Source organism: Mobula birostris, chromosome 21, assembly GCF_030028105.1.
Source record: "Mobula birostris isolate sMobBir1 chromosome 21, sMobBir1.hap1, whole genome shotgun sequence".
Lineage (NCBI taxonomy): Eukaryota > Metazoa > Chordata > Chondrichthyes > Myliobatiformes > Myliobatidae > Mobula > Mobula birostris.
Window position 1 is genome coordinate 24,583,307 of NC_092390.1, and position 121,896 is coordinate 24,705,202.

The 121,896-nt window shown below is 41.8% G+C and overlaps 2 protein-coding genes across 5 annotated transcripts; both read right to left on the reverse strand.

The window, feature by feature from the left end:
- Window positions 1-4,319: 4,319 nt before the first annotated feature.
- On the reverse strand, window positions 4,320-50,629 carry slc22a15 (solute carrier family 22 member 15). Of its 4 annotated transcripts, XR_011882691.1 has the most exons (13): window positions 50,529-50,629; window positions 47,230-47,376; window positions 44,313-44,445; window positions 40,400-40,564; window positions 38,888-39,017; window positions 32,070-32,291; window positions 29,613-29,753; window positions 24,307-24,392; window positions 22,836-22,956; window positions 15,452-15,524; window positions 12,728-12,892; window positions 12,393-12,618; window positions 4,320-6,221 (listed from the first exon to the last, which is right to left on the reverse strand). XR_011882691.1 is itself a non-coding variant. In XM_072239181.1 (12 exons), exons 1-12 carry the CDS (start codon window positions 50,610-50,612, stop codon window positions 6,189-6,191), a joined length of 1,500 nt encoding a protein of 499 aa, XP_072095282.1. In that variant the 5' UTR covers window positions 50,613-50,629; the 3' UTR covers window positions 4,320-6,188. The 4 variants fall into 4 exon arrangements, 3 of the variants coding, with proteins under 3 accessions (XP_072095282.1, XP_072095283.1, XP_072095284.1); XM_072239181.1 differs by lacking the exon at window positions 12,393-12,618; XM_072239182.1 differs by lacking the exons at window positions 12,393-12,618; window positions 29,613-29,753.
- A 9,831-nt stretch (window positions 50,630-60,460) lies between these two features.
- Window positions 60,461-121,452, reverse strand: reep3b (receptor accessory protein 3b). Its single transcript, XM_072239185.1, has 8 exons — window positions 121,256-121,452; window positions 87,350-87,422; window positions 75,169-75,245; window positions 70,942-71,062; window positions 70,450-70,563; window positions 67,574-67,721; window positions 61,889-62,037; window positions 60,461-61,421 (listed from the first exon to the last, which is right to left on the reverse strand). Exons 1-8 carry the CDS (start codon window positions 121,285-121,287, stop codon window positions 61,356-61,358), a joined length of 780 nt encoding a protein of 259 aa, XP_072095286.1. The 5' UTR covers window positions 121,288-121,452; the 3' UTR covers window positions 60,461-61,355.
- Window positions 121,453-121,896: the final 444 nt, after the last annotated feature.

The window sequence follows — 121,896 nt, forward strand, 5'->3', positions numbered from 1 at the left end:
TTCCCCACTTTGCCCTTGAGTGGTCCTGCCCTCTTTCTAGTTATCCTCTTGCTCATGATGTATAGAATGCCTTGGGATTCACCTTAATCCTCCTTGCCAAGGACTTTTCAAAGCCCCTCCTGGCTTCCCTAATTCCTCTGAGTTCTTTTCTGGCTTCTTTATAATCTTCAAGGGCTCTGTTTGATTCTCATTTCCTAAGCTTTACATACTTTTTTCCCCCCCTTTTTGACTAGATTCATCACCTCTCTCAACATTCAAGTTTCTCTTACCTTGCTATGCTTGTCCTTTCTTCTTACTGGAACATAGTGTCTTATCCACCATGTGACTGTTTTCGGTCTGTCGTGTGACATCAAGTGATTGATCAATTTCACGGGCTTGTCCAGATATCGATTAACGTTTGACCTATTTATCCTGTGTGTGCGAACGTGTTCATTGTTTCCGGGTGACTACGACTTAAGCTGACCAATTCGGCTGCACTGGCACAATAAACATTCTGTTCCAACCTTTGGAGTTTTCCTTAATTGTAACATATTCTTGTCCTGTATTCTGTGCAGTTGGTCTTAAACAGCTTCCACATGTCAGACGTTCCCAATAACTCTCTCTAGTTTCTACCTACTACTTTCCAGTTTAAAACTCACCCACAAGGTCCATACTTAATCTTAACTGTAGCCATCTTGAAACTGAAGGAGTTGTGATCACTGATCCCCAACTGTTCACCCACTGACGGGTTGGTCACCTGGTCAGGTTCATCACCCAACACTAGGCCCAGTATTCCTCCTCTTCTTGTCTGACTATCTACGTATTGTTTTAAGAAACTTCCTGGATGCACCAAACAAACTCTGCCCCATCTAAACCACTTGCACTAAGAAGGACCCAGTTTATATTAGGGAAATTGAAGTCCTTCATGACAACAACCCTATTGTTTTTACACCTTTCCTTAATTTGCCTGCATATCTGTTCAGCAATCTCCCAGTGGCTATCGGGGGTCTATAGTTCAATCCTGTCAGAATGATTGCACTCTTTCAATTTTTGAGTTCCACCCATATAGGTTCAGACAAGCCATTCATTACACCCCCTCTGAGTGCAACTGTGATCTTGAACCTATTTAGCAGTATAACTCCCCTACCTCCTCCTCTGTCTTTTCTAAAACATCAAAACCCTGGGATATTAAGCAGCCATTTCTGTCCCTCTCTCAAACAAGTCTCTGCAATGGCCACAACACCATTGTTCCATGTACTGGTCTATACATCAACTTTACTCACAATACTCCTAGCATTAAAATGTATACATTAAAGCTATCTGAACTTTCATATATATTACTTTGCTCCTGCCTGTTTTTACTGGCCCTGATATCTAACTTACTCTCCATCCCTCCACTTTCTGACCTGGTGCTCTGGTTCCCATTGCCCTGTCAAACTAGTTTAAACTCTCTCGAGTAGCACTTGTGAACCTCCCGGCTGGGATTTTGGCTCCCCTCCAGTTTAGGTGCAACCTGTTCCTATTGTGCAGGTCACCCACAGCTCCAGTAAAAGTTCCAACCTGAAACCCTGTTTCCTGCACCAGCTCCTCAGTCACTCATTCACCTGTAGCATCATCCCATTCCTGCCCCGACTAGCATGTGGTACTGGGAGTAATCCAGAGATTACTACCTTCAAGGTCCTGTTCTTCAGCCTCTTCCCTCACTCCCTATACTCACTGTGCAGGACCACTTCCCCCTTTCTACCCATGTCTTTGGTGCCAATGTGCATCACAACATCTGACTGCTCACCCTCCCTCTTCTGCAGGTAGATAGGAGACTTGGCACGGGGATGGACAGAATGTTCTGTGGCTGCATACTTGCTGCTGAGGGGAATGACCATAGGTGAACCCCGCACTGACTGCTTACCCTTCTTACTTCTTCTGACGGTCACCCATCTGCTATCAGAAGCCTGCACTCCCAGTGTGACCACCAGAGTAAAAGTCTAATCTATGATGTTTTCAGCCTTCCAGTTGGTCTTGAATACATCCAACTCCAGTTCCTTGGCCTTTTCAGTCAACAGCAGCGGTCCCCAACCACCGGGCCCCAAAGCATGCGCTACCGGGCCGTGAAGAGACGATATGATTTGGCGATATGAGTCAGCTGCACCTTTCCTCATTCCCTCTCATGCACTGTTGAACTTGAACACACGTGAGGTCATTACCCGTGCGTCATCCATGTCAGCGCGGGAAGGAGATCAACTCCTCGAGCTTGCAAATGACGGCGGGCTGAAAAGTATGTTTGACATAACATCTCTGCCAGCAGTCTGGATCAAAGTCAAGGCTAAATATCCTGAGATAGCCACGAAAGCACTGAAAACGTTGCTTCCATTTCCAACATATCTCTGCAATGAATGCAATGAAAACTAAATTGCGGAATAGACTGGACATAAGGAACCCCGTTCAAGTATCGCTGTCTCCCATCACCCCTCAATAGGACCGTCTTGTTGCAGGAAAACAAGTATTCAGCCGAGGGCTCCCACTGATTCAGCAATATTGGTGTGTTGCAATGGTTTTATATGTTCATACAGGGAAAATATGTGCTGTGTGTTTAATATCCAAACATTACTTAAAATGTTATGATGCTATTGACTTATAAAACCATATAACAATTACAGCACGGAAAAAGGCCATCTCTGCTCTTCCAGTCCGTGCCAAACTCTTACTCTCACCTAGTCCCAGCGACCTGCACTCAGCCCATAACCCTCCATTCCTTTCCTGTCCATATACCTATCCACTTTTTCTTTAAGTGATATCGAACCTGCCTCTACCACTTCTACTGGAAGTTCGTTCAACACTTACATCTAGCTCCCCTGTCCTCCCCTGATAATTGACTTATCACTATATTCATGCAAGGAAAATATGTGCTGTGTGTTTAATATTAAATTTGCTAGATAAACCTTTTTAGAAACGAAATTGAGTGCATTAGCTGCTTATCTCCTATATTCTGGTCATGATTAACACCACCCCCCAAACAGAATCACCAGAAACGATTGTAGGAAAAAAAATCGGCACATATACGCATGCGCACTGATGCCCGCGCAAGGCTTCATGGTCATTGTAGTCTTTCTCCGGGTAAACAAAACGTATTTGACTGCTGCTCTTGGCCATTGGCAACCTTACACCCCCACCCCCACCCCGGGGTGGGCCAGTCTGCAAGAATATTGTCAATATTAAACCGGTCTGCAGTACAAAAAAGGTTGGGGACCCCTGGTCAAGAGCACTTCCTGCAGATGTAGTCATCAGGTTACCCTGCAATCCCACATCTCACAGGAGAGGCATTCCACTGCCTTAATTACCATCCTGCCTACATTTGTTATAATTCCTAAGCTTAAATTCTACAATCAAGTAAGTGATTCCAAATGAGTCAGCATCCTTAGCCCCACCTGCTCTCGCTGAAGCCTGTTGAGCCAAAGCCTGACTATTCTAACACTGGCCCACTCCAACAATGGCTGCTACCACAATGGGCACTCCACTTACACCTTGCTTCTTTCTATTGGCTCTCGCAAAGTTACTAATAACTCAAGCAATCTCCAGCTCTCCTTTTAAACAGATGTAAAGACCACAAGGAACTACCTCCAACTCACTTCACATTCTCCTACTCCACAGACAGGTCCTGACAAGCCCTGGTTGGTTTTTAAATCTGACACATAAAGTCCACATGGAACTGCCTCCAACTCACTCCACAATCTCCCTCATTGTAGACATCCGATAGTTTGGAAAATCTGCTAGTCTGACACCACTAAAGTCTCCAATGTGTCAGATTAACTGTAATGTTACTGTGATTTGTTGTGGGTTCAAAATTTAACCTGAAACTTCACTGAAGCATACAGTGAAATGCTGCATTTTTGGAGCTGCAGTCTTGCAGATGAGATATTGAAACATGGCCTTTTTGCATTTTGAAGAGTTTCTTCAATATTCTAGCCACATATGATTTTCAACTACCACCACCAAAACAGGTAATCTACTTACATTCACACTGCTACTTGTAGGAAAACATTTCACACAGATTGACTGCAGTCTTTCTAACTTCAATTGTATTTCAACAACTATAGAGTATTTTGGGAGGTCCTGAGGTTGCAAAGGTACCCAGTCATTTCTTCTTCCTCCTTTAGTTGATCAACTTTGATCTTCCAAAGCCTAAAGACAAAGTTCAAGCAGACTTCCAAAATGCTAATAATTTTACGCCCAGTTCTTAGTATTTATCACCATCTTGTACCACACATTATAAATTAGTAAACAAGATGTTTGACAATATTTTGGACAATGTAAAAACAAGAAAATGCTAGAGTCTGCAGTGGGTTAATCATAGCTTTATTTACTTTGACACAGTCTATGGTGAAGCAATGCACACGGCAAATTTCCGCTTAAATACTTGTATAATCCAGTCAGGTATCTGCCTTGGCTTAGACTGAGCATATAAACAAATGTGTTAAGATAAGCACTTCTGAGAACTACTCAAACCACAATAAAACCACAATAGTTTTGAAACAAAACATGAAAGTCAAAGACTTTGCATTATTGACGAAGGGTCTTGGCCTGAAACGTCGAGTGCACCTCTTCCTACAGATGCTGCTTGGCCTGCTGCATTCACCAGCAACTTTGATGTGTGTTGCTTGACTTTGCATTATTATTTATCAATAAGGGCCAGATTTCCACTGGCCATCCAAGTATGCTTCATGAAATGGGTGGGGTCTACAAAGGGGACAGGCTGGTTAAAACCTAACTTCTGCCATCTCTGCTCTATGTAAGGCAAGATCGGCAAGAACAAGGCCAATACTGTGTTGTATTCTTACTGTTCCCACAGAGTTGTAATTTATATTGATAAAGGGTAACCACCAAGGGTAAGAAACACTCTGATTTATAGCTGTACTACATTCTAACTTCAAGCTGCTAGAAGGTTCAAAGAAACTTTTTTTTCCCGGAAAAGCTTTATTCTTTCCATTTTTAACTCTAACAATGATATTGTAAGATACAAGTTACAGTATAAACTTGCTTATTTTCATAGAGTAGCATGAACTATGCCTATGGAAGCCGATACAATGTGCAAAATTGCAATTGGTAAAAGACAGCTTGCATTGGTCCAATTGTTTCATTGTTCTCCATTTTGTGTGGTCCTCTTCCTTATTGATTATAAACTTGATTTTCTTGTTTTTTTTTTTAAAAAAAACAACTTCCATCTCTTTCCTCCTCCAGCCAATGCTGGAGGCTTAACTCTTGATTTGCAAAATTACCTGTGCTATACCACCTCCCAGATGGATATCAAGTAGCCATTCCCCATCAGTTATCCTAAACACTCACACTTTTCCACAGAGGATCTTGGAGAGTAATTAGGACCACGCAGTGAAGAAAATGTCATTGGATTTGAGAAGTATAACCCAAGTCATTTGAATCATAGATCCAACACACAGAAAAAGAAAGGCAGAGATATGTGCTATACTTGCAAAACAAACTTTCTTATAAACTACAGAACTATAGCATTTCAGGGCTCTTAATTCAGAATGGAAGTAGCGCAAGATGAAAGCAGCGCAAAATCGACATGAAAAGGTCAACAGATCTGGGTTTTCTTAAATCTCGAGCATTCAAATAGGAAACTATTCAAATCTCGAGCATTCAAATAGGAAGAATGAGTATAAAGTGTGCTCAGTACATACTATTCCCATTGTAAGTCTTTCAGTTATTTTGCAATTTGTATTACTGTAAAAGGTTAATAGTGCTGAGCTCCCACAGTTTGACATTTACATTCTACATTTAAATTTGATATTAATATCCCATTGGCTTACAAATACTCCCTATGTAAAAAATAAACTTTAAGACTATATTACTCAAATAGCTTATACTCAACATTATTAAACTTAAAAATTCCAGGTCACAAGTAAAAATACTTGCAAAATTGTATAGTTATAAATCTCACAAAAATATTTATCACTTGCTACCAAACAAATGTTACAAAATAAATAATTGAGGTAAATCTTTCCTGCTTGAGGAATTCTTCCCTTAGCAACATATTGTCACTAAGAATAACTAACCGATCTTAAACAATGAATTTCAAAAGACCCGAGCTGGTCATATAACCCCTCTTGACATCTTCTGTAATGTCCGCAGATATCCGAATCCGAGGTTTCACTCCTTACATCCATTGGAGGCATCCGTTCAGTCACAGTCTCCGGTGTTCATGATCCTGTGTCTTCCTGTAGTCGAACGAGCTTAATCAAGGAAGAACACAAGAGTTCACTTAACATTCAGAATTTCACAATGGATAAGATCATCTCTTCACAACAATTGTCTTTTGCCTTGCTCCCTTCTTAAAGAGTGGAGTGACATTTGCAATTTTCCAGTCCTCCTAGAAAGATCACTATTAAATGCCTACACAGTCACTTCAGCTACCTCTTTCAGAACCCTGGGATGTAGTCCATCTGGTCCAGGTGACTTAACTACCTTCAGACCTTTCAGGTTCACAAGCACCTTCTCCTTAGTAATAGCAACCACACTCACCTCTACTCCTGACACTCTCGAATCTCTGGCATACTGCTGGAGTCTTCCATAGTGAAGACTGATGCAAAATACTTAAGAGTTTGCCCATCACTTCTTTGTCCCCGAATACTACCTCAGCAGCATCATTTTCCAGCAGCCTAATACCTACTTTCACCTCTCTTATTCTTATATATTTGAAAAAACTTTTGGTATCATCTTTTATATTATTGGTTAGCTTACCTTCATATTTTCAGTCCTCTAGCTACCCACTAACTTTTGCTATATCGTATGCCCTATCTTTTGTTTTTATGCTCTCTTTGACTTCCCTTATCAGCCCTAGCACTGACACTATTGCTTGGTGGGGAAGCTGTGGGTGATTACAAACATAACCCTTTGCTTATTTATTAGTTCTAGAACACTAGAGCTCTTGGAAGGCAAGTCTTTCAGCCATCTGAAAGCCCAACAAAATGGTTTGGGTGATATTGGTCCTTTCTGAACACTGGTTCATGAACCTATTTGTTCCTGAAGTATAACAATACTGTGCTTGCAGCAATTTGCCATTCAAGATTTTACCGGTGTTTGATCATGGCTCTGGCATATTCCATTTTTGGATGATTTTCATCTAAATACCAAGGTTGAGTACACGCCACAGAACACAACAGACATTCTCCAGCCAATGGATGAAGGTATAATTACATCTTTTAAAGCATACTATATTCATAAAGAATTTTCTCAGGCTATTATAGTATAGGTTTCAAAGCAATACAGTACAAGTCCTTAAGTGAATTCTGGAAGTCACACAAGTACATTACAAATGCACGCATGGACTAAAGTAAAGTAAAATTGGTGTATGGAAGAAATGTTGTCTTAACATTAACTTCCAAGGTTTTTTTTTAAGACGATAGAAAATATGAAGGAGAAAGCGGTGGCTGCTGGTAATCAACCTCAGTATAAGAGTAACAAGGAGGACATAACTAACACATCGACAATCAGAGCTATGAAGATCTTAACAAATTGAAAAAGCAGCTAGAAGAGAAGTTGAAATCCCGGAACATGAAAAGGGATTCACTACAAAAGGGTTGGCAGCATTTCTGAGGAAATTTGTAGAATAGTTGGTAATGTTAGATGAGCAGAACCCTAACTTAGGAAGATTGACCTAGGCCTGAAGAGGTACCAATGAGAATATTTGATACTATAAAGGCATTTTAGAAAGGAGACCATTAAGACACAGGAGCAGAATTATGCCATTTGGCCTATCGAGTCTGCTCCACCATTCCATCTTGGAATGCAGGATCTCCCAGCGGCCACCCATTTTAATTCCACTTCCCATTCCGATGTGTCTATAAATAGCCTCTTCCACTGTCGTGATGAGGCCACACTTAGGTTAGAAAAACAACACCTTATATTCCGCATGGGTAACCTCTAACCTGATGGCATGAACATCGATTTCTCAAACTTCTGGTAATGTCCTCTACCCACCCCCTCTCCTTCACCATTCCCCATCCCCTTTTCCCTCTCTCACCTTATCTCCTTACCTGCCCATCGACTCCCTCTGGTGCTCATCTCCAGTTTTCTTTCTTCCATAGCCTTCTGTCCCTTTCACCAATCAACTTTCCAACAGTTTACTTCATCCCTTCTCCTTCAGATTTCATGTATCACCTTGTGTTTCTCTTTCCCCTCCCCTCACCTTTTAAATCTACTCCTTGGTGCTTTTTTTCTACAATCCTGCTGAAGGGTTTCGGCCTGAAAAGTCGACAATACTCTTTTTCAAAGATGTTGCCTGGCCTGAGTTCCTCCAGCGTTTTGAGTGTGTTGCTCAGATTTCCAGCATCTGCAGATTTTCTCTTGTTTGTGATCGGATTCCATCATGACTGATTTATAATCCTTCTCAACCACTTTCTCCTGCTTCTCTCCGTAACCTTTGATGTCCTTACTAATCAAGAACCTATCAACCTCTATTTTAAATATACCCAATGACTTGGTGAAAAACACCAGTTCACTCTTCACTTGTTAAGATGTTTTTGATAAAGTTTGAAAGGACATCAGAGCCGGCCACTTCCACCTCAGCTCAGTGGAGACGTCGTCACTATATTGAGTGATTTTGTATAAGTGCAGACATATCTTCCCATTTATTAGCAAACTTCACTTGTTCCATAAAAATGAAACACTTTAATAACCCAGGGACGACCTATACATTCTCAATAGATGGAGAAGCCTGTCCATGTACAATGAACCTTGGCCACTTTACGGGATATTAACAGTCCTGAAGACTGTGTTTAAAATTATTCTTTCAACTCGCTTGCATGTAGTCCCGTAATGTGGGACTGGAAAGGAAGGGCGAAGAAGCCAAAATAAGAAGGGGGGAAGGAGGGGAGGAGTACAGACCGGCAGCTGGAAGGTGAGACAGAAGGTGGATGGTGGGGAAGGGGGATGAAGTGAGAAACTAGGAGGTGATAGGTAAGGGACTGAAGATGGGACCATGAAGAAAGGGAAGCAGGAGGGGCATTGGAAGGAGGCGATAGGCAGGTGAGAAGAGAGGGGATGAGAGGAGTACCAGAATGGGGAATGGAAAAGGAGAGAAGGGGGAGGTGGGATATATAATACCACAAGTTAGACAAGTTAGTCAGAATTCAAGCCATCAAGTAGGAGGCTACCCAGCAGAATATGAAGTGTTGCTCCTCCAACCTGAGTGGGGCCTCATCGTGATAAGAGAAGAGTGCCACGGACCAACATGTGTGAATGGGAAGTTGAACTGAAATGGGTGGTGGATGGAGCAAAGGTAATTGACGAAAGGTCCCCCAATCTACATGGGAATGAATTTGATGTTCTACTGTTGCAGAAAAATACATGAAATTTAAGGTAATAACTATTTAAGAGTTTGATTGAATTCTTAATAAAATTAAAGAATCAAATTTATTTCTTCAGTTACTAAATAATGAATCTGCTCACATTGGAATTCTTTGGGGGGGTGGGGGAGAGTGCAACAGAGATAAAATAGGAGAGTATGAGACAGAGAGCTGCGAATAAAATGACCATAGGGGACTGGGAGCTATACAGGCCCAAGAATACATAAGGGATGCGAGCAATAATGACAAATTACTTCAGATAGGTGACTCATTTTTCACTCTTTAAACCAGGGCATTGCTGTAAACAGAAAACTAGGATTATTAAAGTATCAAAACTGGGAATATAAAAGATGTGGTGTGGTTTGATAGGAATGTCAGTACATACTGTGTGTCATAATTATATCATTTGGGAGTGTGTGGAGACCTGTACAATACTAAATAGCACGTCCAGCAGAAACTGTGTGCTTCCTGCAAAGTCTGGCTTAGTGTTGCCGAGTTTGACAACCATAAACATTACTTCGTTATTCCTTCTTTTTGCACTATTTACGATTGCAATCTATAGGATTGTATACCTTTGCACTGTACTGCCTCTCAAAGCAACAAATTTTACATTATACATCACAGTGATAATAAACCTGAGTACAATTCCGAAGTTGAGTTCAGGTCGCTACAATGCCTCAGAGAGAAAAATACAATTTGATCTGGAAGCAATTACTCTTGTGATTTAGATATGATTAATGGTAAGAGACAGGAGAATGTGGCTGCAAGTCAGGTGGGGATAGATACTTGGGATACAGAAATCTCAGCTTTTCATAGAATTAAACAGCATGGCAATAGGCCGTTTGGTCCTACAAGTCCGCAATGACCATCAAGCACTCATTTATCTGATTTTGCTCTTGTCCCCAGATTCTACCACTTACTTACAAGTGGGGGTGATTTACGGTGGCCACTTAGCCCACCCAGTCCCACATCTTTGAGAAGGAGAGGCAATAGGAGCAGCTCATGTTTTCAGGAAGAACATTCAAACTTGACACAGATGGCACTGGAAATCAAGACTGAAGCTGGGTTGCTGGAACTGTGAGGCAGCAGCTCGAGCAGCTGCACCACTGTACTGAACAAAACACCCACAGCTACATCGACTACACCTCCTCCCACCCAGTCTTCTGTAAGGACAACACCACTTTCTCTCAGTTTCTCTGTCTTCATTGCATCTGTCCTCAAGATGAGGCTTTCTATTCCTGACATCTGAAATGTCCTCCTTTTTCAGGAATACGGCTTTTCCTTACTGTGGTTGACGAAGCTTTCACTTCCATGTCCACCATTTCCTAGACTTCTCTGACCCAGCACCCAAAGTTCCCCAGGTGTTTATTTTTTTACTCAACCCAGTCTCCACATCCAGCACATCATCCACCATCATATCCACCAGCTGCACAATCCCACTACCAGTCAGAAGCTTTTGCTTTTTGTTGGGACCAGTCTCTCCGTAGGAGATGCAATAGTTGGGCCTAAATAGTCCTTTCAAGTGAGCCAGACATTCATGTGCACCTCCTCCAACCTCAGCTACTGCACTTGGTGCCCGTGATGTAGCCTCTTCCACATCAGTGCCAACAACCACAGATCAGCCAACCATTTCACACTCTATCCTTCATGGACATCCTGTGCTTGAGGTGGGATGTCATTTCAACTCCCCTCCCCATCCCACACTTACCTGTCTGCCATCAGCCTTCTTCACTGCCAGAGGCAAGCCTCACACAAACTAGAACAACACCTCATATTCTGTCTGGATAATCTAGATACTAATGGTATGAATACTCAATTTCAGGCAAACTGCAGACTATGTTCCTTTCTTTCTCCCTCTGATCCTTTTCCAAGGCTCTTCCTCTCCTACCTGGTTTCATTTCCCTTCCCTATCAGTCTCCACCTGTCACCCCTCCCTATCTAGTTCCATCATCACCCTCCAGCATCTTCAGCTTATCTGAGATAGATATTTTACATCGCTTCCGTCTATGTCTATGGAAGAAACAAAGCTTGGTTAGGAAGAGGCTTCTGAGGATGATGTGAAATGTTTTCAAAGAGATATTGTCAGCGAATTGGTAACAAATGAGGGGGTAATAGAGACACGGAAACAGCACAGAAACCAGCCCTTGGGCTCAACTCATACAGGGTGACTAAGGTATCTACGTGAGCTGTTCCTCTTGTCTGCATTTGGTCCATACCGCTCTAAACATTTCCTACCCATAAGCCTGCCAAAATGCCTTTTAAATTTTTTAAATTGAACCTGCCCCTACCACCTCCTCTAGCAAATGTAGACAATGCTCCATCTACACAGTTCTCTCACAATAAGGTAGACAAATAAAAGATAATTCTATGTGGTGGAAAGAAATAGTATAGGAAGCTGGTATACAGTGGTCTGCATTTTCAGAAGACAGAAAATTAACAGCAGGTCAAGTGATCAGGAAGACAAATGATACATGAACCTTTGTGCAAAGGGGTTAAATTCCAAGGAAAAGAAATATTGCTGTAATTTAATGGGGTTTTGATCAGTCTTTATCGGAGTGCCACATGGAATTCTGGTCCATGCAGCAGGAAATGTACACCAGCTTGCAGCCCCAATATTAAAGGTTCATTAAAATTATTCTACAAATGATGGGAATTTTGTAGAAGCACATACTGAGTATGATATACTTGCACCATTGAGGCTGATGTGACCTTATTGATGTATGAATTAAAAGAGGGATGATACTCTGGTTGGTGAGTCTGAAGCTACAGCCATAAAATCAGAAGAAGGGGTGGTGTATTTATGGCTGAGAAGAAAGTTGTTCAGAATTCTCAGTGCTGCAAATGCTCTGCCATGGAATGTACTCGAAGATAGGATTGAAAGGGATACGACGAATGGAATGAAATGTGGACAGACTAAAGAATCAGTCATGTGCTTATTTAATGTCTGGGCCAGCTCAAGGAAACTTATGACCCAATACTGATCATACTCCTTAAATTCTAATCCTTCAGTTTAAAAAGATCAATGTAGTGTCAACGTAGCCAAAAGCAGAGGCTAACCTGGTGCAATTAATAGAAACTTGGCACAGCGATTCATTTCATCTACAGCAGGGTCCCAGTTTTGTGCACAGGTTCAGTCAATTTCCAGTGTAGATTTTTTTAAAGCACAAGAGGCTACAGAAGATTAATTTGTGTGAATGTAATCAGCACTTAAAATTAGACAATCTTTCCTGCCGATTTGAATGCTTTTGGACGAATGCTTGTGTGAGAAGACACTCTACAACTTCTGGATTGAGAAAAAGATAAATAATAGATTAGATCCAGAAAGTAGAACTGTAACTTTTGCACTTTATCTGAGATTGATAGAAAAAATAACAGTAAGAAATTAAACTTGCTTTTTTCCTTCTGTCTTCAAGATGCAGGTAGTCTGGAGGGTTGAGGTCTTCTATGGACTCTGCAATTTGTTTGTTTAAGGTTTCTGGGAGAAGAAGTCCCAAAAATCCTCCTGACATTCCAGCAATCCCGAAGATGATAAATGGCATAGAGGGATTCAAAGATTTCTGAAAATTAAAAATACTCACCTCAGTATTCAATTGTTAAAGAAGACAGATGTAGCAAATAACTTCAATTAAATAGTCACTTGTGTGCAGCAAAAATATTCCAAGACATTTCACAGGAGCATTAACAAACAAAACACCAGGGCAGATGTAATTAAAATAACACTCAAGGTCACAGGTGCTATAACACTGTTTTCTAAATTACTTTGTACCTAACTTGAATAGAAAATAATTCAACACTATTGCTTTTAAAATGACATTCCTCAAATAGTGGAAGAGTTATAAACCAACAATAAGTTATTAGATCAAACATCGTCCAAAGTAAATTAAACCAGAGACAACAGAGCAATATTCTTTCTGTGCATGAGTAAAACTCAGTAATGAATACAAGAATTAAAAACAGGGAAACCAGAGGCAACACCAGGAACCAGTGCTGATAGGAAATCCAAGACATTTGTAAAAAAAAAATGACGCAGGATCAGGGTTTGCAATATTTAATTTGGATTCAGATTAGTTTATCACATGGGCATCGAAATATACAGTGCAATACGTCATTTGTGTAATCAACCAACAGAAGCTAACGATGTGACCACAGCTCAGTACCATCTTGACTGGAAGTATTTAATAAAGATAAAAAAGCAAAACATGAGAAGGAGAAGCTAGAGTTATCATTAATGATAATATAATGGCAGTAGAAAAAGTAATGGCCATCAAGAGAACATCTGCTTTTGGAACTAATTATTGGAAATGAACTAAAGCAATTAAGAGAAACAGAAGTAGGTGAACATCTTGGCAATACGCTTGTACTATAAGGCAGTTCAGCTATTAGTTGAGAAGGAAGTGAGCATGATAATGATGAGGTTAACAGATTGGACAGGCTGAGTTCACTGAGTATGCAAGTGGTAAGAGAAAGCATGACTATGGTCTTCTGGTAAGAGGGTGCGCTAGGATGCAGCGGCCAATCTGAGTCCAAGCAAAGGTGAATTTGTTCTTCCTTTACGTCTTTTTTACGATCACAAGTCACTGTCAGTTCAAGCTGACAGGAAGGTGACAGTAACTCAAATAACCACACGTTACAACAGTGGTGTGCAGAAGAGCATCTCTGAACACACAACACATTGAGCCTTGAACTAGAAGTTCACACCGGGTTCCACTCGTGTTGATAATGAAGTGGCCACTAAGTGTAGAAGGATAAAGGGATGAAAAGATAAGCATACTGAACAGAAGGAACTAAATGGTTATGGTGATTGAGGAGGAAGGATTGAACACATAAATACAAATTAAGCAACGGCAGGGACTGATTGGGTAAAATGCCTTGTTATTGTTCTGTTTATTCAATTAAATTACAGGCCCTACACAACTCATGAATGTCCAACTAATGTACACATGAGCAAGCATTCAGGAGATCAAGATGGTCAGACAGCTGCTATTGAGTTGTAGGCAATGTCAGTCATTTGGGAACTTGGTTCACCACATTTTCAACTTGCAAATTGTGCAGGTTACAGCTCATAGGAACGGAACCCTGTCGTAACCTTGGGAGGACTGCACATGATTCAGGAAAATTTGTTCAGAGGTGGTTTCTACAGATGACAATCTTAACACTAAGGTCTATATTCATTGATTTTTATTAAAGCTGTGAGTGGGAATTTGGTTAAGTAACAAGCAATTAGAGTTAGCTTGTGCAGTTTATCATGCTCTTGAAATTAATTGTGGGGATCTTAGAATTACACTATCTGATTAACTGTAACGTTCAATGAAAAACAAATAACTTGCTCTGGCTTTAAACTTCAACTCAATTAGAAAATTACATCAGAGAGTAACATTCCACAATAATACATACGAAATCACACTGTGGCATAGGAGAATAAGAACACAACGCATTTTAAGATATCTTTGCTACTTCAGCAATCATACAATCACAAAATATTACAGCATGAGGCAGCTATTCACCCATGATGCCCCTTGTTAAGAGTGATAATAAATATTCACCCTCTGGTCTATATCTGAAGAAAAGGCATTATAATCCAGATCACAGGAATGTGTACAACAATTCTCACACCTCTCTTTGCCAATTAACTCTATTTCTTTTTGGTACTCAACCTCTTGCCAATAGAAACAAATTCTCCCTATCTACCCTATAAAAACTCTTTAATTTTGAACACTGATCACATTTAACATTGTTCCCAAAGTGATTAATTGATTGGTTGTCAGTCATGTCCAATGATGACAGGAGACTTTTTAATGTAGAAAAGCCACTGGGGCAGTTCCACACTCTTGACCTCAGAAGTCCCTGCCTAGTGGTACGAGTTGTTATCACATCTCAGGTCTTCCTTGATTGCAGTGGATGACCATGACTTCCGTGCCTTGTCATGCCCTTTGCTCTCCATGAAATGCAGCAGAACTGCCTTCCTGATCTCACTGTTGCTCCCAAAGTAGTGGCCCAAGCTGGATACAGCATTTCAACTGAGGTGTATTCACTTTTGTGTTAAATAAATAACTTACACCAAAGTATAAAGCCAATGTGCAAAGGCAAATTATATAGAAGAAAACGTTAAGACTAACCAGTGATGGCACGAAAGGTGCCAGAATCCCACCGATCCTGCACGACATGGAGCAGATTCCCAATCCAGCATTCCTGTATCAAAACAAAATCTGCATCATGTTTCAACCTATGCACAAATACTTATAGATAACTGGACTTGAAGTTCCATGTGGGACTTAAATCCCTTTCTCCCCAACCAGTTATTAAATTATAAACAGGACTCACTGGTAGTTTAATTAAGAATGTCCCTCTCCTCATGGTTCCCTATTCAACCACTGAAAGTATATGATATGCCTAAGGATATACGATAAAAGGAACAGATGCAGAAAAGTAGACCGTCGGACCCTTCAAGTCTGCTTTGTCATTCAATCAAATCATGGCGGATCTTTATAGAGAATGGTGCCAAAAACAAAACATCCAGTGAGCGGCAGTTCTGTGGGCAACAACGCATTGTTAATGAGAAAGGTCAGAGGAAAATGGCCAGACTGGTTCAAGCCAAAAGAAAGTCAGTGTTAGAGTGGGGAGGTTTCGGCTCAACAGGCTTGGGTGAGGCAAGTTGAGGAAGACACTGGCAATATGCTGGAACTTCAAGAGTGACAGGGGTAGAAGTGAATGCAGTTGCTATTCCAAGGGAGAAGGTGCTTGGGAAGCTGAAAGGTCTAAAGTTAGATAAGTCACCTGAACCAGTTGGACTACACCCCAGGGCTCTAAAAGAGGTAGCTGAAAAGATTGTGGGGATATTAATGATCTTTCAAGAATTAATAGATTCTGGCATGGTTCTAGAGGATTGGAAAATTTCACGTCAGTCTACTCTTCAGGAAGGGAGGGAGGCAGAAGAAAGGAAATTATAAGCCAGTTACCCTGACTTCTGTTGTTTGGAAGATGTTGGAATCCTTTATTGAGAATGAGGTTTTGGGATACTTGGAGTCACATGATAAAATGGACCAAAGTCAGCATTGTTTCATAGAAACAGAAAACCTACAGTGCAATAAAGGCCCTTTGGTCCACAAAGTTGTCCTGACCATGTCCCTACCTTAGAAATTACTAGGCTTACCCATAGCCCTCTATTTTTCTAAGCTCTATGTACCTATCCAAAAGTCTCTTAAAAGACCCTATAGTATCCGCCTCCACCACTATTGCCAGCAGGCCATTCCACGCACTCACCACTCTCTGCGTAAAAAAACTTACCTCTGACATCTCCTCTGTACCTACTCCCCAGCACCTTAAACCTGTGTCCTCTTGTGGCAACCATTTCAGCCCTGGGAAAAAGCCTCTGACTATCCACACGATCAATGCCTCTCATTATCTTGTACACCTCTATCAGGTCACCGCTCATCCTCTGCTGCTCCAAGGAGAAAAGACCGAGTTCACTCAACCTGTTTTCATAAGGCATGCTCCCCAATCCAGGCAACGTCCTTGTAAATCTCCTCTGCACCCTTTCTATGGCTTCCACATCCTTCCTGTAGTGAGGCGACCAGAACTGAGCGCAGTACTCCAAGTGGGGTCTGACCGGGGTCCTATATAGCTGCAACATTACCTCTCGGCTCCTAAATTCAATTCCACGATTAATGAAGGCCAATACACCGTATGCCTTCTTAACCACAGAGTCAACCTGCACAGCTGCTTTGAGTGTCCTATGGACTCAGACTCCAAGATCCCTCTGATCACACTGCCAAGAGTCTTACCATTAATACTATATTCTGCCATCATATTTGACCTACAAAAATGAACCACTTCACACTTATCTGGGTTGAACTCCATCTGCCACTTGTCAGCCCAGTTTTGCATCCTATCAATGTCCCGCTGTAACCCCTGTCAGCCCTCCACACTATCCACAACACCCCCAATCTTTGTGTCATCAGCAAACTTACTAACCCATCCCTCCACTTCCTCATTCAGGTCATTGATAAAAATCAAGAAGAGTAAGGGTCCCAGAACAGATCCCTGAGAAACACCACTGGTCACCGACCTCCATGCAGAATATGACCTGTCTACAACCACTCTTTGCCTTCTGTGGGCAAGCCAGTTCTGGATCCACAAAGCAATGTCCCCTTGGGTACCATGCCTCCTTACTTTCTCAATAAGCCTTCGATGGGGTACCTCTTTCCTTAAGGGAAAACTTGTCTGACAAATCTGTTAGAATTCTTTGAGAAAATAACAAGCAGGATAGACAAAGGAGAATCAGTGGATGTTATGTACTTAAGTTTTTCAGAAGGCCTTTGACAAGGTATCGCACGAAGTGGCTTAACAAGGTAAGAGCAATGGAAAGTTACTAGCAAGAATAGGAGATTAGCTGATTGGCAGGAGGCAAAGCATGAGAATAAAGGGACCCTTTTCTGGCTGGCTGCCAATGACTGTCCGCGGAGGTCTGTGTTGGGACTGCTTTTTTTAATGCTGTATGTCAATGATTTTGACAATGGAATTGATGGCTTTGTGACCAAGTTTGCAGATGATACAAAGAAAGAAAGAGGGGAAGGTAGCGTTGGGGAAGCAGGGAGGCTGCAGAAGGACAGATTAGGAGAATGGGAAAAGAAGTAGCAGATGGAATACAGTGTCCAGAAGTGTATGGTCATGCACTTTGGTAGGAGGAGTGAAAGCGTAGATTACTTTCGAGACAGGGAGAAAATTCAGAGGGCCAAGATACAAGGGGACTTGGGAGCCCTCCTGCAGGATTCCCTGAAGGTTAACTTGCAGGTTGAGTTGGTGGTGAGGAAGGCAAATGCAACATTAGTATTCAGTTCAAGTCTACTGACTGTTGAAAAGCCTAGATAGAGTAGATGTGGAGAGGTGGAGAGGATATCTCTTATAATGGGTGAGCCATTATAGAGGACGTCCATTTAGAACGGAGTGAAGAGGAATTTTAGCCAGAGGGTGGTGAATCTGTGGAATTAATTGCTACATATGCCTATGGAAGCCAGGTCACTGGGTGTACTTAAGGCGGAGGTTGCTAGGTTCTTGATTAGTCGGGGTGTGAGAAGTTATGGGAAAAAAGCAGGAGAATGGGGTTAAGAGGGAAAGTGGATCAGCCATGATGAAAATGAAGAACAGACTCAATGGGCCGAATTGCCTAATTTTGCTCCTAGTTTTATATTCTTCTGGAAGATAACAATAACTCAGGTAACCATATGTTACAACAGTGTGGGTGTCATCGTAACATGGCAATTAGCACAGTGCGAGTGACTTGGGTTCAATTATCACCACTGCCTGAAAGGAGTTTGTATGTTCTCCTTGTGACTGTGTGGGTTTCTGCTGGGTGCTCTGGTTTCCTCCCACATTTCAAAGACATAAGGGTTAGTAGGTTAGTTGGTCACATGGGTGTAATTAGGCAGCATGGTCTCATTGGGCCAGAAGGGCCCATTACATATCTCTAAATAAATAAATCTCTGAACATTTAGCATGTCAAACCTTGAAGTGGATGGGCTACAGTGGCAGAAGACCATACCAGGTTCCACTCCTGTACCTAATAAAGGTACATATATCATGAAATTTGTTGTTTTGTAGCTGCAGTACAGAGTAATACATGCACAATAAAGTACTATACAGAATATATGCAAAAGTTTGGGCACCCCCAGTCAAAATTTCTGTTACTGTGAATAGCTAAGCGAGTAAAAGATGAACTAATTTCCAAAAGGCATAAAGTTAAAGATGACACATTTCTTAAATATTTTAAGCAAGAAAACTTTTTTATTTCCATCTTTTACAGTTTCAAAATAACAAAAAAGGAAAAGGGCCCGAAGCAAATGTTTGGGCACCCTGCATGGCAGTACTTAGTAAAACCCCCTTTGGCAAGAATCACAGCTTGTAAATGCTTTCTGTAGCCAGCCAAGAGTCTTTCAATTCTTGTTTGGGGGATCTTTGCCTATTCTTCCTTGCAAAAAGCTTCTAGTTCTGTGAGATTCTTGGGCTGCCTTGTATGCACTGCTCTTTTGAGGTCTATCCACATATTCTTGATGTTTAGCTCAGGGGACTGTGAAGGCCATGGCAAAACCTTCAGCTTGCGCCTCTTGAGGTAGTCCATTGTGGATTTTGAGGTGTGTTTAGGTTCATTATCCTGTTGTAGAAGCCAACTTCTTTTCATCTTCGACTTTTTTTTTTACAGACAGTGTGGTTTGCTCCAGAATTTTCTGGTATTTAATTGAATTCATTCTTCCCCCTACCAGTAAATGTTCCCCATGCCACTGGCTGCAACACAAGCCCAAAGCATGATCGATCCACCCCTGTGCTTAACAGTTGGAGAGGTGTTCTTTTCATGAAACTCTGCACCCTTTTTTCTCCAAATATACCTTTGCTCATTGCAGCCAAAAAGTTCTATTCAAAAGGTTCAAAGGAATATCTAAACAAGCCTGATGCATTTCGGAAACAAGTCCTGAGGACTGACGAAGTTAAAATAGAACCTTTTGGTTTAATCGCTTTATGCCATTTCAGCACGAAAGGTTTCATAGGAACACTCTACCTTAGCGGGGGATATACAGGACAAGGGCGGTCGCATATGGGAGAAACCAATTTAGCCCAATATACGGGATGTCCCGGCAAATACGGGACAGTTGGCAACCCTATCATCAAGTTCAACAGTGTGTGAAACAGGGAATGAGGAAAGGTGCAGCTGACTCATATCATTTCCTCGCGGCCTGGTAGCACATGCTTTGCTGTTGTTTGTGGTTGGGGACCACTGCTGTAAAAGATGGAAATAAAAGTTTTCTTGCTTAAAATATTAAAGAATGTGTCATCTTTAACTTTATGCCTTTTGGAAATCAGTTCATCTTTTACCCGCTTAGCTATTCAGAGTAACAGAAATTTTGACCAGGGGTGCCCAAACTTTTGCATGCCACTGTATATATATCTTATTGTGATATCTTTTGCGGAGAACAAAATATGTGTTACTCTGGACCCCAGGCAGCACAAAAAGACCAAGAACAAAATAATAATGATAATAAAACACAATAAACATAAATACATAAGATAGTTTATATACATAAAGTGATTGTATGTCCATAAAGTGAAAGTAGACACAGAAGTGTCTGTATATAAGGTGACATATAAGGTGTTGAAATCAGTTCCTCTTTATACTTCTAAAAAGGTATCAGTTTGATTAATGAGTCTTTAGCAACACTGTATTTGTAGTTTCACTAATGTATAACTTGTATTTTTAACTTGTCATTTTCACAATATGTGGTGTTAGACTTCACCTACTGGTGGCAAAGCAATATAACAGTTACAAAACAATTTATCATCTTTCATTTTTCATTGGCTGAGTGTTAAACACTCTATACCTGCGAGTCTTCTAATAGGACCTTCACTTATCTCAGGAATTTGCTTTAACTCAGAATAAACGTGTCTGTCTCTGAAAAAATTGCCATCTTAGTTTGCCTTTGTTCATGGTTCTTTTCTTTAGTTTCACATGTTCTGTGCCTGTTCCTTTGTTTAAACTTTCAATAAACAATCATGAAGCAACAAGTTTTCAACTCATTCTTGGATTCCTGACAGAACATGCAGATCAGAAAACCATCAGATCCGACACAGGAAATGATAAAGTAGTGGTGTTTGGGGTGTGGATGGGTGGGTTAGTGGGTGGAAGTGTTACAGTTTGGGGAAAGTAACTGTTTTTGAGTCTGGTGGTCCTGGTGTGGATGCTACATAGTCTTCTTATTAATGGGTTGGGACAGTCTATCAGCAGGGTGGGTGGGATCCTTCAAGCTGTTGCTGGCATTTTTCTGGCATGTTTTTGTATATCTGCCCTTGATGGCAGATAGGCTGGTGCCAGTGATGTGCTGGAAGTTTTGACTACTGGTTGTAGAGCCTTCCTATCCACTGCAGCTTCCATACCAAACAGTGATGCAGCATGTCAGGATGCTCTCTACTGCATATCGGTAGAATGATGTGAACATGGATGTACATAGTCCGGCTTTTTTCAGCCTCCTCAGAAAGTAAAGGCTTTGGTGAACTTTCTTGATGTGTTCCGGGACCATAACAGGCTGTGTGAGATGTGTGTTCCCAGGAGTTTGACACTGCTTGCAGTTTCCACTGTTGTATCAGTGACGTAAAGAGGGATGTAAGGCATTCTATTTCTCCCTTTCTGATGACATGGCCCAGGAATTTAAGTTTCCTCTCATTTAATGTTCTCATTAAAGATCTTTTTGTATGGGCACGTTGGAGTACTGTCTCATTAGTTACCCTTTCTCTATATGATATTTTCAGCATTCTTCTAAGAAACCACATTTCTGTTGCTGCTAAGCTTCTTTGGAGTTCTGGTGTTATAGTCCATGTTTCGGAAGCATACAGCAAGATTGACCGGATGTAACATTTTAGTAGCCTAAGCTTTGTTGTCATAGAAATGTGTCTGTTGGTAAAAATGGGTTTCATTTTTTGGAAGTTGGTTTTGGCAATGGCAATTCTTTTTATTTCTACTTTACTTCTAGCATCTTGTAATCAACAAACTTATTCGTAAGGCCAGTGATGTTGTGGGGATGGAACTGGACTCTCTCATGGTGGTGTCTGAAAAGAGGATGCTGCCTAAGTTGCATGCCATCTTGGTTAATGTCTCCCATCCACTACATAATGTACTGGGTGGGCAGAGGAGTACATTCAGCCAGAGACTCAGTCCCCCGAGATGCAGCACTGAGCGTCATAGGAAGTCATTCCTGCCTGTGGCCATCAAACTTTACAACTCATCCCTTGGAGGGTCAGACACCCTGAGCCAATAGGCTGGTCCTGGACTTATTTCATAATTTACTGGCATAATTTACATATTACTATGTAATTATTTATGGTTCTATTACTATTTATTATTTATGGAGCAACTGTAATGAAAACCAATTTCCCCCGGGATTAATAAAGTATGACTATGACTATGACTATAAGGCTACCAAGGTAAATAAAGCTGGTCTATTGTTCAGTCTCTTGGTTACCGATGTACAATTGGCAGTTGGAGTATCCTGCTGTTTTGATATTACCAAACATTTGGTGTTTTTTTTTACAGTTGATGATTAGACCAAAATCTGCACTTGTTTGTACTACTTTGTCCAGGAGGATTTGTAGGTCTTCTGCAGCACTTGCTATTAGGATGATATCGTCTGCATACCTAAAATTGTTGATGTTAACACTTCCAATCTTTATCCCATCTCGGTCTTCTATTCTCTGAGAATCATTTCACTATAGATATTAAACAATTCTGGTGAGGCAACACATCCCTGTCTAACTCCTCTTTGAATTTCCATTATCAATAAGATGATTAAATCATTATTGCATTATTGTGGGTGGTTTTGTGCGCAAATTGGCTGCCTTGTTTCCTCCACTGCAAAAGTGGCCAAGTATTCCGGGAAGCCAGAAGCTGTGTGTGAAAGTCTTTTAGGTCACTAAGGAAAATATGCCTGATCTGTATAATCAGCAAGAATGAAAAGCACTAACCTGATCACAGTGGGATACAGTTCTGCAGTAAAAACATAAGCAATGTTAAAGGCAGCACTGACAGCCAGCTTTCCACACAGAGCTACTGAAGTGACGTCCACCAAGAATCCCATGTCAAAATCTGGTCACAAAAATAAAAAGCTTGTCTTTAGGTATGGGACAAATGGAGCTGGATCACTAATCAGTAATGATCGCACAGAATGTCAGAACAGGATATAAAAGGACTAATGTCCTCCCCCCCACCACATGACAATGTACACAGACAATTATATTCATCTTTCAGTGGAGTAAATGATAAAAGGCTCTTGTACCTCCTCCACTGTTATGGATGATCTATCTTTCTGCCCTGACTCCCTCATTCATTTCCCCATCACCTCACAATCTATTGTTCTTAGTCCTAGACTTTCCGCAAGGATCCCTCCGTGATTCCCTTGTCCATCCCACTCATTTCCCTCCCAACACATATCCCTTCAAGTGACAGAAATAGTACACCTGACTATCCAGATCCCTAACAGTCTGCCCAGGTGAAGAAACACTTCACCTGTGAATCTGGTGGGGTCGTCTACTGTATCCGACGCTCCTGATGCAGGTTCCTCTACAAATGGTAAGATTGACGTAAATTGGGGACAATTTTGTAGAGCACCTCCACTCCATCTGCCAAGCAGAATTTCCCAGTGGCCAAACAGCTAAATTCCTATCTCATTCCTGATGCAATATACCAGTCCACAGCATCCTCTTCTGCCACGATGAGGCCTCTCTCAGGACAGTGCAACATCTCATATTCTGTCTGGGTAGTCTCCAACCTGATGGCATGAACATCGATTTCTTCTTCCGAAATTGCCTCTTCTCTTCACCTGCCTATCACTTCCCTCTGGTGTCCCTCCATCTTCCCTTTCTCCTATAGTCCACTCTCCTCTCTTATCAGATTCCTTCTTCTCCAGCCCTTTACCTTTCCCACCCACCTAGATTCAACATTCATCTTCTAGCTTGTCCTACTTCCCCTCCCCTACTTTTTTATTCTGGTGTCTTTCCCCTTCCTTTCCAGTCCTGATGAAGGGTCTCAGCTCGAAATGTCGACTGTTTATTCATTTGCTGACTTGCTGAGTTCCTCCAGCATTTTGTGTGTGTTGCTCTGGATTTCCAGCATCTGCAGAATCACTTATGTTTTTGAAAGGTGTGGCTATGCATGTAGTGGCCACCCTGATTAACATATTACAGAATTCTACAACTTCCGCTACAGTTCTTACACATTGGAAGACAACAGAAATGATCCCAGTACAGAAACAGGGAGACGATGGGGAATTATTGACTAGCGTGAGTGAGCAACAACATAGCATAATACCGTCACTATGGGACACAGAAATCAAATATGCTGGAAATAGCTACAGGAGAATCTAATGGTGAACTTATTATATTTTATTACCTACGGCATTAGACCACTGAGAATCAAAACTGTGAAAAGTATTCTTACCTTGTTTCTCAGGCAGGAACATGGTACTTAAACAAGCAACGCCTGCAAACAGCAGAAATGCTGCCATTGTCTTACGCCTCCCTGACCTTGGTGAGGGGGAGGGGGAGAAGGAAAGAGAGGGAAGTGGGGAGGATGGGGGGAAGGAAGTGGGGGTTGGGGAGAGGTGTGTGTGTGTGCGAGAGAGAGAGAGAGAGAGAGAGAGAGAGAGAGAGAGAGAGAGAGAGAGATTGGGTGAGTGAGAGAGGGTGGGGGTATGGGGGGGGTTGGAGAGGTGAGGGGGTTGTGGAGAGGTGAGGGGGTGGTGAGTGGGGTGTGTGGTGGGTGGGGTGTGGTGAGTGGGGGGTGGTGAGTGGGGGGTGGTGAGTGGGGGGTGGTGGGTGAGCAAACAAGTGTGAGAGCGAGGGAGGGATTGAGAGTGGGAGCGAGAGGGAGAGATTATTCTGTGTTCTATTCAAACAACCCATCAAATAACACAAAAAGACTTCTGACACAGAAGATACACACATTTGAAAAACATGAAAAATATTCAGATTTTCATGTAACCCAGTCACAGGTGATACCTGTCAACTTGCAATTGGTAAAATTGTTCAATTGTTTCAGTCACACAAAAGGATATAACAGAACTTGGCACCCAAGTTCTGATTTCTGATGACATGAAACTCCCATTTCTTTCTACAGATGCTACCTGATCTGCTGAGCAACTCCAGCATTTTCTGTTTATTTTTTAGCTGGATCTGCGTTGAAAACAATTCTTCCTCTCATCCTCACTAAATCTCTTAATCCTTACTTAAAGTCCGTGCCTTCTGGTTTCAGGTACTTCAGTAATGGAGAAAGGTTTGTGACATTCAACCCCATCAATGTTCCTCACCACATCCCCTTCTCAGTCTCCATCACTCCAAAGGAAAGAAACAGCCTATCTGACATGTGACATGAAATTTGTTAACTTAGCAGCAGCAGTTCAAGGCACTACATAACATAGAATATCAATTATAGTATATGTATATTGAATAGATTAAAAAACGTGCAAAAATCAGAAATACTGCATATTAAAAAAAAAGTGAGGTAGTGTCCAAGAGTTCAATGTCCATTTAGGAATCAGATGGCAGAGGGGAAGAAGCTGTTCCTGAATTGCTGAGTGTGTGCCTTCAGGCTTCTGTACCTCCTACCTGATGGTAACAGTGAGAAAAAGGCATGCCCTAGGTGAATAATGGACACTGCCTTCCTGAGACACTGCTCCTTGAAGATGCCCTGGGTACCCAAGATGAAGCCGACTAAATTTACAACCCTCTGCAGCTTCCTTCAGTCCTGTGCAGTAGCCCCCCCACCTCCCAACCATACCAGACAGTGATGCAGACTGTCACAATGCTCTCCACGGTACATCTATAGAAGTTTTTGAGTGTATTTGTTGACATGCCAAATCTCTTCAAACTCCTCATGAAGCACAGCCGCTGTCTTGCCTTCTTTATAACTACATCGATACGTTGGGACCAGGTTAGATCCTCCCTATTGCTCTGTGCATCTTATCAACTGATCAATACACTCCTATCACCTAAGACTACACACTATCACTAACATCATCAACTTTCATGTCATCTGTGAATTAACTCGTCATAGCTCCATCAGTCACATCCCAATCTTTAACGTACATAACAAACAGCAGAAGTCCCAGTACCAAAGTACACCACCAGTCACAGGATCCTACTCACAAGTGTAACACTCCACCATCACCCTCTGCCTCCATGTAACAAACCCGTGTTGGTTCCAACTTGCCACCAGTCCCACAGGCTCAAACTTTTTAGACCAGACTCCCATGTGGGACCTTGTCAAAAGCCTTACTAAAGTCCATACAGACTAAACTAACCACAATGCCCTCATTGGTATTCTTTTTCAAAAATTAAATTCAATTGATTAGACATGATCTCCTTCTAACAAACCTATGCTGACTATCCCTGATTAATCCCAAGATTAGCGCTGGCTACACAAACTCATTAGAATGAAGTTGCAGAATGAGTTTCCAGAAGGCAACATAGTTATAATCTTTTAATTAATGATTACTTAAACCTTGGGAGAATAGAAGCCCTTTTTATTGGAAAATTAATAGATTAGTAATATTACTAGATTTACATGCACATCAAAGTGTGTGAAGCTGATTTCCCTTGAATACAGATCAGTGATCTCTCTCGTCACGTTGTGACATGCTGCACAGATCCTCCAGTGGGGTTTGGAGCAACTCTCCGATGTCTCCAGTGTTAGTAGCTTCACCCTTTAAATGGCAATGAGATTTGAAGTATGATTCTGGAATAAAATAGTGCTATGTGTCTAGGTAAATCTATTAACTTGAGCACTCAGAATTAAACTTCCAATTAACATGTGTTTAAGTAGCATGGTTATGTGGAAATTAAGAACAGACAAAAGGTACATGTTACACACATCAAAGTTGCTGGTGAATGCAGCAGGCCAGGCAGCATCTCTCGGAAGAGGTACAGTCGACGATTCAGGCCGAGACCCTTCATCATGACTAACTGAAGAAAGAGCTAGTAAGAGATTTGAGAGTGGGAGGGGGAGGGGGAGATCCAAAATGATAGGAGCAGACAGGAGGGGAAGGGATGGAGTCAAGAGCTGGACAGGTGATTAGCAAAAGGGCTATGAGAGGATCATGGAACAGGAGGCCCAAGGAGAAGGAAAAGGGGGAGGGGGGGGAAAAAAAACCCAGAGAATGGGCAAGGGGTATAGTCAGAGGGACAGAGGGAGAAAAAGGAGAGTGAGGGAAAGAATGTGTGTATATAAACAAATAACGGATGGGGTACGAGGGGGAGGTGGGGCATTAGCGGAAGTTAAAGAAGTCGATGTTCATGCCATCAGGTTGGAGGCTACCCAGACGGAATATAAGGTGTTGTTCCTCCAACCTGAGTGTGGCTTCATCTTTACAGTAGAGGAGGCCGTGGATAGACATGTCAGAATGGGAATAGGATGTGGAATTAAAATGTGTGGCCACTGGGAGATCCTGCCTTCTCTGGCGGACAGAGCGTAGATGTTCAGCAAAGTGGTCTCCCAGTCTGCTTCGGGTCTTGCCAATATATAAAAGGCCACATCGGGAGCACCGGACGCAGTATATCACCCCAGCTGACTCACAGGTGAAGTGTTGCCTCACCTGAAAGGACTGTTTGGGGCCCTGAATGGTGGTAAGGGAGGAAGTGTAAGGGCATGTGTAGCACTTGTTCCACTTACACGGATAAGTGCCAGGAGGGAGATCAGTGGGGAGGGATGGGGGGGACGAATGGACAAGGGAGTTGCGTAGGGAGCGATCCCTGCGGAATGCAGAGAGGGGGGAGGGAAAGATGTGCTTAGTGGTGGGATCCCGTTGGAGGTGGCGGAAGTTACGGAGAATAATATGTTGGACCCGGAGGCTGGTGGGGTAGTAGGTGAGGACCAGGGAAACCCTATTCCTAGTGGGGTGGCGGGAGCATGGAGTGAGAGCAGATGTGCGTGAAATGGGGGAGATGAGTTTGAGAGCAGAGTTGATGGTGGAGGAAGGGAACCCCTTTCTTTAAAAAAGGACATCTCCCTCATCCTGAGAGCAGATGCGGCGGAGACGGAGGAATTGCGAGAAGGGGAAGGTACATGTTGCTTTTATCCCCCCCCGCTTGTTCAAAGAGTGGAATGCCACCAACAAAACAATTGAGTAGCCTTCATGTTATTTAGAGGCTGGTTAAGAATAACACACATGGGAGAACCTAGTCATGTGGGTCAACTTGGGCAAGGGTGGCAGAATATCTACCTGAAAGACATCAGTCAGAGATATACAGTATGGAAACCTGCTTTTCACAATGACCAATTTGTCTACATAAGCTCGTCTTTTTTCGTGTGTTTGGCCCATATCCTCTAAGCCTTTCCATTTCATGATCTGACTAAATGTCTTTTAAATGCTTTAATTGTACCATTCTCCGCCACTGCCTCTGGGAACTCGTTCCACATACTCGCCACCCCGTATGTGAGAAAACTGCCCCTCAGATCAATCTTAAACCTTTATTATCTTAAATGTCTGCCATCTAGTTTTGGAGCCCCAAACCTGGGAAAAAGACCGTAACCATTCATCTTATCTGTGCTCCTTATGATGTTATGAACCTCTGTAGGTTACCTCTCAGTCTTGTATTCTTCAGGGAAAAAAATCCCAATCTATTCAGTCTCCCTCCAGTGTAGGTAAGATCAGCATTAATCTTTTCTGCACTCTACAGCTTTAATGACATTTCCTATGCACAGATGACCAGAACTGCACACATTATTCCAAGTGAGGTCTCACTCAAACCTTGTACACAAATGGCCACTTTATTAGGTACACTTGTACACCCCATTAATGTAAAATATCTAATCAGCCAATCAAGTGGCAGCAACTCAATGCATAAAAGCATAAAGACATGGTCAAGAGATTCAGTTGTTCAAATGGGGAAGAAATGTGATCAAAGTGACTCTGACCATGGAATGACTGTTGGTGCTAGATGAGGTGGTTTCAGTATCTCAGAAACTGCTCATGTCCTTGGATTTTCATGCACAAGTCTCAATTTAAAGAAGATGGTGCGACAAACAAAAAAGTATCCAGTTCTGTGGGTAAAAACATCTTGTTTTTACAAGAAAGACGTCAGAGGAGACTGTTTCAAGGTGACAGGAAGGTGACAGTAACTCAAATAAACACACAGTACAATAGTATTGAGTAGAAACCCATCTCTAAATGTACAACACATTGAACCTTGAAGTGAATGAAACCCTGAAGCACACCAGGTTCCACTGCTGTACCTAATAAAGTGGCCACTGAGCATATAGCTGTAACATGACGCCACAACTCTTGTACTCAAGAGCTGGGATGTCAAAGAACAGATGGGTTTTCATCTCAATCTGGTAGTTTCATGTCACCTCTAACAGTGTTGGTCTTTATTAAAATGTATTTAATTGTTTCATAGTCCCAGAATTTTGTGGTAGATTAATGTCTCTGGATCAGAAGTCCAGATCTTTTGATATAAATCCAGCAACCTATCCACAAGGCTACCATGTGCATACCATATGAAGGAGTTTATAAGACAAGTCCCAAACAAATTCCCCTCAAATACAAGTATAATCTTAACGCTATGATTTGCAGCAACATTAAAATCGCATGGCAAAACCCAACTCAATGAGAACAGAGCAGTACAGGTACAATGGGCCTTTCTTTCCCCCATCTGGAGAACAAAAACAACTGACATTTGCTCAGGCTGCTCTGTTGTTAAATCAAAAGCCACACTTAAGTCATTCCAGGTGGATAGTTTGATTCTTACCAGGATTTATCAATGAAGTAAAGGCACAAGGGGAATGCTGGCAATTCCACAAGACCATACATGGCAATGTTCAAGTAGCGGTTGCCTTTCAGTTCACCTGCATTCAATGTCAAGCCGTAATATACAAGACTGCAAACATACCTGGAATGAACAGATGATGAACAGATGTTCTAACAAGCTTCCCAAAAGCTTCTAACAAATACTACAATAAGTGGGAGGGAAAGCAGACTGATAAAGGGGCAAAGGGAAGAGGGAACAGGATGTTAGAGACAGCAATGCTCTGAGTCTGGAAAAGGCTGGGGTTCAGATAGTCAAGTGGATCCTGAAGTGAAGGGGAGAGGAACAGGAGAGAATAGGGAAAGCAAAAGGTTCAGAAAAGACTGATGCAGTATACATGAACTTTGGCAAGGTCTCACATAGTAGCCTGATCAGAAAGTTAAGGCGCCTGGAGTGCAAAAGGTGTTTTACAAAACAAAAATTGGCTTGGTGGTAGCAGACAAAAAAGGACTGAATTTCTGACTTGAAGTTTGTAACCAGTGGGATCCCAAAGGGGTTGGTGATTGGACTTTTATTTTTTTGCCAAATATGTAAACGATTCGGACAACCATGTCTGTGATCTGGTACGTAAGCTTGCTGATGACACCAAGACTGATTGAGTTGTAGACAATCGGATGGTTGCCTAAGGAAACAGAAGGGCATATGTCAGCTGGAATGTTAAATGGAGAGGGCCAGAATCCAGGTAAAGTGTGAGGTCATCTAATGAGCCAAGTCATCTGACTGGACACAGCAGAGTTGACAGGGGATAGAATGCAGAGGCTGACCAGACACTGCAGGGCCCTTAGAAACACTGACACACATGGTCACAATTCCCTGAAAATGGCAACATAGGTAGAAAGTGTAGTGATGGTGCTTAGCTTCATAGGAGGGAACAATGAATACAAGGGTGAGTATAACATGTTGCAGTTATAGATTGGTTAGGCTGCACTTGGCATATTGTGTGCAGCTCTACAGAAAGCATGTGGCTGCACTAGAAAAGAGTGTAGAAGAGATTCACCAGGGTGATTCAGCTGGGATTGCTCTCACTGGAAGGCAAGAAGCTGAGGGGTGAGCTTAGAGGTTTATAATATTATGAGGGCCAGAGATAACTTAGATAGTTATAGTCAAAGCTAGGTGGGTCTAAATCTAGAAGATAAGAGGTTTAAGGTGAGGGGGGAAGTAAAGAAAGGACAAATTTACTGCACACAGAGTGGTGGGTAGATGGAACAAGCTGTCAGAGCTTATAGAGGCTGGTACAATAACAACATTTAAAAATTTTCAGACTGGTACATGGATAGCAAAGAAATAAAGGGATACAGGTTACGTGCAGGAACTGGGATTACCACTGACAGGCATCTCAGTGAAGGTGGATGAGTCAGACTAAAGGGCCTGTTTCCATGCTGTACAACTCTGAGTAGAGGATTGAGCAGGGGAACAGGGAGGGAGAGGAGACTGTCTCACTCAGAGGGGAAGAGGGGAGAAACAACTCGAAGAGAAGGCGAAAGTTGACTTGTATTCCATCAGGAGTGGTAGGAAGATGGCAGCAGTCCCAGGGCAGGACACAAAAGGTGAAGCAAGGGGGAACAGGTGAGAAATGACCAGGTGTTTAGGGGAGGGAAGAAGAAGGTTTTGAGGGAGGGTGGGGGGGGGGGGGGAGAGAGGTAAGGATGGGCAACAACTTGTCAGGTAAGGGATGGAGAAATGTGGAAGTTCCGGAATTGGAAGGGTGTGAGCAAGTGAGGGGCAGGAAAGTTGTGGAGCAAGAGGAAAGCTGGATGGAAGTATGTGGGAGGAAACAACAGAGGATCCAGCATAGATGCCAGGTAGTGTGGTGGCCATAAAAGGGCAGAAGCTAGGAAGGAAGGTAGGTGGAATACCAAAAAGGTGTCAGGAAGAGGTCAGCAGGGTGTGGGGAGGGGATGGAAATGGGGGGAGTGGTGTGTGATGTGGCGAAAGGCTCTCTTTAAACTCACTACTGTCAACACTTTGCCTTCTCCCTACCCAAAGAAGCAAAAGCAGTGGTGGAATATGGGGACAGAAGAGGCACCAAACAGCCTAAAATTCCACAGGAAAAGAGACTTTGTGTCAGAATGGATTAACAAAATGTGATATTGTTTCTATTATTACAGTGGTCCAGTATTTTGTGTGGTACAATATACTTAAAAGACATACTGGATTTAGTTTGGAACTAAATATGAGGTGAGATCTCATTTTGCATTCAGTAAGAGATTACCCTGATTCAGTGCAACCTCATTTCCTCCTTATTTTTTATTAATATACAAAGTGAGCTGTGGTCTAATGATCTGCAAACAGTAGATCATGAAACATTGGCACTTCAAGCCTTTAAGACATGCTTCAGATCCAGCTGACTGCACAATTATCTGCAAGTGTCTGCACAATGTTCTTTTTATGGCCACTTACCATACATACATCAAGATGACACTTCTCCAGCGTAATACAGGATGTCTCACCAGCTCCATCAATCCATGAGCAGATTGACCAACTTTATTGGCTCCTGCACAGGGTTTTAGCTGAATGAAAATCTTCTCATTGCCATTCCTGTATGCAATACTTTGCAATACCTCCTCTGCTTCCTCAGTCCTCCCTTGAGAGTACAACCACCGTGGTGACTCTGGAATTGTTCTGTCACAAAGTTGACACCATTAATTTCAACTCATACAAGTGAGTTATGAATTACTTAATGGAACTGCCCAGTTTCTACCCTATTCACTGCCTGCACAACCCTTGCTCCTGTTTGAGATTTCAACACTTCTTTAGTGATAATTCAAGTTAAAGTTCACGTTATTGTCATGTATAACTGACACACAAAGTAATATTACCACAAGTAAATTAACAAATAACAAGATGCATTTACAACACAATTTAAAAGGTAAACAGTATAATGTTACTGGCACTTCATCATGATGAGGCCTGGGTGGTGGCAGGGAGTTCAGTAGCCTTACGGCCTAGGGTAACAGTTCTTGTACTTCCTACCTAATGGTAAAGGGTCAAAGATTGGTGGATGGATGGAAGGAATCATTGCCAATGCTAACGGTTTAAAACCAATGCTAAATTGTTTTCTATGGATAGAAAACACATACAAGAGCATTAAGTTATGGTGATGTCAATCAGTGCTATTATATATTACATTATTTGCAGATGCAACAAACAATTGGTTAGGCTAGTCTTTGTTGCTGTTTATAGTCTGCATTACCTGTAAGCAACTTCTATATATGTAGCAGAAAAGCTTTTTCTGGACATCATCCCTAGTTCTATTTCCAAGGGAACTAACCTTTTCCTATCTATCCTATAACACTCTTGAATACCCTCATCACTTCAAATCTGATCTTCATCATGCAGGGGAATAATATTAACCTCTTCCCATAAGCTAAGTTTATTTCTTTCCGGTGATACTGCACTGTATTTCCTCTGTGGCCAATATGTTTTCACTGAAGTCTGATCATCTAAACCGAACAGAGTAATTCAGGTGGATTCTCATCTGGGTTTTATAGCATTTACTTTGTGAAAGAAAAAGAGATTGAACAGAAGGAAGATTCCTAAAATGGTCAAAGATGAGATGAATGATGTTTGCTACTATGAAATATTACTATGAAAAAATGGCTTCAAATGTAGTCGTTTTAATTTAGATCCTCCTGCTCAGAATTAAACTCAGTACACCACACCCATCCCCCCCACCCCCGGGCTCACTGACTTCACAACAACGATAGCTTCCCATTTTAAAAGTCACGAGTTATAGTCCTTTAGGTTTGATTTATTCTGAGGCTGCTTATGTGAGCTTACTTTGTGATTGTGAACTTCAACACATTGACTCTAGTAGTGAACTATAAAACAGTGCTCCAATCTGGGCACTATGCCACTGTGGTGTTTACCATAATGCTATTACAGCACTAGCAACCTGGGTTCAAATCCCACTGCTGTCCTTTAGGAGTTTTAAATGTTCTCCCCGTAACCACATGGGTTTCCATCGAATCCTTCAGTTTCCTCCCATATTCCAAAGATGTGCGGGTTGGTAGGTTAACTGGTTGCCTGGGTGTAATTGGTCAGCGTGGACTGATCAGACCTGAAGGGCTGTATCTCCAAATCAAAAGGTACAACACACTTCAGCTTTCAACACAATGTGTGCATGTCAACTACCTTTAATAACATTTGCATGAAATGCTTGAGAGTGTTTACTCATTTGAAATTCTGTATAAATGCAAATTGTCAATTTAATAAAGTAATTTATGGTAAACAGTGGTCAATTATTTGATTGTCAAATCAAGTTCACGTTTGTCATTCAATAGCATAATTGCACATCACCTAACTAAACAATGCACCTCCAAGCCAAGGTGCATAACACAGTACATATAACTTACACACAGCACATCAAGTAATATTACCATAATAAATTAACAAATAATAGAGTGCATTTGCAATACTATTTAAAAAAAAGTAAACAATATAAAGCTGTGGATGCTTCAGGAGACCAGGGTGGTGGAAGGATGGCAGGAAGTTTAGTAGTCAGTAGTCTCATGCTGGTTGGGGGGGGGGGGGGGTAAGTTGTTTCCCATCTTAACAGTCCTTGTCCTAATGCTACAGTATCACCTGCCTGATGGTTGGGGGGGGGGGGGGGTCAAAGAGATTGTTGGACGGATGGGAGGGATCACTGACAATGTTAAGTGCCCTGAGTACACAGCACTCCTGTTAAATATCTCAGATGGGCGCATGAGAGACGCTGAAGATCTTCTCAGAAGTCCTCGATGCAATGTTGTTATAAATGCAATCACCAGTGGCATGTGTCTATCGAGACAAACAGGATAGGATGTAGGACCCAAGTATTTGCTTTTTAGATGATGCAAAACTGTAAATGAGTTACATAAAAGACTGCAAAAAGGCTGCGAAGAGATATTGGCAGAGTTAGCAAGCTGGAAAGATGGCAACAGATGGAGCGCATATGTGAGCTTCAATATAGAGCAGAGGTCCTTATGTCCAGTCAGCTCATTGCCTGCTCCACCATTCAATCATTCCTGATTTATTAGGTCTCTCAACCCCACAGAACACTTTTCAAGCAAGTAAATTTTGGTGAATAACATTAGTGTGCTGGTTGACAAGAGGCATGAAAATAACAAGCAGATACAGCAAGCAATTAAAATTCAAAAGGTGTGCAAGTTTTTGTTGAAATGGGTTGGAGCGCAAAACTAAGGCTGACTTGCTGCAATTGCTCATGGCCTATTTGATACTACATTTGGAATATCACATGCAGTTATGTGCTCCTTACCTATATAAGGAATTACTTGGAGATATCATGAAAGGAATCCACAACGTCTTTTGTGTAAGATGCAGAAGCTTTGGCAGACCTCTCGTTTCCCTGATACATCTGCATAAAATGCACTAAGCTGCAGCTCCAGAGACCCCGTTAAGGAACTGGAGAGGCAGCTGGATGACCTTTGGCTCATAAGAATAAATGAGGAGGTGATAGAGAGAGAAAGGAGTCACTCCTAAGTTTCAGGAGGCAGGTACCTGGGTGACTGTCGGGAAAGGGAAAGGGAGTAGGCAGCCAGTGCAGAGTACCCCTGTGGCCATTCCCCTCAACAATAAGTATAATGCTTTGGATACTGTTGGGGGGGGGGGGAGGCGGGATGAAATGACCTACTGGGAGAATCTGCAGCAACCTGATCTCTGGCTCCGTGGCTCAGAAGGGAAGCAAGGAGAAGAGGAGTTCAACAGTGATAGGAGATTCCATAATCAGATGAGCAGACAGCAGATTCTGTGGATGTGAAAGAGACACCCAGATGGTATGTTGCCTCCTAGGAGCCAGGGATGTCTCAGATCGGTCCACAGCATCCTAAAAGGGGAAGGTGTACAACCGGAAATTATGGTACACATTAGTACCAGCATAAGTAGGAAAAGAGATGAGGTGCTGAAGAGAGAATACAGGGAGTTAGGCAGAAAGCTAACAAGTAGGACATCAAAGATTGTAATCGCCAGATTACTGCCTGTGCCACATGCCAGTGAGGGTAACAGGATGATTGGGCAGATGAATGCATGGCTAAGGAAATGGTGTGGGGGGGTGGGTGGTAATGTTATGGCAGTCATGGGATATTCCAATATGAAGGTAGCTTCGCATAAGCCCATCACCTCTATTGAGGCATAAACCAGCAACAGCAGATTGCCAGAGACATCTCTCCTAGTCTTTCAAGTTATCCCAGGTGTAGCTCATCCCCTTCCTCTACCAGGATGAGATCTTTGGAGCTTCTATTGGTGTTTCCGTAGCACTGGGTTTTTACAGGATGTGGTTGCTAACCTCATGCCCAACCCTCCTCCTTTCAAAGCCAAGTTTGGGACCATCCATGGTGGAGTTCAATATGCAGGAAGATTGAGACAAATCGGGCTGGTGCAGGATCCTCAGAGAAGGAACTTGTAAAATGCCTACAAGATGGCTTTTTAGAGCAGCTTGTGATTGAGTCGATTAGAGGAATGACAATTCTGGATTGGGTGTTATGTAATAACCCAGATTTGATTAGCGAGCTTAAAGCTAAAGAACCCTTAGGAGGCAGTAATCATAACATGATAGAATTCACCCTAATCAGATGTATCAGTACTACAGTGGAGTAAAGGGAATTACAGACGCATAAGATAGGAGCTGGCCAAAATTGAATAGCTACACCCCAAAAATAAAGAAGTATTCTAAAGGGGAGGGTTTAAGCAACCATGACTGACGAGGGAAGTTAAAGGCAGAATAAAAGCAAAAGGGCATAAATTAGTAAAAATTAGTGGGGAAGTAGAGAAATGGGAAACTTTTAAAAACCAAAAGAAGGCAGCTAAAAAGATCATAAAGAGAGAAAAGAAATATGAAAGTAAGCTAGTCAATAATATAAAAGAGAATATAAAAAGTTTTTTTTCCAGATATAAAAGGTGTGAAAGAGAGGCAACAGTGGATAGCAGATAGCTGGAAAATGACACTGGAGAGGTAGTAATGGAGGACAAAAAAATGACGGATGAATTTAATGAGCATTTTGTATCAGCTTTCATGGTGGAAGACAACTAGCAGAATGCCAGAAATGTGACTGTCAGGGGGCAGAAGTGAGTGTCATTGCTGTCACTAAGGAGAAGGTGCTTGGGAAGCTGAAAAGTCTAAAGACAGATGAGTCACTTGGACCAGATGGACTACACTCCAGGATTCTGAAAGATGTAGCTGAAGAGATTATGGAGGCAATAGTAAACATCTTTCAAGATTCACTATATTCTGGAATGGTTCCAGGGGACTAGAAAATTGCAAATGTCATCTAACTCTTTAAGAAGTGAGGGAAGCAGTAGAAAGGAAATTATAGGCCAGTTAACCTGACTTCAGAGGTTGAAAAGACATTGGAATCTATTATTAAGGATGAGGTTTTGGGATACTTGGAGGCACATGACCAAATAGGCCAAATTCAGCAGGGCTTCCTTAACGGGAAATCTTGCCTGACAAATCTGTTGGAATTCTTTGAGGAAATAACAGACAGGATAGACAAAGTAGAGTCAGCAGATGTTTATCCGGATTTTCAGAAGGCCCTTGACAAGGTGCCATACATGAGTTACAGCCCCAGGTATTACAGGAAAAATACCAACATGGATAGAAGATTGACTGACTGGCAGGAGACAGCGGGTCCTTTTCTGGTTGACTGCCAGTAACTAGTGGTGCTCTGCATGGGTTGGTATTTGGACCGCTTCTTTTCACATTATATGTCAATGATATGGATGATGGAATTTATAGCTCTGAGGTCAAGTTTGCAGACAATATGAGGATAGGTGGAGGGGCAGGTAGCGTTAAGGAAACAGAGAGTCTGCAGAAGATAGACAGATTAGGAGAATGGGCAAAGAAGTGGCAGATAGAATACAGTGTAGGAAGTGTATGGTCATACACACGGTAGAAGGAATAAAGGTGTGGACTATTTTCTAAATGAGGAAAGAAAATTTTAAAAATGAGGCGAAAAGGGACGTGGGAGCCCTTGTACAGGATTCTCTAAAGGTTAACTTGCAGGTTGAGTTGGTAAGTAAGGAAAGCAAATGCAATGTTAGCACTAATTTCAAAAGGACTAGAATACAAAAGCAAGAATATAATGCTGAAGCTTTACAAGGCATTGGTCAGACAACACTTGGAGTACTGTGAGCAGTTTTGGGGCCCCTTATCCAAGAAGTGATGTGCTGGCATTGGAGAGGGTCCAGAGGTTCACAAGAATGATCCCAGCAATGAGAGGGTTAACATATGAGAAGCGTTTGATGGCCCGGGGCTTGAACTCACTGGAGTTTAGAAGAATAAGAAGTTATTTCACTGAAACCTACAGAATATTGTAAGGCCTAGATAGAGTGGATGTGGAGAGTATGCTTCCTATTGTAGGGGAATGTTGGACCAGAGGGCACAGCCTCAGAATGGAGTGATATCCATTTAGAACAGAGATGAGGAAAGTTTTCTACAGCCAGAGGGCAGTGAATCTGTGAAATTAATTGCCACAAATGGCTGTGCAGGCCAGGTCATTGGGTATACTTAAGGTGGAGATTGATAGGTTCTTGTCAACACACACAAAATACTGGAGGAACTGGAGAAAAGAGTAAGCAGTCGATGTTTCGAGTCACGATCCTTCAGCAGGACTGGAGAAAAAAAGATGAGGAGTAGAGTTAAAAGGTGGGGTGGGGGGGGGAGAAACACAGGGTGATAGCTAAAACCGTGAGGGGGAAGGGGTGAAATAAAGAGCTGGGAAGTTGATTAATGAAAGAGTTACTGAGCTGGAGAAGGAGTCTGATAGGAGAGGAAGAAAGAAAAAGGGGGAGGAGGGAGGCAATGGGCAGGCAAGATGATAAGGTGAGAGAGGGAAAAGGGGATGAGGAATGGTGAAAGAGAAGGGGCATTATCGATGATCATACTGTCCGGTTAAAGGCTACCCAGACGGAATATAAGATGCTGTTTGTCCAACCTGAGCGTGGCTCATCATGATAGTGGAGGAGGCTATGGATAGACATATCGGAACGGGAATGGGAAGTGGAATTAAAATTGGTGGCCACTGAGCGATCCCACTTTTTCTGGCGGATGAAGCGCAAGTGCTCAGTGAAGCGGTCTCCCAATCTACATCAGATCTCACTGGAGGTCACACTGGGAGTACATGACCCCAACAGACTCACAAAAAGCTCACTTATCAACATTCCTCAAAATATGAAACAGCAGCTACTGTCAAACCCTTTTAAGCCTTTAAGTAACAACTTACATGAAAAAGAAGAAAAACAGAACTCCAGGGCAATTGGCTGCAGCAGTGAGAACACGCCAATCCCTGATGAAATAACCAATGACAGCAAACGCTGCGATTCCAAATGCAAACACCAGATTGGTGAGTGACCCTGAATTAAAACAAAAATCTTAATTTAAAATAAATTCAATTCTTGCTCAGTGAACAGTGCACAAATCCCAAATCCCCCTGTTGATATTATAACATTCATCTTGAAGAATGCTTCACAACTTAAACAAAGATTTATAATGGTACCTGAATGTGAAAGATATGGAATTAATGCATTAAGTGGGATTTGAATAGATAGGCCTAATGGTGAAAATAGATGTGATAGAACAAAGGGCTGTGTGATCAGCATCTGAATGTGGAAAAATGTGAGGTCTTCGAAAATAAAAATGTGGAATACGTTTTATATGGAGAGAGTTCATAGAGTGCTGGTGTTCAGAAAGTCCCCAATGACTTTTATGCAAAAGTCCCTACAAATTAACATGTTGGTACAGCAGGAAAATGCAAAGGAAAATTGTTATCGGTCTTCATTGCAAGGGAATTTGAACGTAAGAGTAAAGCCATCTTCCTGCAATTATATACTGCCCTAGTGAGATGGCAGCTGGAATACCTGAGATAGGTTTAGCTTTCTATGTATAGAAGAGTCTACTTGCAACTGAGTGCAACAAAAATTTACCAGGTTGATTCCTCTGATGGGGAGACTGAAGTGGTCAGAGGATAGAGACTGAGCTAATTTAATTGAATGGTAGAGTGTGCATAAGGGTCAAACAGCTTCTTCCTGGCTCTATGGTCTAGAACTTTTACAGAGCCAACATTGGAGATAGATAAGGACTGGAGATCTCCTACCTCAAATCGGTTACAACTAAAATGGCTGTGGGATACAAGCAAGAATTACTACATTCAGAGCACGAACTTCACAATGATCAGGGAAAATAAAATCATAATTGGAGAACAATCAAACATTTGAATTACTGTGCACTGCTGTCCTCTTATCTGCAAAAACCTCAAACTGACAGCAGGTGTGAAGAAAGTAAATATATCCCCATTATTTAAGGAGGAGGGAGAAAGATAATAGGGAATTGCAAACCAATTAATCATAGGAAAATGATGGATAATGGTAACTAGGCATTTTGAAAGCAATAGGACTGGAGATAACCAACACTGACTGATTTATGATCATGTTTGACAAGACTTGAGTTTTTTGAGGTAAACAGAATAAATTAGGGGAAACCAGCAGATGTTTTTAAAATTTTACAGACATTTAAAATACCATGCAAGAGATTATTTTTAAAACTTAGAACATGGAATGGGGTAATATACTGGCCTGGATTGAAGCTGTGACTAACGGGGTGTTGAAAGGACCGGACAGTCAATAGCTTCACTAAGCCACTGAGGTAATCCATGCTCAGTTAAAAACACTATTATGCAACTTTACAGCTTTTCACTTATCTTTGAACTTAACATGCGAACAATGGGAAACCTCCCCACCTGTTAAAGCCCAATAGGATTTGCCCACAAATTCCTGTGTCAGTACAAAAGCCACCAGAGACATTCCACCATTCACAAACCCAACAAGAAGTCGCATCAAGGCAAAGATTTCATAATTAGGAGCAGCTGCTGAAATGAACCCAAATACGACATCAAGGAATAAGCCTGGAAGAAATTAAAATATGGTTTGAAACATTTATTTCAGCTTGATCATCCAAGAAGTAAATCACAGTTTAATAAACAGCCTGCTAAATTTTCACTGAAGTAATAAGTGTTTCATTTGCTCAGGACATCTAACAATACAGGTCTTCCCAAACATCCAGATAACCTAACTTAATGCACAGTCTGCACATATGAATTAGTGTTGACGAGACCGGTGGAAAGGATTTGCCAGCTGCTGTGTGGGAACTCAGTCTGCAGCTGCATTTTTGAATTGTGAACTCAAAAGTTCAAAGTGTATTTACTATTAACTTACGTATATATTATACAACCTTGTGATTCATCTCCTTACAGGCCGTTACAAAACAAGAAACTCAAAAAGAATCCATTAAAAAAATCCAACAAGCACCCAATGGGGGGGGGAAGAGGGGGAAGCGGTGTGGGGTGAATGGGAAGAGTGGGGAACGGGGGAGTGGGGGGGGGTGAGAAAAACACAAATTGTGCAAACGATAAAAGCAAGCAAACAGCATTCAGAGCGCAAGTGAGTCCATGGACACGAAGCCCAGAGCAGCCAGAGCAGGCCCACAGCCTCAGCTCGTAACACAGTGGAGCAAAACTTGCAGATACAAAGCCTGCAGCAGCCGGATAACGTCCACAGCCACAGCCTCAGTGCAGCAGAGCGAAGCAATGTTGCAGTGCAACGAGCAGTATGGCCCAACCCTCACCTCCAGTCTCAACACCCTGCCTTTTCAGTCATCTGGCCCGGCATTTAAATCTTCAGGTCATTCCTCACCCCAAGACCTGGGCCTTGCCGCATTAATACACCCTGGGCCTGGATCCCGCCACCATATTCTGACCCGTACCCGACCTTTCCAAATCAGCCCGGCACTTAGATCAATTAACTCTCCAGGTCACAAACAGTTCTCAAGAACAGAACACTGCCGTAACCTGCGGACTCCACGTGGCCAGAGAGGTCACTGTCCTTAATTATTGACTGTTTTTCCCTCTTCAGATGTCATCTGACCTACTGGCTTTTATACTACAGCAACTGCTTATCCTAGGCTTGGAGATTTCAGGTGGTCCAATAAGGTCAAAATGAGCACAGTCTAGTAACAACTAGCACCTGTCCTGAACATCCTCCAGCAAAGATAGCAGCCAATTACTCTACACATTTATTAAAGTGCTAGAGAGAATAAAAGGTCAGATTACTCCATACTGATCAGCAATGTCCAGATCCCTTAAAAAGAATATTAAGCAAATCTAAGGATGACCTGGCCGAAAGTCCTGCAGGAATGTTTTATGGCTAAGGCATTCTTCACCCAATCTCAGTATCCTTGTTTGGACCAAGGTTGTAACAGGTCTTGAGCCAAATGGCCCTGCCAAAACTCAAGCAGCAGTAGGGTTAAAGGCAAGTATAATTTGACAAAACTGTCAAATGGAGGAGGAGAAGATGGCGGCGCGACGTAGCTTGCAGCGGCCACTCCGGTGAATGATATCTGTTATTTGTCAAGTAGGGTGTCGTGAACAATTCTGATTTGATGGAGGCAGACGTGAGAGCACGGAGGAACATCTGGTGAAACTTCTGAAATGCCTGTTTCACCGCCACTGCTACTGTGTGATGCAGAATCTACGGAGGGGAAGGCCCTGAGTCCTCGGCTTTGCTTGTTGCTGTTGCTCAGCAGCCGGGGTGGGGTCAAAGCGCTCGGCAGAGATGGTGCTCGGTGTCGGAGGGCTGGTCGGAGGCTCGAAGTTTTCGGACGGACTCAAGAGTCGGCTGCGGTCAGGTGCTTCCAATGCATCGGCAAGTTTGCAGCGCTTCCGTCTGCGTGAGATGATGGGGCTATCGGGACTTGAGACTTCTTTTTACCGTGCCCATGGTCTGCTCCTTGTCAAATTAAGGTATTGCTTTGCACTGTTGTAACTATATGTTATAATTATGCCTAGTTCCACTGAACCACACTTGGACCAGAGCTCTCCATGTACTTTTCAAACTTCCCTTAAATGTTATGCTTGAACCTGCATCGACCACTTCCTCAGGCAGCTCATTCCACACTCAGATGTTTCATTTGGAAGACGGACTGCACTGGAGTGACACTGCAGAGACCAAATTGGATGGCTAGGTTGATGCCAGCTTCTGCTTTATTTTTAATTAATTTTAATCTGACTCAACTGGAGTGTTTGTTGGTCATTTCAAATTACAGTTACACAGAAACCAAATTGCTTTGGGGTCTTGGGAACTGGACGAGGACAGATTCCCTTTCCTGAAAGGTATTAATAATTCAGATGAGTTTTTAATGACAACCTGATAGCTTCACACGAATCATTGTTAAGAATGTTTTGTTTTAATGCAGATTTATATAATTTGCTAAATTTTCCTGTACATCCAATCACAAAGAGAAAATCTGCAGATGCCTGGAAATCCAAGCAATACACACAAACTGCTGGAGGAACTCAGCAGGCCAGGCAGCATCTATGGGAAAGAGTACAGCTGACATTTCAGGCTGAAACCCACCCTTCAACAGGTCTGGAGAAAAAAAATGAGGAGTCAGAGTTAAAAGGTGAGGGGAGGGGAGGGAGGGTGATAGGTGAAACCAGTACAAACAAACCCCTCCGTATAACAGAATTCCAGTCTCTCTCCGTTCAAACCAGATTCCATCTTCCTATTTCCCTCCCAAAACAGATAACTTCACATATCCTTCATTATATTCCATCTGCCAAATTTATGTCCACTAACTTAAAGTACAAGTACTCCTCGACAAACTCTTGGGCCCTTCTCAAAATTTGCTTTCACACCCACCATCATATCTTCAGCAAACTAGGTAATAATGATACTTCCTTCATTTAATTCATCAATATATGCAGTAGATTGTAAATAACTAAGAACCCAGCATCCCATAGCTACAGAAGTAAAATCTGCCTCTTCAATTGCACATTTGGTAACCTGCCTATGCACCTCCCGCTGTGATCTGAAGTGAAATCCTATTCTTTAACACTCTTGTAAAGTGCTCTGGACCTTTTAACAATTCTATATAAATGTTTATTGCTTTTATTGCGGGAAGTCCAATCTTCTTGAATTAAATTAATTAAATGCCACAAGTAAAAGGAAACGTTTTATGTACTTGCAGTGTCCATTCTGGGGCAGAGATGGATAGCACCTCTGGTGGGAGGGCTTGTCATGGCCAGTCTGAGGCAGCTCACTCACCTTTGGTCCCCAGCAGACACTTAGCTCTATCTGTGGCTCCAAGCAGTTATCTGCCTGTAGCAGCCACATCCCGGTACACTGCTTTGACAGACAGGCTAAACCATGTGAGGCTAGCAGTGGGCCTCATACCCTGGTGAGATAGGGACACGCCTGTCCTAGCATGTAAAGTCACAGGGCAGATGAGATGAAGTGAGATCTAATTGCCAAGGTGGTTCTGTAATTCTTCACAAAAACCAAAGGGCACGATGAGGCACAGAAGTAGTCACGGCCATCCACTGCAACCATGGAAGATGCCAGTTGTGATGACTACTCATACTAATGAACCCAGACGTCTAAGGTCAAGAGAGAAGATCTGCCCCAGTAAAATGGCTTTTCCACTTTAAAAACTCACCCACACAGGTTTCTTCATGCTGTACACATCATCTAAGAACTGGACAAATCTAACTGGCAACATCAGATATGCTGGGCAACCAATCATAATCATCAAATCATCCATACACAAGAAATTACTTAGAGCTTTTTACTACAATTACAACGAGCACTTAAACTCACCTATAAGGAAGATAGGTTTTCTGCCAAATTGGTCAGACAATGGTCCAAATAAGATGTTGCCAAAGAGCAAGCCCAAGAAGAACAAGGATCCAGCCAAGTTTACTTTATACGCTTCTTGTCTGATTAAATACCACTGTTGGCATATAAAAAATAACAGTTATTCTTATTAAAAAAGTGAATTACTGGCAATTGGATGCAATAGCTCCAAGAAATCTCTGAAGGGAAATGAGTTCAAAAGTACATCAGAGCAAGCAGGGAAGAAGACATTCTCAGCAAAAGCATAAAGGTACCGCAAGTCAAAGAAAGTACCACACACAATACTTAATGTGTTCATGGCTACTTCTAATCACCTTCACTCACCCTCTCTTGCCAAAGGGAAGCCCAATAAATTCAGGTTAATACATCACAATTATGCTGTCTTGACAAGCTGAGATTGTTATTTATTATTAAGCTATTATCCACAGCTGGATGCAACTTTAATACCCCTGAGCCCATTACAAAGGCAAATGAACACAACACTTAACGCACTAGGTAACTCAGTTTACTGACAGATTAACAGTAGCATTTACTTTTGCAGGTCTGTGCTTGAGCACTGCCAGTGACTGCTTAGGAGTTTATAAACACAATAGAATATTGAGCCTGGTAAGAATAATTCACCCATTAGCCCCCATAGCTATATGTGATATACTTGATGATTAAATCAGTTCATCTCATGTGATCACCCAGCAACATCTGGGGACTAAATTCCAATTATCCATTATCCTTTATGTGATAAATCGTGTTTTTTAAGTTGAAAGTTACACAGTGTTGCTCAAGACTCCCCTACATAAAAAATATTATCTGCACTTACTTATCAAATTCTATCTTGAATACCTCAATGTTATCATCCCTTAATCTTCCATATTTAAAGGAATGCAGTGAGTATTAAGCAATGTCCTCAACTCAACCCTTTAAAGATCAGAATCAAGTTCATTATCAGTGACAGTACAGTATATCATGAAATTTGTTTTGCAACTTCAGAACAAGGCAATACACAAAATATACTATAAGCTATAATAAATAAAAACAGTGCTAAGAGGAATAGGAAGGTAGTGTTCATGGACCATTCAGAAATCTGGAAGAAACCATTCCTAAAACATAGAGTGTGTGTCTTTTATCGATAAACATAGGTATCGCTGTTGTCCAGGTGCTCCAAAGCCGAGTGGAGAACCAGTGAGATTGCGTTAACTGTAGGCCTGTTGTGGCAGAGGGTAAATTACAATGAGTCCAGGTCCTTGGTCAGAAGTTAATTCTAGACATGACCAACCTTTCAAAGTACTTCCTCATAGATGTGAATGCTACTGAGTGATAGTCATTGAGGCAGCTCACCTTCTTTTCTTGAGCACTGGTATAAGTGATGCCCTTTTGAAGCAGGTGAAGATGTGAAAGGCTGAAGATGTCAGGTATAGAATTTTATAAATTTATCAACAAACAAAACTGGCAACTTACAATAAACCAGACATAAAATCAGAATTTTAAAGGCTCTACATGCCTTTTAGTGAAGATAGAAAGACTGCTGCCTCATTTTCCGATAGCAACAATTAGATGGCAAGGATTTGCTACATATCAGAGTTAAAACAGAGAGATACAAGAGGCTGCAGGTGCTGAAATCTGGAGCAACAATCAACCTGCTGGAAGAAGTGAGGGGGGGAAAGGAATTTTTGACACTTTGGGGCAAAACCCTGCGTCAGGACTGAGAGTGGAGAAGGGAGTGAATGGGCAGAATAGAGGAGAGGGGTTGAGGGATGAGACAGTGGCCCCAGGTGATTGATGGACACCACAAGGAGGGATGGGCGATGACAGGTAATTAAGCCCAATAGGAGAGAGTAGGATGGCAGTCACTTGGATGACTGATGGAGGCAGATGGAGCTAATTAAGGCAAGGGTGACAATGGGGACTGCTGGGAGGGGAGATAAGAAAAACACAAAGGCTATCAGTGCTGGAATCTGATAAGTAAGAAAGGTGAGAATGGGAACCATTAGGAGAGAGGGGAAGGGCAGATGCAACCAGAACAAGACAAGGGATATGGCTGCAAGTGGGAGCTAGTGGGTGATATGTGTAGGTAGTAGATGGATCGAAACAGGAGGAACAAACAAAAGCCAAAGCATGTGACAGAAGGATTAGGGAATGGACCAAGGATCAATTTTATTCGCCATTTACAGTACATTGACACGTATTAGGAATTCATTGTGGTGTGATGGCCAGGATGCAACATGCAACAATAAACAACCGATTTCAACAATTATATAGAATAAAAAATGACATAAAAAGAGGCTAAAGGATGGATATGGAATAAAATGTGTATAAATACCGGTATGTAGCAATGTGACTAGCATTATAAAAAGTGGTTTAAAGTGTCGACAGTGCAGTGATGAAGGTAGTAAATAAGGGGTGGGGGAGCTAACTAGAATGATTGATCAGATTATCTGAGGGCTGAAACTTTGAGGAATGGTAAAGAGAACAAAAAATGGGAGAACCAAAGGTTGATTGACAGCGGATGTTGAGTGGGGAAAAAACAACAGAAATCATAATATAATGACATCCCAATTTCATTCAGTTTTCCAATAAAGTCAACACATTTTTACAGCTTACAAAATAGCCAATGCCCATCTGCCCTCCCTGTCACATAAAACCCTGCAAATGTTTAAATGGCCTCCCCCTTGGTGCCTTAGCAGGGTCTAGCTCAGTTGTGAGGCCTCTGTCATCACCAGGCTAGCTGGCACTTACTGTACAGAACAAACAGCAACAGCAGATATGGACCATCAACCAGCAATCCAAGCAGTAAGGGGAGAGGAGAAATCTTGAAAGGAATTAGGACTTTCATCAATACAGTCAACAGAAAATTCAAGTAAGTTACGCAATCTCAATCTTTGCTTACCTCAGTTACAATGGAAGTGAAATCTTCCTCAAATACGACGTATTTAACAAGGTCTTCATGTGTGCTGGGCACTTCCTGTGAGATTATCTTGTAGTCAGGCTGGGCTCCCACCAACACAATCAGCATTGACTGACAAGCCACATAAATCTGTAAACACATCACACCAACTTGTCATATTGTTAATGTAAACACAAGGAAATCTGCAGATGCTGGAATTTCAAGCAACACACATAAAAGTTGCTGGTGAATGCAGCAGGCCAGGCAGCATCTCTAGGAAGAGGTACAGTCGACATTTCAGGCTGAGATCCTTCATCAGGACTAACTGAAAGAAGAGATAGTAAGAGGTTTGAAAGTGAGAGGAGGAGGGGGAGATCTGAAATGATAGAAGACAGGAGGGGGAAGGGATGGAGCCAAGAGCTGGACAGTTGATTGGCAAAAGGCATATGACAGGATCATGGGACAGGAGGCCCAGGGAGAAAGAAAGGAGGAGGGGGGGGGAGCCCAGAGGATGGGCAAGGAGTATAGTGAGACAGACAGAGGAAGGAAGGAAGGGAGAGGAAGGAAGGAAGGGAGAGGAAGGAAGGAAGGGAGAGGAAGGAAGGAAGGGAGAGGAAGGAAGGAAGGAAGGAAGGAAGGAAGGAAGGAAGGAAGGATGGGGTACGAAGGGGAGGTGGGGCATTAACGGAAGTTAGAGAAGTCAATGTTCATGCCATCAGGTTGGAGGCTACCCAGATGGAATATAAGGTGTTCTTCCTCCAACCTGAGTGTGGCTTCATCTTTACAGTAGGGGAGGCCGTGGATAGACATATCAGAATGGGAATGGAACATGGAATTAAAATGTGTGGCCACTGGGAGAACCTGCTTTCTCCAGCGGACAGAGCGTAGGTGTTCAGCTAAACGATCTCCCAGTCTGCGTCGGGTCTTGCCAATGTATAGAAGGCCACATCAGGAGCACCGGACACAGTATATCACCCCAGCCGACTCACAGGTGAAGTGTCGCCTCACCTGGAAGGGGCCCTGAATGGTAGTGAGGGAGGAAGTGTAGGGGCATGTGTAGCACTTGTTCCGCTTACAAGGATAAGTGCCAGGAGGGAGATTGGTGGGAAGGGATGGGGGGGGAAGGACAAATGGACAAGGGAGTCGCGTAGGAAGCGATCCCTACAGAAAGCAGAGAGAGGGGGGAGGGAAAGATGTACTCAGTGGTAGGATCCCATTGGAGGTGGCGGAAGTTACAAAGAATAATATATTGGATCCGAAGGCTGGTGGGGTAGTAGATGAGGACAAGGGGAACCCTACTCCTAGTGGGGTGGCGGAAGGATGGGGTGAGAGCAGATGTGCATGAAATGGGAGAGATGCGTTTGAGAGCAGAGTTGATGGTGGAGGAAGGGAAGCCCCTTTCTTTAAAAAAAAGGACATCTCCTTCATCCTGGAATGAAAAGCCTCATCCTGAGAGCAGATGTGGCGGAGACGGAGGAATTGCGAGAACGGGGTGGCATTTTTGCAAGAGACAGGGTGAGAAGAGGAATAGTCCAGGTAGCTGTGAGAGTCCGTAGGTTTTAGTAGACATCAGTAGATAAGCTGTCTCCAGAGATAGAGACAGAAGAATCTAGAAAGGGGAGGGAGGTGTCGGAAGTGGACCAGGTAAACTTGAGGGCAGGGTGAAAGTTGGAGGCAAAGTTAATGAAGTCAACGGGCTCAGCATGCGTGCAAGAAGCAGCACTAATGCAGTCGTCCATGCAGCAAAGGAAAAATGGGGGACAGATACCAGTATAGGCTTAGAACATGGATTGTTCCACAAAGCCAATAAAAAGGCAGGCATAGCTGGAACCCATACAGGTGCCCATAGCTACACCTTTAGTTTGGAGGAAGTGGGAGGAGCCAAAGGAGAAATTATTAAGAGTAAGGTTCTAATTCCGCTAGACAGAGCAGAGTGGTAGTAGAGGGGAACTGGTTAGGTCTAGAATCCAAAAAGAAGTGGAGAGCTTTGAGACCTTCCTGATGGGGGATGGAAGTCTATAGGGACTGGACATCATGGTGAAAATAAAGCGGTAGGGGCCAGGGAACTTAAAATCATCCAAAAAATTCAGAGCGTGAGAAGTGACACAAACATAGGTAGGAAGGGATTGAACAAGGGGGGATAAAACCGTGTCGAGGTATGCAGAAATGAGTTCGGTGGGGCAGGAGCAAGCTGAGACAATGGGTCTACCTGGGCAGGCAGGTTTGTGGATCTTGGGTAGGAGGTAGAAACAGTAAGTGCGGATGTGGGAACTGTAAGGTTGGTAGCAGTGGATGGGAGATCCCCTGCGCGGATAAAGTTGGTGATGGTGTGGGAGACAATGGCCTGGTGTTCCCTAGTGAGGTCATAATCGAGGGTAAATAAGAGGAGGTATCCGCGAGTTGTCACTGTGCCTTGGCAAGGTAGAGGTCAGTACGCCAGACTACAACAGCACCCTCTTATCAGCGGGTTTTGTAGTAAGGTTAGGATTAGTGCAGAGGGAGTGGAGAGCAGAGCGTTCGGAAGGAGTGAAGTTGGAATGGGAACAAGGTGCGGTGAAGTCGAGATGGTTGATATCCCGTTGGCAGTTAGCAATAAAGAGATCCAGAGCAGGCAGAAGACCAGAGTGGGGTGTCCATGAAGAGGAGGAGGGTTGAAGACAGGAGAAGGGGTCATCGATGGGGGTGGGAGAGTCCTTGCCGAAGTCGGCTTGAAGACGGAGCCGGCGGAAGAATAGTTCAGTGTCATGGCAAACACGGAACTCGCTGAGGTGTGGGCGAAGGGGGACAAAGGTGAGGCTCTTACTGAGGACAGAGCGCTCTGCCTCAGACAGTTGAAGGTTGGAGGGGATGGTAAAGACCCGGGGATCCCACTTCTCATCCGTGCCGGGAGGGGGGAGGGGGAGGGGGGAGGGGGGAGGGGGGAGGGGGAGGGAGGGGGGAGGGGGGGAGGGGGGGAGGGGGAGGGAGGGGGGGAGGGGGAGGGGGAGGGGGAAAGGGAGGGGGAAAGGGCGGGGAGGGGGAGGGGGAAAGGGCGGGGAGGGAGAGGGAGAGGGGGGAAAGGGCGGGGAGGGAGAGGGGGAGGGGGGAAAGGGAGGGGAGGGGGAAGAGATGGACGGGAGGAGATAGGGTAGGGTAGGGTGAGGGAGGGGTAGGCGGGGAGTACCGGCGGCCGTCCATCACACAAGACAAGAGGAGCGGCTTCCTCTCCCATATGGTTGATAGTTGTTCCATTTTCTTGGACCGACTGAAGCTAAGACAGATCCCAAGCGCCCTGGGTTACCATAGGACACGGGCTCTCCCACCTGCAGAAGGACGAAGATGACCGTCAGCCGCTTCTGGTAGCTGCCGAACTCGCCAACCGATACCAACGATCCGTCCACGTCCATCGCTCTCGATGCCGCTCCAGCAGAGGGCGACAGCGCCCACACAGGCCGAGCCGAGTATTACACCCAGCCGCGCAGAGCCGGTCACGGTATGAACATCCCTCTCCCCCCATCAAAATACACACACACACACGCTCATAACGCCACCACAGGGCGAACACGGTATTACACCCACCCCGAGCGCCGCTTCAAACCCGGTGAAGTATTACCTTCCGCCGACAGTGCCCCCACAGACAGGACATGGTGTTACACCGCCTCAACAGGCCGATAGGGGCTTTACATCCCACTCGCACCGCCTCTAGAGGCCGGGCAAAGCATTACATAAAAGTTGGCAGCATCTCTAGGACGAGGTACAGTCGACGTTTCGGGCCGAGACCCTTCGTCAGGACTAACTGAAAGAAGAGCTAGTAACAAGTGCTACATATGCCCTTACACTTCCTCCCTCACCACCATTCAGGGCCCCAGACAATCCTTCCAGGTGAGGCAACACTCCACCTATAAGTTGGCTGGGGTGATACACTAGTCATAGTCATACTTTATTAATCCCGAGGGAAATTGGTTTTCATTACAGTTGCACCATAAATAATTAAATAGTAATATGTAAATTATGCCAGGAAATAAGTGGAGGACTAGCCTATTGGCTCAGGGTGTCTGACCCTCCAAGAGAGGATTTGTAAGGTTTGATGGCCACAGGCAGGAATGACTTCCTATGACACACTGTATTGCATCTCGGTGGAATGAGTAGATGGCATGCTGCGTCTGGTGCTCCCGCTGTGGCCTACTGGCGAGACCCAACGCAGACTGGGAGATCGTTTCGCTGAACACCTATGCTCTGTCTGCCAAAGAAAGCAGGATCTCCCAGTGGCCACACATTTTAATTCCACATACCATTCCCATTCTGACATGTCTATCCACGGCCTCCTCTACTGTAAAGATGAAGCCACGCTCAGGTTGGAGGAACGACACCTTATATTCCATCTGGGTAGCCTCCAACCTGATGGCATGAACATTGACTTCTCAAACTTCCACTAATGCCCCAGCTCCCCCTCGTACCCCATCCGTTATTTATTTATTTATATACACACACATTCTTTTTTTCTCTCTCTCTCTCCTTTTCCTCCCTCTGTCCATCTGACTATACCCCTTGTCCATCCTCTAGGTTTTCCCCCCTTCCCCCTTTTCCATCTCCCTGGGCCTCCTGTCCCATGATCCTCTCATATCCCTTTTGCCAATCACCTTTCCAGCTCTTGGCTCCATCCCCCCCCCCCCCACCTCCTGTCTTCTCCTATCATTTTGGATCTCCCCTCCCCCTCCAACTTTCAAATCTCTTACTAGCTCTTCTTTCAATTAGTCCTGATGAAGGGTCTCGGCCCAAAACGTTGACTGGACCTCTTCCTAGAGACGCTGCCTGGCCTGCTGCGTTCACCGGCAACTTTTATGTGTGTTGCTTGAAGTTCCAGCATCTGCAGATTTCCTCATGAAAGCATTACATCCCGTCCTCGGGGCTGCTCCGAACTGTGCGCTGTATCTATCGCACAGGGCATCAGGCACAATATTGCAATCTTATCGTGACTGTGCCCAAGCAGGGTTGAAGAAACACTCACAACACACTGGAGGAACTCAGCAGGTCAGGCAGCATCCGTGGAAAAGATCAGTTAACATCTTGGGCCAGAATCCTTCGTCAGGCAAAGAAGGTGGGGGGGGGGGAGGGTGGGAAGGAGAAGTAGTAGTAGGTTCTGGGTGAAAAACCAGTAAGGGGAAAGATAAAAGGGTGGGGGAGGGGATAGGCAGGAAAGGTGAAGAAGAAATAGGGGAAAACACAATGGCTAGTAGGAGGCAAAACCAGAGGGAGGTAGTAGGCAGCTGGGGGAGGGGGCAGAGTGAAATAGGGATAGAGGAAGGGAGGGGGAGGGAATTACCGGAAGTTGGAGAATTCGATGTTCATACCAAGGGGCTGGAGACTACCCAGATGGTATATGAGGTGTTGCTCCTCCAACCTGAGTTTAGCCTCATCATGGCAGTAGAGGAGGCCATGTATGGACATATCCGAATGGGAAGGTGAAGCAGAGTTGAAGTTGGGTGGCAACCGGAAGATCCTGTCTATTGTGGTGGACGGAGCAGAGGTGCTTGACAAAGCGGTCCCCCAATCTGCGTCGGGTTTCACTGATGTAGAGGAGGCTGCACTGGGAACACCGGATGCAATTGATGACCCCAACAGACTCACAAATGAAGTGTTGCCTCAGCTGGAAGGACTGTTTGGGGCCCTGAATGGTGGCAAGAGAGGAGGTGTAGGGACAGGTGTAGCACTTATGCTTACAGGGATAAGTGCCGGGTGGAAGATCCGTGGGGAGGGATGTGTGGACCAGGGAGGGAACGATCCCTGCGGAAAGCGGAAAGGGGTGGAGAGGGAAAGATGTGCTTAGTGGTGGGGTCCTGTTGAAGGTAGCGGAAGTTGCGGAGGATAATGTGCTGGATCCGGAGGCTGGTGAGGTGGTAGGTGAGGACAAGGGGACCTCTGTCCCTGTTGTGGTGGCGGGAGCATGGGGTGAGCACCAAAGTGCGGGAAATGGAGGAGATGCGGTTGAGAGCATCATTGATGATGGCAGAAGGGAAACCACGATCCTTAAAGAAAGAGGACATTTGAGATGTCCTGGAACAGAAAGCCTCATCCTGGGAGCAGATGCGGCAGAGATGGAGGAACTGGAATTAGGGAATGGAATTTTTGCATGTAGCAGGGTGGGAAGAGGTATAGTCGAGGTAGTTATGAGAGTCTGTGGGCTTGTAGAAGATGTCAGTGGACAGTCTGTCTCCAAAGATGGAGACCGAGACATCGAGAAAGGCGAGAGAAGTGTCCGGGATAGACCACGTGAATTTGAGGGCTGGGTGGAAGTTTTAAGTGAAGTCCATGAAATTGACAAGCTCAGCATGGGTGCAGCACCAATGTAGTCGTCAATGTAGCAAAGGCAAAGTTGGGGAGCAGTACCAGTATAGGTTTGGAGCACAGACTGTTCCACATAACCAACAAAGAGGCAGGCATAGCTGGGGCCCATGCAAGTGCCCATAGATACACCCTTGGTTTGAAGAAAGTGGGAAGAGCCAAAAGAGAAGTTATTAAGTTTGAGTAACCAGTTCTGCCAACTGGAGGAGGGTGGTGGTGGGGAACTGGTGAAGTCTATTGTCCAGGAAGTAGCGGAGGGCTTTGAGGCCTTCTTGATGGGGAATGGAGGTGTATAAGGATTGGACATCCATAGTGAAAATGAAGCTGTTGGGACTGGGGAACTGGAAGTTATTGAAGAGGTGGAGGGCATGGGATGTATCCCGGATGTAGATGGGGAGGGACTGAACTATGGGTGACAAAATATACTGTCCAAGTAGTCTCCAGCCCCTTGGTATGAACACTGAATTCTCCAACTTCCAGTAATTCCCTCCCACTCCCTACCCCAGTTTCACTCTGTCCCCTCCCCCAGCTGCCTATCACCTCCTTCATGGTTCCACTTCCTTCTACTACCCATTGTGCTTTTCCCTATTCCTTCTTCATCTTTCCTACCTGTCACCTCCCTGCCTCCCTTCCCCCACCCCTTTATCTTTCCCCTGACTGGTTTTTCACCTGGAACCTACCAGCCTTCTCCTTCCCACCCTCCCCTCACCTTCTTTATAGGGCCTCTGCCCCCTCCCTCTTCAGTCCTGACAAGAGGTTCCGGCCTGAAACGTTGACTGATCGTTTCCACAGATGCTGCCTGACCTGCTGAGTTCCTCCAGCATGTTGCATTGACCCCAGCATCCCGAGCAGGGTTAACTTGGTGTGCCCTCGTTTTCGAAAAAGGTTTATTTCCCCGAAACACAAGAGCCACAGAGGTAATGAGGTCTTCAGAGCTGCTTCTGGTAGCTCCCGAACTCGCCGAGTGACACCAGCGTTCATCAGCGGCGGGCGGCAGCACTCTCACAGGCTAAGGGTACGGCAACCAGAGACAGTGACAATAGAGGTAGTTAGGCACTGGTTGGATTATTGAACTAATTTAATAATTTGTGCATGTGTCTCGAATTATTATTCAGCCATTAGAGTAGGTTTGGATCAATTATTTCCAACAGCTGATCAAAACAGTATAAAATTTCAAGCAAAAAGAGATGTGCTTAAAGTAATCATTTAGGGGATTGTGTTTCAGGCATAGAACACTTGGACATGTTTTTAGCTCACCGTTCAAGTACACTTGCGTGTAATCTGAACAGCAATACATGAAATGTCAGACTGAAATCTTGAATGGAGAATCTTACAAAACAAAGTGAATACGGCTGAGTCCCTCACGGGTAAAGCCCTCCCCGTCACGGAGTGAAGCGTTGTCGCAGGAGAGCAGCATCCATCAGGGACCCCACCACCCAGGACATGCTCTCTTCTCGCTGCTGCCATCAGTTTTGGTACTGGAGCCTCAGGACTCACACCGCCAGGTTCAGGAACAAGCGCCTCTGCCGCGAGGTTCAGGATCAAGAGCAAGTGCCTCATCCATGAGGTTCAGGAACAAAAGCCTCAGGCAGGAGGTTGAGGGAACAAGAGCCTCAGCTGTGAAGCTCTTGAACCAAAAGGGAATTACTTCACTTGCCCCATCATTGAAATTTTCCCACAACCTATAGGCTCCCTTTCAATGACACTTCATCTCCCACTCTCGATGCATTTTTAAAAAATTATTTCTTTCTTTTTGCATCTACACAGTCCATTACCCTTTTGCACTGAACTAACCAACTCCGTGTGGTCTTTCATTGATTCAATGAGGGGGTATTATTCTATTATGGATTTATTGCGAAATGAATCAAAGTTTAGATATGACATATGTACTTTGATGGTGCTATTTTTAATCTTCTGCAATTACATTCTCTACATCAGTAGTTAAGTTGCTCTCCAGCTGTTGGATGCCTTCACAACAGCATGCAAGACTGAAGCATCAGCAAATAAATCTCTCCCAAGACCAACTGTTTCTCAGTTGGGTCTAATCCACAGCTTCTGACTTGACCTCCCACCCTCCCAGCACAAGCCCAGCTCCAGCTTCAACCCAGTCAGGCATCGCAGCTGCATCTAGTATTTATTGAAGGCAGTAATAGAAGGCAGTACTGCTTAATTAATTTTAACACAAGATTACTAACCAAAGAAAAACAAATGAAAAACTGCAGGGGTTTAATCAATAATTTCCAGCAGCTTTAACCTTCATACTGTTGAAATACTCTGGCCCACGTTCCTCATAGTCCAGTTTGTTAATACAACCTCACAGATAAATTCGGGGGGGGGGGTGGAAATGGCACCATAAATCACAGCAAGAAATGTCTACTAGAGGGCAGAACCACAAAAGAGTAGTTTCGATTGACAGCATAATTAGCCAAGCCCAACAAAAACAGAAGGGCAAAAATAGTATGTGGCTTTGACATCTTGCCCACCCAAAACAAGAGATTCATGGTGAGGAGTTTCAGGGAAGAGTCTACCAACTATTTTATGCCTATATACAAACATAAAGTGACATAACCAGGTAATAGTGGGGTGCATGGATCAGGAGAAAGAAGAGTCCTACCACAATCTTCTGTAATCTTGGCAAACTCAAGGAGCAATATTGCTATTTGCTGTTCCTTCTGTATTCTTTTGTAGAACTTCCCAGAGTGAAAGAGTCCAAATCTCAGTATTGACTTTGTGCATATTCTCCATTGCTAAAGTGTACTAATTACTAGCAGGAGAAAGCCAACAGAGATAAAGAAAAACATGCACTGCCAGCTGTACCAGTGGTTGACAATATGGAGAAAACCAGCTGATGAGCAAGGAACCACCTCTGATAAATCCAAGTGTTCTGAACAATAGACCCAACTTGTCTCACCTGTTGACTGGCAACTAATGTCGCAACTACCAACACATAAGCTTTTCAGGTGGAAAGGTTGCTTACCAATCACTGACCCAACCAGCACACCACTGGGAGTGTAGAATCTCTCAGGGTTTGTATCATCAGGCATCTTATGTTGATTGCTGTTGAGATCTTGTATTCCTCTAGCTAAAGGAAGATCCAAAAACACAGTGGGATGGCAGTGGCACAAGTTCTATTACATGGCCTTACTTATTAACTTGTGTGTTAGAAAGCATTCAGGTAAATTGCAATGTGCAGGCCATGATACAGTGAGTGGTACCCTCAGCCATCTCAAAAACCGTAAAGATTTAACATCGTCATATGTTGAAAAATGTTCAGAAACCAGGTTTCTTGCTGATTTTCATATCTTTTATTTCCTAAGGCAAAGGCTTACAGCAGTGTAGTGGTTAATTACCAAACCAGCAACAAGAACCTTTGGCCACTAATCACCAATGTGAATGTTAACATGGCTGCTGAATTTAGTCAGTAAGTATATGAGGAACATGTAATACTACAGGCCAATGCAGACCCTTCACCCTACGATATTGTGCCAGCCTTTCAACCTTCTTTAAGAAGAATCTAACCCACATTTTACTTTTATCCAGGCAAGTCCCTTAAATATCCCTATACTATCTGCCTCTACCACCCTCCATGACAGGATGTTCCATGCATTCAACACCGTGTAAAACACTTACTCTGACATCCCCTCTAAACTTTGCTTCAACCACCTTAAAATTATGCCTCCCGGTATTAGCCATTTCTGCCTTGGGAAAATGTCTCTGGCAATTGACTAGATCTGTGCCTCTTAACCTCATGTAGACCTCTATCAAGTCACCTCTTATCCTCCTTTGCTCCAAAGGGAAAAGCCCTAGCTCACTATCTAGCAGATATGGAGAAGATAAAAAGGCCAATCTCAGCGACCCATTTGATTTCAGGAAGTTTTCCATTCATACTTAGTCTGGCCAATGTCACCACAGATTCACCAATGTGCTTGGCCTACAACTGCTTCTATTTAAGGCTGGTATCAAAGCTAAGCCCACATTTCATAGACAAGTAATATATATTTTCAGGATGTCTCCAATTGGAGATCAAGTTTCCCCAAAACAAAAACAAATCAGCCAAAGAATCTCAGTAGATATTGAATTATAACACCTACTCTAATCAAGGAAGTGGATGGGCAGGAGATCAGAATCTAGCTCTGGTACATTGAAAAGACATCCTACGTCAATGACAACTTCATTTTGGTTATAGAGTAAAAGAATGACAACTTCATACTTTCCAGTCTACTTGATTATATTCTATGTATAGCCCCACATATTATTTTTTAACCTATAATAAATCTCTCTAGTGAATCTAGTTAGTTTCTGAGCTATACAGGAACCAGTCATCTGGTGAGGAAGTGCAGAGAACATCACTTTGTGAACCATAATAGAGGAGCAAAATGAGGCCATTCAGCTTATTGAATCTGCTCTGCCATTCCATCATGGCTGATTTAGTATCTCCTTTAACCCCATTCTCCTGTCTTCTGCATAACATTTGACACCTATATTAAATTGCTAACCTATCAACCTCTATTTAACTATAGCCAATGACTTGGCCTCCACGATGAATTCCACAGATTTCACCACCCTCGGGCTCAAGAAACTCCTCATCTCGATTCTGCATGGATGTCCCTCTATTCTGAGGTTGTGCCCTCTGGTCCTAAACTCCTTCAATATCGGAAATATCCTTTCATATATACTATCTAGGCCTTTCAATGGGTTTCACTAACACCCCCTCATTTTCCAACAAATACAGGCCCAGAGCCTCCAAAAGCTCCTCATACATTACTCCTTTCATTCCCGGAATTACTCTCGTGAGCCTCCTCTGAAACCTCTCCAATGCCAGGACACCTTCTCTTAGATAAGGGGGTCAAAACTGCTTACAATACTCTGCAGTCTAACCAATGCCTTATAAAACCTCAGCATTATATCCTTGTGTTTATATTCTCAACCTCTCGAAATGAATGCTAACGTTGCATTTGCCTTCCTCACCACCATCTCAACCCGCAAGTTAACTTTTAAGAAATCCTGCAAAAGGACTCCCAGGTCCCTTTGCACTTCTAACATTGGAATTTTCTCCATACTTAGAACATAGTCTACGCCTTTATTCCTTCTACCAAGGTGCATGACCATGCACTTTCCTACACTCTATTCCACCTGCCACTTTGCCCATTCTCCAACTGTGCCTTAAGTCCTTCTGAAGACTCACTGCTTCCTCAACAGTACCTGTCCCTCCACTTATCTTCATATCATCCACAAACTTGTCCACAAAGCCATCAATCCTGTCATCCAAATCATTGATATATAAATATGAAAAGAACTGGTCTCAACACAGACCTCTGTCGAGAACCACTAGTCACCAGCAGCCAGCTAGAAAAGGCTCCCTTTATTTCCACTCTTTTCCAATCAGCCAATGCTCTAACCATGCTTGTATCTTTCCTGTAATTCCAGGGTCTCTCAGCTTGTTAAACAACTTCAATGTGTGGTACCTTGTCAAAGGTCTTCTGAATCCACTGATTCTCCTTTGTCTATCCTGTCTGTGGTTTCCTCAAATAATTCCAACATATTTGTCACGCAAGATTTCCCTTTGAGGAAACCATGCTGGCTTTGACCTATGTTATCAAGCATCTCAAAGTACCCTAAAACACGTCCGTAACAATAGACTCCAACACCTTCCCAACCACTGGGGTCGGACAAACTGCCTACAATTTCCTTTCTTCTGCCTCCCTCCCTTCTTGAAGAGTGTAATGACATTTGCAATTTTCCAGTGTTCAAAAAATCCAAAATCTAGTGACTCTTGAAAGATCACTCCTAAATTCTTCACAATCTCTTCAGCTACCCCTTTCAGAACCCTGGGGTGCAATCCATCTAGTCCAGGTCTATCCTCAGACCTTTCAGCTTCCCAAGCACATACTTTTCAGCAAATAGCAACTATACTCAGTTCTGCCCCGACACTCTCAAATTTCTAGTATAATGCAGAACAATCAGTATTTCAAAACAAAGTCAGTGGATTATTGGAGTTTTACTCTAGTTTGCTTTTGCTGTTTCACCAGTTGCATCAAGGAAAAGGAAACAAAAGCAACTAGGATACTTTGCCATTAAGATAGTTTCGCTGAACCCCATTCATTGGTTATGAAATGGGAGCAAGTGAGCTTGATTAAATGTGTCATCTGTGGAGATATGACAGTAACAAGAACAAGAAATGTTCTGTTGGGGTGGGAGAGGGAAGGGAATGTCCTTTAAAAATAGCATCAGCATCCTAAAGGCCAGCCACATGACATTAATAGCAAGTAGAATGCTTCTGCATTGGACCATAAAACACGAGTAGAATTAGGCCATTCAGCACATTGAGCCTACTCTGCCATTCCATCATGGCTGATCCATTTTCCTCTCAATCCCATTCTGCCTTCTCCCTGTAACCTTTCATGCCCTGACTAACAAGGAACCTATCAACCTCCGTTTTAAATCTACTCAATGACGTTACCTCCACAGCCATCAGTGGCAATGAATTCCAGACATTCACCACCTTCAGGCTAAAGATATTCCTCCTTTCGTCTAAAGGGACGTCCTTCTATTCTGAGGCTGCGCCCTCTGGTCCAACACTCTCCCACTATTGGAAACATCCACTCTATCTAGACTTTTCAAGCTACATACGGATGTGCAAGAACAGATTTTTTTTAATGTACATGCTGGAAATTGTCAGAAATACTCAGATCACATAGCATCTTTGGAAAGAGAAAGAGTAAATACTTCAAGTTAAAGATGCTTCATGAGAACTCCATAAGATCAATCCTTGGGTGTGTTGATTGTTAATGCAAATGATGCATTTCACTGTATGTACACACAAAATTCATAACAACGAATACTGCTTTACATTGCATTCCCAACCACCGGGTAGATATTGTCTGAATTTAGACCATTTAAAATGTTTTAAATATAACAGTCAGAAAAAATTTATTACAATAGAAGTTTAAAGTCCTGCACCAACCTGTACACTTTTGCAGCTCTGCTGCGATCTACATATTCAAACTACAGTTAAGAATGTCTGTTGTTAAAATCTGACAACCAGGTAAAGTCACACACCAACATTTACCTGAATATTTGAATCCAAGAACACAAACATCTTGAATTCACAAGTCAATTAAACCAAGTACTTGCTACTGAATCGTGCTCGGTATATTCCACATTTAAAAAGGTAAAAAGTTGGGGAAAAAAATCACTCAGCTTACACCGACAGATATAAAATAAAGGCACCCATTAAACCTATACAAAATTTATAAAAACATGCAATTAATGTTTAAAATCTAAGTATTTTGTTTGAAGAATTCTACCAGAAAGACACTTATAGATGGTTTTACATACAAGCCCAGAGTTACAAAATCATGACTGAAATGTGGTCCTTAGTGTTGAGTGCAAGAAAGTGCATTATTCTGTGAAAAATTAATACTTGTTTTTTTAAAAATCACAGCTCAAATTCAGTGTTTCCATGAGCTTCTCCGTAATTCAGAATTCAAGTTCATCAAATCTTCTCCTCAAGACTATTTCTTAACCCTTCTTCTGGTTTGTAAGAATATATCCGTAGACGATTACTCCTCCAGTCAATGATTTAAAATTCCCAGTCAATATTGGATTTCAGTTTCAAGCCCAATCATCATGGGACTGCAACAATGAATGCAGTCCTCTGTCACTGGGCCAACTCAGCAGGATGAGTCAAACAACAAGGTCATATACATCGGAAACAGCAAAATCTCAGCTTTCTGAAAATTAGAAAAATATTGACAAGTGATACTGTATATTGCCAAGTTAGGATCAAAAAGAATATCCAAAGCATTTTATCCTGGAATATAACTACACTGAGGCCGCTTCTTAGATCTCAATTTCAGGGATCCATACCGAACCTAGAACAAATCAAAACCAAAATTGACTTAATATATTTCAAACAAAACACACAAATGTTGAATTTATAGCAACTAATGCCAGACAAGTAAATTGAGTCTAAAAATTGCTAACAGCTCATTCTTTATTTCCTCCATTTTTATCCAATTGTTCTTTAGAGCAGGTGTTGAGGATGGCACTGAGATGAGAGAACTGCCATAACCAAATTGAAGAGATTAAGTAGAAGTGACCAGAACTATGAGAGTTATTGACCAAATAGGATAAAAAGAACCTACTGCTAGAGGAATTGAAGACAGATGACAAAGGCTCAAAAAATGATGAAAAAACCAGTGGAGTTAGTAACAAGCAGATTTTAAAAACATCTAGAAAGAGAAATTGAAACAAAACTTACCTGCAATACTTTTCAATAAATAAACACTGAAATGAGGAGGGCAGAGGTCTACAATTACAGATTACCAAAAGCATTTACCTCTTTACGGTGACCTTTCCGTTTCACTTTAAGGCTCTGTGATCGTTGAAGGTGCTTTTGTGTGACCACCTCATCATCAGAATGAGCACTGTTTTGGTCAACCTCTGATCGATCCTCACTATCCACATCATCGTAATCAAAATGCCTGGCTGAAAAAAAAATGAAATGGCACATTAATACATCCTGCAATTCCCTTCGAATTTTTGTGCACATTAAGTATTTATTGTCAGTGGGGGAAGTGTTAGGGAAAAAACAGATGTATACAAAATTAGGTGAAGACGTTCATTTCCAAATACTCAGTATTTAAAATCCACAAGCAGTCATGTACCAATAATTATACGTTTGTTCACCAGGGGGCAACACCACCTCACTGCCACACAAAGAAGTTCACACAACAGATGCACCAAGTTAAAAGACTAGATTACAAACAGAGCAGTAAATGAGGGGGAAAGATGAGATCAAAAGGATCAATTACTACCAGCACCCCCCCCCCCATTTTAATCAAGGTCAAAAGAATTTCTCTGTACTAATGCTTTCATGCCTCCAACAGATTAATTTCCACTTCAGTGGAGGTTTATCAAAATTTCCCTTAGTTTTCCCCATTTTGCATACTTCGGCATGATAATCATTAAAGCTAAGAAACCGTTTTTTCCAGTGAACATGCACAGTCTCATTTAACAAAAATTGCTTCTAAGAGAAAATGAAAGGTTGGAAAAATGAGTCCGTCGCACACTGGTAACTGTAGCCAGTGGGCCTCAGCTATTCACAATCTACAATCAATGATATGACTGGGAATCAGCTGTAACATCTCCACATTTACTAAAAACACTACAGTGGGAAATTAAGTACAGATGAGGGTGCAAAGAAGCTTCAAGGCAATATTGACAAGTTGAAGAACGTGGCAGATTAAGCACAATGTGAAAAACTGAGTAGATATCCACTTTGGTTGAGAAAAACAACTGCTGAGTATTTCTTACATAGTGACTGATTGGAAATTATTGATATACGGAGTGAACAGAGCGTCTGACTACACAAGGCACTAAAAGACAGTATGCAGGTTCAACAGGCAATTAGGATGTCAAATGGTATGCTTGCCTTTATTTCACAAGGATGTCAATACAGAGTAAAGTTCTCTTGTATAATTGTAGCAAGGTCTTGCTAAAATAAGACTTGGAATGTTGGATGGAATTTTAAAATCGCCTTCTTCACCTTTTATAGGTGCAGTTAAAACACAGCCATCTGGTTCTTGGGCTGGCAGGTCTAGAAAACGTTAGACATCTTTAGGTTTTAGAAGAATGAGGAGTGACTAGCCAATAGACATGGGGAAAGATGTTACCCTGGAATCAGAGTCTCAAGGTAACTTAGAACCAAAATGAGACCAAATTTCTTTACTTACTGTGTGAAATCTTTTCTATTCTCTACCAGGCTGCAAAGTTTCTGTCATTAACTGCATTCAAAAAGAAACCTGATAGTTTTCTAGATATTAAAAGAATTACTGGATTATGGGATAGAGCAGGGAAATGGTTTTCAAGTAAAAGATAAAGCTGTGATCTTACTGAATGCAGAGCATGTTCAAACAGTTGAATGGCACCTTATTTCTTCTATTACTTAAATGGAAAATTTGCTTGAAAGTGGTACCATTTGTAAATTCAGTGTCCATGAAAATTTAAGCTTGAAATTTTCAGGGCCAATGAAAATGAAGAAAGTTAAGTACAAAAAAAAGTCACGTATCACTCAGCCTATCACCGAATTTCGAGCATGATTCCAATTCAGAAACCAAGTCAAATTCATTACAAACCATTGTACTTTTTCAATTCCTGACTGACCACATTGTACATTTTTAAACCTTATACTTTCATTTACATAGATCTGCACAGAGGGGAACAGACCCTTCAGCCACCTATATCTGTGCCAACCATGAAGCCAATTTATACTAATCTCATTTGCCCGAATATGGTCTACATCCCTCCATTCCATAGGACATAAGAGCAGAATTAAGCCATCTGGCCCAACAAGTCTGCTCCACCATTCAATAAAGCCTTTTATTTTTCTCCCCATCTCAACCTCAGTTCCCGGCCTTCTCCCCATAACCTTTGATGCCATGTCCAAACAAGAACCTATCAATCTCTGCCTTTAATACACCCACTGACCCGGCCTCCACAGCTGCACGTGGCAACAAATTCCACAAATTCACCACCCTTTGGCTAAAGAAATTTCTATTCATCTGTTTTGAAAGGACACCCCTCTATCCTGAGTCTGTGCCCTCTTGTCCTAGGGTCTCCCACCATGGGAAACATTTCCGCATCTACTTTGTCTAGGCCTTTCAATATTCAAAGAGTTTCAATGAGATCCTTCCTCATCCTTCTGAATTCCAGCGAGTACAGACCCAGAGCCTTCAAACGTTCCTCATATGATAACCCTTTCAATCCTGAAATCATCCATGTGAACCTCCTCTGGACCCTCTCCAATGCCAGCACGTCTCTTCTAAGATGAGGGTCCCAAAACTGTTCAAGGTGAGGCCTCACCAGTGCCTTATAAGCCTCAGCATCACATCCTTGCTCTTGTATTCTAGACCTTATGAAATGAATGCTAACATAGCATTTGCCCTCCTCACCACTGATGCAACCTGCAAGTTAACTTTTAGGGTGTTCTGCACAAGGTCTCCCAAGTCCCTTTGCATCTCAGATTCCTGGATTTTCTCCCCATTTAGAAAATAATCCGCACATTCATTTCTTCTACCAAAGTGCATAACCATGCATTTTCCCACATTATATTTCATTTGCCACTCTCTCACCCATTCTCCTAATCTGTCTAAGTTCTTCTGCATTCTCCCCATTTCCTCATCACTACCTGCCCCTGCACCAATCTCCATATCATCTGCAAACTTGGCAACAAAGCCATCTATTCCATCATCTAAATCATTTATATACAGCATTAAAAGAAGCGGTCCAAACACCGACCCCTGCGGAACACCATTAGACAATGGCAGCCAACCAGAAAAGATTTCTTTTATTCCCACTCACTGCCTCCTATCAATCAGCCAATGCTCTAACCACGCCAGTAACTTTCCTGTAATACCATGGGCCCTTAACTTGGTAAGCAGCCGCATGTGTGGCACCTTCTCAAAGGCCTTCTGAAAGTCCAAATATACAACATCCACTGTATCTATCCTACTTGTAATCTCCTCAAAGAATTCCAATAGGCTCGTCAGGCAGGATTTTCCCTGAAGGAAACCATGCTCACTTTGTACTATCTTGTTCTGTGACACCAAGTACTTCATCACCTCATCCTTAACAATCGACTCCAACATCTTCCCAACCACTGAGGTAAGGCCAACTGGTCTTTAATTTCCTTTCTACTGCCTTCCTCCTTTCTTAAAGAGTGTAGTAACATTTGCAATTTTCCAGTCCTCTGGCACCATGCTAGAGTCCAATGATTTTTGAAAGATCATTTCTAATGCCACTACAATCTACCTCTTTCAGAATCCTAGGGTGCAGTTCCTTTGGTCCGGGTGACTTGTGTACCTTTAAGTCTTTCAGCTTTTTGAGCGGCTTCTCTCTTGTAATAGTAACTGCACCGATTTCTCTTCTTTTACACACTACATCAGGCATACTGCTAGTGTCTTCCACAGCGAAGACTGACGCAAAATATTTAGTTCATCAGCCATCTCCTTGTCCCCATTATTTCTCCTGCCTCACTTTCTAACGGTCCTACATCCACTCTCATCTCTCTTTTATTTTTACTATCCACTTTGATATCATTTGCTAACTTGCTTTCATATTTCATCTTTTCCCTTCTAATGATTTTTTAAGTTGCTCTCTGTAGGTTTTTAAAAACTTCCCAATCCTCTATCTTCCCACTCGTCTTTGCTTTGTTGTATGCTGTTTCTTTTGCTTTTATACTTTATACTTTATTGTCGCCAAACAATTGATACTAGAACGTACAATCAACACAGTGATACTTGATTCTGCGCTTCTCGCTCCCTGGATTACAAATCGATAGTAAATATTAAAAATTTAAATTATAAATCATAAATAGAAAATAGAAAAATGGAAAGTAAGGTAGTGCAAAAAAACCGAGATGCCGGTCCGGATATTTGGAGGGTATGGCCCAGATCCGGGTCAGGATCCGTTCAGCAGTCTTATCACAGTTGGAAAGAAGCTCCGACAGCGTGCGGTGTAAAGTGAGTCCAAGGACGATAGACTGGTTTGTGTGATGTGCTTCGCCGTGTTCATGATCTTCTGCAGCTTCTTCCGGTCTTGGACAGGACAACTTCCATAGCAGGTTGTGATACACCCTAGAAGAATGCTTTCTACAGTGTATCTATAAAAATTAGCAAGGGTTTTAGGGGACAGGCCAAATTTCTTTAGTTTTCTCAGGAAGTAAAGGTGCTGGTGGGCCTCTTGGCAGTGAACTCTGCTTGGCTGGACCAAGTCAGGTCATTTGCGATATTGACCCCTAGGAACTTAAAAGCTTTTGACCTCTTCCACTTGCGCACCACCGATGTAAATTAGGTCACGTGGTCCGCTACTTTTACAAAAGTTTTGACATCTCGTCAGCCACAGTTGTACTATTTTACCATTTGAGTATTTCTTCATTTTTGGAGTACACATATTCTGCAATCCAGGCACCTAACCGTGGCAAAACAAAACTTACCTCAACAAATCTCCTTTATTCTTAACCCTTCCCACTTTAAATGCAAGTGCTCTGATACTGGACACTTCCACTCTGAGAAAAGGCTCTGACCATCCACTCTATTTATACCTGTCATCATTTTATTTACTTCTGGCAGGTTGCCCCTCAGCTTCCAATGCTCTACTCCAATCTCCCCATACAGCTAATACTAATTATTATCAAAGTACACAGACCACCTTGAGATTAATTTTCTTACTGCCATTTACAGGAAAAATAAACTATAATAGAACATGTGAAAAACTATACATAACAAAGACCAAACATCCAATGTGTGAAAGACAAATCGTGCAAATCACAAAGTAAATAGATAATACTGAAAAAATGTGTTGCAGAGTCCTTGAGAGTGAGCCTGTAGGTTGTGAAGTCCTCTCCAATCCAGGCAACATTCAAGTTCCTCTCCACACCCTCTCCAAAGCCTCCATAACAATGTGTCTCCTGTAAATGAGATGACCAGAACTGCACACAATACTTCAAATGTGGCTTAGCCAGTAAGTTTTATGCAGCTGAACAAGTTTTATCCAAATGTGGCCTAAGCAAAGTCTCATGCAGCTTCAGATCTTCATTTTCACTTTTCCTTGCATTGGCAATTTAAGGCCCTGTAACTATCCTTATAAATCAACAACATAAAAACTCAGGAACGATGCTTGGGATCTGTAGTTCCGACAAGCTGGGAACAATTACGCGATATGGTAGTGTAGTGATTAGCACAAGGCTTTACAACCCCAGATTGGGGTTCAATTCCCATCGTTATCCGTAAGAAGTTTCCACACAAGTTTTCTCCAGGTGCTCCGGTTTCCTCCCACATTTCAAGGGTGTATGGTCAGGGTTAGTAGGTTGCAGGCATACTATGATGGCACCAGAACATGGCGACACTTAACAGGCTTCCCCCAGCACATCCTTGGACTGTGTTGGTCATTGACACAAACAAATACCAAGCTGCACAAACATCACGTTACCTTGCGGAAGGTTTGATTGCTTATAATCACTTACCAAAGTCCTCCTTAGGCAACTGTTTCATCTTCTTTCTGGTATCTGCATCACCAGTTAAGGAGCGATGTCCTACTGGCTCATCACCTTGTATGGTTGTTAAGTCATGCATACTTAAACTCCGTAGCTTCTCAGTGATTGCACCTTGACTCTGCACAGAAAGAAAACTTCATCAAAACTTTCACTTTCAATTGAATGCATTCATTTTGGAAAAATATTGAGAAATTGTTATACATCAATTGCAAACAAAAAATGAGTGTTCTTTCTTTGGATATGATGGGCATCAAGCTGGAGAAACAAGAAATGTATGTTTAATTTCCTATTGGTTTGGAATTAGCCAGAGTCAACAGGGACATTACAGAAAAATAACGATCTCAAATTGAGAAAAGGCAACTAAATATCTTTGGTTGTACTCCAGCTGTTACTCAGGGGACCCCTGAGTGTTACACCTATCAGTACAGGTTGAGAATAAAGAGTCAGAATCATATGTTTTAGCCAAGTGACTGAAGTACCCAATCACAGAATAGGTACGGTCAAGGGATAACCACACAGCCATCATGGGCAAGAACAACTCATCAGTTTATTCAGCGATGAGGAATCCAAAAGGAGCTACACTCATCTTGGATAACAAGCACCATTTCAGAATTTTCTCATGAATTGCTTAGCAACATACAGAAGAGTGGATTTTGTCACAATAAAATTCACGTGAAACAGCCTTTCCTCACCACCACCCAGACAATATCCCAAACCAGGTGTGCGTAAAAAATGAAAGAATGATAAGCACAAGCAAGAAGAAAGCAGCTTATTTGCATGCAATTTTTCTGCCATTGACACCATGAACAAGATCTAAGCATGTCTAGATGAAAAGCAGAGCCAATTTCTGTTACATGTTTTATTTTAAATAGCTTGAAGATGATTAAGCAAATGGGGAACAGCACCATTCATAGTGAGCAGGAGCTGCTGTAGCTTCAAAACCGTTTTGAATGGTTTAAGTGGGAAACTCCAAATCATTTAACATCTACCACAAAGTTTGTAGCTTACAACCATAACTTTTCCACAACAAACTCCAAAATAAATGCTGACCACAGAAGGGTTGGGGTTTCCAACAGATACGAGGCTTGTATATACAGTGCATTCGGTTAATTGGAACTGATCGGAACCAGTACACTTTTGCCCAAATAAGTGGCTGCCCCAATTAGCCAAAGTTTCACGGAAATAGTTAAAAAGGTATAAAAAGACAAACCACTGTTTGACTGAGTAATAAATTATGTACTTAAATGAAAACGGAACAAATTACAACACTATCAAAACTAATACAACTTATCGACATATACGTCATGTACTTTTGACTGTAAAGGAAGACAATCAGCTCAGACAATGGGCTCCCTTCATACAATCCTTTCAACGATTGCATCCCTTCAATCTTCATTTTCACTGTAACATTCAAGATGACTGTAGATTCAAACTCTTCCAAGTTCCTAAACTTGTTGAAACAGTTTCATTTTCACTCACAGCTGTTAATGGCATCTCCAAGGCTGAATGCTAGAAAACGCAGTGAGCAAAACCGTTCTGAATTGTCTAACTGAATATTTCTCACCAATTATCAGCGACAAAAATCACTGCTTTCTGAAGGCAATTATACACAACTTACACTATTTAAAAACTGCTCACTCTAAGCACAGTGTAATGTCTAACTGCCACACAAGTGTATGCGACTGACACTAGTTAGAAACTGTTTGGCAGCTGTCTCCTGTCCCAAATAAACAAAGGGAATCCAGCTATTTTCTTAATTAGTTATTGTTCTTTGACAGATGTCCCAAATAAGTGGCTGCCCAGATTTACCGATGGCCCAATTAACTGGAATCCACAGTTTCGACACAGTGCAAAAGTACATCTTCACCGTTCCAACTCAAATTAAGGACTTTATGCAACAATTGCTTCTGTTTACATTCTACATTACTGCTAAGAACCTCTTCGGTTATCTTCAACTGAAATTGTTTTGAAACTCTGTTTGAAATCCGAAATTTGTAATTAACAAAGACCCTGCTCAAAATAAGTTCTAGGATATTCTTCAGAAGAGCATGCCGTTAATAGCTTCAAAAGCCAAAAAAATTATATTTTATGGGAATCATCCTGAAAAAAAATTTTTAAGAGTACAATAAGTTAATTAGTGCCATTCAACCACATCTTAAATAACTAAAGCAGTTATCCATTTATGCTAATAATCTCATTACCTCAACTCGATTGGGCCAGTACAACAGTAGAAAGTTGAATAATAATCCTGCAAGACAGTTTGCAAGTATAGGCAAGAAAAAGCAATATCAAAGTTAGAATTAAGATAGAAGGGAAATGACAAGTCAGCTAATAACTTAACATCTTACATAAAACTCAATGCAGAATTAAAGTTCAATAGTTTTAATCCACATTCTCAAATGTACATTTGGACTACTAAAGAGGTTTAATAGAGGCGGCTAATGAGATAGTTAATCCAAGGAGCTATTTTAAAACAAACTTAATAAAAAGAAAATTAAAACTTCTTTGGGTATGAGATTTTGGAAGAAAGGTCTTCACAAGAAGTACAGCTTTTTCTTTTTCAGTGTTGTAAATATTTTTGCATTCCACTTTACTAAATGTATCTGTAAGACAACACTTGCGTGATAAGATAGGGTGTGCAATCTCTCCCCAATTCTGTATCGCACAGCGAGAGAGAGTAGCTGAAAAGGCACGTTAAAATTGGATGTTCACTCTATGCAGGTGAAAGCAGGTAGACTGTATTCTGAAAATTGCCTAAAATGTTATAAAACCAGGTGTTATCACACACGATTTCTGCAAGGATTTAATTATGGTCTTTTAACAGTAAAAAACCACACTCTGCTTACCTTTACTGCAGCAGATACAGCAGCAGTTGCAGCGAAGTTTAAACCTTGTTTTCCAAATCTCACCATGGTATCATAGCTTCGATCTTTGGCTTGGCTAATATAGTCATCAATCTCCTGAAGCAAACGTAATTCAGCATACATGAATTTCAACATTAAAATCAAACCTTTGAGATTATTTCTCACAATACACTCATAATTAATACTTTGAGAGATAAGAAGTGTTTCCAAAATATAAAGTTAGGACAGCTATAAATGTCACTGACAATATTAAGAATGAATGGACATTTTAATGCAGCACTTTTCAAATACCTTGGAATGATAACAAAGCCTTATAAAAATCCTGTTCTTTATAAATCTGCTCAATTTCATGTTGTGGAAACTGTTACCATTTCAGATGAAACAACCATTTGTAAATGCTTTCACTAAGAAGTCATAGTTAAACTGGGATCAACTTAAAACAGAAACCTGCCAAGTTACAACAGAATTACTTACGCGCTCACGGGAGGACAGAAGAGGATGTAGAAACTTTCTGTAAAGTACACCTGCACCTCGAGTGTATGGAGACAGCAACCAGATAACAAATGCGACTTTAAGTTCATAGTACAGCGGAAACCTGCAAATAAAGGCAAGTACAGTGCAAAACGATCAGGTTAATATGATCCTAGAGGTATGGATAAACTAGAATCAAACTTACCTTGTCTAATCACCCACTCCAAACCAGCATAGGAGAGGTTTCAATGAGATCCCTCCTTATTCTTCTAAACTCTAGTGAGCACAGGCCCAGAGCCATCAAACATTACTCTTGTTAACCCTTTCATTTCCAGAATCATTCTCATGAACCTCCTCTGGACCCTCTCCAATGTCAGCACATCCTTTTAGATGAGGGGCCCAAAACATGTGATCTGACCAAAGCCTCAACATTACATTCTTGCTTTTATATTCTAGTCCTCTCAAAATGAATGCCAACATTGTATTTGCCTTCCTCACCCTCAACTGAAGATTTGAAATTTTCCTATTTGTTTTGTACAAATTCTCACATACTCAAAAAAAATGCCTGTTGCTAGAAATTCTCTCAATAAAAAGATATGCCCCATCTTTCAAGTTAATCATGTTTTCCCCAGGATCAGAACAGCGGTTTTGCTTTAATCCATCACTTGTATTGTGCTCACTGGCTTACCGCGGTTGGTGCTATTTTATAGTTATTTACAGGTGTTCCCCGCTTTACAAAAGTTCACTTTACGCCATTTCGCTTTTATGAATGACTTACATTAGTACCTGTTTCCGCTAACCAAAAGAAATCCGAAGACGATTTTCATTTCTATGAAAAAAGGCGCCCGCTTTAAACTTGTGTTTACCCCAAGAAAGACTACCATGACCATGAAGCCTTGCGCAGGGAGGTGTGTGCGCATGCATGTACGTGTCGATTTTTTTTTCTACAAATCGCTTTTTTGGCTAAATCTTCCCGATTCTGGTAAGTGAAACTACACTGTACATACATTATTTCTACTTTATATAGAAAAAAGGCGCCCGCTTTAAACTTGTGTTTACCCTGAGAAAGACTACCATACCATGGAGCCTTGCGCGGACAGGTGTGTGCGCATGCATGTACGTGCCTTTTTTTTTTTAGGTTTAATGTGCTATTTGGTAGGTTATTTTTTTGGGTCTGGGAACGCTCCAAAATCTTTTCCATATAAATTAATGGTAATTGCTTCTTCGCTTTACGCCATTTCGGCTTACAAAAGGTTTCATAGGAACACTCTACTTTCGGATAGCGGGGTAACCTGTACCAAGTATAATAATTTGCATTCACATAGTGTTTACAATGTTATAAAATATTCCAAGGTGCTAAACAAGAATCTCAAAATTGAATCACAACCATTCTTTTTGCATGTTTGTGTTTGAGCAATATTTTAGACTAGCAGCTGAGCTTGGAAATGTCTCAATGTTTCATATGAAGGCTTCTGTATGTTGCTGTACATTAATAAAAGAAAGAAACCAGAGTCAGGTAGCCCCAATCATAGCTAAATCTTCCCCCTCCCCCTAATTCGCTATGGTGTAGCAAACAGCCAGGTTTTCTGTGGTGTGCGTTCAAATTGTTCAGGGTGGAAGAGGCTCTGCCACCAAACACCCACCCCTCCCCCACTACAGGAAGAAACATTGTCTCAGCCCGAAACATCCACTGTTTACTCATTTCCATAGATACTGCCTGACCTGCTGAGTTCCGCCAGCATTGTGTGTGTGATACTTAGATTTCCAGCGTCTGCAGATTTTCTCTTGCTTGTGATCATCTCCTCTAACAGCTTATTATTACACCTTTTTGTGCTATCAACACACTTGGATATAGTACATTCAAAGTCATTGAAATAAAATGTAAACAGCCAAGGCCCCAGAAATGAATTCCTTGGAAACTCAAGTTCTAACTTGCTAACCAAAAAACAACCTGAATATGCCTCGGGCTTTCCTTCTTAACCAACCCTTATTCAAACTCAGAACCATTAGACCATATCTTGTGGAATATGCTTTAATGCAGCACCCTCTCAAATACCTTTTGGAAATCCCAACACATATCCATTTTCTTTATCCACATGTTAAATCGCTCACAGACACAAACAACAAAACACATTCTCAGGAAGGATGTTGTTTACCACGGCTATTACAGGCACATTCTCTAACACAATACAATTATAAATGCACTGCAAAGGTCTTTTCGAAAACCAACATCCATGAGAATCTAAATGGGAAAGGAACAATTAAATCAAAATCAACTACGCAGTTTAAAGATAACAACTGGCACACAAAGCTTGTGGAAATCTCAAACAGGAGATTCTGCAGCTGACTGAAACCTTGAACAACACAAAATGCAGAAGGAGTTCAGCAGGTCAGGCAGCATCTATGGCAGGGATAAACAGTTGACATTTTGGGCCAAGACCCTTCATCAGGACTAGAAAGGCGTAGAAGCCAGAATAAGGTGGAGGAAGAAGCACAAACTGACAGATAATAAGTGAAGACAGGTGAGTGGGAAGATGTGTAGCTGGGATAAACTGGGGTGCTGGGAGGCGATAGGTGAAAGAGATAAAGGGCTGAAGAAGCAATCAGACAGGAGTAGACCATAGAGGACTGGGCAGGAAGAGGGGAGGCAAAAGGTAAAAAGAGTTACCAGAATGAGAAATGGGAAAAAAGAGAGGGAAGAGAAATCACCAGGAGTTGGAGAAATCAATTTTTATGCCATCAGGTTGGAGGCTACCCAGAGAGGATGAGATGTTGCTCTATCAGCCCGAGTTTGGTCTCAGCATGACAGTAGAGGAATCCATGGACAGACGTGTCAGAATGGGAATGGAAAGTCAAATTGAAATGAATAGGCACCAGGAGATCCTGCATTTTGCAGAGGACAAAACAAAGGGAGCACCAGATAAAATAGATGACCCAGAGAGACTCATAGGGAAATGTGGCCTCACCTAGAAGGATTGTTTAGGGTTCTGAATGTTGGGGAGGGAAGAGCTGTAAGGGCAGCTGGAGCATTTGTCCTGCTTACAGGGATTAGCACCAAGAGGAAGATCAGTGGGGAGATGAGTAGACAAGGGAGTTCTTATTTTCCCTCTAGAAAGCAGAGGGGTGGGGTAGGAAAGAGGTGCTTAGTGGCAGGATCACATTGAAGATGCCCATAGAGTGATATGCGAGGGCAAGGGGAACTCTCTTCCTGTTATGATGGTGGGAGGATGGGATAAGGGCAGAAAATGGAGGAGACGTAGGTGAGCAAGAGCTCAAACTATTTGAAATCTTAAATATTGTTCGCAGGAAGATTTCATATTCACGGAAGTTAAAATACAAAGTGAGCAGCAACTGCTAAAGTAATCTTCAAAACAGAATAAAGGAATCCTGGTTTACGATATCACGCCAGCTGTGATATATTGCTGATTTATATAAAAGCAAGAGGCTCAAAAATCATTTTATTAAAAAATGGCATTCAGCAAATACATTCCAACTGTTAAATGAAGAATATGTGAAAACTCTCCCACCAACATTTGGCCAAACAATTACAAAATACAAAACTGGACCACTTTTATTTAATTCGAAGAGTAGGCACAAGTCTTAATGAGCTAGGAAGTGTTTTATAAACTTGAATTACAATAAATGATGTGTGTTGTCAAAAAGAAACTTAACAGCAAACTGCTGCAAGATTAATGAAGAAATATGCAACATATATTGATATAGCGGCAAATATAGAGCTGCAGTGAGTGATAAAGTAGTGCCTCAAGCAGAACAGATTGCATTTGCTGTTTTTATTATTTTAAAGTGGTTTACTTCATATACACTGCAGTAGAACCTAGCTACCTGACCAAGCCCAATGTTACTCAACATGAATCCTGCACACATTGTGTAACAGAAAATATTTTTCATATTTGGTTGGTTTATGCCCCCCATAGCTCCTTATAAATAAATGAAGTGAGACATTTATTCACAGTCTCAGTCTGGCAATCCAACCTGAAACCCTGTGTGTCAGGTTTCAGAGTCCAGTCCTCCAGCATTGATCAAATTAAGAGTTTTAATTTTATGCCTGAACAGATCACGAGTCAACAGCACTCAGCAAAATTAAGCACAAAGAAAAACAAATTTTTGTCATTCGTGCATGTGTAATTTTCCAATCTTTTTCATCAAATATTTATCAGAATCATTCAAAATTAACAAAACAATTCACTGCATCTTATTTTCTAATCTTACCATGCAATAGTGAGATCCGCAAACGTTTCAAGTACCGTGTAAAGGGCAAAAACAATCCAGTACATCATCCACCGAACCTGGAAACAACAAAATCAGAACTATAATGTGCAATGGGATACTTTTGAATAAGTGAACCAAGATGATCCAGCAATTCCTCATGAATACACTAATCATCTGCAACTCAAGCATTAGTCACCATAACAAGATTAGTGAAGCAGAATTAAGTTAAGAGACAAACTACGTAATTATAGTTGAAGACAGATCCCATTTCAAGAAGCTGGAATAAGCAGCAGCTCCCAGTGTACATCCTGTAGCTTAAAAAGAGACATTATGGACAAGATCTGAGCAGAAACCAGTAACCAGGGACTGGTAGGAAGGAAATGGAAAGGAAAAGACATTAATTCTCCTATTTCCTTCCCAGTCTCTTGTGCACAATCTAGTAATTAGTTTCAGTAGATTTCCAGTAAATGATGCTGATCACATTAAGGAAAAAAAATGTGGGGAATAAGCACACTAATAATAGAAAGAAATCTACGTGGTGCCTTGAAAAATATTCAGCCCTTTTGTAATTACAATGCTAACCTTCTTCAAGTGTAATATACTGTATTACCCTACAAACTCACCCAATTTATTGATGCAGAAAATTGGAGGATCACCTAGTTTCAATGAATTCATAAGAATAATACCCCCTCTCTTTGTAAGGTCCAACAGAAAAGTAGATTTTCAACGGACAAAACCAAAATGAAGACAAAAGAACATTCAAAACAAGTCAAGAAAATGACAACAGAGAAGAGTACAAGAACATCTCAATGTACTGAATGTACCTCAGTGCTCAGTGCAGTATATCATGAAAAAGTGGAAAAAATACAAAACCACAGCCACACTGCCTAGGTCAGGCCGCCCTCTAAACCTAGTCACTGAAGAATGACACTTGCAAGAGAGGCTACTGTGACACCAAATATCACTGACTGAGCTGCAGAGTCAGTGGCTGCAACTGGAGATGATGTCCATGGTTCCACAATCTTCAAGGCCTTGCACAAAAAGAGTATTAAATAGAATAGTGGCACGAAAAAAAATCTCTAGCTTAAAAAAGCATATCCTTGCAGGTAAAGACTTTGAATAGCGTCACTTAGAAGATACTGTAAAGATGTGCAAGAAAGTCTTGAGGTTGGATGAGACTAAAGTGGAACTTTTTGACCTCAATACTACTGGTATGTGTGGCATAAATCTAATACTGCACATCAGCCAGCTAACACTGCTCCTTACTGTAAGTATGGTGGAGGTAGCATCATTCCATGGGGATGCTTTTCAACAGCAGGGACTGGAAATCTGGTCGGGATTGATGGGAAGTTAAATGCTGCTAAATACAGAGAGATCCTGGATAAAAACCTGATAGCCCCGCCAGAAAGCTTAAACTTGGGAGGAAGTTTGTCTTTCAGCAGGACATCCGTAGGTCGAGCAACCATGGAGTGGTTTCAAATAAATAAAATTGATGTCCTTGAGTGGCCCAGTCAGAGTCCTGACGCTAACCTGTCCAAACATCTCTGGCAAGACCTCAGGATTGCTGTCCACCATCACTCCCCAACTAACCTGGCACAGCTTGAGCAATTTTGCAAGGAGGAATGGGCAAATCTTGTTCCATCATGTTCTACAAAACCAGTAGAAACTTATCCAAATCGACTTCTGGCTGTAATAACCACGAGAGGTGGTTCAACTAAGTACTGAGCAAAGGGAGATGAATACTTTTGAACTGCTGACATTCCAGTTTTTGAATTTTTAATTTTTCATGTTTTACAATTTTCCCTGCTTTTTGAGTTCTACTGTAAAACAAATGAGCATGTGATTCACAAATAAAAATTCTCAGTTAAATTGATTAAATACCAAGTGGTAACACTTTATGTGAACAATGTGGTGAGGGCTGAATACTTTTTCAAGGCAATGTAAGCCTATTATCTGCACTGTATAGTAACTAACCAAATGGGAACGGAAATTGAGTATCAGTATTTCTAGGTACACCTGTCAAGTAAATAAGGAATTGCATTACTTTAATGGTGTCCATTAATGATTTGATTAAATTCACAGAAAAATGGTGACTTGTTTTACCAAGTTCCAAGCTACTTACAAATTGGAATTCACAATTTTCCCAAAAGTCAAATTGCTACATTGCTACATTGCTCAAAGTACACTGAACAAACTGCAGCAATCTCCACGTATTTTAAAATCAACCAAAATGTAAGACAGTTTTTTTAAAAATTTAGAGGATATATAACAATTAAATCAGAGCAATTTAAATATAACTTGAGTACACAAAATAAAACGAGTGAATGTCATTTCGAAATTGCTGTTATGATAGGTTGTATTTTAAGTGACTTTAATCAACCTGACCATTTCTCACAAGCTGCTATTGCTCTAATGATATGGTTGAGCAACCATGCTCATTTTGGGACTGAGCACAACTGTATAATTATACTGCCGGCTCCATCTGGCTGCCATGAGATGGCTGAACAAGGCTCTCCTTATATTTCAATGGGCAGACAGAATCAAAAAAACTGTATGTTTGAAAGAAGCCAGGCCTATCATTATCCCCTTTTGTACACTTTTTTCCTCCAACCATCGCGATATATTCAGTTAAAACAGTCACATCAGGAGTGCAAAAGCTTTGGGTTTGGGAGGTTGGATTTATTTGTCAGGGTAGATGCGCAGAGAATCTTCTCTGGCTGATCCAAACATGTGATCACAGATTCAAAATAAGCGGCAAGCTATTTAACATTAAAATTAGAGGAATTTCCTGCATTCAGCAGGTGCTGAACTTTTAAGAATTCCCTACCTAAGGCGGCTAACAATGGCTTAAATCGGTGATTATATTCAAGATCAATAAACTTCCTTAATTCCTTCTACGATCAGGAAACAGGGATATGACAAGAAAATGTGTTAAGTGTATACACACCTTTTGGGAGACTAAACCTTCCCAAAATACTGCTTGGATTCACATACTGTTTATGATGATATGGAGAATGTCAGAGTTGATTTAGGAGGAAATACAAAGATTGATGCTTATCAGCCAAATCTATAATTAAAATGTGATTACTTTCCAACCTTAGCTTTCTCTCATTCAACAGCAAAACTTCCACACCGGGGCTGGGAACGTTTCCCCCTGCTGGGATGTCCAGAATGAGAGATCACAAAGGTCACAATCTCAAGTTACACAGAAAGAAATTTAGAACAGAGATATGCAGAAATGTCTTCATTCAGAGGGTGGTGAACCCATGGAATTTACAGTGCCTACAAAACGTATTCACCCCCCCCCCACCCCCCGAAGCTTTCATGTTTTATAGTTTTGCAACATTGATTAACAGTGATTTACTTTGGTTTTTTTGACACTGGTCAACACAAAAAGACCCTTTCCTGTCAAAGTGAAAACAGATCTCCACAAAGTGATCTAAATTAATTACAAATATAAAACACAAAATAATTGATTGCATAAGTATTCACCCCCCCCCCACCTTAATATGACATACCAATTTATCACTGGTGCAGCCAAATGGTTTTAGAAGTCACATAATTAGTTAAATGGGGATCTATTTTTGGAGACCTGTGTGCAGTCAAGATGTTTCAATTGATTATAGTAAAAAATGCACAAGAGTCTGTAAAGTCCAACTGCTGGTGAGTCAGTATCCTGTGAAAAACTACACCATGAAGACAAAAGAACACTCCAAGCAACTCTGCAAAAAAGGTTATTGAACAGCACAAGTCAGGAGATGGATGCAGAAAACTTCCAAGTCACTGAATAACCTTTTAAGTCAATCAGCAAGAAATGGAAAGAATATGGCCAAGCCATAAATCTGCCTGCAGCAGGTTGTCCTCAAAAACTGAATGACTGCGCAAGAAGGGGTCTAGCAAGGGAGGCCAGCAAGAGACCTATGACAACTCTGGAGGAGTCACAAGCTTCAGTAGCTGAGATGAGAGAGATTGCACATACAACAACTGTTGCCCCAGTGCTTCACCTGTCGCAGCTTTATGGGACAGCGGCACAGAAAAAGCCACTATTGAAAAAAAATCACAAAGTCTCAGCTAGAGTTTGCCATAAGGCATGTGGGAGATTCTGAAGTCAGCTGGAAGGTGGTTCTATAGTCTGATCAAACCAAAAGTGCGCTTTTAGTCCAGACTAAACGTTATGTTTGGCGCAAGTCAAACACCACACAGCAAAAACATACCATCCCTACCGTGAAGCATGGTGGTGGCTGCATCATGCTGTGGGGATGCTTCACTGCAGCAGGCCCTAGAAGGGTTGTGAAGGTAGGGGGTAAAGTGAATGCAGCAAAATACGGTGAAATCATGGAGGAAAACCTGATGCAGTCTGCAAAAGAACTATTTTGTTTTCCAGCAAGACAATAACCCCAAGCCTAAAGCCAAAGCTACACAGGAGTGGCTTAAAAACAACAAAGTTAATGTCTGGAGCGCCAAGTTAATGTCCAGACCTCAATCCAATTGAGAATTTGTGGCTGGAGTTGAGAAGTGCTGTTCACTCACGATCCCCAAGCAATCTGACAGAGCTTGAGCAGTTTTGTAACAAAGAATGGGGAAAAATTGCTGTGTCCAGATGTGCAAAGTTGATAGAAATCTATCCACACAGACTCAAAGCTATAATTGCCGCCAAAAGTGCATCTACTAAATACTGACTTGAAGGAGGTGAATACTTATGCAATCAATTATTTTGTGATTTATATTTGTAATTAATTTAGATAACTTTGCAGAGATCTGTTTTCACCTTGACATGAAAGTCTCTTATGGTTGATCGGTGTCAAAGAAGCCAAATTAAATTCACTATGATTCAATGTTGTAAAACAATAAAACATGAAAACTTCTGGGGGTGAAGACTTTTTATAGGTACCGTATGCCGCCCGGGGGGGGGAAGAGGGCTGCTGTAGTCACAGAGACCCTGTAACTGAACCACTTTCTTTTCAACGATGGTATAAATTATCCAGAGGAAACTAAATTTTGAATTAAAAAGGGCACCAAAACAAAAATTGTCATTTTATCTGCTGCATAATTTTTTTAAAAACTGGCTTTAGGCTAATGGACAACGTCCCCTCTCACACAACCAAGTCTCAGTCCTGAATTAATACATTTTACACTTGGTTTAAAAAGCACAAACTTCAAATGTGCACAGAATTTAGCACTCAACTAGTCGACAGTATAGCTCAAACTTGACAGAAGAATTTTACAGAATCACAGAAGATACACAATTTTAGATTCTGCTACAGAAATCTGTTGACACAACATGGATTGATGCACCTGTACAGTACTGATGGAATACGACACTGTCAGAGGTTAAACCCACCCTTTCCCTGTCCCCTCAAGGATTACAGATCTCACAAAACAATTACTTCAGTCTGCAAGACAGTGTAACTTATTATAAATACATATTTGAAGAGCAATATTACTGGGTCAATAGCCAGAGTTCAGGACCATTTTATGAGATGTGTGCTTGTGAATCCTAGAATGGCAATGGATGAATTTAAGTTCAAGTAACAAAATAAAATAATAAAAAGTGCTAATTCCAATAACAGCAACAGTAAAACCACTGGACTGCTATAAAAATACTGTTTCTGGTTCAGCAACATTCTTCAGAGAAGGAAAATCTACCTTCACACAAGTCTGACCTCATTACAACTTCAGATCCACAGATGTAGATAATACTTCCCTGCATTTTGAGGTCTGGACCAATCAGGGATGGACAATGCCCACAATATTCACAGAATGTAGATAAAGTATTTTTAAAACACACAAGCCATGCAATATGGAAGATTATTTTATGCTCCATTACTAGGTTGTACATCCCAACAGCTTACATATAAGCACACGTCTGGACCCCAGCCCTCCACTTACTCAGCTATCCACCACCCATAACCCCAATCCCTTCAAGCATCCTACAGTAAAAACTCTTGAGTCTTGCTTAAGCACTCATTTCCTCCTATTCCGGTTAACTTTCTTCAAGGAGTCCTTTCAAGCATCTTTTTAACCATCATTTCACTGAGGTTATTAAAAACCCATGTAAATTTGCAAATGCTCATGTGCAGCACATCCCACTGGTTTTAGACTGGTGTGGCCCTTATGCTCAGTTAGAAATTTTTCCTGGATGCCCTGAACAGCTTCCTTCATTCCACTCGTAGCTCTTCACCTACTTCTCAACTTGTTCTTTCCTGGGATACATGAAATGGATACGAAGGGGCGTAAAAATTCAATCTGCAGCCACTTATTTGACTTGGCACATCAGTGATAATAAACCCAATTCTGGTCCAGAAGTACATCTAATTTTAGGGTGTGTTGGCAAAGTTGGCTTGGTCATAGAAGGCAAAGCATAGTGGTCAAAGAGTGCTTTTCTGAATGCAGAGATCAGTGCTGAGACCGTTATGAGTTGTCATGGCTATAAATAACTTGGATGAGGTGTAGATAAATCAGTTCCTGATGACACAAAAATTATGAGTAGTAGACAGTAAACACTTGTGAAAGGATACAGAGGGACATAGTTCAGTTGGAAAGTTGGGCTAAGCAGTGATAGATGGAAGTTAATTCAGATAAGTGCAAGGTACAAGTTCAAAATTTGATAGGACATGTAGAGCAGGGGGCCCCAACCTTTCTCGCACTGCGGACCGGTTTCATATTGACAATATTCTTGCGGACCAGCCGACCCGGGGGGGGTAGGGTTGTCAACGGACAAAAGTAGCAGTCAAATACGCTGGGTTTTCCCCGAGAAAGACTACAATGACCATGAAGCCTTGCGCGGGCACCAGTGCGCATGTGTAACTTGCGCATGCGTGTACGATTTTTTTTTTTACAAATCGTTTTTGGCGATTCTGTTCGGGGGGGGGGGGAGGGCGTTAATCACGACCGGAATATAGATGATAATTAGCTAATACACTTAATTTCGTTTCTAAAAGGGTTTATCTAACGAATTTAATATTAAACACACAGCCCATATTCTCCTCGCATGAATATAGTGATAAGTCAATTATCAGGGGAGGACCGGGGAGCTTGAAGTAAGTATTGAACGAACTTCCAGTAGAAGTGGTAGAGGCAGATTCAATATCATCATTGTTACGTACCCCGTAACTGGGTTGCCAAACCAGCAGAAATAGACCACTTAGTTGGAGTCTGGATTACTGGAACTAAGAAAATTTTATTAAAGAAATAAGTAACACAGTACTCTAATCGTAAGGATATAAATGCAACAGGTTAGCAATGATAAAACACACATGTACACAGAACTAGGATAATAGGAATCAAACAAGCTCTATCACAGTCTAGGGGTAAAATGATCAGTCTCAAGTGACGCAGAGTTCAGTTCAGCTTACTACAGTTCGCAGTAATCGCTGTTGTGCCGTTGGAGAGGGAGAGAGAGAGAATGCAAATTCTGATTCACACAGACCTTTGTTCTTCGCAGTTAGCTTTCAGGCGAACCCTTTTATGTCTTCTGTGGTCACTGACTGTGACCCCTCCGTTCCGGATACGACCGTTCTTCCGCGGTGAACCCGGCACCCAGGCAAGGGCGGTCACGCACACCAGGTTCCCGCCAATCGTACCTTTTCACCTTGTGCGTATATGGTCGGTCCCGCGACCAGACCTCCAAACTCCCACCGACTTATGGGGGCACACCGCACTTCCAGGGTCTCGTTATCTCGTGATATCGTGGTGTCTTGCCTTAGCGAACCTGTTCCTTTTATCCCCCTGCTGGGATATCGCCTGTCCATCAAACTTCAAACAGTTCAGGTTCAAAGCAACGGGTCTGTCAATACTCGGACTGGTGTCTCTTTTCGTTGTCTCTCTCCTCTCTCATTAACATTTTGAACGTTTCTCCATTTGTCTCCCTTATCTCTCTCATCAGCATCAATCTTCTGATAACTTGGTTTGTCCTCACATCACTTAAAGAAAAATTGGATAGGTATATGGACAGGAAAGGAATGGAGGGTTATGGGCTGAGTGCAGGTCGGTGGGACTTGGTGAGAGTAAGCGTTCGGCACGGACTAGAAGGGCAGAGATGGCCTGTTTCCGTGCTGTAATTGTTATATAGTTATACAAGTCAATAGCATCATAACATTTTAAGTATCGTTTGGATATTAAACACGCAGCACATATTTTCCCCGTATAAACATATAAAATCATTGCAACACACCAATATCGCTGAATCAGTGGGAGCCCTGGGATTGTTTTCCTGCAACAAGACGGTCCTATCGAGGGGTGACGAGACACAGCGATACTCGAACGGGGTTCCTAATGTCCAGTCTATTCCGCAATTTAGTTTTCGTTGCATTCATTGCAGAGATAAGTTGGAAATGGAAGCAACGTTTTCAGTGCTTTCGTGGCTATCTCAGGATATTTAGCCTTGACTTTGATCCATAATGCTGGCAGAGATGTTATGTCAAACATACTTTTCAGCTCGCCGTCATTTGCAAGCTCGAGGAGTTGATCTTCTTCCCGCGCTGAAATGGATGACACGCGGGTAATGACCTCGTATGCGTAATGACTCAACAGTGGGCATGACAGGGAATGAGGAAAGGTGCAGCTGACTCCTATCGCCAAATCATATCGTTTCCTCGCGGCCCGGTAGAGCATGCTCTGCAGCCCGGTACCGGTACGCGGCCCGCGGCCCGGTGGTGGGGGACCGCTGATGTAGAGTACATGGCAATCACCTCAGAAGGGCTAATATACAGAGGGTCATTGGGGTGCCAATTCATGCTCCCTGAAAATGGCAACACAAGTGGGTAGGAAATTGAAACTGGTATTTCAGCAAGCTTTCCTTTACAGACACAGGATGTCATGTTGCATCTGTGCAAAATATAGGTACAGTTCTAGTCACCAGACTACAGGAAGAATGAGGTAGCAATAGAAAGGATTCACTGGGACTTTACATGGAATGGAAGGATGTGGTTATAAGGAGAAATTGAATATGATGGATTTATTCTCTGGGTTTACTCTCACAAGAGGCTGAGGTGTGACCTTCAAGGTTTGAGGGACAATAAAGTAGATAGCCTTTTTCCGAGGGTGGATGACTTGAGAACACGAGTATAAAGTAAGAGGCAAGGTTTTCAAAGGAGATCTAAGGGGCAAAATTTTCCACAGAGGATGGTGGTTCCATGGAATAAGCTGCCAGAGGTGGTGGTAGAGACAGATACAGTTATGGTGTTGAAATGTCAGTTGGATAGATACGAGTAGGAAAGGAGTACAGGGATATGAGTGTGGGATTAGCACAAGTAGACATCACGGATGAATTGGGCCAGGTGTCCTGTTTCTATGCCATTCAATTCAGTGACATGTAATGTGTATAGAAGCCATGTTATGCTAAATGAACATATTGGGGAAAAAAAACTTCTGCGGAACACCTTGAAATTTATGGGAGTTTACTTACCATTAACACCATCAGAACTACAGACCAAGCAAGATTTGAAAGTTTTCCAAACATTAGTGTGGTTTGTGTTGCTCTAAAACCTGATTTGGCCTTAAGTCGTGAATTGCCACCCGTCAAAAAAAAAATGGGTGAGCCGCAGAAAGTGAAGAGGATTTACTGGATAGCTGCAGGTGAACAACTTACTTATAGGGCATAATCACATTTAGCACTGTGGTATAACAACTTGCATAACAATGAAAATTGTAGCAACTTGAACAAACTTTTTAGTTTGGCTGTCTTGGCACTGCTCACAAGAACAACTTCCTAGCAGAATGCCAAAAATCAACATTGGAAAATCTAAATTAAACTTACTTTAGCCTTCATCGGATCAACTCCAAGGTTAAAAACAGTGCCTCTTCACAAAAGCACAGGCAATCCCAAGGAACAGCCATGAATAAGTAACTAACATCTGTTGAACTCAAAGCCAAATCTTAATTAATTCCAAGTGTAAGACAATCCCATAGGTCTGTCTCAAAGATCTGAGTGATGCAATTTTTCTGTTTTGACTTGCAAGGGTATTATTTCTGTTAACGAGAAGCTGCTGTTTTTTTTATATTTGTGTTTTATTTCTGTTGCTAGACAAACAAAAAGATGCAGTCTTCAACAATTGCACCACTGTTTTTCTCTGGGCAGTTTATACTGTTAAGACAACCCTGGTTATATGTTGATAATTTTGCAGGGACCACCCACACACAGCATGATTGCAAGGGAATTATCAAAAAGCAAACAAAAACACCTTTAAAATGACTGACATCGACGGATGCAGGAGTTCATCACCGGAATTTTGGGATACTATCTTTCTGGATGTCTAAGTGTTAATACTGCGTTCACCAGCTCAGACCAACTGAATATAACGTGAAGGAAACAGAAACAGAAGGAAACCATTTGGCCATTCATGCCCACTCTACTATTAAATAAGGCCAGGATTAATCATTTTCTTGCACTGACACCACATGTCTGATATCCAAAAATCTACCAATCTCCATTTGGTATTTCTTCAATGACTGAGCCTTTAAAGTACCTTTGGTTAGAGAATTCTCAGGGTTCACTCACTCCCCTGTGCAAAACAAATTATTCTCATCTCTGCCCTGAAAGGTTGATCTTTTATTTTCAGAATATGACCCCTGAATCCAGACAAGCCAACTGGGCTTCCCAGCTCATTGCTACAGCCCAGAGCAACACAATGCAGTAACTCTCCCAATGCATGTCCCTGGCCAGGCAATTCATTGGTTTTAACAACAGGCAACAATCAACCCCTAGGCTCAACAGCTGTCAAAGCATTTACTGTTACTGAAGGTTTGTGAACGTCAAAATCAACTGGGAGCGTTTAAGAAATAAAAATGTTTTAGAAGTTAAAAAATGGAAATAAAAGTTTAAAAAGTTAAAATTGAAATCAAGTTTAAAAAGTTAAAAACAATTAAAACAAAAAGTGATAATTAAATCAAATAAAAATCCTCTTCTTGCCTTCCACCCCATCAGCTTTTCATATATTTCAAAGAATGCATAGTACAGCTATGTATATAGTATATAATCCTGAGGTTCATCTTCCTACAGCCAACCAGGAAACAAAGAAAACCATGGAGCCTGTTCAAGGAAAAATATCACCCACTCCCCTACACATATATAAAAAAAAGTCATACAAATTGCAACAAGACCACCCCCCCACGCGCAAAAGGCAACAAGAAAGAACAAGCGAAAACACAGAATGTAAAAACAAAATGAAAGAGTTCATATTCAGTTCAGTTCAATGTCTGTTATCAACAGCCGTCCCAATTGGACACCTGCAACTGCACCAAGTTAGACTGGCAGTTTCAATGGGAAGATTTCCCAGAGAAAGCAGAGACTGTGCTATCTTCATAGGACTCCATGAATACTCAACCAATGCTGTAACCTCTGCTCTGGAATAGCTATATTACAACCTTATTTGCCAGAGAATCTGCTGGAAGGGCTGAATTAAAACAGAAAATGCAGAAATACTCAGCAGTTCAGCCAGTATCTATGGAGAAAGAAACAGCTATACATTTCAGGTTGATGATCTAACATGACTTTGCATTAAGTGTAATCAAAATGAACCAAGGTTCATTTTAATGGAACAAGTTTCCCTATTTTATTGGTTATCATTTACAGACTTTTGTATTTAGCTTTTTCAATGGAAAAGTGGCTGAAGAAAATGCAACTATTTGCTTTAGAGGGATCTTACTTCCCTGCTCCTTCCGTATTCTATTCACTTAGTATGGCCTTTTCTTTTACATTCCTGGCATCTGCAGTTTCTTTTCCATCTGATCAAGTACACTCATTTCAAATAAAAAGTTTAACCCCAGATGTAAAAGAGCAGTCCAACAACAATAGTGACATTCCCTTTTCACCCACTTTTATAGCAAACCATTATTTACTAGCTTGGAAGTGCTTACTGCTGTTGGCTCATGATTCCAAGAGCCAGAGAGGGACTCTGACACTTTACCGTCATTGACAGCATACATTTCAATCCAATTTGCCAGGTCTGAAATATCTGACACGTTGACATGAGGAAAATGCTGATGTTAAAAACTAACTGTTCAATGGAAACATTCTGAAAATTCCTTAACATGCACAAATTCCCAATGCCACGTTTGCACGCTCAAATTCAACTACATACCACAAAAAGGAGGGCAGGAGTGACAGACAAACGGAGCACAAAAGTATTTTCAATGTATTTTTGCAGCAAAGCAATGATAATCAAGTGGAAAAGGTACTTACATATTCCTTCACATTTTTGGTTTTCACAGCTTTGTACGAATAATAAGCAGGATACAAGGTTCCAAACACAAGACTGTTAAGAAAAAAAAATGCTATTACAATTTACACATCACATTAAACATACTTTCATGTTTACATGCATATCTAAGAGGTAAAGTTCAAACCCAAACCTTTCATAAACATGAAGCAGTAGAATCTTTGATCATCACACAGGGACAGTTTTACACCCCCTACAGGTATCGATTTACCTCTAAGCAGAAAGACAATCTATTCAGTCAACTCTGCCGCTTTGCAAATAATGACAGCTGTAAGCTTCTCTAGTTTCTGACTCTTGTAAGTCATTCTCCCAAAATCCAGTTCTGCATTTTAGAACTTCCTGTGCAGAAAACTGAATCCATCATTAGTTAGCCATCATTGCTCTACACCAGCTGGAACGGTCCCGTAAAGACTTATTTATTATTGGGAATTTATTAGAAATATATCATACATCAATACCAATTTTGAGGGGCTGAAAATAAAATTTGGGAGGATGAACAAAACTATTGGCCAATGAAAAAATTGCAAGGAAACATCAAAAATGCAGGAAATATATACTCCACTAAAAAGTAAACAAGCCCGCCGGTGGTGTAGTGGCATCTGCACCGGACTTTGAGGCAAATGAGCCTGGGTTCGAATCCGGCCAGCTCCTTGTATGCTTTCTATCGGTGTTAGGTTGAGTGTCGAGCTAGCAACTCAGCCTTGTTAAAAAACAAATGCTAAAGAATCAGCAAAGTTGTCGCCCGACGCACCGCAAGGCACAGAGAGAAACAATGACAAAAGGTAAAAGTGAAATAAATATTGATGAGATTCATAACAAGTATATTGAGTACATACAGATCATGCTATGATCATCACAAGTACAATGAGATAGTAAAAAGAAACAGAATGCAAAATATAGTGTATGGAGAAAGTTCAGTGAAAGAAGACAAATAAAGGGCAAGGGCCACGATAAGGTAGGCTGGGAGATTAAAATTCCATCTTTAGCATACAAGAGGCCTGTTCAAGAGACTGGTAATGACAGGGAAGATGTCCTGAATCTCAGGATCAGAATCAGGTCTAATATCACTGGCATATGCCGTGAAATTTATTGTTAAGCATCAGCAGTACACTGCAATACATAAAAACTGAATTACAGTGCATATATACATTTTTTAAATTAAATTAATAGTGCAAAAAGAGAAAAAAGTGAGGTAGTGTTCATGGGTTCAATGTCCATTCAGAAATCTGATGGCCCGAGGGGGAGGTTTAGAAGCTATTCCTGAATCTGAATGTGTGCCTTCAGGCTTCTGTATTTCCTTCTTGATGGTAGCAATGAGAAGAGGGGATGTCCTGGGTGATGGGGTCCTTACTGATGGATGCCACTTTTTTTTTTGGAGGCGTCACTCCTTGAAGATGTCCTGGATGCTGGGGAGGCTAGTGTCCATGATGGAGCCGACACAACGGTGCTCCAGTATGGCCTCCTGTATATCAGCAAGACCCAACGTAGACTGGGAGACTGCTTCGCTGAGCACCCATGCTCCGTCCTCCAGAAAAAGCAGGATCTCCCAGTGGTCACCCACTTCAATTCTACTTCCCATTCCAACATGTCAGCCCATGGGCTCCTCTACCGCCATGATGAGGCCACACTCAGATTGGAGGAGCAACATCTTCCGGTTTGGGTGGCCTCCAGCCTGATGGCATGAACACCAATTTCTCGAACTTCCAATAACTGTCTCCACCGCCCCCCACCTTCACTATTCTTTTCCTCTCTCACCTTATCTCCTTACCAGCCCATCACCTCTGTCTAGTACTCCTCCTCCTTCCCTTTCTTCCATGGTCTTCTACCCTCTCCTATCAGATTCTCCCTGCTCCAACCCTTTATCTCTTTCACATATCAACTTCCCAGCCCTTTACTTCACCCCTCCCCCTCTCCCAGTTCCACCCATCACCTACCACCTTGTACTTATTCTTCCCTTCCCCCCACCTTCTTGCTCTAACTTCTCATCTTTTTCTCCAGTCCTACTGAAGGGTCTCAGCAGGAAACATCGACTGTTTACTCTTTTCCATAGACGCTGCCTAACTTGCTGAGCTCCCCCAGCATTTTGTGCGTGTTGCATGGAGCTGACTGAGTTCACAACTTTCTACAGCTTATTTCAATCCTATGCAGTACCCCCCCCCACACACCAGAAGGTGATGCAGCCAGTTAGAATGCTCTGCACAGTACATCTACAGAAACTTCAGCGTGTTTGATGACATACCCAATCTCTGCTCAAATATCCATTGAAATATAGGTGCCGAGGGGACCTCCTTTTACTGCATCAATATGTTGGGACCAGGTTAGATTCTCAGAGATGTTGATACCCAGGAACTTGAAATTGTTCACCCTTTCCACTTCTGATCCCTTGAAGAGGACTGATGTGTGTGCCCTCATCCTACCATTTCTGAAGTTCACAATCTGTTTGGTCTTACTGACGTTGAGTGCAAAATTGTTGCTGCCACATCACTCCAACTAACTGATCTATCCTGCTCCTGTATGCCTGCTCATCACCCTCTGAAATTCTGTCAATAGTTGTGTCATCATACGCCACATCACTCCAACTAACCGATCTATCCTGCTCCTGTATGCCTTCTCATCACCATCTGAAATTCTGTCAATAGTTGTGTCATCACACGCCACATCACTCCAACTAACTGATCTATCCTGCTCCTGTATGCCTTCCCATCACCCTCTGAAATTCTGTCAATAGTTGTGTCATCACATGCCACACAGTCACGAGTGTAGAAAGAGTAGAGCAGTGGGTTACCTTGAGGTGCACCACTGTTGATTATCAGTGGGGTGAAGATTTTATTTCTGATCCGCTCAAGACTGTGGTCTTCCGGTGAGGAAGTTGAGGATCCACTTGCAGGGGGAGGTACAGAGGCCCAGGTTTTGGAGCTTTTTGATCAGACTGTAGGAATGATTGTGCTAAACGCTTATTTGTAACCGATGAACAGCAGCCTGATGCAAGTATTAGTATTGTCCAGATGATCCAAGGTCATGTGGCATGCCAGTAAGATCACATCCACTGTAGACCTACTGTGGCAATAGGCAAACTGCAGTGGCTCCAAGTTTCTTGCTGAGGCAGCAGTCTTAACGATAGTCATTAAGGCAGTTCACCCAGCTTTTCTTGGGCACTGGGTAAGCTGCCTTAATGACCATATAACAACTACAGCACGGAAACAGGCCATCTTGGCCCTTCTAGTCCGTGCCGAACTCTTACTCTCACCTAGTTCCACTGACCTGCACTCAGGCATAACCCTCTATTCCTTTCCTGTCCATATAGCTGTCCAATTTAACTTTAAACAACAACATCGAACCTGCCTCAACCACCATCATCCAATAGCACTCACAAATGCTTTGATGGAGTGCTTTAAAAGGTTGGTTTTGGCGGGAGTCAATTCCTGCCCAAGCAAGGAGCTCAGACTTTTGTCTTCTGCTTGACAGGGGTGGGGAGGTGGTGGCTGGAATGGGAAGTAGTAGGCATAACTGCAACAAATACAACACTAGTAAACTTCCAAAATTGCAATTGTAGTTCAACACAAATAAATGCAAGGATTAGTAGGAAAATAGGGAAGTCATTTATTTCTTGCAAGTTACATTTCTGGTGGGGTAAAGGAACAAAGAATTTCAGAGTACGTCATTGAGAGTTGCACAAGAGATTAGCAAAGCCATAACAAAAAGTATCAAGGTTTATTTCTAGTAAGGGTTGAAATGAGAAGTGGAGAAGTTATGCTAAACCTACGTTCAACCTTGATCATGCCACACACGAGAATATTATGTTTGTTAGAATCTGAATCAGGAGTGCAGTGCAAGACATAAAACTTAGTTATTAAAAAAAGTGTGAAAGAGGAATAATGAGGTAATGTTCCTAAGTTCACTAACCAGTCAGAAATCTGAATAGAGGGAAGAATCTATTTTTAGATCCTTGAACATGAATCTTCAGGCTCCTGTATCTCTTCCTCAATGACTATAATGAGAAGAGGGCATGTCCCTGATGACTCTTAATTATGGTATTGGAATGTTATTGTTACATGCACAAAGAAACAGTGAAAAGCTTATATTGCATATTGTTCACACAGATCAAGTCATTACACAGTGCAGCACGAGATAGAACAATTACAATACAGAAGAAAATGTAACAGCTACAGAGAAAGCCAGTGCAGGTCAACAATAAAGTGCAAGGTAGATTGAGCTCAAGAATCCATATCCATCTCAGCAGGTCTGCTCAAGAGTCTGCTAACAGCTGGACAGAAGTTCCCCAAGGCACTGTCTTTGGAAGAGGTCCTTGATAGTGGAGAGGATTGTCCCAAAATGGGGCTGGCTGAGTCTACAACCCTCTGCAACTTCTTTCGATCCTGCACATCACAGCCTTCATACCAGTCAGAATGCTCTCCACCATACATCTGTAAAAATTTGCTGGAATATTTGATGACATACCAAATCTCCTCAAACTCATAACAGCATATCAAGAAAAAGGAATACAGAGGCAATGCAGAAGATACATATAAAATTACAAATCGGATACTTACTACAAAGGGTGAGGATACACGTATTAAGAAGGATGAATTGTGGGTAGTTTTCTGAGGAATTGAAGCCGATAGATTTTAAAAATGTTCTTGATAAAGGGGATATGAAAAGAATGTTTCCACTTACAACGAGCATTGATAATCTTGAAATAAGACCGTCACCACAAAATACAATAGGATTTAAGAAAATTGAGTAAAATAGTGGTCGGAATGTAGAACTCACCAGCACAGACCTAATTATGTGAAAGATGCATATTGGAGGAAACAGGGGAAAGTATATGGCAGAGAAAGGATTAAAGGCCTATGCTTACAGATTTAGATTAAAGGATGGGAGAATGGTTGAATGAAGCATAAAGACTGCATGGACTGGTCCACTGTAGTACGTCCTCTTTAACAAAATACCCTGGGCCAAAAGGGAAAGTGAGAATTCATGCTTGGTGTCTAGCTGCTCAAGTACAATTCAAAACGTTTGAACAGTCAGCTGGAAGTGAACTAAGAATCCGTAAGTATAAAAAGTTATCAAATTAACTGAGCAGGAGAGCAATTACATTTAAGTCATAGTTACAGCATTAGTCGTCGTCGTCCCCCCCCCCCCCGCTCCAAAGGACAGGAAACATCACAACATTCAAACAAACCCAGTACAGTGCTTCATCAGTTTTTTAACCATGTCAAAAAAAAACTTGTATTTTAGCAGCTTGATTTTCTACCATGAATTTATACAACACATTTCAGTACAGCTTTAATACAGACTTTAATACAGGTATTACAAGGCATGGTCTGACTTGAGAACAACTCCCAAGTAAATCAATTTGAACAACGAGATATTCCTCTTGCCACCCTAAACTACCCCATGACAAATTCTGCTCTGAACACAAGCTCCCTATGTCATACTCCAATACTGCTCACCCACTGCCACCCAATCCAATTAGAAAAGCCTTAATGAGTTTACCTCCATGTGAGTAACTAACAAGCATTAAAAGAAATGTACACCCAAGTTTTATCATTTTATTGAAAAATGCACAATAAAAGTACTCACAAGCTGATGGTGTTGGGATTCAAGCAGAACCCTCTCATTATAAATTTATTAACCAAAGTCAACCAAACCCAGGAATCAGATAATTTACCATATTTAAACTAACAAGAGTTAATTTTTAAGCCAGCATTCACAGAGAAGACTCCTTTTTTATAGTCTTTCTAAATTTTATACATTATTCCCACAGATAAACTCTCTCACACTCAGCCTCTAGACAACACTTCAAAGTATAAATGCACCACTTTGAAGCACAAGAGCAGACTTAATTTCTAAAGCAAAGTACAGACAATTGGCGATTTGTTTGTCCTGATATATGCCCATCTGCTTCCATTCTAAAAGCTACAGCATACCAAAATAATTCACAGAACTGCATTTCATACTCCAGCAAACAACTTGGTTAGAAGTCTGCAGAAAGACATTCTTGAACACACTCCATGTTCAGACTTGCACGATTATTTTTACTAGCACAGTCACTTAGAAGATTTTGTTCCACAAAACCTTAAAATGTTTACTTAAATGTTAAGAATTGCATTTACTTCAAAGCTTAGCAGTACTCGGCATATGAGCTACACGTCAAATGCCCACCATGTCGACATGAGAGTGCACATCTTGTGTACAGATTAATGGCAGCTTGCCCACAAAAACCAGATGGAACAAAGCCAGGCTTTTACTCTGGTTTCAGCTAAAACTTAGTGGTCTTTCATACTGGAAGGTTTTAAAAAAATGAAAGAATGCACAGAACACTTAGTCAATGGAAACTTGACACTTTATTTTTTTAAGAAACTAAACCTGATATCTGTAAACAATCAGGAAATTTTGTTCTGTACAACAGTTGCAATAACATAATTGGATACAGACATTTAGTTATTTAAAAGTCAAATGAACAACATGATTTGTATATTTCCACAACAGAAATAGCCTGAAAGAGATGACAACAATCAACTCTTAAAGGCCTGCTTTTAATTTGTATTTTCTAATTATCAGAATCAGGTTTATTATCACTGACACGTGATAAAACAACAATTTTGCTGTTTTGCAGTAGCAGTAAGGCACAAGACATAAGATTTTTATGAGAGCAAGTGAGAATTTTGAGATTACTATTTTCTTTAAAAAGGAATTTTAACTCAGAATAATAATACAAACTGAATAGTAGTAAAGAAACTGCAACTATAACAATGAATTAATAGTATTACACCATTCTATTTATTACTACAGCATATCCAGTTGACAGTTAATATAAGCTAGACAGAAGAGTGTAAAAGTGATTTGCATCCACAGAGCTGATCGTTCATATAATCTTCATTTTCAAGTGGAACAGTTGTGAATGTCACCATCTAATAACATCTGGTTTTCAGGATTACAAGTATCAAAAGAATAGCAAAAAAAAAGGAAAATCCATGTTTCTGTTTTGAAAAGAACAGTATACATGTAGAATAAGCCAACAGCAAAAAAAAATCTGTGGAAAATGAAACTAGGCCAGGGTTCTAAACGTTCCCAGGGGTAAATGGAATTAAAGATTAATAGACTCCAGTTTGGTGGGCAGGCAAAATTTTTGTCTGAAAATCATTACTGCTATTTTTCTGGAAAAATCTGCTAAGAAAATAACCTTAAAACATCTAAACTTCAGCATATATAATGAACAAGAATAATAAATGACCTGCATTCTAATCTAGTTACCTATATATTTTCAGTCCTTTTCTTCAATAACCACAGAAGAAATATTTTCAGTATCAGAGCTGGAGATGCATTTTAGTGTTAGTGGCAAATCAATCACAGCAAGCATCCAAATATAGGAATTTCAGCATGGTTGGCTTACTATCATGAACACAACTCAATTGCAAGCTACAACATTCTTGGCCTCCGTCAGTCAGGGTCAACCATGGATGTTGCATCTGAGCTGTCTAAGTTGATACACAAGCCAGGGCAGTACGATATGGAGAGCGAGTTGTTGCCCATGCAACAGGCTCTCTCTCTCTCCACACAGCTGACGAGTCCAAAGGAAAGGCAGCAGCATCACAGGAGTTACTAGTCAATGCTGAGCTCAACATGGGATCGTCTTAGGGACTCCAGCTCTGGATTTTTCCACAGGGTTTACTCCTGAAGCCTTTTCCATGAGTAGGTATAACTGGAAGGCAGTGAAGGTTTGTGCTCAGAGATTTCCTTCTCCTAAAATGAGCTGTCAACCACAGTTGATGAGCCCCATCTGCCCAGAGCAACCAGTTTTAAGGCACAAATAACCCACCTTCACCTTTCTCATGTCAGTAGAAACTACTTCACCAGGCTTAGTAGCTAAGCCACACGTGAATAGCCTCTGACAATCAGGCCAGGAGCTGGACTGATTGTCAGAGGCTATTCGAGACACAGACCATTGGGAGCACTGAATAGGTAGTGAGAGCTTATCCCAGACATCCCACCTCTCCCGGAAGTTCCGGGAGTCTCCCGCATTACGATAGTGCCGCCCGACGCCCGGAAATTACATACAATATCCCGGAAATAGATTTTTTTTGAAAAAGAGAGGGAGAGGGAGAGCGAGCATCCTGATTGGTCTCTCTTCGTGCTAAGAGTGGTCCCCATCCACCAGGCCGCGAGGAAACAATATGATTTGGCAATATGAGTCAGCAGCACCTTTCCTCATTCCCTGTCATGGCCACTGTTGAGCCATTACGCACACGAGGTCAATACCCATGCGTCATCCATATCAGCGCAGGAAGATCAACTCCTCGAGCTTGCAAATGACTGCGGGCTGAAAGGTATGTTTGACATAACATCTCTGCCGGCATTCCGGATCAAAGTCAAGGCTGAATATTCTGAGATAGCCATGAAAGCACTGAAAACGTTGCTTCCATTTCCAACATCATATCTCTGTGAAGTGGAGTTTTCTGCAATGAATGCAACGAAAACTAAATTGCAGAATAGACTGGACATAAGGAACCCCCTTCGAGTATCGCTGTCTCTCGTCACCCCTCGATAGGACTGTCTTGTTGCAGGAAAACAAGCCCAGGGCTCCCACCGATTTCAGTGTGTTGCAATGATTTTATATGTTCATACGGGGACAATATGCGCTGTGTGTTTAATATCCAAACGTTACTTAAGATGTTATGATGCTATTGACTTATAATTGACTTATCACCTATATTCTGGTCGTGATCAACACCACCCCCACCCCCCCGGTCAGCCAGTCCACAAGAATGTTGTCAATATTAAACTGGACTGCGGTGCAAAAAATGTTGGGGACCCCTGCTAAGTAGACCTATCGGTTTTCTGTAGGCGGACTTTACAGTCGACCTCAAAAGTAATGACAGTGCTGCTTGCTGCACTGTTTGCAACAGTGACTTTTCTAATGTCCATGGTGGGTTAAAATGTAAAAGACATGTTGAGGTGAGTTTAACAGGTGTCATTCATTCATTAGCATAGCTAACATTATTTAAACTAGCTGGCTGGCTGCTAAGGAGCTACTCTATTGATGTCTTACGTGATGAGGCCAAACTCCCTGTAGACTTGCTTAAAGTTGTAATAGAATAAACATGATAATATAAGTACATATTTTAATGTCACATTGTCTGCATACATCCAACTTGGTTTACAGATTAGACAAAAATCACTAGACAAAGTAACATACACCCTTGGAGGTCGACCCGGGGGGGGGGGGGGGGTGATGGGGTTGTGGGGGTTGGGGTGCAGCTTCCCTGAAATGAGTTTCTGCAGGGTGGAATGTCTGTTATCCCCACCACCCACACCCCTCCCTCCCCCCAGTGACAACCTTAAGGAACCAAGCTACAGCATTCATAGTACATAATCCATGTAGTCAACCCATAATAAGTTAAAACATGGATTTCAGTTAGAGAACTAACTAGGCTTAAGAATCTAATGAAGATTCAGTATGCAATTGAAGCACTAGCTTTTGAACAAAACTAATCACAAAACAAGCCTCTTTCAATGACAGCCTATGAAAATTAATGAATGCTGGATGTGCTGCCCCGCAAGCTCTCATCCCTCCCCCAACCAACCTTGGGATATTTTATCTTAACCAGAGAAAAGACAACTTTGCTGCACATCCTGGATAAAATTCAAGCAGATTAGGCAGAAAACAGGAGCCAGCATCAAATCAATCACCTAAAAATGTGACATTTATTTAAATAGAGCAATTGTAACATTTCAAATCTCTTTCGTACAGCTGTTTTGTACCATAGATTTAGTATTTTGTAATCGCATCTCAAACAATAACATCAATAATTGCCAAGGTCTAAGCTTCATTTCTGGGTTGGCAGAACAAGTGCAAAACAAGGAATGATGAAAGGAGTAAGCCACAACAAGCATTACATTTCTCTTCATAAGTTCTGGTAAATAGAATTAAGTGAGAGTTCCTGGCTTCAACATTGAAAACTATGCTACAGATTCAAAATGAAGCAAGGACTATGCAAGACCGAAGATACCCCTTCCCTCTTCCATTGTCGAGATGATTATGCCAATTCCAAACAAATAAATTACGTTTTTATAAATTTCCACTATAATCCAATACAGACAGGCACGTAGATGATAAAAAAAAAGGACGATGTAGAAGAAAGGATTTGATTTATCTTAGAGTAGATAAGAGATTAGCACAATATCTTGGGCTGAAAGGCCTGTACTGTGCTGTAGTGTTCTATGTACATTGCAGTGTACAATACCACTTGAATAAAAGTGCCTAACTGGTCAGGTCATCTGCTGCTGCTACTATACTCATCCACGTCAACCAGGTCAAGTACATTTTATCTGTTTAATGCACATTTGTCATTAAGACTTGCTGCTTGAGGTAAGCCTCAATCATACATCATCCTCTAGCTTGCTAGCCTATATTAGATCCCGATTAAACAATTGCTCATTTTTTAAAAAAGTATAACTTTACTTCCAGACCCTATGTGGTCTTGCTTCTCTCTATCTTTATAGGTTCCCAAACCCAATAATCTCCTACCACACTACCAATCCCACATTCAGCAAAATACCTGCAATCCAAGTTTGACCTCTTAAATCTCTGTCCAAAATCTCCAAATCTCTGTCATAGACAATATTCAACATTTTAAGGTCAAGGCCAATTTGACTGCACTGCCGTGCTACCCATTCTCAGGCAAATGGCCACATTAAAATAGGATCTGCAGATTGCCACAGGTTGGTCAAGAGGAGCTGCTGGGACAAGCAAGCAGCAGGATCATACAAGAGGTATACACATTTTCTACTGTTTTCACAGGATTCTGCATTCCCAAAAGGATGTGAAGCTCTCAGATTTAATAGCCCCATCTTTAGCAGTAATAGTTGCAACTACCAGGTTCCAAGCTCTGGGATCTCTTTCCTAAACTTTCCTACATCTCTTTCCTCCCACAAAGCTTCTTAGAACTTAATTATTTTACCAAGATTTTGGTCATCTGCCCTGCTACCTCATATGGTTAGTGAACAGACAATGATTTGTAAAGATAAATACAAAGTCCTTTAGCTTCACATTACAGACACTATATGTGGTTGCAGTGCTAATGGTGGAGAGGGGGGGCGGTGGTGATGGAACTCAGCTGTGATGGTTTTAGCATGTGCCAAGTGTAGAACTGTTTCCAAGTTTGTTTTTTTTTTTCTAACCAAGGAGTAGCAGAAAGCAGTGCTTGCCTCCAGTGTCCTTCCAAAACATATTCAAGACCAACTAAATATCAAAAATACAAAACAGATGTATGGACTTTGCTCCAAACAGCTCAGAGAGTACACACGTTTTTTTTAATGCAGCATCGAGTCTCTACCCAACTGTGATTTTAAACAGAGTCCAGATGTGAGCCTAACTGGTATAAAAGGAGCGCAACAATTTTCCCAAAGTGCATTCTGTTAAAAAAGAACATTGAGCAGAAGCCAGTCCACCAACAGAATCAGCAAATTTGCCTAGCTTGAGTAATCATCATGGGAAGTCTTTGAGGCGGCTCTGGTAACTAAACAGTAACTATCGGGTACAAAAATCAAAGTGCTCTGACTGATTCTGTTCTAAAGTTTTCAGAAGATATTGACTACCACCACCCACTCAAAATAATATTATTTTATAGGAGCCATTTTGTCATTTATGATCATTTTAAATGTGTAGGTTTGATGACGACAAGTCAATTTGTCAATAGACTTATCAAAATAATTTCTAAAGATAGCATTTTTATGAAAGTATGTTCAGATGATGAATAGGAGACAAAAATAATTTTGGGATAATGATTTTACCATTACATTACAGCATAGAAGTTCATTAAGGCTTCAAGTACAAAACTCAAAAGCCTACCTTTGAGTTTTGGGGGGAGTTATTTGGCAAGGCAGCAGATGAACATAAATTCTTCGTTTAATTTCTTTCAGTAAAGCTATCAATAAAATATAAATCATGCATAGTTATCCTTTGTTTTCAAAATGTACCTAGCTTTCAAGGCACATAGGTTGACTTTATAGAGTACATATGCAAGACTCACACCATCTGTTTGGACATGGATAAAGGCAGATGTGAATTCTGCTTCTTTTGAAGGTTTTAGATGTTGTGTATTTAATATTTCAGTGATATTTGAGCAATATTGTAAATATATTGTTTGATTAAGCGTTCTTTGTTTAAATAATTCATTACGGGTTATATGTAATAGGACGTGAATGGCATATGTGATCACGCCGCCATGTCATGCGTGCACACCTCATTAAAGTGTAAGCAAAGTACACACATTTATCTCCCAACTCCCTTGTTTTGCTTTGAATTAGTTTTTAAGGTCCTGGAGTTACAAAACATAACATTGGATTTCATTGGCCATGTTCAGCGTTTTGCTCAAACACGTGAGCCTTGTTTGCTATCTGCCAGGAAGTAACCTCTACACAGAAAGTGATTTTCCCTAAGGCACTTTCTCATTGCTTTTCTCTTGCTAAGGATAATAGCTGCCTGACTAAACAGTGGAGGTTGTACTCACAAGATTTCTGTTAGGTCTTAAAGAATCTTAAAATGAAGTTGCTCAGTATGAACAAGAGGCAATATTTATGTTGGCAGATTAAGTTTGTGACATGGTACATTATCTCTATCACTGAACCAATTTTAATTGTAGAAAATGAAGCAACCTGCATTTACCCAGTTTGTGTTGCAAGTCAGAAATAAAACCGCACATTTTCAAAAATCTGAAAGCTTCAGTGAAAAAGAGCCCAAAACTGCTATGCTACACTTCCAACCATTCAACTTACAAATCACTGGGGGTACATTTTGAGCCAATTCCTGTTCAGCATTTATAAAGAAACACTATAAATACAAAAGATGCTGGAAAGTATCTCATTCCAGATCCTTCAAATTCACAGTAACAATTCTAGGTTCCTGGAAAATTTAGAATGCAAACAGCAAAGCTGGCCACTTTTTGTTCATGTTGTTGGTAATGTCTGTAGCTAGTTTAACTTTCCTTCTTCACCATTGACAGTGACCATCTTTAAAAAGGGATTTTCTGAATCATACAATATGTATTTCTATCCTTATTTCCTATCTAACTTATGTATTACTATTTTGCAAGTAAATTGCTGAGATCTTTTTTCTATAAAGTAACATGAATTCAAATGTGCCCAAGCTATTGTGCTTGAGCTGCATTTTAAAACTTTTTAAACAAAAATTTTTACCAGCTGCTGGTAAAAGCAAAAAAACTCAGAATCAATAATAAAAAATGAAAACTTCAAAGCTTAATTATGTTGTAACTTTGTAAAATAGTGCACATGATAATTTGAAATTCATTACAAGTACTTTATGCTCAGATTCATGTTTCACTTGAGTTAATTCCTGAACAAATATACATTGAGTAAATTATCCAACAACAAGTCCAGGACTATCACTGACATTCAGCCATTCTAACATAACCATGTTCTATGATGATATAAATCCATTTGAAAAGGAAAGACAACTGGTTAACTGACTAATGGAGTACAGTGACAGAGCTGACTCTTGATGTGTTTCTGAAAAACACCCGCAAATTTTTTTCTCTCTAATTCAATACAAGGTCAAACCAAACATGAAACTAGAAAGAATTCACATGAATTCACAATTCCAGAACAGCCTGGACTGCACTCAATCAATGAACAGGAGTACGAGAAGGACGGCGACTTCACACAGGTCCACAATTGAAGATTAATAAACCAGTGCTTCAGTGCCGTTTTCAGAGCTTGAACTACGCCCAATCAGTGAATGGGATTCATTAAAAAGGGCAAATAAAAATAAACCAGGAACAAGCACAGTGAGTGGGCCAGTGTTAGAGTGGCTCTGGCTCATCAGGCTTCGGCGAGATCATGCTTAGACAAGGTAAATGTTAAAGCAATTTTCTTGTTCTTCTTTATTCTCCATTCCTCATAAGTTAAACCACAGTTAGTGCACTGAGAATAGCTCCAAGGGCTGTGTTGTGCTCTTTTGTCTGATATATGGGCATTCTGGGAGACCTCCAGCCTCCCGGATAACCACATTTGCACCAGGTGCAGTGAGTTGCAGCTCCTCAGAGAACATGTTAAAAAAAAACCCGAGCTGCAACTCGATGTCATTTGTCTCATACAGGAGACCAAGGAAGCCACAGATAGAAGCCACAGGGAAGGTAGTCACCTCTAGGTTGCAAGAGGCAGGCAACTGGGTGACGATGAGAGGAAAGAGAAAGGGGGCAGCCAGTACAGAGTACCTTCTCAATAATAAGTATACCGTTTTGGATACTGTTGAGGGGGATGACCTACCGGGAGGAGCCACAGCAACCGGGTCTCTAACAAAGATATGGGTTACAAATTACAACATGAGGTAGAAAACGCAAGTCAAAAGGGTAATGTTACGATACTCATGAGGGATTTCAATATGCAGGTAGATTAGGAAAATTGGGTTGGTGCTGGATCCCGAGAGAGAGAATGTCTACATGGTGGCTTTTTAAACCAGCTCATGATTGAGCCCACTAGGGGATCAGCCTTCTGGATTGTATTGTACAATGAAACAGAATTGATTAAAGAGCTTAAAATAAAGGAACCCTTAGAAGCTAGTACCCTACAATTTGAGAAGAAATGAAAGTCAGATGTATCAGTATTCCAGTGAGGTTAAGGGAATTAGAGGTATGAGAGAAAAGCTAGCCAAAATTGATTGGAAGGGGATACCTGCAGGGATGATGGCAGAGTAACAATGACTGGAATTCTAGGAGCAATTAGTAAGGCGCAGGATAGACAAATCCTAAATTAGTACGCTAAAGCCAGGATGACACAACTGTTAAACTAAAAATTAAGTAAAATTAAAAGCCAAAGAGGGAATATAATAGAGCAAAAATTAGTGGGAAGTTAGAGGATTGGGAAGCTTTTTAAAAAGAAACAGAAGGCAAGTAAAGAAAAAAGTAAAAGAAAAGATGGAATACAAGCATAAGCTCTTCAATAATATTAAAGAGGATACCAAAAGTTTCTTCAGATATATAGAGTAAAAGAGGCAAGAGTAAACATTGGACCACTGGAAAATGATGCTGAAGAGCTAGTAATGGAGGACAAGGAGATGGGGGATGAACTGAATAAGTATTTTGCATTAGTCTTCACTGTGGAAGACGTTAGCAGGATACAGGAAGTGTAAGAGTATCAGGGAGCAGAAATAAAGTGGTGCTGGAAAGTTTGTGAACCCTGTAGAATTTTCTTGATTACTGCATAAAATCACCTAAAACGTGATCAGATCTTCACGCAAGTCCTAAAACTAGATAGACAGAACGCAAATGAATAAATAACATAAAAACATTATACCTGTGCAATTATTTATTGAGAAAAATGATCCAATATTACATGTATTTGTTAGAAAAAGTATGTGAATCTCTGGAGTAATGACTTCTACAAAAGCTATTTGGAGTCAGGTGTTCCAATCAATGAGATGAGATTGAACATGTTAGTTCTAGAGGTGCCCTGCCCTATAAAAAAGACACACAAAGTCTGGTTACTGACAGAGCCTGTTCTTCAAGAAAGATCTGTTACTATGCACGTTGCCTCGATCAAAACAACTTTCAGAGGACCTTGGAAAAAGAATTGTAGAGGTTCATAAAGCTGGAAAAGGCTACAAAAGCATTTCTAAAGATCTGAGTGTTCATCAGTTCACAGTAAGGGACACTGTCTACAAATGGAGGAAGTTCAGTACTGTTAGGAGTGGACATCTTGCAAAGATCACACCAAGAACACAATGTGCAATGCTGACAGAGGTGAAAAAGAACCCAAGGGTAACAGCAAAAAACCTGCAGAAATCTCTAGAACTTGCTAAAGTCTCTGTTCACGTGTCCACTATAAGAAAAACATTGAACAAGAATGGTGTTCCTGGAAGGACACTACAGAGGGAACCACTGCTTTCCAAAAATAAAAACATTACTGCACATCTCAAGTTTGCAAAAGACCACCTGGTGTTCCACAACACTCTTGGGACAATGTTCTGTGGACAGATAAAGACAAAAGTTGAACCTGTTGGCAGAAATGCACATTGCTATGTATGGAGGAAAAAGGGAACTGCGGGAGCATGGTGGAAGGAGCATCATCATTTGGGGCTGCTTTGCTGCTTGACAGCCTGTACAGCTTGCAATTGTTGAGGGAACGATTTCAAAATTGTATCAAGACATCTTACAGTAGAATGTCAGGGTAGCAGTCCATCACCTGAAGCTTAATAGAAGTTGGATAATGCAACAAGACAACGATCCGAAAGACAAAAGAAAAATCAACAAAAAAAATGGTTTAAAGAGAAGAAAATTCATGTTTTGAAATGGTCAAGTCGAAGTCCTGACCTTAATCCTATAGGAATGGTGTGGAAGGACCTGAAGCAAGCAGTTCATGCAAGGAAGCCCACCAACATCCCAGAGGTGAAGCAGTTTTGTAAGATAGATAGATACTTTATTGATCCCAAGGGAAATTAGTGACACAGTCACATTACAAGTGTACAGATATAAATATTAGAAGAGAAGTAGAAAGAATATTATTTTTTTTAAAGTTACCAGAAATAGTCTAACTGGAGGGGCTCATCACCTCCCTGGCTATAGGTTGACTCATTATTGAGCCTAATAGCCAATTACCTCATATAACACTCTTTGGAGCAGTGCAATTGGCTTAGTCTATTACTAAAGTACTCTTCTGTTCAGCCAAGGTGACATGCAGAAGGTGAGAAATATTGCCCAGAATTGCCAGGATTTTCCAGAGGGTCCTTTGTTCCACCACAGCCTCCAATGTGTCCAGTTTGACTCCTGTAACAAAGCCAGCCTTTCTAGTTTATTGAGCCTGTTGGCATCACCCTTGTTGATGCCACTGCCTCAGCACACCACCACATAAAGATTGTACCGGCAACAACAGACTGGTAGAACATGTGAAGGAGAGGCTTGCATACTCCAAAGGACCTCAGTCTCCTCAGGAAGTAGCGGCAACTCTGGCCCTTCTTGTACATAGTCTTTGTGTTGGTGCTCCACTCAAGTCTGTCATCTAGGTGTACCTCCAGATACATGCAGGTCCTCACCATCAATAGTAACAGGGAGCAATGCGGGCTTAGTCTTCCTAAAGTCAATCACCATTTCCTTTGTCTTACTAATGTTAAACTGCAGATGATTCAGCTGGCAACATTTGTCAAAGTCTTCCACCAGGGCCCTGTATTCATCCTCCCATCCTCCCTTTATACACCCAATTATTGCTGAGTCATCAGAGAATTTCTGCAGATGACATGATTCAGTGATGTATCAAAAACCAAGGTACACAGGGTAAACAAGAAGGGAGGCAATACAGTCCCCTGCTGGGCGCCAGTGCTGATTATAGCCATATCTGACACACAGCTCTGAAGCTGCTATACTGTGGTCTGCCAGTCAGGTAGTCCATTATCCAGGATACAATGGAAGTGCCAATCTACATTCAAGGGAGCTTCCCCCGCCCCCCCCCCAGCAATGAGGTCTGTACGTTTTTGAAGGCACTGGAGAAATCAAAAAACATGATCGTCACAGTGCTGCCCTGCTTATCCAAATGGGGGTCAGCTTTGTTCAGCAGGTAGATGACAGCATCATCAACTCCAATGTGCTCTTGGTAGGCAAAACTGAAGGAGATAGAGAGCTGATCTGACCAGGAGTCGGAGGTGAGCCAGCACTAGCTTCTCTAGGACCTTCATGGAGTGTGAGGTCAGGGCCACTGGACGGTAGTCATTCAAAACTTTTGGTTGGCCCTTCTTGGGTACTGGGAACACACAATGTTTTCCACACAGCTGGGACCCTTTCCAGGCTGAGACTCAGATTGAAAGTACGCTGGAGAACTCTACACAACTGCTCAGCACACACCTTCAAGACCTTGGGATTCACACCATCCAGTTCCAATGCTTTGCCGTGTCTGAGTTTTCCTAGAGCCCTTCTCAGCTGCTCAGTAGTGAAGGTGAGTCCATGTTGACTGGGGAGTTGATGGAAGGTGGGGCTGGGGGAGGTGAATATTGGGACGATAGCAGTTGGTATGTGGAGGTGTGAATGGTAGATGCAGGGCAAGGAAGTGATGTAGACAGTGGTAGCCTGTATTGCACACACAGGATGAATTGGAAGGGGGAGGAGGAGAGGTGTTAGTGCTGAGGGAGCATTGGGTATGTTGGCACCTGGACTAGTGTGCTGAGGGGGGTGTGAACAGGAGGGCAATTGTCAAACCTATTGAAGAATTGGTTTAACTCATTAGACCATTCACGGCTATGTTCCGGGGCTCTACAACTAAGCTGATTGAAGCAAGTGATGTTCTTCATGCCTCTCCACACCTTCTGTGTGCTACTCTGCCCAAGCTTGTTCTCCAGCTCTCTCCTGTATTCCTCTTTAACCACTTTGATCTTCCCCTTTAGCTCCCTCTGCATGTTTCAATTCCTCACTGTCTCCCTGTCTAAAGGCTCTCATTGTGTGTTTGAGAACAGCCTTCAGATCACTGGTGGCCCATGGTTTGCTGTTAGAGAAGCAGCAAACAGTCCTTGATGGTATTACAGTGTCCACACAGAAGTCAATGTAACCAGTGATATAATCAGAAAGTCCATTAATGTCCTCCCCATCTGGTTCACAAAGCACATTCCCTTTAGTAACCGCAAAGCAGCCCTTCAAGGCCTCGATGGCCTCTGGAGACCATTTCTTTACCATCTTAGTGGTAGACAGCTATTGCTGTACTTTGGTCTTGTACAAGGGTACGAGGTGTACCAAGTTGTGATCTGATCTTCCAAGTGGGTGGAGAGCTGTAGAGCTGGAGAGCTGTATGCATCTTTAACATTGGAGGAATGACTTAAAATTCCTCCAAACCGATATGTGCAGGACTGATCAACAGTTACCGGAAACGTTTGAAGTTATTGCTGTACGGGGCGGGGTCACACCAGTTACTGAAAACAAAGGTTCACATACTTTTTCCAATACATGTAAATTTGGATCATTTTTCTCAATAAATGAACAAGCATAATGTTTTTGTGTTATTTATTTAATAGAGTTCTCCTCATCTAGTTTTAGGACTTGTGTAAAGATCTGATCACATTTTACGTCATATTTATGCAGGAGTAGAGAACATTCCAAAGGGTTCACAAAGTGAAGTTGCAATTATTAGGAAGAAGGTACTTGGGAAACTGAAAGGTCTAAAGGTAGATAATTCACCTGGACCAGATGATCTATACCACAGGGCTCTGAAAGAGGTTGCAGAAGAGATTATGGAGGCATTAGTAATGATCTTTCAAGAATCAATAGATTCTGGCATGGTTTCAGAAGACTGCAAAATTGCAAATACCACTCATTAGGAAGCGAGAGAGACAGAAAAAAGAAATTATATGCCAGTTAGTCTGATCTCAGTGGCTAGGAAGATGTTGCAGTCTATCGTTAAGGATGTGGTTTCAGGGTACTTGGAGGAACATGATAAAACAGGATTAAGTCAACATGGTTTCCTGAAGGGAAACTCTTGCCTGACAAATCTGTCAGAATTCTTTGAAGAAATAACAAGCAGGATGGACAAGGGAGAATTGTGTGCCTGTCTTTGTTTCGTGGCTGCCCGTTAGGAGACAAATTTCAAGGTTGTATAATGTATACATACTTTGATAATGAATGTACTATGAACTCAATCGATATTTAAAATCCATTAAAAAATGGCAATGTCCACATTTATGAATGTGGACATTCATAAACTAAATTATTTACAGTACCCCAGTGTTGGCCATGCACATGACAAGAGTACAAGCACAATATCTATTATACTGTAACTGCAGAAAGAGTAATGACAGAAAACAACAGCTTCTGATCGACTCAAATATAGCTCTAACTAAAAATAATACAAGTCTGAAGAATTTTGTGGTTGCAATATGAAACAATCTTGCACTGCTTTACCATGATTTCTAATTGTTGACACAGGATGCAATTGGACAAGGTAGGGTAGAAGAGCCAGTTCTGAGGATGAATGTGTCAAAAGTTACAAAAGGATTTTTTTTTAAAGTTTGCAAATAATTGGCAAGTGAGACTCAATACACACATATATAAAACAGGCACTTTATGTTATGCTGATTAGCCAGGCCAAGAAAAAAAATCAAACAAACACTAGAGATCCCTAATGAGAAAGAAATCAAAATTAAGGAAGTTATGCTAAATCTGTATCCAAAAATCAGTTGTGCCATACTTCAGTACAATTACAATTCTATTTCTTTTTTCTTAATCACATACAACAATGAAGAGCTCCCTGGAAGTGTGGAGGCAGGTGAAAATAGTAGTGAAAAGGCATTTAGTGTACTTGCCAGCATAGGCCACAGCATTGAGTACAAAAGTTCAGCTGTCATGTTGCAGTTGTACAAAACATTAATCAGACTGCACTTATGTACAGATCCAGTCACCACACTGCAGGAAGGACATGGTAACAAGAGTAGAGAAATTCAGCAGGATATTGCACACAATGTGTGGGCTACAGTTGCAAGGAGAGATTGATATGCTGGGTTTATTCTAGGTGTTCTTGTACATCAGTCACTGAAAGCAAGTATGTAAGTACAGCAGGCTGTGAAGAAAGCTAATGGCATGCTGGCCTTCATAACAAGGGGAATTGAGTATAAGAGCAAAGAGGTCCGTCTGCAGCTGTACAGGGCCCTGGTGAGACCACACCTGGAGTACTGTGCGCAGTTTTGGTCTCCAAATTTGAGGAAGGACATTCTTGCTATTGAGGGAGTGCAGCGTAGGTTCACAAGGTTAATTCCCGGGATAGCGGGACTGTCATATGTCGAAAGATTGGAGCAACTGGACTTGTATACTCTGGAATTTAGAAGGCTGAGAGGGGATCTTATTGAAACATATAAGATTATTAAGGGATTGGACACGCTGGAGGCAGGAAGCATGTTCCCGCTGATGGGTGAGTCCAGAGCCGGAGGCCACAGTTTAAGAATAAGGGGTAGGCCATTTAGAACGGAGTTGAGGAAAAACTTTTTCACCCAGAGAGTGGTGGATGTATGGAATGCTCTGCCCCAGAAGGCAGTGGAGGCCAAGTCTCTGGATGCTTTCAAGAAAGAGATAGATAGAGCTCTTAAAGATAGCAGAATCAAAGGTTATGGGGATAAGGCAGGAACTGGATACTGATTGTGGATGATCAGCCATGATCACAGTGAATAGCGGTGCTGGCTCAAAGGGCCGAAAGGCCTACTCCTGCACCTATTGTCTATTCTCACTGGAATATTGGAGGCCGACAGGGGCCATATAGAGGTTTACAAAAATGAAGGCATATATAGTCAACCTTTATCGCGAGTGCAGGAGAGTCTAGAATTAGAGGGCTTAGCTTTAAGGGGAGATAGAAGAACTTCACAGGAAACCCAAGGGGTAGGTTTTGCACAGAGCATGTAATAGATAATTGGAATGAACTGACACAAGAAGCAGATACAGTTAGTTTTTAGAAAGGATTGAACAGGTAATAGATAGGGAAGCAACAGAAGAACACACACCTACAGCAGGCCAATAGAATTAGTGGAGATGGGCAACATGATCAGTATGGGTGAAGTGAGCCAGAAGGGCCTTTTTCTCTGCTGTACCTCTTTCTATGAATAGCACAATCGAGAAGCTGGACAAGCATGCAGTGGGGTGGTGGTGGTGGACTACAATTGTATATTCAATAAGGAAAGACGGGAGAACAGCAAGAAGAACATAGCTGCCAGCATGGAAGGGTGGCTAAATGGTTGGTTTCTGTACCATATATTCTGTGATTGTTCTCTACCAACATCCTTAGGTTTTTCTAAACGGCTGTATTTGAATGTGGGAGTTCTTACAGCAGAGAATCTGCTATTCACCAAGATGACCATTATAGTCATGAACACCATCATGCATCTTGAAAATCTCAATATCAGGATCCTGATTGTGCAGAGGTTTGTTGTGCAATCTTAGATCAATCACAGGCTAATTCAAGGACAGTTATTTCAATGTAGTTAAGGAGTCTCTGCTCCATTAAATCATCAATACAAGCCAGATCACAAAATCATAACCAAAGGAATGAAGCAAGAAATTCAGAATTTCTTAACATTTGTTTCGAACCAAAACTAATTTAGAAATAAATGGAGAGAATCCACTAATAAGTGTTAAACAGCCGTGTGAACAGGGATAAAAGGAGACAAATGGACAAAAAGTTTTTAGAGAGTTGACCCATGAGCAATCTTTCATGCTTCAAATCGGAGAACTTGATTATCGGAGTGCCAGCACGGACTCAAAAGACAAAAAATTTCAGCCGATGATTTATTTTTAATAATGCGGCAACAGAGGAGGGCAATGAAAGGAATGCACTAAATGTTGTGACCAGACAAGTGACATGCTAAGTTTAGAGAAGTATGAAGTGATTCAACTATGTGGTGAAACTCCTGGAGATCAAGGACAACTTGCTTCCGCACCAGTTCTGTGGGGTTTGGGGCAACTGACAAGGGCATTGTGGGATATGCAAGCTTTGCTACAGGCAAGGCCAACAATGTTTGATGCATGTAGTGTGATAGGAAATGAACCCTTCTGCAATTTATGCATTTTTGATCCTAGGCTAAATTCTCGAATGTTCCTTCTTCATTTTGAGCAATCGCAGACGAGGTTTTCTCAAGGGTTGGTGGGTATATTATACTTTTACCAAGGAATCATTGATATTTTCCCATCTACACAGGAAACTCTTGCTGACTGAGCTTGGAAACTGTCATTTCAGATATCTGGTATCAGAAGCACGAACCGTATCATTAGAAATGACTGAGGATAATGAGAGCCTTAATGCTGAGATGTTGGCCTGGGAGAAGCTGCAATAAAGTTTATTTACTCTGCCAGTGTATTGAAATGATTTGCATAAGGTGCTTTAATGCTTTGATGTGTCCACTGCATATAGCTCATGTCTCAAAAGCATTCAAGAGGACAGTTACATTCCTGTCCAAGACTGTGGCTTCTGTGCCAGTTCTGAGATCTAGATCAACAAACAGTAGCTAGCCCAGGCAGCTAAAGGAAGCACAGGTTATTTAAAGGTGATAGTAAATTTCATCTTAAACCTCTTGCCTTCACTCACATAGGAAGCAGAACCATAGGAAGCAATTTCCATTTCCAGCCAAGACAGTAATGACCAAGTGGCATTCAAAAAAGACAGACCTAGTTGTTTACATGCATAAATCTTTCTATGGTGCAGGACATGTTAAGTAGTTAAGATGTTTGGGATTCTAGCTTTCAGAAACAGAAAGGCAAAGTGTAAAAGCAGGCAGGCTACATTATACAATTCTGAAAGCTGTGAAGTGTTTTTTTAAAAAGAGGATGTAGAAATGCTAAAATGATTGCAGGGAAGAGAGATTTTACAAGGACAAACTGGAGTGGTTCTCATTGGAGAAAATAATGCTTTAAAATGGATTTTTGAAGGAGGAATACAAGATCATAACAGGTTTAGATGGGTTTAACAAAAAGCTGTTCCCATTAGCAATTGGTTGAAGAACCAAGAGACAAAAAAGAACTTAACAGCAAAAAAGAACTGGGGAAGGCTTGAAGAAAATTACTTTCCATGCCTAGTCCGTATACAATCCTATAATACGCTACCGACAACATGATAGCAACCGATTCATTTAGAATTTTCAGAAATGAAATAGATAAGTTTCAGGAAAAAATGTACAGGAGTGAGACTGAATGATGAGCAGAATGGAACAAATGGGCTCCTTCTGTGATTCTCTGAGTGTACAATTCTTTAACTGTTAGAAAGTATAAGGACATTATGAGAATTGAACTTCAGTTTATTCCTTAATTTAACAACCAACTGATATTCATTCTTTATGACCAAATAAGTAGCTGCCAAGGCTGGCATTGAGAACAGAGGAAAAAATACAAGGAAGATAAGTAGTGAAAATAGACTACTGTATTTTGCCAAAGACTGAGATGATTTTATAAACTGATAATATGGTTCATCTGATCAATTGAGTAGACAGCAAATATTTTAGTTATGCTTCCTATCTTTTCTGCTTTAGTAAGTTTTGCTTCCCTTCTAATGCTTCTCCAATTCCCCTTCAGAAAGTTATAACTGCAATTCATCGTAAGCCAATGTGTGAACAAAATGTTAACACTTTCTTTTATTGTAATGACCTCAAATTTATGATAGTAGTTACACAACAATTAAATACTTGCTGAGCAAATTCCATCTGCTTCAGTAGAACAAATGAAAGCTGATTCAGTTCAATATTTGGACAATATTTTCAGCCAACTGAATTCAGAATCAGGCTTATTGTCACTGTCTAATGTGAAATTGTCTTTGCAGTAGTAATATAGTGCAAAAACAAAAAAAAATACTATAAATTGTACAATAAATAGTGGAAAAACAGGAATGACGATGGGGAGTTCACAGATCTTTGAGAAACCTGATTGCAGAGCGGAAAAAGCTGTTTCTGAATCATTGAGTGTGGGTCCTGTAACTTCTCCCTGATGGAAGTAACAGTAAGAGGGCACAATCTGGATTCTGAGGGTCCTTAATGATTAATCCTTCAAGAGGACCACAACCTTGTTGTAGAATTTGGAGGCTCGCAAGTCTCAATGACCCAGAGAGCTATGCTGGCTAAAGAATTGTAGTAAAAAGTGGAAATTATTGATAAAAGAATGGAAATGTAGAGCCTATACTAAATGAAATGGTACCTTACTGGCCAGCTGGAGGAATAATGCATGTGATAAAGGGATAGAGGTACTTACAGCAGAAGGGACTCCCAAGAGTTGGGAGACACTGCAGATGGAGTGCTAATGGGCAGAAGGGAAAAGTAAGAGAACAAGATACAAAGAACACAGGCAAAAGCAGATATGAACAAACAGGAAGGTTTAAAATCTAGGGCCAAGATCTAGCGCGAAGATCTAGGGCCAATACAGGATCCTGTTTAAGGACAGTGACCACAATGAGGATTGGGCTCCCACCTTATCAGAGGCCGAGTGCACCCAGTGCTTCCGAACCCCAATCCTCCCAGTACTCAGATACGATGGCTGCTCAGGTAAAACAGCAGCGGCAGGGGAGGGAAGGCTCCCTATACCCTGAGATCCAGAAAGGGGAAGGGATTATTCCAAGACAGGGAGGGAAGAATCCAATAAAACCCCAGAGTTAAGGGCTCCACAGAGACAACTGCCTACCCAAATGCTGCCCAGTCCACAAGCAGCTGAGGAGGGACAGCCCTCAGTAAATCTTGTATGCACACTGGAAGCCTCATCTCACTGGAGATGGTAACAATCATGAATCAGACCCCCAATAGAAAAGAAAAACCAGTACAGTTTGCTTAGTATGTCCACAGTACTATACAAATGTATAATGCGACCCCACAAGATTTATTTGGTCTTTGCTGCATGATTCTCTCATCTGATGAGGGGCAGAAATAGAAGGCAGAATTAAGATACCAAACCAATCAGGAGTTACAGGCGGGAATTGATAACGAGAATGAACAGATAGACCGGATTATTCAAGCCTTGGAGAGGGCTCTCCAACAACCTGTAAATATAACTAAAGTACTTGAATGCAAACCTAAGCCTGGGAAATCGGGACCAGACTATTAGGAGCGATTTATGGCCTGCTACGGCACTTTCGCAGGAGACCAAGCCTTTACTAATGGGAATCCGTCCCCCCAGTTTAATGCCCTACTGCTCAAGTACTTACCAACTAAGTTAGCCAACAGGATTAAAACTAATAATATGGATTGGCCTGACATTGACCGAAATCGAATGTGACAAGCTTTGATATATTACTGGGACCCAGCTTTCGAATCCCGATCAACCCCGAAGGGAACTAACATTAAAGGTGAATAGGTTCAGCAGGAAGAAGGATGCTCCCTACCGGGAGTACCACCCCTCAGGAAGAGCGCAATGTAATATTGCAAGATGCTGCAATTCTAATTCCGTTTATGATGGTATAGGAAAAGGGATACCGACTATCAGACGCTACAATCACTCTGGACTCAAAGGCATGGAATGTACGTATTCACGTACCCAGCCACTGCAAGTGGAATTCCAAGGGACCCAGTGTGAGGTTTCATTTACAGTCACTATCAGTCTGGGGAGTAAATGTATAATCTAGCAGAGTGAGACTTGCTCTGTCGGCTGGAAGTCCAGATTCTATGCACGGACAAGGGTATCACCCTGGGACTTGCAAGCAACCGACACCCCCACCCCAGTGGTGGGCACTTAATTTAGACTCCACTACATTTGAACCCCCTCTGCCAGAGGCAGACCCTCATGTGACTCTGCGCTATGATCGTACAGGGTGCTCAACTGAGGAAAATGAGTATTATGCACCCCTCGAGGGACAGAAGTTCCCAGTCACAGTGATTGGAGAGGTTAAAGGAAGAGAGGGCACTGCATTACTGGCCGAAGTTCTGGATTTCCTTTGGCGACAGACAGGACTGGTGGTTCCCCATACCACTGTTAGGCTTTGCCCTGGGTTCAGGCCAAAGAGCCTGGGTTCCTTGCCTACACCCTGACGAAACAAACCTCCAGCACCAAGGGAGACTTGGCCGCGGGCCAACTCCGATACTGGAAGGAGTCAAAGGTGAAGATGGGACATCTGGTAAGACACTCTTTTCATACTGACTGAACCCAAGACGTTGTACCCCATCTCTGGGCAATTTGAGGGCATGAAGTCGGTTGCACCAACTGCACCCCACCCCCCCACCCCCAGTCCAGATCACCGTGAAAGAAAGACAGACTCTCCCATCCCTTCTGCAATAGCCCCTCAACCCTGAGGCAACGTTTTATATGGATGGAAGCTCTTTTGTGGATCCAGCAGGAAAACGATGTTCTGGCTATGCAATAAGTGACGACAGTGAAGTAATTGAGCAAGTCTCCTTTGCAGCAGCTGTCTCCGCCCAAAAAGCTGAGCTACTTGCTCTGACTCATGCCTGTATCCTAGCAACACACTACTCAGTTCTGATTTTGAAGAATCCACCACAAAACCAATTCTTTGTAGAAGACCTTAAAAAAAAACAAAGTCATAAATGAAGATGACTTTGAAAAGGGAGCCCACAACTATTTGGAACAAAATAAAAAGGGCCTGAATGAGGGCTTCAGTGGAGGAGCCAAAAGTACAAGCCTAAGCTGGAATTCTCTTTGATTAACGTTTCGAATTTTAAAATGAAAAAGCCTGTGGAAAAGAAATCTCAAACAGATTAAAGTGCGGACTTTTACATAGACTCCCGTTATGCCCTGACTACGGAACTTCAGGGATTCCTGACTTCCTCTGCCCCCCCCCCCCATTAGTAACGCTACCTTTGTAAACAACTTACTCAACGCTCTACAGCGACCTAGAGTTTTGGCTATTATTAGATGTGCAGCCCGTACTGGGGAATCTAATGAGATATTTAAGGGTAATGCTCGGGCTGGTACAGCAGCAAAACAGACAGCCTTGGACCCCACACTTTTAGTCCCCTCAGAAGCCCAACAAGTTCTTATTAGACAAAACCTAAGGACATGTATGCCAGATATGGGGGAAAATACGTAGAATTCCAGGTGGACGCCCCAAAGGACAGCACAAACTACGGTCCCAAATGGGTTGCCACCTTGAACCTCAGACCAATTTATGGGTGACCCCCGCAGGACAGGTTTGTGTTCCCTCTGTGTTCTTATCGATCTTGATAGATTATGTAAATAATTGTACATACTTGGGCAAGGAGGGAATGGTTAATATCTTGGTGGCAGTTGGGCCCTGATTTCTAGCAAGTAGTTGAAAACCGAGCCACAGCATGTAGAAAAAAAAACGAATGCTGGAAAGGGAATGCCTTGCCTGGTGGACCTTTTTCTTGTTTACAACTTGATTTTATTGAACTACCTAGAGTACATTGTTGTAAATATTGCTTGGTAATAGTAGATATATTTAGCAGAAAGATAGAGGCTATACCCACTACTGATAATGGGGAGGGAACGTCGACTTAGACCATGAGAGGCCTGCGTCAGGCATTTTCATGCCTTACAAGGCGCAGATTGGAAGTCTGTGTGGGGCGCCACGCCTCACACAGACACTACAGCAATGTGTGGTTAAGTGCCTTGCTCAAGGACACAAACACGCTGCCACAGTTGAGGCTCGAACTACCGACCTTCAGATCGCTAGATGAACGCCTTAACCACTTGGCCACGTGCCCAAACACTACTGATAATACTGTTGTAAAAATATTAAGAGAAGTGATTCCCTGTTATGGATTACCTGAACCAATAAGCTCAGTCAATGGACCTTATTTTAATGCTAAGATAAATGAGAAAATCTGTAAAGAATTGGCAATAAAACAGCAATTTCACTGTGCCCACCATCCAAGAGCAGCTGGTATAGTGGAACGAGCAAATGGAACCTTAAGGAATAAGCTAACTAAACTTATGCAAGAAACTGGGCTAACCTGGCTTAAGGTTTTACCTCTGGCCTTGTTCCACATGAGACTCACACCCCCAGTTAAAAAGCGGTTATCCCCCACCGAGATTATCTACAGGAGGCCCAGGCGAGCCCCATGGCAGACGGAACTGGCCCAACCTCCCCTTCCTGAAAGGATGGACATGCATACCTTAGGGGACGAGATGGGAAAATATTTATGCAAGTTAACTAAAACTATCCAAAGCTTGCATTCACAGGTACGACAGGCCAATCGAGAGGACGACACCCAGCCTAAGGGTGACTACCTCACCATTGAGCCTGGAGATTTTGTCCTGATTAAGAATTGGGATTGTAAGAATTTGGATCTGAGGCGGAAAGGACCATACCAAGTGCTACTGACAACACCTACTGCAGTGAAGATGGAAGGGCAGCTCCAGTGGATACATCGAACAGATTGTAAACACGTTACTGGCAGAACTGATAAGGACTGAAAAATGTATTGGTTAATGATGATTTTAATGACCCTAAGGGGACCTGCCCCTGTTTCGGGAGGCTCCCAAGTTAACACTTTTCTGTCCCTCCTATGCTAAGCAAGTAGAACAGGGAGTATGTTGGGTATGTTTTGTATCATGTTGTAGAAGCAACAATCTGTTCTGAAAAGTTATCATGTAATGATAAAAAGGAGGGGATAAAGTTTAAGGGACTGGGGGATTCTCAGATTCCTGTAAACAATGGATTAAGTACTGACTATGTCTGTGACTGCAGTGTGTTTGAATAATGTCTCACAGCTGCTTTCTCTGGAGTGAGATAAGGGTTAAAGTTCACCCAGATCCACATAAGATGTCTTCTGGCTTTTCACACCTTTTTGATTTTGACAAAAAGCAGTACCTGATAGAAGTAAGACAGATCATTCCTTTCTTAATTAAAACATAAATTTGACGGATGTTCTCATCTTTGTAATTAAGCTGTAGCTCCAACAAACCAGGTAGGATATTCCTTTCTTTAATTAAGGTGGCTGGAATGGTTATCAAACTGATTGTTCTTTGTATCAATAGTCCATTGACTTGGCTAAAATGCTTATCAAATTGTTCTTTTGTATCGGTGGCCTTATAACTTCGAACAATTCTGGCATCAGGCAGTGAACTTGTTGAACCGCCGGGGAAGTGAGAACGTTTCTCTCCCTGATGTCAGGTCCAAGTTTACTCACTGGCTGAGCTCGAAGAAATAAACTGGTTAAAAGATAAGTAACGATCTTTTTATACTGTCATTATTTGATCCAGTAAATTTACGTTTACAGGAATGCCTTGCTAACAATGTCCATGCAACATTATTCCAATGAAACACAAACCTTTGACAAAGTGCAGACCAGTGGATTTGGTTATTAGAAGAATACTAAGTACAATGATTAAGCAGAACAGAATGTACCATCCTTGAAATGACACGCAGTAGCTGTACATGTGTATAAAAGAGTTACTATGCTGTCTTTTTTCCAAAGCCATCACCAGCTCTTGTGCAGTGCCCATCTTCCCTTGCTGCAATAAAATAAACCTGCTTATGATTGATCCAATCTGAATTAATTGTTACAAGACGTTGCAAAAAGGTGCTCATCATACATCTATAGAAAGTTGCAAGAATCTTTGGTGACATACCAAGTTTCCTCAAACTCCTAGGTAGAGCCAGTGGTATGCCTTCTTTATGACTGTATCATTGTGTTGGGCCCAGGACAGATCCGCCGATTTTAACACCAAGGCACCTAAAGCTGCTCACCATTTTTCATTGTTGACCCATCAAACTTTTGACTTATTCTTTCCCTTCTCCTAATCATCTTCAAACTGAACTTTGAACTTGATGATTCTGTCAGTTTCCATCACAAGGATCAACTTCCATCTCCAAAACAACACATTGACACCTCTGGGAACTCAAGACCCTGCAGATGTGGGAATCTGGAACAAAAACAAATTGCTGAAGGGACTCAGTGGGTCAGGCAAAAGGAACGGGGGAGTTTTGGGTCAATACTGAAAGTATACAGGGGACATAAACACTAGTAAGGAGTGAGGGTGGAGGGTGAGACTGGGGCTGACAGGTGATGTGTGGGACCAGGTGTGGAGGAAGATGGGCAGATGAAGTTCAAAGTAAATTTATATCTAAGCACGTACGTCACCATGTACTATCATTAGACGCATTTTTGTGGGCATTCACAGTAAATACAAAGAAACACAATAGAATGAAAAACTGTGCACAAGGACAATGAATGTGCAAAATCAACGAATTGTGCAAATACAAAAAGAAAAATAATAACAATAATGAATACTGAAAACTCAAGTTGTAGAGCCCTTGAAACTGAGTACACTGGCTGTGGAATCAGTTCAGTGTTGGTGTGAGTGAAGTTATCCACTCTGGTTCAAGAGTCTGATGGTTGGGGGTAACAATTCATCCAGAACCTGGCGGTACGAGTTCTGAGGCTCCTATATTTTCTTCTTGATGGCAGCAGCAAGAAGAGAGCATGGTCTAGATGGCAGAGTTAAATGACATTGGCTCATGAGTAATAGGTAGAGAAAATGGGAGCAGATGGAGGAAGGGACAGAGGCTGGGAGATGATAAAGGAACACACAAAAGGCTGCAGATACTGAAATATGTGAAGTAAACAAGGTGATAGTGGGAGCCAAATAAATGATAGGAGACCCCTAGATATAGTACGGAAGTGTAAGGCAAATACAACCAGTTGGGCAGGGGGTACTAGAATGGAGTGTGGATGATGGGAGAGGCGTGGGTAAGAAAGAGAAAGAAAGGAGTGCACCTGACTCCTCCTCTGGTTCTCCCCATTACCTGCAAGCCTCTCCTCACCACCCCCTCTCAACTCTATACTGGCTATATTCCCACTACACTCAGTCTCGACGTAGGGTCTAGATCCGAAATATCGACTATCCCTTCACCTCCACAGATGCTGTCTGACCCAATCTCCCCCAGCTGTTCGTTTTTTGCTCCATACTCCCACCTCTACCCGACCCAACCACAACCAATGTCTTGGGACACATCGGGACTAATACTCTTTGGCCCAATCAAGCAGCTGCACCAATTAGCTGAAGTTTCATGGAAAAAGTTAAAAAGATATGCATTTTTAATAAAGGGAAATTAAACGAAATACATTACAAACTAGAACTCTGCCAATACTACTACAGTACTTAAAATTGTATTAATTCCTAATAGATATCAACAAAGGAATTCATCCAGTGTACACTTCTTGAACACAAATATACACAACTGAGTATTTAAAATCTGTTCACTCTAAGTACAGCGTAGGTCTAACAGATGCAGAAGTGCATGCGATTGATGCTAGTTAGAAACTGTTCGGCAGTAGTCTCCTGCTCCAATTTAGCAGCATAGTAGCGCAAATAAACAAAATAAATATGGGTTAAATTTCTTGCTTAGCTTGTTTTAAAAAAAAGTTGTCCCCAAAAAAATCTGGCTGCCCCGATTAACCACAATCCACCATAATTTCAATACCCTCACATACAGCCTCACAAATGATTAATATTTACAGTAATCCTTCCCAATTATCTGCTATAGCTGTGCCATTTATTATACTCCATATGTTCTAAAATATAATAAAGCTGCAGATGTTAACAGGAATGTTAATACCCTTATTCTGAACATAAAGGTCTTTGAAGTACCTCACTTTGAAATAAAAATGCAAAGTTATTTAATTCACAAGGTATACAAAACAAAGAGGGGTATTGATAGGGTAAATGCAAGCTGGCTTTTTCCATGGAGGTTGGGTGAGACTAGAACTGGAGATCAAGGGTTAAGGGTGAAAGGCGAAATGTTTAGGGGAATATAAGGAGGAATTTCTTCACTCAGAGGGTAGTGAGAATGCGGAACATGGTGGATGCAGGATAAATTTTAAAATGTTAAGAGAAAATTAGGCAGGGTATGGAGAAGGCAGGCTATGGTTCAGGAACAGGTCCATAGGACTAGGCAGATGAATAGTTCAGCACAGACTAGAAGAGCCTATGATTCTATAACTCTAACCTATCATAACCAGTGAAGCATGCATATTTAAAAATGCTTAATGGACAAACAGAGAACCAAGCTGGGACCTTGAAGGAGTGTGATGATTGCACCACACATATAAATCAAGAAAAGTCACACACGAAGAGCATTGCAAGATTGATTCAAGAGAAAAAGTAGCCCGAGATCACATTTTTGAAGTTAGATAATTAAACAAGTTGAACCTAATCAGAATCACCAGCAAGTAGTGAAATTTGTTAACTTAACAGCAGCAGTACAATGCAATACGTAATATAGAATGAAAAAACAAATAAGTATACATATTAAATGGTTATTTTTTTAAAAAGTGTAAAACAGAAATAATAAATTAAAAAGTGAGGTAATGTTCAATGTCCCTTTAGGAATCGGATGGCAGAGGGGAAGAAGCTGTTCCTGAATCACTGAGAGTGTGCCTTCAGGCTTCTGTACCCCCTTCCTGATGGTAAGTGAGAAAAGGGCATGCCCTGGGAGGGGGGGGGGTCCTTAACAATAGACACCACCTTTCTGAGGCACCGCTCCTTGAAGATGTCTTGGATACTAGAGGCAAGTACCCATGAGCTGACTAATTTTACAACTTTCTGTAGCTTCTTGATCCACCCAATCAGGATTTCGTAATTCACTACTAAATTCGGTGAGTAATTAAGTACTATAACATTCAAAGTTTTCTTGAAATATAAACATTTCTAGTTAAAGGTCATCTGCCTGAAAGGTTAATTTTCTTTCCCTCTCTGCAGACTCTGCTTGGCATGATCAATATCGCCAGTATTTTAAGATTCACGCTTCTCAAAGCTCCTTCGTATGTCAGTTCACTTGGCAATCTACCTATACAGCAATTATTTACATTCAACTGTCCAACAATCCCAACCCAGTTGTTACAATTGACGTTAATTTTTTTAAAGATATATAATGGATTTTCAACAAAAAGCTCTTTTGAGGGGTGTATTGCTCTAAAGTCATGTGTCTTCCTACAAGATTAAATAGTTCTAGTATGAACAGCTATTACTTTCTCCTTTTGGTCATACCATGAACCACCCCGTCGGCATCTACGGGTTTACTGTATAAGGACTGAAAGGGTGAAGGAACTATCTCCACATTCAACCACAGCATCCAGGACAGACAGATTTTGATACACATGTACTAACACGTTAGCATCGTTCTCCCGTCATGTACTTGGGGTGGGGTGGGGAAAAGGTGCGGTGGAGGTGGGGAGGGGCAGAGATGTGGTGGAGGGTGGGAGGTGTGGTGGAGGGTGGTGGGGTGGAGGGGCAGAGGTGCGGTGGAGAGTGGGGGGGGGGAAGGAAGGAAAGAGAAATGTTTTCAGATAAGTGGTAAACATCGCCGATTCATGTTCTATAACCGGAGAGCCCACTATCGCCGTTGACGCAGTTTGCCGAGATGGTTCGTTACTTTGGGTGGAGGCGTTAAAGGTTAATGGGTCCTGGAGGCCCAAGGGCCTCCCGGCCTCCCATATTCCCACTTACACCACAGTCCTCGAGATGATCCACGACACCATCGTTTTCTTGGGCCACGTCGCCGGTCGAGGCTCGGGCGCGATTAAACGCAGCGAAAGTTGTGCCGTCCCACCAGGCACCGTCGGCCCCACTCTTCCACACGCTTTATCCCCGAAACTTCCTTCTCTGCCAAAGTCCCAACCGCTCCTCAACCACCCGGCAACGCCTTCCCCTTGCCCCGATCCCATTAGCTGACTTGAATATCGCTCGGTTTGTGATTGGTCGCCACGTCTGTCAATCGGAAAATTAAACCCCCCCCACTCCCTCACCACCTAATGTTTAGTCTGCGGTCGCTGGGTCAAACAGGTTTCGTCGAACAATTTTGTTGTCAATGTCAAAGCTCTGTTGGAAATTGGGTACGGTCAGTAACTACAACAGTGTGGCGCAGAAATTCTAAAGAACGAGACCGATTAGAACATTTCACAAACAAGAGAAAATCTGCAGATGCTGGAAATCCAAGCAACACGCGCACAAAATGCTGGAGGAACTCAACAGGCCAGGCAGCATCTATGGAATAAAAGAGTACAGTAGATGTTTCGGGCAGAGACCCTTCGGCAGGACTGAACTAACATTTCAATCCACCTAAATAACAGGCTGATTTTACCTCAGAA

What these genes read in the sequence shown, in the direction of transcription:
- reep3b (XM_072239185.1), bottom strand. Translation starts at nt 121,287, where the DNA reads ATGGTGTCGTGGATCATCTCGAGGACTGTGGT. An exon ending in CCAAAAATGTGAAGGAATAT is followed by an intron (nt 75,246 to 87,349) that starts GTAAGTACCTTT and finishes TGTTGTTTCCAG; the next exon opens with GTTCGGTGGATGATGTACTG. An exon ending in GGAAAGGTCACCGTAAAGAG is followed by an intron (nt 61,422 to 61,888) that starts GTAAATGCTTTT and finishes GATTTGTTCTAG; the next exon opens with GTTCGGTATGGATCCCTGAA.
- slc22a15 (XM_072239181.1), bottom strand. Translation starts at nt 50,612, where the DNA reads ATGGACGTGGACGGATCGTTGGTATCGGTTGGCGAGTTCGGCAGCTAC. An exon ending in TCATCTTCGTCCTTCTGCAG is followed by an intron (nt 47,377 to 50,528) that starts GTGGGAGAGCCC and finishes ATGTGTTTACAG; the next exon opens with ATTTATGTGGCTTGTCAGTC. An exon ending in TACTTCATTGATAAATCCTG is followed by an intron (nt 24,393 to 29,612) that starts GTAAGAATCAAA and finishes CCCCTCACCAAG; the next exon opens with GTCAGGGAGGCGTAAGACAA.